General features: G+C 51.8%; 3 protein-coding genes and 1 non-coding gene across 6 annotated transcripts; 2 read left to right on the top strand and 2 right to left on the bottom strand.

Moving 5' to 3' along the window:
• Positions 1-20,568: 20,568 nt before the first annotated feature.
• Rps3 (ribosomal protein S3) lies at positions 20,569-26,091 on the top strand. The gene is made up of 7 exons (XM_055623369.1): positions 20,569-20,622; positions 21,472-21,602; positions 21,810-21,903; positions 22,359-22,453; positions 24,802-24,989; positions 25,468-25,664; positions 26,008-26,091. Exons 1-6 carry the CDS (start codon positions 20,593-20,595, stop codon positions 25,659-25,661), a joined length of 732 nt encoding a protein of 243 aa, XP_055479344.1. The 5' UTR covers positions 20,569-20,592; the 3' UTR covers positions 25,662-25,664; positions 26,008-26,091.
• LOC129688771 (small nucleolar RNA SNORD15) lies at positions 25,220-25,366 on the top strand. Its single transcript, XR_008721991.1, has one exon. It is a non-coding gene; the product is annotated as a small nucleolar RNA SNORD15 (small nucleolar RNA).
• A 4,744-nt stretch (positions 26,092-30,835) lies between the features above and the next one.
• Positions 30,836-38,993, bottom strand: Klhl35 (kelch like family member 35). The gene is made up of 7 exons (XM_055623569.1): positions 38,933-38,993; positions 36,008-36,865; positions 34,726-34,910; positions 33,950-34,068; positions 32,909-33,097; positions 31,910-32,098; positions 30,836-31,129 (listed from the first exon to the last, which is right to left on the bottom strand). The coding sequence occupies exons 2-7, from the start codon at positions 36,862-36,864 to the stop codon at positions 30,941-30,943; spliced, it is 1,728 nt and encodes a 575-aa protein (XP_055479544.1). The 5' UTR covers position 36,865; positions 38,933-38,993; the 3' UTR covers positions 30,836-30,940.
• Positions 38,994-43,782: 4,789 nt separating this feature from the next.
• Gdpd5 (glycerophosphodiester phosphodiesterase domain containing 5) lies at positions 43,783-119,882 on the bottom strand. 3 transcript variants are annotated; one of them, XM_055623627.1, is made up of 19 exons: positions 119,204-119,882; positions 114,241-114,312; positions 91,304-91,379; positions 78,849-79,025; positions 66,126-66,229; positions 63,409-63,502; positions 62,720-62,779; positions 56,473-56,571; positions 56,191-56,284; positions 55,697-55,842; positions 53,143-53,225; positions 51,730-51,880; positions 50,916-51,134; positions 50,262-50,419; positions 49,865-50,012; positions 48,554-48,636; positions 48,090-48,104; positions 46,184-46,296; positions 43,783-45,083 (listed from the first exon to the last, which is right to left on the bottom strand). In XM_055623627.1, the coding sequence occupies exons 4-19, from the start codon at positions 78,963-78,965 to the stop codon at positions 44,935-44,937; spliced, it is 1,833 nt and encodes a 610-aa protein (XP_055479602.1). In that variant the 5' UTR covers positions 78,966-79,025; positions 91,304-91,379; positions 114,241-114,312; positions 119,204-119,882; the 3' UTR covers positions 43,783-44,934. The 3 variants fall into 3 exon arrangements, with proteins under 3 accessions (XP_055479602.1, XP_055479604.1, XP_055479603.1); XM_055623629.1 differs by lacking the exon at positions 48,090-48,104; XM_055623628.1 differs by lacking the exon at positions 114,241-114,312.
• Between the last annotated feature and the right edge of the window lie 20,980 nt (positions 119,883-140,862).

Genomic DNA, 140,862 nt, shown 5'->3' with positions numbered 1-140,862 from the left:
TGTCTGTGTGAATAGAGGTCTCGGAAGCCAGTCTGCCACACTGTCGATGTCCCTTTCCTCTGAGATAAGCGCTGGCTTCTGCCTGAGCGCTCACTTGGGCACCCGCTCTGTGGGGTGGCTTTTTCCTATCTAGCTTCCTGAAAAAAGCTGCCTCACTCCTCATGTCCAGCACTACACCCCAGCCCTTGACTGACTGACCAACTGACTGACTGACTGATTGACTGACTGACTAACTGATTGACTGACTGATTGACTAATTGATTGACTGAGACAGTGTCACGGAGCCCAGGCTGATCTCCAGCTTACTATGTAGTTGAGGATGATCTTGAACTCCTGCCTCCCTCCTCTGAATACTGAGATTACAGACCTGTGCACATAACCACACACATGTACACAATTAAAAATACTGAACATCTTAAGAAAAGAGGAGAGTGTAGTCAGGGAAGGGAACAGGTGAAATATATTGGTTCTTAGTAGGCATTTTATTGACTGTCTTCCTGGGAAAGGCGAGGGTAGTGGAGGGAGAGGATGGTGAGGAGAGCTTTACAATGATGCTCCTGACTTTTGGCTTCAGAAGGCTGGGATGGAACATAGGCTGTTAGGACGTAGGCTCCCCACGAATCTGAGCCTCTTAGGAAGGAGACAAGCCCACGCGCTGTGAGGAGCCCTTCTCCAGAGTTCACGTGCTCCTCATCTATTTTTGAGCACCGTCTGTGCTCAAGGCTTATTTGAAGCTCGAGACACACAAAAGAACAGAAGTTTAAAAGTCTCCTGTCGGGCTGGAGAGATGGTTCTCTCAGAGGTCCTGAGTTCAATCCCAGCAACCACATCGTGGCTCACAACCATCTATAGTGAGATCTGGTGCCCTCTTCTGGCGTTCAGGTGTACATGCAAATAGAACATTGTATACATAATAAATAAAGCTTTAAAATAAAATAAAATAAAAGCCCCCGTCTTGTGGCTAGCAAGATGGCTCAGCACGTAAGAGCATTTGCTGCTCTTCCAGAGGACCCAGGTTCAGCTCCCAGCATCAGGCGGCTGTTACAACTATGGGTCACTCCAGCTCTAGTGGGTCTGGTTGGGTCTCAAACCTGGGACAAGTGGTTAACTGAGGTGCCTGTTAACACGTCAAAGCCAAGGCTGTCCACCAGCCTCTCTCAGCATTGCCAGGGCTTGTTACAATCATCCCAGCTGGCATGCCCGCCCCCTACCCTAGGCTCTCCGGCCAGGTGCTGGGCTGCTCCTTCCCTCGATGCACTCTTCTGTAGAACCTCAGCTATCTTGGCCACCGGTCCTTTTTGCATCTTGGTCTCCTGGCTCTTCCCTCTCCTGTTCCCCCTCTCCTCACATGGCCCCATTCAGTCTGCTGGTCATGTTCCGTCTGGACTCTTCTAGATGCCTCTGCCTCTGCCGGTGCTCTTTCTTATATCTATAATAAAAACTTCAGCCCCTTAGGAGCAGTCATGTCCTTTCATCTGGTGCCAAAACCCTGGAATGAAACCCTATGAATGTCCTCGCTGGACTCCAGGAACCCCTGAACACATTAAGCAACACACACAAATATTAATCTTTTGTTTTTCAAGACAGAGTTTCTCTGTGTAGCCTGGACTATCCTGGAACTCACGTTAATCTATTTTTAAATCCTTTTCTCTTTGGCTGGAGATGTAGTATGAGGCTGAGGCTGAGGCTGTGTTTTAAGTTTAAATCACTGTGCTTCAGAGATCTATGAAACAAAAATGCCACTAACCTATAACCCCACTTGCCCAAGGACAGGTAGCTTTCTGGAATGCTGGGCACTGTTGTTCATGTAAGATAACAAGTCACGTGTTTTCACTTCAGTGACTAAGGTTGGTTGCCCCAATTGCATAGGATGTGTTGGATCACCTAGATAGAGGTACATAGGCAGGAAGTACAGCAGAATGTATGCCTGCCCATGAGTGGACATTCGGGACGTGCATGCCCTTACAGCTTCTGCCTTGATAAGTTCCTAACCTAATTCAGCGCTTCAGTGACATACTCTAGGAATCTTGGGTATGGAGCTGGCCAGTGTCCCTCGTCCTGACTAAATTGGACAGTTGTAGATTTGGTGTTTCTCCTTGAAATTTTCAGGCTTAACGGTAGCTCAGTTTTAGGACATTTGCCTAGCATGCATGAAGCCCCAGACACAGTCCACAGCATCCACATAAACCAGGCACGACAGCTCATGCCTGTAACCACCCAGCATTTAGAAGACAGAGGCAGGGGGATTAGAAGTTCAAGGTCATCATCAGATTTTGATCAAGTTCTAGGCCATCTGGGTGGTTATATCATATTCATTTATTCGATGTATATGGATGTCCTGTCTTCATGTAAGTCTGTGCACCGTGAGTGTGCCTGTCATCTAAAGGTGTCAGACCCTAGAGACTGGAGTTACATATGGTTGTGAGCCGCCACGTGGGTGTTGAGATTTGAACCCTCTGAACCCTCTGGTTCAAATCTGGTCCTCTGGAAGAGTAGTGCTCATAACAGCTGAGCCATCTTTCCAATCCAGTGACCCTGCCTTAAAATAAACAAACAAACCCCTTTCTCTTTCATGGAGTTGGTCAGGAAACAGGTATAAAATTAGTAAGATAAAACTGAATGCATTTAGTCTTTGACCCAGCCGTGCTGTTTCTTAGACTTTAGCCCAGAGCTTCATCTGTACGGTAAGATAATTGTGAGCAAAGTGTCCCCAAGGCCAAGGCTGAGACACTTTGACACTTTGCCTTGGAGTGTAGGTAGAGCCTTAGAAACCGACCCCCCCTGCTCCAAATCCTTCTTTCCCTTCCCTCCCGGTCATTAGGGCGTGTCAGGAAGCTCCTGGGGCACCATTCAAGGTTCCATCAATGCCACATCACGACTTTTTTATTGCTCTGTTTTGTTTGAGGCAGGGTCTCACGTCACCCAGACTGTCCTCAATATGTAGCTGAGCATGACCTTGAACTCCAGACCCTCTGTCATTACCTTCCGGAACACCGGGATTATGAGACTTTGCCACTGCTCCTGGCATAAGTTAGGAAATTAATGCGAGAGAAGCCTAGGAAGATGTGTGTACTTTCTGAACAGCACCTTGTAAGTCCCTGAATAGAAACCGAGCCTGACACTGGACCTTCTAGGAGGCTGATTAACTGACTAGGTCTCCATTGACTGTGGAGAGGTTGAAATGTTGCTGGTCTGCAGAGTAATCACACTTTACCTTGCTCTATCGTGACCTCTTTTAACAGTCATTTCTCGCTCACCTCCATGTCTGACCTAACACCGTTGTGACAAGAAACCTTTTGGAACTCTTCACTCAGCAGGCCACCGGCTTCCTCCAACCAACCAGCTAGGAGTGCCATCAGAAGGCCGGGTTAGCTGACTCATGACTATAATCCCAGCACTTGGAAGGCAGAGACACGCAGATCTTTGGGGCCAGCCTTCTCTACCAAAAGGGTTCTAGGACAGCCGGGGTTGTTACACAGAGAAACCCTATCTCAAAAACAAACAAACCAACAAACAGACAAAAACAGAATGTCATCAGACAGCACCTGAGGCCTCCAGCAGAGGTCACCGGTTTGGCTGTAACCACGTACCTATTGGCTCCACCAATGCCTTTGAATCAGTGTCTCCATTTAGGATTTTCTTTGTTCTGTTGCTACAAAATTCCATGAAACAGTTTCTACGTTGGGACACCGAATGTGAGGGAACCCAAATCTGTGTTCCTAGGCCATGCCACTTATATTCAGCTTGGGGGTGGTGTACTTTAAACAGCACTACTGAGGCTGGTGAGGTGGGTCAGCAGGCGAAGGCACCCATTACTAAGTCTAATGACCTGAGTTCAATATCTGTGACCCACATTGTGCAATGAGACAATTCACTCCAGATTGTCCTTTGACCTCCACTGTGTGGACATGCATACATACGCAAACACACACACAGTATATAAATTAATGTAACAAAATTATATATATATAATTTATATATATATATATATAAATTCACACACTACTGCCAGGCATGGTAATGCATACCTTCAAAATTAGCACGCGGGAAGCAGAGATAGGCAGATAGTTATGAGTTTGAGGCCAGTGTGTTCTACATAATGTGTTCCGGGCCAACAGGGGTTATATGGCAAACCTGTCTTAAAATAATGTGTTTGTGGGCTGGAGGTTAAGAGCACCGGCTGCTCTTCCAGAGGTCCTGAGTTCAATTCCCAGCACCCACACGGTAGCTTATGACTATCTGTAATGGGATCTGGTGTCCAGGCAGAACATTTTATACCTAATAAATAAATCTTAAAAAAAAAAATAATGTGTTTGTGTTAAGCGAGTTCCTGGGTATGTTGTACAGTGTGTTGTGTTGTGTTGTGTTGTATATATGTACTATGTTGTGTGTGTGTGTTGTGGTATATATTTGTATGTTGTGGTGTTGGGTATGTGTGTTGGTGTGGTTTGTGTGTGTGTGTGTGTGTGTGTGAGAGTGTGTGTTACTGGAGATCTAGCTTAGTATCAGAGCATTTGCCTAACGTGTAAGGCCTAAGTGCCTGTTTTATCAGAATAAAAAAAAAATCTGTGCATTTAACCCAACACTTAGGAAGGAGGTAAAGGCAAGAAGATCAGGGATTTAAGGTCATCCACAGACACATAACAAGTTCAAGACCTTCCTGGGCTGCAGGAGCACGTGTTGCAAGCAAGCAAACAAATACACTGAAACAAACAAACAAACAAACCTGGTGGCCTGATGCAGAGGAGAAAGCGGGAGCCTGATCTTGAGGCCTGGACTGCACAGTGATGTCAAGGCAACCACCTTCCCTTCTCTCTTTTCCCTCCTTCTCCCGTGCTTTCTACAAACCTGTTTGTAAGTATGTCTGAATTTGCAAATCTTTAAGTATACAAGCAATAGATACATGTATTTATGTCCTGTAGTTAAGTGTATGTTTGAAAATTAAAAAGCCTGAGCCTGGAGAGATGCTCAGAGGTGAAGAACATTGGCTGTTCTTCCAGAGGCCCTGAGTTCAATTCCCAGCAACCACATAGTGGCTCATAACAATCTATAATGGGATCTGGTGCCCTCTTCTGGTGTGTAGGCACACATGCAGGCAGAATACTCTATAAAAATAAATAAATAAATCTTAAAAAAAACAAAACAAAACAAAAAACATTTTAAAGCCTGGAAATGAGAGACGGAAGCCAACATTCCAGCACCTGCAGCCTGGTGTCCCCTCTGTGCAGAGGCCACTGCTGATCAGCATGGGCGGTCCGTGGCTCTACCTTCAGCTTTGAGCTGGCCCAGGAAAATGGGATCATTCTGGTAGATAGCAAGTAGGTTTCCTTCAATATTTCAAGTGATCTTATAATCTGCTGGACCACTTTTCTCCATTCCCAGCATGTACAGCAAGGCCAGTAGGAGGGTTAGACACCAGACAGAGAGTGGCCTTGAACTCCTGAACCTCAGAGCTGGGATTATAAGCATGTACCTATATATATATATATAGGTATATATATATATGTATATATATATATATGTATATATATATGTATATATATATATATAGGTATATATATATATGTACCTTACTTATATATATAATTTCTTACATGTGGGGATATATTTGTAAGATAATCATCTAGAAGTAAAACTTCTGATTCAAAGAGCAAATGTGTTTTAATGTTTAATTATGATTAAAATGTTATAATTGTAATGAAACTATTTTTTGGTTTTTATTTTTAAAGATTTATTTATTCATGTATACGGGTGCTTTGCCGGCATGTACATTTGCACACCAGGAGAAGGCATAAACTCCTATAGGACTAAGTTATAGATAGTTGTGAGCCACCATGTGTGTGCTGGAAATTGAACTCAGGACCTTTGAAAGAGCAGCCACTGCTCTTAACCACTGAGCCATCTCTTCACCACCACCACCACCCCTCATCTTTTTGAGACAGGGTTTCTCTGTGTAGCCTTGGCTGTCCTTTGTAGACCAGGCTGGCCTTGAACTCACAGAGACCCGCCTGCCTTTGCTTCCTGGAGTGCTGGAATTGCAGGTGTGTACCACCCAGCCCGGCCTGAAACTATTTTTTACAACCTTAAAAAAACAAAACAAAACTGCAGGGTGGTGGTGGCCCACGCCTTTAATCCCAGCACTCGGGGAGACAGAGGCTGGCAGATCTCTGTGAGTGCAAGGCCAGCCTGGTGTACAGAGAGAGTTCCAGGACTGTCATGGCAACACAGAGAAACCCCGTCTCAATAAATAAATAAATCTTTAAAAACAAACCAGAAACTGGAGAGGGCATGACCTCACAGACAAGCACTAGGGAAACCCAGAATGTTAAGCACCAGGCTGTCTCTTCAGTGGAAGCGATGGACACCTGTTTTAGGTGTAGGATGGGTACCTATTCATTACATCCACCTCAGGGAAGGCTGCAGGAGGACCTAGTTAAAATTGTGGTAAACTGTGCTATCTGTAAGGCCACACCCAAATCCCCTGGACTATTACGTTTATCCTGAAATCTCATTCCCTATACCTTTAGCTTTAGCTTTGTTTCTCAGTCAATAGAACCTGTCCTTAGGGGAAATGCTACCTGTAGCCACTGACCTCTAGGCTCTCTGGGTCATAGACTGCACCAGATCCTAGACCCTTAAGCTACAGAAACCCTCTTCATGGTAGAGGTCACATGTACTGTATGAAAGATTCTTGATGCCGTCACACCTTCAGCTTTATTGTGCACAGGATGGAGATCACTGTTTCCAGGAAACGATTTTCCAGAATTGTATGTCTAAAATAAACTTCCTGTTGTCAGACTCTAGAAGTTTGAATCAGCATCAACTAACTAAGTTGTGCTGAACCGGATTTCATTCTTGCCTTGGATCATTTCCTAGTGGGGGAGGTGCTCTGAGCCCCACACTTCTTTGAGGGGCGCTTGGAAGTTGAAGGCCGCCAGGGCTAGGAAGAATCATTCTCCACCCCCTTATGCACATGTGGGCTGCACTAGCTGGACTCAGCCCTTTATCAGGCAGGCGTGGTGGCTCACATTTTTAATCCCAGCACTTGGGAAGCAGAGACAGGAGGACCTCTGTGAGTTAGAGGCCAGTCAGGTCTACAAAGCAAGCACCAGGATGCCATAGCTATGTGGAGAGAGTCCCTGTCTCAAAAAAAAACCAAAACAAACTAAAACAAGACAATAACAAATGGAGGTGGGAGAAGCTGGAGAGATGGCTCAGTGGTTACAAGCAATGGCTACCCTGCCAGAGAGTCCGGATTTGATTCCCAGCACCCGCCGAGCAGCTCAGACCATTCGTAGCTCCAGTCCCAGAGAATGTGCAGGCCTCTACAGGCGTCAGGCCCACATGAGGAGCACAAACATGCAGGCAGGCCAAACACCCATGCACATAAGATACATTAAATGTGTACTTTTAGCCGGGCGTGTTAGCACTCTGGGGAGGCTATCTCAAAATCAATAAAATATAATTAAAAAAAAAAAAAGACAGGAAGGGACTGGAGAGATGGCTCAGGGGTTAAGAGAACTGTCTGCTCTTTCCAGGGGTCCTGCGTTCAATTCCCAGCAACCATATGGTGGTTCACAGCCTTCTATACCTTCTACTGCCCTCTTCTGGCATGCAGGTGTACATGCAGAATCAGAACTGTTTATATATACACACACACATATATATATATATATATATATATATCTGTATACACATATATGTATATGTCAATACAACCACACTTAAGAAGGAAAGAAAGGAAGGAAGGAAGGAAGGAAGGAAGGAAGGAAGGAAGAAAGAAAGAAAGAAAGAAAGAAAGAAAGAAAGAAAGAAAGAAAAAGAAGAAGAAGCAGGCACAGTGGCACATGTCTGCAGTTCCAGCACTCAAGGAGGCAGAGGCAGGCGGATCTCTGTGAGTTCAAGGCCAGCCTGGTCTACAAAGTGAGTCCAGGACAACCAAGGCTACACAGAGAAAGCCTGTCTTGAAAAACAAAACCACGTGGTGGCTCACAACCATCTATAAAGATATCTAATGCCCTCTTTTGGTCTGCAGGTGTACTTGCAGATAAAACTTTGTACACATAAGAAATAAATTTTAAAATACGTAAATGTTTAAAAACAAAAAGAAGACGTGAAGTTGTAGGGGGTCACATTGCAGAAATACGGGGGAAGTAAGAGGAGGAAAATGGAAAGTAGATATGACCATATTCATTATTTACATGTATGAAGTTCTCCAGTATAAAGAAAAATTACAAGGAAAAAATAAACTGATTCTGTTTGTTTGTTTGTTTGTTTCATTTTTTTTTCCTCCTTTTTTCTTTTCTTTTTCTATTTTGTTTTTGAGACAGGCTCGCTCTATATAATCTTTGCTGGCCTGGAACTCACTATGTAGACCAGGTCTCAAACTCAAGAGTGATCCACCTTTTGCCTCCGAAGTGCTAGGATTATGGTGTTCTTCCACCATGCTGGGCTACACACTGCCTCCATTTTTAGCAGTAAGTTAGCGGCAGCAAAACTCAAGAAACAGAACAAAACACAAAAAAGGCTGTCCCGATCTCTGGCATGACGGGCTGGGATGGTAGTGAGGCACCTTAAGCAGGTTGCTCCCCGCCCCCATCCAGAAGAAAGATGGAGCAAAGCCACCGTGTTTGATGATAAAACAAAACAAACATAACGTTCAAACCACGCCTGGAACTTACACAGGGGACTGGGCCTAAGCTGAAGGTCCCCTTGACGCACTTGGCAGAGCGTGCCCCTGAGCCTGGGCCTCCTCCCTAACAGGAAGCTGAGAGCACAGCCGGGTATGAGGAACTGAATTCCAGTTAACTCACCTTGCAGCCACGTGACTGCTGCCCAGAAACAAACACAGGCAGGACAGGGGGAGTGTGGTTGGCGCCAGGAGAGCTGACGCTGGCGTGACAGTGACAGGCTTTCTGCTGGCGAGAACAGTAGTTGGGGAGGTTCAGAAAGAGGGGCCGCCAGCCACAGACAGGGCCTGGAACACGCTGAAGGAGGACAGACATGCACACAGCCCAGGCCTCCCTGAGACAGAGGCTGGAAAGGTAGCCATTAGCAGGGGCTGAAGTCCCACCCCCACCCCACGAAAACCCCACCCCACCCCACCCCACGCAAACCCCACCCGGGACCCCGACCCCAGGGCTGCTCCCAGAAGCTTGGCTCTGCAGTTAGAGACCCCTTGTTCGGGATACTGCACCTGGAGAAGCCAGAAGCCAGGTGGAACTCAGCCCTGAGGCCAGACTTCTGGTATCACCCCTGCCCCGTCCTAACTTTGTACCAGAGAGAATGTCATTCATAAAGCTGTGGTAATTAAATGCTTAAACCACAGTTTAAAAAGAGGAAAGAGCTGACATTTATCATGCTCTTGGTAAATGATGGCTGCTTATCAATCAAACAACTAATTTGTCTGTTTGTTTGTTTGGTTGGTTGGTTGGTTGGGTTGGTTTGGTTGAGACAAAAATCTCACCATGTAGCCTTGGCTAGCCTGAAATCACCATGTAGATCACACTGGCCTCAGACTCTCGAAGACATGCCTGCCTCTGCTTCCCCAATGCTGGGGTTAAGGGCTTGGGCCACCGCCATCCCCTCTTCCCCACTCCCAGCCACAGTCGAATTTCTTTTAGGAGGGTTTTTGTTTGCTTGTTTGTTTTGTTGTTGATTAGCTGGTTATTTTTTTGTCAAAGTCTTATTGTGTTGTCCTGGCTAGTCTGGAACATGCTATGTAGATGGCCTGACCTCAAACTCACACTGATCTACCTGACTCTGCCTTCCCAAGGGCTAGGGTTGAAGGCCTGTGCCACCACCTCCAAGCAGTAGATCGTTGGTGTTGCTAATTTTTTAATTGCATCTAGTTAGTTAGTTAGTTAGTTAGTTAGTTAGTTAGTTAGTTAGTTAGTTTTTCTGTGTAGCCTTGGCTGCCCTGGACTCGCTTTGTAGACCAGGCTGGCCTCGAACTCACAGAGATCCACCTGCCTCTGCCTCCTGAGTACTGTGATAACAGGCTTGTAGCACTATGCCCAGCTGGTATATTTGCCTCAGTATCTTCTAGGGATGCTCCTGGAATTCTCAGAAGACCTCTCCCCTCAGCAAACACACCTAATAGATTAGATGAAATTAACTACCCATAGATACAAGAAGTGCTATAAATGCAAAATACACACATAGTTCTTGCTCACCTCCCACCTCTGGGCGCTCTGCCTTCCTTCTGAATTCAAAGCTGTAGCTCCAGAAACACAGCCTCAGCCGGGTTTTAAACCTGATCTCGGCTGCTTCGGGACCGCGCCGAGGCTTCTCCCTGTGCTCTGCTGCCCCCTAGCGGCTTCTTTCCCACGCAGCCCTCCAGGCCGGCTATCCTCGATGCTGGGGTTGTACCCAACTCCTGAAACACTTCGTGCTCTCAAATCAACCATCCTAGCTATTTCCGATCCTTCTGACTTTACTTGATTCGAGCTGTAGAGACGGTAGTGCCCGCCTGCAACCCCAGCACTTTCGAGGTGGAAGGAGAAGATGAGGAGTTCAAGGTTATGAGTTTGAAGCCAAAGCAAGACAAACAGCAGTTTATAGAAGGAATGTAGATTATTTCTTGGTCTCAACTTACTCTCTTTTCTGCTCATTGCTGGCATGATTAAGGTGCATGCACCTTTTAAACCTCTCTATCTTGGCTTCTTGTTTGTGTAAAGTTACTGCTTCATCTGGGAAAAGGATGTTACTGACGCCCCTAATTCCCTGGATATTAAAAAGCACCTGAATTCATGGAGCTAGAACTTGGGTCCTGGAAGGCAGTTTCCCCGTTCATAGTTTCATAACAGGTTCAATCTATTATGAGGACAATGGAGGTTGTATACGAGAATTATATATTGTGCCAGTACTGGGGTTCGAACCTCCGGCCTCACAGGTCAGTGCTTTACTACTGAGTTACTTGCACAGACATCATCTGAGGGTGTTCTTTGTTGCATGAGGGGACCCTTTGTCAGAAGCTTCCTGTCAGTCAACAAAGGGAGTGGAAATGAACTACATTTCTGTCTGTCACTAGGTTGGAAAATACCCGGCTGGTCAGGATCATCCTGGTAATTTGCCAAACCTGGGTGAACTCAGCCAACCAGGGCAAGGGGAGCAGATGGGAGAGGTCACGGATCAACTCTACAGGGACCTAAGAGTTTCCCAGAACACATGAAGTTATCCCTAGGGCTGTATGGAAATTTAGACGAGCTGACATAAAATGGGCCGCTCTTCAAGGAGAACGGAACTATATTTTAAGTGGATTATGGCGAGTATCAAATTTCAACAACATTCCTAACGGCTCTATTTTAAAGTGCTGACACTGTGATAACGCTGGGAATTAGCCTCTACAAATGCATTTAGACTCGTGGTGGAAAGTTGTATGCGGCTTGGGTACAAAAGCTAAAAGTTCCCACTGGGCATGGTAGCACACACCTTTAGTCCCAGCACTCGAGAGGCAGAGGCAGGTGGATCTTTGTGAGTTCAAGGCTCACCTGATTTACATAGAGAGTTCCAGGCCAGTCAGGGCTACCTAGTGAGACCTTTTCTCCACATAAAGAAATAATAGTAATTTTGTGGCTGTTGAATTTTTGTGGGGAGAACAGAATTTTTTTTGAAGAGCAGAACTACATGCTGTCTCCCCAAGAGCAGAATGGCTGGGGTCCAGTATACCCACCATTCTTCCAAAATAACAAGCTTTCACGGCCAGTGACCTGGGCAGGCAGGCAAAGGCACCTCCTGCAAGCCTCGTGGCTTGCGTTCAGTCCCATGTGTGCGCACAATAATAATAGATGAGTAAATAATATTTTTTAACAGATCTTGCCTTGGGTTTATTTGTAAAACAGCATAGGACACTGGTCATCTGTTAAGAGTGTGTAAGTAGATGTGTCACACCGGTCCATCTGTCTTTACATTGGCAGAAGGCTTCCCTATGGGGCCTTCACAGGGGCTGGGCACCTTTGGGAGCCTGAGCTGGGGCTGAAGCCTGGGCCTTGGCTAGAGCTGAGGCCTCTGCCTTGGTTTGAACCTTGGGCTTTGGTTGGCAGAGCCTACAACCCTTAGTCACGTAGCTTCGAATCCGCTTCCTAAGTTTGGGGTGAGCGATGAAAGCCAAACGGCTAAGTTTGCATCTGGGCCCTTTGGAATTTCAGGCTTAAAGGCCGAAGCTTCACGAGGGCTTTGATGTCCTCTGCTCCCACACATTGCCTTTGCGTTGTTTGCCTGCATCTTCTTCAGGCCTTTCTTGTTGTGCTTCTTGGCAAAGCGCATGTTCCTCGGGAACTTGGGGTCAACCCCCTTAAGAGATTCCTATCTTTGTGACCGGGGTTTCTTGATGCCATTTCTGTGCCATTTGTAGGATTGGTTGTGTGTGGTGTGGTTCTTGGACCTGGCCATGTCTGCACAGCGACCCACAGCTCCTGAAGTGCCTGGGACCAGAAGAGAACGAGCACAAGTTATTTATTTATTTGGTTTTTCAAGACAGGGTTTCTCTGTGTAGCCTTGTCTGTCCTGGACTCACTTTGTAGACCAGGCTGGCCTCAAGCTCACAGAGATCTGCCTGCTTCTGCCTCCCCAAGTGCTAGGATTAAAGGTGTGCCCATGACGCCTGAGTAAATGATATTTTTAAAGCATGCCATCTGCCACACACCACACGCCAACACGGAATTCCACACAGAACGCCTCATGGTCTCTTTCTCAGCCTCATGGTCATCCTCTCACAGTCCTAGACCACGGGCCCTCTTCATGCCAAAGGTGGAAGGCCTTTACCAGCTGGCAAAAGCCACGAGCCTCACGAGACAATTAACAAGTGTGGACAAACTGTAGCCCAACTGAAATCTCACACGTGGGATTAAAACAAAACCACTTTTACACAACATACAGAGGAACCAAGACTTCCATTGCATGAGTGTGTGTGAATGTGAGTGTGAGTATGTGATGTGTGTGTATGTGTCAGGGGGGGTGGGCATGAGCGTGTGTATGTGTATGGTGTGTGTGAGTATGTTGTGAGTGTGTGTGTTTGTGTGAATGTGGGTGTTTGCACATGAGTACAGTACCCTCTGAGGCCAGAAGAGGGTGTTGGGTCTGTTTGAGCTGGCGTTGCAGGCAGCTGTGAGCCGCCTGAGACATTGCCGAGGAAATGCATTCAGGTCCTCTGGAAGGAAGTCTGACTTCCTACTGCCTGAGGCTGAGCTGTCCCTACAGCCCCTGTGGTTCCACTTTTAGATGGACCCTTAGTGTCTCAGTGTCTCCCCACATTTATTTACCTGTCTCCCCAGCTCCAGCTTCTGGAAGGCGGAGGTTGAGTCAGCTTCACCAGTGACCCTGGTATCCACCTCAGACAGAAAAAGATAATAGCAAGTCTGCCCTAAACTAATCGCTGCAACCTCTGTGCTAAGCACCTGGCTGTGTTAACTCGGGTGACCTCACAGCAATGCATGACATGACATCAGCACTGTCATCCGACTTTATGGCTGAGGAGACTGAGGCAGAGAAAGCTGATGCCGCAGTACTGGAGCCAGAAGTGCGTGCAGGCTGCCCACGCCAAGCTGTGACCCTGAGCACTGTGCCACACAAAATAGTTTGTTAGGGCTGGAGTAAGAGAAAGAAGGCACAAGTTCTCCAAAGGCCTGCTCAAGATATGTATTTTGTTACTATTTTGAGAATTTCGTATACTGTATTTTGATCATATGACCCTGTCCCCCAACACCCAACTTTGTTCTCCCTCTCTCTGTCTCTCTCTCACCCTTCCACCCCACCCCCATTCAATGTGTTGCTCTAATTCCCTTGCCTATAGGCCCTGCCTTGGTCCTTGGCTCACTTACTGTGGTCCTCGCTAAAGAAAATCGACTTGTCCCCGCATGCTGGCGCGGGTCTTGTATGCTTGGGCTTGTGTAGGTCTCCCGAATGTGCGACAATCCTGTCTACCAGTGCAGCTGCCTTGCTGTGCCTGCAAACATGGTTTCTGAATGAAGAAAAAAAAGGGGGGGAAGGACAACGGACAACATGACTGCTCCTAGGAGGAGGAGAAAGTTTATTAGAGAGAAAGGGAGTGTAGGCAGAGACAGGGACATCTGAGAGAGTCCGGAGTGGACATGACCCTGGGTGAGCTGGGCCATGTGAGGAGAGGGGGGAGGGCAACAGAGAGGGGAGAAGATCAGGTGTGGTAGCCATGGAGGCAAAGGTACCGAAAAAGAAGGGGAAACCAAAATGACTGGACTATATAGGGAAGGGCCTCTGGGGGAAGGGCAGTCCAGCCCCTGGGTTGGAGGAGTTTAGGGTAGCTGTTGGGGTAGGATAACCATACCTACCTACAGGCAGGGACTCAGGGATGCTGGGAAAACCTGGCTGCCAGGTCTGCTTTGATATCTTAAGTAGGCAGCTTAGCCTTTTGTCCCAGAGTTTGAGACTTCAGAGGTTCCTGGTAAGTCAGTCTACCCCTACCTCTTCTGCAGTATCTGTCTGTCTATCTGTCTGTCTGTCTGTCTGTCTAGCTAGCTATCTAACGACAACGTCTCACTTAACTGAGGCTGTTCTTAAACTCACTACACAGCCCAGAATGATCTTGAGCTCTTAATCCTTCTGTCTCCACCCCTGGAGTACTAGAATCAGAGACCCGTGTCTTTTTGAAAGGCATTCTAGGTGGCCCCAGGCAAGGTTTCCATCCATAACCTTTAAATCAAATCCATTCAAATCCAAGGATTTAAATTAACTGCGTGCCCTGGCTTCCTGCCAGTTTGGTTCTAGAAAACTGGAAAAGGCTAAGGACCTGACATCACGGATTTCACCTTCATTCATTCATTCATTCATTCATTCATTCATTCATTCATTCATTCATTCATTCACTGGGCCAAGCAAGCTTCAGTCCATAGAAGAGAAGAGGTGTGGAGGTGTGGGCATGGGGAGGAAGGGCTCTGGAGGCCTCCTCTCTCGGACGCCACAGCGAACAGTCCTGGATTCCCCTTAGGCAGCTCCCTTGGTTCTTCTGCAGCTGATTGTCTACACCAACATGAAATCCCAGGAATTGGGCTGAGGGAAAAACTCACTTTCCCATATGGCATAAAAAAGACTGATATTTTTAATTTCATTTTTGTTGCTGTTGGAGGTAGTGTGTGTGTGTGTGTGTGTGAGAGAGAGAGAGAGAGAGAGAGAGAGAGAGAGAGAGAGAGGAGGGATACTGTTTGCCTCAGCCATCAGGGGACAATTGTGTTGAGTCTACTCTTTTAACCTTTATGTAGGTTCCAGGGATTGGACCCAGGTTGTATGGGCTGAGCTGCAAGTGTCCTTACTAGCTGAGCCATCTTGCCAACCCCACAGAACTGGTTTTGGATGTTCCTTATAACCAGATGTGGGTGTGCTTGCCAATAATCCCAGCACTGAGAGATGAAGGCAAAAGGATCATGATAGGAATATATATATATATATATATATATATATTTATTTAGTTGGGCTAAAAGGCATCTAAGGGTTGCATTCCTGTGGAAACTCTCGAGCTGCCCTCCAAAAAGGCAGCCCCAATTTACAGCCTACCCCACCCTTCCAACGCTCTGGAGCTTATTTTTACTCTAAGTAAGAAACTCAGAAGTATTGGTCTTTTAGCAATGATACAAAACCAGTAAAGCAATATCTTTTACACTTTATTCTGTGGTGCTTTTTATTCACATGCAGAGACCCAACCTGTGGCTCTGAGTGAGTTCCTGATCAATTTTAATGGAATCAATGAGACTGTATGACATCGTGGTATCTGGTCGTGGGATTTGGTGCTCCCCGGGGAATGGATGATCCCTCCACGGTTCGGGTCTTCCTCCAGGTTAGGCAAGGATCCCTGGTTCTTTGGTCAAGCCTCAGAAAAAGTAGTTTGCTTATTTAGGAGTCTTGCAGAGAGCAGGGCAGGAGCAAAACACATTTGAACAATGTGCCGGCTAGTGTCACGTCAACTGGACACACAAACCAGGGTGATCTCAAAGGAGGGATCCTCAGTTGAGAAGATGCCTCCATAGCATCCAGCTGTAAGGTATTTTCTTGATTAGTGGTTGACGGGAGAGGGCCCAGACTATTGTGAGTGTTGCCATCTTCAGGCTGATTCTGGGTTCTATAAGAAAGCAGGCTGGGCGAGCCATATAAGGGGCAAGCCAGTAAGCAGCGCCCCTCCACGGCCTCTGCATCAGCTTCTGCCTCCAGGTTCCTGCCCTGTTTGAGTTCCTGTCCTGACTCCCTTTGATGGTGAACAGCCATATGGAAACGTAAGCTCAATAAACCTTTTCCTTCCCGAGTTGCTTTTTGCTCATGCTGTTTCAGAGCAGCCATAGAAACCCCAACTAAGACAAATACTTACCTCTGCTTCAGTCACCCGTGAAAGCTCCAGTGGGACAGCAAGGACCCCCAGAATGCTGCAGAAATGGCTAGGAGAGGTACAACCTAGAAGGAAGTGGCATGGGGATCGTGGGAAAATGAGGGAGATCACCAAAAGGATGGGAGAGATGGAGTAGAGCAAGAAACAACGAACATGAGCCAGAACACAGAGTTGGGGTGACTTTGGGCAGGAGGAGGGTTTGAGAGAAAGGGGTGGGCATGCATGGTTATAGGCTAGGAACAGCTCTTGCCTGGATCATCTATTTGGGAAGGGGACAAGGGACTAACTAGGGAGGAGGTTGGCTGCTAAAGAGTAAGGAATGAGTGGGGTTCGAGTTTTTGTTTCTCTCTCTTTCTCTCTTTTTTGTTTGCTTGTCTGTCCTTTTTTGTTGTTGTTGAGACAAGGTCTCACTACTTAGCTCTGGCTGTCCTGGAATTCACTATCCAGACCAGGATGACCTTAAACTCATGAGATCCTCCTGCTTCTGCTTCTTGAATGCTGGAATTAAAGGCATTTGCCGCTACGCGTGGCTCTCTCTCACTGCTCTCTTTTTCTTTCTTTCTTTTATTATTTGTTATTTATTAATTTATTTTTGAGGCAAGCTCTCATGCCTGGGCTTGAACTCAATCAAAGCCAAGGACGATCTGGACTCCAGGTCACTTCCCACTGGCCACTTCCCAAGTGTTGGATTGTTGTGGAAATCTCCCTGGAATGAGCACTCTGACCCCAATGAGAGTGGAAGAGAGAGGTCACCAGATGGGCGGAAGCCAGAATAGGTCCTAAAAGACTTTGATCCCAGGTCCAGTTTTATACCCTAAAACTCAAGATGGGGCAGGCAAGAAAAGCGAGATTTTACAGAAGCATACATGGCAATCAGCAGGTTGTCAGGTGAAATGACCCATCGGTTCAGCTACTTCTCTGGTCATTCTGTTCCAGGTAGCAAGTGGCGCCATGCTTTGCAAATAGTCAGTGCTAGCAGTGCTCTAGGTAAGTCACTAAAGAAAGAAAATTGGCTTTTTCTTCCTTGTTCTACTTCAGGATTACAGGCATGAGCCACCTTGCCCAGTTCAAAGGTTCACATTTTGACGATTATATTAGAGGGCTCCACTTTGCCTGTCAGTCAGGAGGCGGGGAAGCTCCTCCCACATTCTCCTGCCACCACAGTGTCCTGCTCAAAGACATGGAGCACTCAGGTAAAATGGGGGTATGGCCACACAAGCCTGTGACCTCAGCGATGGAGATGGAGACAGGCAGACTTTAGGAGACTGATGGCCAGCCGGCCTCACTGAAATAGAGAGCTTCAAGTTGTGGGAGAGACCCTATCTCAAGAACTGAGGCAGGGAGGAACCGAGTTTGGCAGTCCAGGCTTTTAATCACAGCACTCAGGAGGCTGACGCACTGGGGCACAGGAGGATTCAAGGCCGGCCTCCATCTACATAGTGAGACTGTGTCTCAAATAATAATTATGACAATAGCATGGAGAACAACAGAGGGAAACACTGGTTCCCTCCTCTGGCCTCTGCATGTGCACACCCTCTCCCATGGTAAATAAATCAATAATTTATGAAGCTTATACTCGGATTGTTTTGGGTTCCTGGGTATGGCGCAGGTGGGGGGAAAGGAAGAGTGTGTCAGAATGTGATACCCCGGAATTCACCTAGGACTGAGCCCAGCCACTGTGACCTCAGCACTCATGCTCAGGCGCCCTCCAGCAGGGTGTACATCCTAAGCATAAACAGAAGAGTCCCATCAGCAGTCAGCGGGGCCTCTTTTCATGCTTTATTTTTATTTCACGTGAACTGGTGTTTGCCCGAATGTATGTCTGTGTGAGGGTGTCAACTGGAGTTAGAGACAGTTGTGAGCTTCTCTCTGGGGCTGGGAATTGAACCTGGGTCCTCTGGTAGAGAAGCCAGTACTCTTAGCTGCTGATCCATCTCTCCAGCCCCAAGTCATGTTTTTTTTTTTTTTTTTTCCTTTGAGATGGGGTTTCTCTGTGTAGCCTTGGCTGTCCTGGACTCTCTTTGTAGACCAGACTGGCCTCAAACTCACAGAGATCCACCTGCCTCTGGCTCCCTGAGTGCTGGGATTAAAGGCCTGCGCCACCATGCCTGGCTTCCAAGTCATGGTTCTAGTGTGAGGCACCGTTGAATTTTCTGAGCTGGAAGAACAGGCAACTGAAGAACATAGGGAAATGGCAAACAGAGAAAGAATGAAACCTCAATTACCACCACTAAATGTCAGAAACTCCAGTAGGCTTCAGTTCCACAAAACCTCAATTTTGTTGTCGAAATTAAGCCCCTGGCTATCTATCTCTGATTCTTTGACCTTCTTTCTTTCTTTGAGACAGGGCTGTTCTTTCTTTCTTTGTGTAGCCTCAGCTGTTCTGGAGCTAGCTCTGTAGACCCAGCTGGCCTTGAACTCACAGAGATCACCTTCCTCTGCCTTGCACTGGGATTAAAGGTATGTGCCACTGCTTCTCATCCTCTTCTCTGGTCCCTCTGCTCAGCTATCACAGAACTTGCTTTCTTTTCCTTTTCTTTCCTTTTCTTTCCTTTCTTTCCCTTTTTTTTTTTTTTTTTTTAAAGATTTGTTTTGTTTTGGTTTCAGGTTTTTTTGTTTGTTTGTTTTTTGTTTTGTTAAAACAAGGCTACTCTGTGTAGCTTTGGCTATCCTACACTAGCTTTGTAGACCAGGCTGGCCTTGAACTTACAGTGATCTGCCTGCATCTGACTCCCTCAAGTGCTGGGTTGACTACAGGGGAGCGTCAACGCAAGATTTAAGATTTTCATCGTTGTTTTGATTTTTTTTTTTCTGGTGTCAGCACAGTGATGTGAGGAGCTCTGAGTTCAGCCCGAACCCTGCCATCAGAGGGTCTGGGAGGCTGGTGGTAGGAGATGGTCAGGAGAGGATAGCCAGGAAACAGCTTCATCCAATGACGGATCAGCTTAACTCTATTTTAAGATTAGAAGCCATCGCGTTACAAGGTCAAAATAAGTTTATTCCTGTCTAAAACTTCAGTTTGACCATGTTGACCCAGTTTTCTGGAATTTGACATGTTCCACACTCTATATATCAGCATGACCACCCTGATAAGATGTTCTGCCAAGTTTCCCCTGGAAATCCCCCAATCTTGAAAACTCCCTGAATCTTGAAATTTTTGTGTTGTATAAATCCCACATACTTCTATATGTGATGTTTTTTCAAACCCCGGTTTATGGAGATGGCCCTGTCTGACAGAAAATAAAGCCTGCTTAGTATGACTAAAAGAATTTGTGTAATGTTCTTTGCTTTTGTCCGGGGGGATTAACACGGTGAAAGAGAGAGCCTCGAGCTGATCGAGCCACAGACCCTGCGGTACAAGTTTCTGCAGCCGGTTCTGCTTCTGGGAAACCAGAGATTTGCTGGCGTGGACATCTGGGTCCACGTAAAGGGGACTTCTCTACATGACCAGATTTATGCTATTCAACAGTCGGCCCCCAAAACCCTGGTGGTTTATTACTTGACAGGTCCTCGCTGGTATCCCACCCTGCTGCAAATCCAAAAAGTTCACAATCCTAAAGATAAACCCATTTCAGGGAGCGTAGAATTTTAATGTTTTAAAAAAGATGTGTGTGTGTGTGTGTGTGTGTGTGTGTTGGGGGTGCTTGCATACATGTATAAGCACCCATGTTATTACTTTTTATTTTTATTTTTTTACAGTCATACTCTGTAACCTGAGCCATTTGCCTGGTCCCCTAAATAAACTGCAATGAAAATTTTCATAAGCGTGGACCTGAAGGTGTAACCAACAGGATTCCATGTCGGGTAAACTGTGGTAGTGTGTGCTTTATACCTGTGGTTTGCATCTGTAGCCTCACAGTTGCTCTATTCAAAGTTATTACTTATTTACGAATTTATTTTTGAGTCGGGGACTCAAACACCCCAAGCTGGCATGGAGTTAAGGATGACCTTAAATTTCTGATTTTCCAGACTTCACCCTCTGGAATCACAGGCATGCTACACCACGCTAGGCACATTGACCATTTTCAGACCAGAATTAGATGTGTACTCTCTGTTCTGCCTACACTACAGGTTGCTAGGTTACACGCCTTTTTCCCTTTACGCCTCTGTAGGAGGAAAACTTCATTTCCCATGAACACGTGCAAGCGTCGCCGCCACGTAGCGTCGCGTCGTCGCTCGCGCTCTTTATAACCACTTCCGCCCGCGCGCCACTTCCTTTCTTCTCGGCGGCTCGCCACGGCGAGATGGCGGTACAGATTTCCAAGAAGAGAAAGGTACGCGTCTGGGCCTGGCCCGGGTTCTGGAGGTGCCGGTGAGACTCGTGGCTCCGTGTCCGATCTTGGGGAGCGGCTACGGTCGCCTGGCGTCTCCGCGGGCCGCGGATGGCCGCGGATTGGGTGCTGGGAGGCCCGGTCGAGCGCAGTGTGGCTGGGGAAGGGAGGAACAAACTCCTCAGGTCTGGGCCGAGGAGAACAGCGGGCGCCTCCGGTCTGGCGCTAGACGCCTTTGAACGTTTCTTGGTCGCCATAGTTAGCAACCCTGTGGCGCAGCCTAAGGGCGTGCGCCATCAAATCGAACCCAGCGTCCTTGGTAAGTGAAGTGCCGTGTTCGCTTCTCCGTGTGATGCAGCAGTCGGCCTCAGTCGAAAGTCTCCTGGCTGTTGGTGTGCTCGCTCTGGGGACCTCGAATAACAGCGTTCCTGTGGTTAATTTTTTTGTCATTCAATGGGGAAGAAGCGTGTGAAAATAAATCATAGGGTTTAAAAATGGATGGCCTGTTTGTGCGTACGCACACAGATAGTAACGCTGTTGTCCACAGGCTGGTTTTAGGATTTGTCCTCTCATTTCCCAGGTACAAGTTTCTGTGTTGAATGAACGGCGGGTGTGCCACATGAGGACAAATTTTAGGTCCTCAGTGTGTAGAGCAGCTCATTTTAAAGCCCTTCAAGAAAAGTTGGGTCTGACTAGCAGATGTTTTAATTGTCCAGAGTGCTGCTTTCTGTGGCATGGCTGAAGGCATTATGGTCAAAGAAATGTCTTGATGACCATGACCTTCAAAAAATTGAGGAAGGGTTGCTGCATTCCTGCAGGGTTTTTTATTCTGAACTTGCTTCTTTGGTTTAGTTTGTGGCTGATGGCATCTTCAAAGCTGAACTGAATGAGTTTCTCACTCGGGAGTTGGCTGAAGATGGCTACTCTGGAGTCGAAGTCCGAGTTACACCAACCAGAACAGAAATCATTATTTTAGCCACCAGGTAAAAATGTAGTTGCCTATAATCACTGTGTGTGCTAAGATGCTGTGCAAGTTTGCCACAACCAGTGAACCTGGTCTTGGTGAGTGTAATTGTCTTGAGACTGCGTTTGAAAAGAATGTACCTAATTCTTTCCATTTAACTTGTATACTTTTGCCTTGTGGTAGATGGCTGGTGAGATTGAGTAGATTATACCTTTCTCTTCTGCAGAACACAGAATGTTCTTGGGGAGAAGGGTCGTCGGATCAGAGAGTTGACTGCAGTGGTCCAGAAGAGGTTCGGCTTCCCTGAGGGTAGCGTAGAGGTGAGGTCGCCTGGCGTACCTACTGGAGGTTTTAGTCTGAATTTAAATGTGGCAGTCGTAGAATGGTACTATTGAAACCTTGGACGTGAATATTACTGGTTTGATATTTTGTCAGTTTTCTTCTAAGCATCATGGGTGCAATGCATGGAAGGGCGTATCTGTTACTCTGGTATCCAGAAAGCAGGATGCTGGTCAGTGCAGAGGCAGTCAGGGAACAGTATGCTTAAACTTATGGAGGGATATTTTGGTGGTTTCATTTGTGTATCGAAATGATATAGGTGGCTTGGCTATCTCATTCCTCTGCCTAGTGGTTTTGGGGAACCAGATTAGAAGGGCAATTCAGCCAAAATCACTGCCACACGTGGGTAGTGGAAATGCTTCAGTATTTAAGGGCTATTACAATGACTTAATTGAACATTGTTGAGTAATAGGCATGTACTTTGCTTCCTTTAAAGCTTTATGCAGAGAAGGTGGCCACAAGAGGTCTGTGTGCCATTGCCCAGGCAGAGTCTCTACGCTACAAACTCCTAGGAGGGCTTGCTGTGCGAAGGTAAGTGTTGTGAGACATGATGGTCATGTCTTCATGGATCAGTGTGATTTTGTTAGGAGATAACCTCATTGACAGTCTGCTAGAGTAACAGTGTAGCCATGCTCTCTGAACTTTGGGCACACTAGACAGTGAAGGGCCTGTTGTGGGTGACATCTGCCTATATATAGCCCCCAACAATTGGGAGACTTGAGTTGGAAGTTTTATTTAGTCATGGGCCAGCCTCCGCTACACTATGAACCCTTAAAGAATAGTGCTGTAACAGAGTAATGTGTAGGGTACATTGGATAGAACAAGAATCCTATCTGGAAGGGAACATCTGTCTTTGCTTTGTGAGGTTTAGGGAGGGCCTTGATAGGTGGGCTGTAGAGCATCCTGCTGCTGTGCCTGTGTAGGGTATCTGCCTGGTGGGTAGAAATTTAGTGCTTCTGGGATACTACATGTTTCAAAGCAAGCTAGAAGTCATGCAGCTCTTGGCATTCACTTTTGTGGGGACTACAAAGAGAACGGTTCTAATGGGAAAGAGCTCAAAATGAAACCATTTAAAACACTAAATTAGCTGGGTATGATATATCGCCCACCCCCGAGGTGGGGAATCAACAATCAAAAGCAAGCCTTAGCTGCATAGTAGAGGTTAACCTGGAGGGAAGGCCTTGTTTTAAAAAAAAGCTATCCCTGTTAAGTTGTGTGGCACTGAGAAGTGATGTGAGGGTTGGGGCCTCTGCCTAAGGTGGTCTGACTTTGTTTTTAAAATTGTACTACCTTGCCTTAATTTTGAGGTTTAGGTGTTGAAAAGGCCAAGTTAAGCTAGTTGTGGTGGTGGTGCATACCTTTAATCCCAGCAGAGGCAGGCTTGGGTCGCTGAGTTCGAGGCCAGCCTGTTTTACGAGGCAAGCCCAGAACAGCTAAGGCTACACAGAGAAGCTGTCTCAGGAACAGCCAAAAAAAAAAAAAAAAAAAAAAGGAAGCCCGTCTAAAAGATGATTTTTGTTTTTGTTTTTTCATATACCCTCATGCTCAGGTTCTTCCCCAAGGCAGTCATTGAATTACTGGGCAGGCCAAACTCACACAGCTATTTTCCAAATCTCTTATTTAATCTATACTGTATAGATTTGTGAGTGCATGAAGACTAGAAGGCAACTGTGGAGTCATGTTCCCTTATTTTGGTTTTCTGTTTTTTTGTTTGTTTTTTTAAGACCGTCTTTGTAGCCTTGGCTGTCCTAGATTTGCTTTGTAAACCAAGCTGGCCTTGAACTCAGAAATCTGCCTGCCTCTGCCTTAGTAGACTGCTGGGATTATAGGTGTGTGTCACCAAGCCAGGCTATGTTCTCTTCCCTTACACTGGTGTTAAGCTCTGTCAGGTTTTTGTCGGGTTTGCCTTTGGTAGCAAGTACCTTTTTGTGCTGAACTGTCTCTGCTGTCAGGACAGGTATTTTTGGAGACAAGGCCTCACTACAAAGTCCTGGCTGGTCTGGAACTTGCAGAGACCTACCAGCCTTTGCCTTGGAGTGCTGTATTAAAGGTATACAGTACAGCACACACCCAGTGGAGTGGATATTTTTGAAAAGCACTTGCTTTGTGGCCTCTAGATAGCCCCTTCGTTGAGAAGTACACAAAATAAAAGCCCCTAAGCACTGCTGGCGAATTAGAAGAACCTTTAGGCTTATGAGAAAAATTAAAAGCTGGACTTGGTGGCCCATACATCTAATCCCAGCACTAGGGAGGCAGAGGCAGGAGAAATCTGAGACCAGCCTGGCATAAGGCCACACAGAGAACCGTCTCAACAAAAACTAAGCCAGGCGTCGTGGTGCGCACCTTTAATCTCAGCAGGCCATCTCTGATTTGAAGGTCAGCTAAGGCTACAGTGAGACCCTGACGCAACCTTTTTGTGTCAAGACTGTTGTGTGTCTCTGTAGCCTTGGCTGTCCAGGCTGGCCTCGAACTTGGGGACCCACCTGCCCCTGCCTACACAGGTGCTGGGATTACTTTAAGATTCATTTATTAACATACACTGTTCGGCCTGCATATACGTGCCAGAAGAGGGCCTCCTAGGTGGTTATCAGCTACCATGTGGTTTCTGGGACTTGAACTCAGAACCTCTGGAAAAGCAGTCAGTAGTAACCTGAGTCCTCTCTCCAGCCCAGCTAGAGGTGATTCTAACGTTCAGGCCAAGGTTGAAAAGCATTGATCACTGAGTTGCTGTTTTGATAGAGCTCTTCAGTTTGATAGGTTTCTTCAGTCGGCCATTGGGAAGATATTAATGGGAAAACCAAGTCTTTTTTTTTTTTTAAGCTTTGTGGAATGGGCAGACAGATTGTGCATTTGGTAATAACAGATACATCTTTCCAAAGGGCGTGCTATGGTGTGCTTCGATTCATTATGGAGAGTGGGGCCAAGGGCTGCGAGGTGGTGGTGTCTGGGAAGCTCCGGGGACAGAGGGCCAAGTCCATGAAGTTTGTGGATGGCCTGATGATTCACAGCGGAGACCCTGTGAACTACTACGTTGACACTGCCGTGCGCCATGTGCTCCTCAGACAAGGTGAGCAGCTGCACTGGGAAGGGAGCCGGGGGCCCATCTACTGTGCAGCTGAGCTAACTAAATAGTGCTGGTGGCTAGGAACACCTAGGGTGGAGTTGAGCATTTCTAGTCGTATGTTGCATGTTATGGTAAGTCTACCATGGAAGATTTTCGTTAGTTACAGGGGCTGTGACATGCATTGCTGAAATGGTCAAGCTAACTGTTGTCTTAGCCATAGCCATCTGTGTGCCCTTCAGTGATGATACGATGACGAGTCAGAAAGGTCACATCTTGCTCTTGGTGTCCTTGTCAGTGCCATGTTCTGTGGTGCTGTTCATGGTTCCTTTAGCAAAAGTGTCCTGCATACTGATTGATTTAGAGGCATTTGTCTGAGAAGGGACCAGATCTCAGTGCTTTTGAGCAGATACTGCTGTCTTCTGTATGTCCTCTTGTGTAGGGAGAGAATTCCCAGCTCAGTCCCAACCCTGGTGTCTTTTAGGTGTGCTGGGCATCAAAGTGAAGATCATGCTGCCCTGGGACCCTAGTGGTAAGATCGGCCCCAAGAAGCCTCTGCCTGATCATGTGAGCATTGTGGAACCAAAAGATGAAATCTTGCCCACCACTCCGATCTCAGAACAGAAGGGTGGGAAGCCAGAGCCACCTGCCATGCCCCAGCCAGTGCCTACAGCATAACAGGTATGCCTGCAGTGAGCTTCCTGGGCCAAACATGTGGTTGGCTTGTTCCTTCTACCTCTGGTGTTTCCTAGGAGGTGTGAATAGCATTTTCGCTTCATGTGGGAGGAAGGATACAAGTTGGTCTATGGTGCCCAATTGACCCACAAGTCTGTTGTGGGTCACAAGAATGAGTGTTTTCAAGAGTTTCCAGATGCTCTTGTTCTTAGCCCTTCAGCAGTGGCCTTGTCAAGGTGGTAGCAAGCTGGGTGGTGTTTGAGGCAGACACTGAGTGGGAGTGGGCACTGCATAGTGAATGAAAGCATGCTGCTGAGTTTCTTACCGTTGTTATTTTCTTTTATTCCAGGGTCTTGGCAGCTGTATCCGGAGGCTGGATCTTGTCCTATTTAACAAAGACGTTTAATAAAATCTTGCACAAAGAGATAAATAAGGCCTGACTGGATTGTGTCCAGTGTTCAGCTGATGAGTTATGTTGGCCTGTGGAGCATTGCTTATTAGTTGAAGCTGGAGGGCTTGAGCAGAGCTGACCAGAGAAGCCGTGAGTCAGTGATGGCTGGTGACTGCAGGGCAGCACTCGACCCTGGGTTGAAAGCCGTTCAGGGTTAGAAGAGTAGTTAGGCTTCAGTGCTCATGACAGAACCCAGCTCCTTGCATATAGCAAGCATATACCTTGTATGGTTCACTCCCCATCGGGAGTGCCTCTTCTCCCTCTGCGATGTAGGAGTGCTCTGTGGGCAAAGATGCTTTCTATGAAAGCCTGTGTGCTGTGGGATGCACGCACCCTATATGTAGAGTAAACTGGCCTGTTTTATCATGCTGTGCTATTACAGTGTCAGCAGCCCTAAATAAAAAGGGAATTTTGGGTGCCATTGAGCTTAAAGCTCAGAACATACAGCTGTCATTAGAATCCATATTTCTAAGTTCTGTACTTGATCCATTATGTTTGGAAAATTCAGAAATTATCTAGCTTATTTACCACAATGTCTTTGAAGCCTTTACTATTGATGTGTTTTGTGGGGAATTAAAATAAGCTTGGAAATCTGGTGCTGTGTTTGGTGAGAGGACTAAGAAGCTGTCTGAGGGGTGGGGTGCAGCCTGGCTGGTGTCCTTTCGTTTGCATCTATGTGTCTTTGCATGGGGTTAAGGGCTTAAGAGCACACTGACCATATCCACAATTTCTTAACCCTCTTAACATGTTGAGTACAGATATGCCTTTCTTGAAAAGATGCTCCTACTGTGTAGACTGTCTGGCATCTGCCTTGGTATTTGAATAAAGGTGCAGTCATCTGGTTGACTAAACCACTCGTGAATAGAGGGCAAATTACTGGACTGTGAGTTCTCTAGACGCTGGCACTGCTAGGTTGCTCGGCTCGGATGGGGTTGGTTTGTGAGACATTCAGACTGGATCCCTACCAGAGTGCTCACAACCACCCTGACTCCTGTCCCAGGGGGTCTGATGGTCTCTGCAGGTACCGCATGCATATGGTGCACATTCGTCGGAGGTTGCAAGTACTGCTGAGGTGCCAACTCGGGAACTGGCTTTGCTTAAACTACCAGAGCTGCCGGTACCCACCAGTTACTCCCCCACCAGTCAAATGGAGGGCCTTGAGCATGCTCCGTATGATCTGGCACCCTCGGTTGTATCTACTAGATCTTACGATTCCCGGGTTCTGCGCATAGAAGATTCGGTGAGATAGATTGCTTCTTTCCCAGTAGGTGGCACTATAACATTTCCTATTGAGCACAGAGAGGAAGGGCTTTGTCAAATTTTGCCCCTCTAGCCAACAGGGATGAAGATTGGGAAGGAAAAACCAGAGGCTGGATTTGTCTTTGCCACTCACTGGAAATAAGGTTGCTTCAATGCTGAAGTCTATTGGGCACTTTGTTGGAAGTGGTTCTGTGGAGCAGGAGTGTGACCGTCCAGTTTTTGGTTTTTAGATACGTTTCTGATTGGCTCAGAACCTTGATTTCATTACTCTTTCTCTTCCTCAGGACTTAGATTTTGATGCTAAAGACATTTTTTCATCGAAGCTGTAGCATGTATGATTATAGCCTCCTGGGGCCACTAACAACATTTAATATCTTTAATGGACAAATTCCATGACTAGCTGACAGCCTAACCTTCACTACCTTAATGTTTATTTCTCTGAGGTTTACCTCAGTCTTCACTCCGGTGAAGTTAACACCTCTGAGAGTTAACATTGAACTCAAAGTTGGAATAGTTCTCCAGCTCTCATAATTACAAATAAAACAGCAGCCCCCAGGAACTTTGACAAACTTTGACTCGGACGGGGCAGTCATCCACTGGGTGAGATGGGAAATGCTGCATTCTGCCTTATGTTGGCCCTTGTTTGTGGATAAGGCTCTGGAGTTAACCTGGAGCTCATCCTGCTTCTGGGTACAAGGTGTGTCTTTGCCTATTTTCCCCGCCAATCTGCCAGAAGAGCAGTCATACACCGGGTGCAGTGAACAACCCCATCCCCTCATTGTGCTTTTCTTCAGGTGTCTATTTTTTTCCCTTTGCAACAGAGCCCTGGCTGTCCTAGACTCAGTTTGTAGACCAGTGACTTGACCTCTTCTAGTGTGTTACCGAAACTTGCACGGTCTCCTGATAGTACATGGCTCAGGACCAAATCATTAAGAGCTGGAATAAGTATTCCTGAGACAGTAACTAACCATAAAGAATGTTAAGTCTTAAGGAGGCTGGGATTTTGAACTTGAGGTCGCCCTGCTTCTGCTTCCCGAGTGCTGGCGTTAAAGGCGTGTGCCACCATGCCCAGCCTTTAGGTGTCTTTGAAAAGACGGGGTCTTCATGGTTGAAGCTTGCCTGGGACACACTATATAGTCTAGAACCAGTAACACCTGTCCAAAGGAGCATTCCCTCCATGCAATGAAATGTTGATTAGCTGAAGCTGGAACAGATGGATTACGAGTCTGCAATAGACGAAACCTTTGGGTCATGACCCCTTATTAAGGCTCTTTCTCAGGAGTTGCATATCAGATCCCTCCATTAGGATTCAAGACAAAGATTACATTATGTGGCAACAAAATGTTACGGAAGGGCAACTACAATGAGCTGTATGAAGGTTTGCATTAAGGTTGAGAACTACGCTAGCCATTTGCACTGCTCATGTACTTTAGACACCACAGTTGTGGAGAACACTGATCGCTCCTAATTTTGTCAGAGACTTATGTTCCACTGTTCAAACATTGTAAGTTTGTGAGCATCAATTAAAATGGTAAGTATGCTTTAGAGGCTGCACCTCTGGTGGAGCACTTGCTTGGCATGCTTGAGGGTCCCGGCTTGAGTAGCAAAAATACTGTCAGCAGCTCATTTTCCCCCAGTCACCGTTTGCAGAGGACAGCTGGGAGCCAGCAGCTCCTAACTCCCATGGTGTGGGTGTCTGGGACTGAGCCCAGGTGCTTAGGAGCCGAAAGATACACCTTTATCCACCAAGCCGTTTTGCTGGCTTTTGTCGTAGGAAGCTTCGAATCTAGTGAGGACTTGGCCAGTGTGATCAGTGTCACTAGCATCCTTTGGAACAGGTGCTGCTGTGTGGCCCTGCATTCATCTGATCTGTGGCATGAGTAAGATTTCCTGTCAGCTTCCATGATCAGTAAAAAGAGAAATCGTGAATTCCACCTGATGTTTCCAGATTTCAGAAAGATGGCACAGTATTTGAGAAACAAGGAAATGGAAGGCTGCTGGAATGGTTGCTTATTTCACTTTTGCATGTTCCTTCTAGGCTGTCCCATTCTTGGCATGTTCTTAATTGTCTTTGTGGCCTGTGAGTCCAGGCAGATTGGATATACACAGAATAGTATCAGGAATGTGAGTGGGAAGCTTAGTGGCTGCTTGGCCTTCAGAAAGTGTCTATTCAGGGGAGACTCCCGTATCTTCTAGTTTTCCCCCGATGGGCTATTGTTCTGGGTAGCCATGTGATCGGTGCCTTTGCTTTGTCCTGAGTGTTGGCTTGGGCTGGGGACAGCAGGATCAGTGGTTTGGGCCTGCACTCCTCCCGCTGCTGTCATTATCAGTGTGTCCAGATGGTCACAGTTCCCTAATCTGGTATTGGAGATCAGATGGGACCATAGCCGTTGTGTCTGGCGGTGGTGGGCCAGCCCCAGCTGGGGAGACCCTGCAGACATGGCCCTGGGGCTCTGAGGATGGGAGAGACTGGGAAACAGGCTCCTCTTCAAAAGGCAATCTGGGTGCAAATGAGGGTCGGCAGATGGGGCCAGGCAGTACCCAGGGCTGCATCTTGGCATCCCTGGGGTGTTTGCCCTTTCTTGCCACCTAGCAGTTCTGTCGCTGTCCTGGAGCTCTGGGCCATACCAAGTGTACAGTAGCAACAGGGTTGTGCCTTGCACGGGTGTTGATCTGCCAGTCAGGTGAATCCTGGTCTGTAGCTGTGGTGCCTTCCGCCCTGAAACCAAAATGCTGAGCCTGGAGAGATGGCTCAGTGGATCAAGGATCTAGCTGCTAATGATGTTTAGTATCTACAGTAACAAAAGTAGACCGGGTAATGAATGTGGTAAAGGCTGAATGCAGGTGCTCCTCAAAAGCTGATCTGTTGGGACCTGATACCTAATGTCATAGCGTTAAGAAATGAGGACTGGTGACATGGCTCAGTTGGCAGTGTTTGCCGTACCATCCTGATGACCTGAGTTCTGATCCCAGAACTCATGTAAAGGTGGAAGGAGAAAGCAGACTCCACAAAGTTCTTCTCTGACTTCCACATGTACTTCATACATGGCACATGTATACACATACCACATTACAGGAAATGAATACAATTTTAAAAAGAAATGGGGGCCTTTGGGGATATGAATAAGTCACCTGGGATTAGTGTCATTTGAGAGGTTGAAAAAAATGTCCTGTTCTCTCCTGCCAGTTGAGAATAAAGAAAAAATGCAATTTATAAAGCAGAGCTCTCCTGACGGATTCTGATGGCACCTAGGCTCCTGGACTCTCCAATGTCCAAAACTGAGTAATTTACCCGTTCAATTATATTCACATACTGGTCTAAGGGGAGTGTGTCTGCTTGAGTGGCCTACTGGAGTACTGGCAGACTGCAAAAGCAGGGAGTGGGTGCTACGGATGCCTTCTCTGGGCAAAGCAGGCATGATCTGGAACACACCCAACTTTTGAAAAAAGGTTTATTTCTAAAAGAAGAGGGACAATAAGTTAGAGGGCTATTCACATGGAGGTCCCAGGAGGGGCGCCAGGTGCCATGTCCACATTTCCTCTGACTCCTGGCTGAGATCTCCAGGCTGAGTCATCTGCTCAGGCTCTGGACGATAGTGACGCAGCCGTGAGAACTGGTGCAGCGCTGCAGGGATGGCTGGGCCTCCACCTGCCCACTGCTAGGGTCAAAGGTGAAGACGCTACTGGTGCTTTCCCCATGCTCGTCCCGCCCACCAAGGATGTGGACCTTCCCGTCACACACCGTCACGCCACAGCTCTCCTAAGGGGACAGACAAGACAGTTAACTGGGCTGCAGCCAGGGGCTCTCTTGGTCCCTAGCCTGCCAAGCCACATAGCAGAGCCTTGCCCTACAGATGGGCCAGGCAGTCTGGATGGCAGGAGACAAAAAAGGGTACACTTGACCCCGTGAATGGCCTGGACAAGCTGCCCGCTCTGCGTCTCAGGTCTTATCTGCCCTCTTCAGTGTCACTGAATATGGTGTATCCTTCACTTGGTCATAGCCAAAAAGCTAAGGCTATGCCTGGAAGATCATATACATGGGAAAAGTAACATCATCCTACACTTATTCAGAAACGTTGGAAACCTCAGCCCGAATCATCCAGGGCCCAAACTGACAGGAACCACCAACTACATAGTTTCTTTGGAGTTTTGGGGCAGCAAGTGGGGGGATTCAAGGGGCTGTGGGTATCAGAACTTGTACCTCTGGTCACTGATGTCACTGGAGAGAGGACCTTACCAAGTCCCTTGCCCACTCTCGAATTGGTACCTCTGAGGTAGACCAAACCTCCACTCAAGTCCCAGCACTTGACTTGTAGGTACTGCCTTTACCCAACTGATGGTCCTGGGCTAACCGCTCCAAGGCTAGTCTCATCTGAAATGAGGTGAGTGACCACTGGGAGGAAAGCAATGGGACCGTATGAAGCCATTTTCCACGGAGTCATACCAAGATCTCTAACCGTGAGCTCCAGAGCCTTGGAAGCGAGTCTGCACTCCTGAGTGGGCCAAGTCAGGGGCCTGCCAGGGAGCCCCACTTACTCACCACAGGGCTGGGCAGGTCAGCTGCCTCTCCCCAGACATCTGTGCCAGGCTCATAGGTGAAAATTTTGCTCATGAGGCCTCCCACCACATAGATGGTGTCTCCCAGGGAGACGGCCTCAAGACACCGCTGCAAGAAGGGTGCTGGCGACCGCAGAGTCCACTGGTCCTCCTTGGGGTCAAAGCACTGCACCTGCAGGAGGGAAACGGTGGAGAAAGAGCCTTTCCCGGCAACGCCCCGCTACCCTGTCTCTAGGAATACTTGGCACATTACCCCAATTTTTATCCCGCTATGATTGGCTATGCAGTGCTGGGGGTCAAACCCCGAGCTTCCTGCCTTCTACAACCCCCGGTTTTTAATAGTTTTTTTTTTTTTTTTTTTTTTTTAATGGAGGAAAAACATTTTAACAACTCTACCTCTCTCATCTAATTTTTAACAATATATTTTTATTTATGTGTCTCTCTGTGTCTCTGTATGCCTGCAGAGGCCACAAGAGCTAGAGTGAGGGGCAGTTGTGAGTCATTTGACAGGGCTGCTGGAACCAAATTCTGGTCCTTTGCAAGGGCAGCCAGTGCTCCTAACCGTTGAGCCATCCCTCCTGCCCCAATCTTGCCATTTTTAAAAATCTATGAAACCCACATGAGCGGTGCCAGTGGAAGAGGTATTCTGCTGACTCCTGCTGACTGAGTGCCCTCTGAGGCCATCTCTCTCTCCCCTCCTCTCTTTTTTCTCTTGGTTTTTCAAGAGACGGTTTCTCTGTGTCTTGGCTGTCCTGGAACTCGCTCTGTAGACCAGCTGGCTTGAAACTGGCAGAGATCTGCCTGCCTCTGCCTCCTGAGTGCTGGGATTAAAGAAAGGTATGCTCCGGCTGAGGTCAAACTACCCCGAATGCTTACAGGATTCAGAAACTAGACGGGCTGACACCAGCGCCCAGATCTAGCCTGCACACAGTAGGCTATGCCGCAGCTTCTAATGTCCCCTAACCCCAAGGCCTGAGCCCACCTTGTCAGTGTTGACACCGTCCTGCCCGGCGCCCCCTATCACGTAGAGCTGGCCCGCGCAGGGCGCCACGGCTGCAGAGCTCACGGCCTCCGGCAGGGGCGCAGTGGCCGCCCAGGTGTTGGAGAATGGGTCGTAGCGCTCCACGCTGCGCAGGCGCCGCAGGCCATCGAAGCCCCCCACTGCAAAGAGCTGAGGAACAAAGGCCAGGGCCCTGGGACTCAGAGCTGTAACCGACTTCAATGCCCCACCACTTCAGTGGGAGCCCACCAGGGGCGTCCCAGCCCGGCCACTGCCTGGCCAAGTTCCTCCCTCCCTAGTTCAGGAACCTTCCCTGCTCAATGCAGTTCAGGAGGAAAGTGTCTGAATGAAGAGGATTCCAGGTAGCTCGAGTGGTTACTAAGGGTTTACCACCCACCCACCAAATCCCTGTTTTTGAATGCAGAATGACGTTTACAAAGATAACTGGCAGTATTTTGTCTCTAAGTGGCAGAGTTAAGACAGAATACCTGGGCTGGAGAGATGGCTCAGCGGTTAAGAGCACTGGCTGCTCCTGTAAAAGATCCGGATTCGATTCCCAGCCAGCACCCACACGGCAGCTCACAAACGTCCCTAACTCCAGTTCCAGGGCATCCATGGCCCCAGGCATGCACGAGGCGCACATACATGTGCGTGTAGGCAGAATACCCATACACATAAATAAATCTTACAAAACCAAAACCTGGTCTGTTTGGTCCCGAAGCCCCGAACTTTCGCGACTGAACTGTATTCTGACGGTGATGGCTATTTATCTGGCAGGGGTGGTAATGCTGAGCCAGGGTCTTGCTACTGTAGCCCTGGCTGGCCTCAAACTCACGACCCTCTTGTCTTGGCCTCCCAACTACTGAGATTACGGGTGTGAGCCACTAAGCCCAGCTGCAGTGATGCCTGTTAGCATTCTTATGTGATCTTGAGCAGGTCCTTCTCTTTTGGGGGTCTCAGGTCCCCTTCCCCCAGATCAGCTCTGCCGTGGATCCCAGGGCAGCAGCCACAGCATGTGCCTACCTGTCCCTGCAGGGCCGCCATCTTGTGCCTCCACCTGCCCTTGTGCATCGAGGCAACCTTGATCCAGGTGTGCAGATGGGAGCTGAACATCCAGACATCACGGCTGTTGATGTGACCTCCTACGGAGAAAGAAACAGCTGTCTTCTCCTAGGCCTCGAACTCCGTGTCCCTAAATCCAAAGGACGGGAGGAAGGATTTCTCACTGGGCTGGTGTAAGACTTGACCTATTAGCCACAGTGTGTTTTGAATGGAAGGAGAGGGTCTGCCCTGGGACTCCTGAGGGACAGGAGATCCAGGGACGGGAAGGCAATGTGCACCAGGTGCCTGTGGTGGGTGCCAGTTGTGCTCAGGGAAGCAAAGGAGGAGATGTATCCCTCAAGATGGCGGCCAAGGGAAGGCGGAGTCTGCACAGTGATGGAGTAGAAGGTGGCCGGGTCTTGTTTCTTGACTAACGCTTTATCTTCATTTCCAGTCTCATCTCTCTGAGGTGTTGAGATTATTACACCATTTCCACATAGGTCCGTGAGGTTTACGGACCCAGAATGACCTGCTGAAGACCGGTGGCCTTTTGTCAGAGCAAAGGGCAAAGCCGAGACGTAAGGCCTCTGGCTCCAAGCCCGGCATCAACACTCCCAGCTGGGCTTGGCTCTGCAGGACCACACGGTTTCAGCCACTGACTGCAGGGGATATGGGAAAGCCGGCCCACATCTCCTGACTGGAGGGAAAAACAAGGGGAGGGGGGTAAACAAGAGGCTCCCACTTCACTGTGCCCTCACCCGAAACGTAAATGTCATTCCGAAGTGCACAGGAGGCAAACTCGGAGCGCGTGTAACCAGGCAGGCTGGGCAGGGGCGTCCAGCGCTGGCTCTCCGGGTGGTAAGCATCTGCAAAAGGCAGCTTCAAGAGTCCCTTTCGGTCACACCCGCCAATGACCACAATCACTTCAGCGAGGTCCATGAACCTGGGGTGGATAAACCCAATACCTGTAGCTCCACACCCACGCTGGCTGGTGCCTTTTCATACTGCCCCAGACCCCCACATACGCTGCTGGGGATTACTGAACCAGAATGCTATTGACTCTGTCTCTAAGCCATATCTCTAGCCCGAGGGCTTGCTTTTTCTGTAACCTCTATTCTGTTTCCGCTTCCTGAGTACTGGACTTACAGGAGCAGCACCAAGCCCTCACAGCTCCGTTCTCGCTGTTTTGATCATGGCCAGACAGTGTCGTTGCCCTTCTGCCTACCCTGGCAGCTGCCAGTGGAACCCACTGCCTCCGACCTGATCTCTAGGTGCAAATAGAAAGGAGGCACCAACCAACCCTTACCCCAGTCTACTTGCCTCTAAGTTACAGGAAAAAAGACCTTCCCAAAGCCCTTCCTCTTCAGTTGTTTAGTCTTTCAGACCGTTAGGATTATTGTACATTTTACACAGGAGAAAAACTGAGGCTCATGGATTATGGGCTCTCGAAGCCACGCTCAGTTTTGAATGTTATGAATCCTCCATCCTCAACAGTTAACGTACTGTGTCTTTCCCCTAGCCATCTCCAAATGGGGGAATTGCTATGAGCAAGATGACACACACTTCCCACAAAGCTCTCCACCGCTGACCTTTTGGCTTTCTGGCCTCCCCAGGTTTCCCAAACTGGCTAGTGCTTTCCTAGCTCATCTTGTGTCTCTGGCCGCATACTCATCATTAGAGACAGCATAATCCCTGTCTTCTGTCCCTCAGGTATGAAGCGCCATTGCGGACTCTAGTCTTTGGGTTTGGCATTGCACAGGTACAGTGGGCGTTTCTCACGCCTTTGCATGTTTAGTTGTCTTACTAGCCCCATGCGTCCCCAGAGAGCAGATCCCGCCAGGACCCGTTTCTCAGAATGGCAGACGGGGCAGGAAATGGAATACATCGCTCCTTCACAAGACTAACTCTTCGAGGCAGGGCGCTGGGCACCAAGCTTATGAACCGCTGACATTTCAAGAGGGATAACGAAGGAGCCGGAGCTGGGTGGTGGTGGTGGGGAGACCTCGCTGGGGCGCAGGGCCAGCAAGCCGGAGGCCATACCTCCGCGGCCGGGCCCGCAGCGCGCCCGCCTCCCGGCCCAGGATGAAACAGGCGCGGGCCTCCAGCAGCAGCGGGCGGCAGTCGCCGCAGGCCTGCAGCAGCTCGTCCGCCTCCACCTTCTCCAGGAAGTAGGCGGGCGCCAGCAGCGGCAGGCGCACGTGCTCCAGCAGGCGCCGCAGCTGGCCGCGGCGGGCCGGCGCGTCGTGGCGCACCCAGCGCATGGCCGCCTCGAACACGGCCTCCTCGCGCGCCACGCGCAGCGCCGGGTCGGCCAGCAGCGCCGCCACCTCGTCGGGCGCCAGCTCCAGGAAGTCGGCGTGGCGCGTCACCTCCACGAAGGCCTGGCGCAGCACGCGGCCGCAGCGCTCGGCCAGGGGCGCGAGCGAGAAGGCGGCGGCCACGCGGCGCAGCGCCAGGCTGTTGGCGGCGCGCAGGCGGCCCTCGAGGAAGCGCGCGCACGCCTCGCGCAGCCCCGCCACGCCCAGCCGCTCGGCCAGCGCCAGCACGGCGGCCGCCTCGTCCTCGGCGCGCAGCCGCACGCCCGCGCCGTACACGTAGTCGAGCACCACGGCCAGGGCCGCCGCCGCCCCGGGCGCCTCGGGCCCTACCGGGAGCACGGCCGCTGCACGCTCGGGCCGGCCGGCCGCGAACAGGCCGCGGAAGTGGGCGCTGGCCGCGCTCAGCGCCGCGCGGTGGCACGGGAAGTCGCGGCCTCCGGCGCGCAGCACCACGTCGGTCAGGGTGCCGCTCCGGCGATACGCGTTGAGCGTCTGCAGGATGCGCTGCGCGTGGCAGGACGCGGCGCAGGGTGCCTCCGGGCCAGGCTCCGGCTCCTCGCTCTCCGGACTCTCCCGCATCCTGCCGGGGAGAGAACACAGACCTCATCAAAGATGGGCTGGCCGGTGGCCACCCCGTACATTTAAGCCTTCCCTCGCTAGTTCACTCACCACTCACATCCGGCCATGCATCTACTGTCCCCACCCCAACCCTGGCCCATCTAGACTCCTGACAGGGCTGGACCAGTCCTGCCTTCTGTGTCGAGACTCCCCTCCAGTACCTACTCCAGCCACCTTGCCCATTTCTCTAAGCTCGGCAAGTTTTCTGCCAGGCTCTGCCGGAAACAGATGGCAGACTCAAATAGGATCATTTGAGGAGGGTCAAAAAAGGGAGGGGGGAATGGAACAATTATACAAGTCTAGACTGTGCAGTGTTTAGGGATTTCAGCTGGGGTTGAGCCGTGTCACCAAGAGGAAGATTACCCAAGTTCTGAAGGGGAACCTTCAGGGCATTTGCTGGAACCTTGACAGAATGTCTGTATAGGGTTAGGTCCTGTTGCATGAGCTGTAGGATGTGGTAAAGAGATTCATGCTACCTTCAACAACAGTGTGTGTGTGTGTGTGTGTGTGTGTGTGTGTGTGTGTGTGTGCGCGCGCGCGCGCGAGCCCCAGGCATAATCCCTGGCTTTCTGGAGCGCAGAGCTTGGGCAGGGATCCTTTGAGAGAACTCAGGAGAATTGGGAGAGCTCAGAAAGGACAGTAAACATGGAGCTGAGTTAGGGAAAGGATTCCGGGGATGAGGAGAATTAGCTGAGTAAAAGCAAGAGAGAGAGAGAGAGAGAGATGTTTCTAGTTTCCAGCGGAAAGATCCAGGCTCTAGGGACCACACGAGGCTCTAATCCTCCTTTAGTCTAGAGTGATCTGACCTGGGCAAGGCGCTGGCCCCATCTCTGAGACAGGATCATGCATAGTGCCTAGCCAACCAAAGACCTGTAACTGCAGGCCAGGGTGTATGGAAGCCCTGGGTTTGTAGTCTGCCTGGATCACTGCTTACCTTTTGACTCACGCAGAGTCGGGGCGAGCATGGAGTGTGGGTGAGTTGACCCTCAGAGCTCTGAGAAAAGCCTTTTGTCACACACCTCCTTCAGGAAGTTTGTTGGGAGGAAACAGTCACATACAGAGAGCCTGCCCTTTAGAGGTTTGCTGTGAGAGTCAACGAAGAGGTGTGTATGAAAACACACCGCAGGTTGCAGGCCGCTCACTGGCTAGGGTTTGGCTAGGGTCTGAAGATAGGAAGCCTTTTCCTTTTTACGGGAACTTCCTCTGAGGCTCAGCTCTGCCTCTCTCTCTCCCTACATTTCCCCCCACCTCTGGAGGGAAGATCCGCCTGGCTTTCACAGCTTATGCAGGCCCATGCTGAGCAGTGGATCTCTTGCCTCATTGTCACAAGAAATAAGCTCCAGGTGGACAGGACTGTTGCCCGGGTAGAGGCGGCCAGCTCAAGCCCTTCATGCACCAGGCTGTTAAGTCTAGCCCCGCTGCAGGACCTGCCATGGTGGAGGCGGGGCCTCACGGAACAACCAGGGATCCACAGAGGTGGTGGGACAGGTCATCTGAGTGCAGGAGGGCTGTCCTTAGCTAGCCCAGGACGCGGCTACTTTCTAGGCTGAGACCCAAGAAGGCCGGTCTCAACATAAGGACAATCCCCCTCCTGTTGTGACAATCCTTAATTATGTTCACCTCCTAGGAGCTTTGCCAATATTTAGTCATTCTACTGCCACCTTCTGCCCTAGGCTCAGGGAACTGTGGCCACATGGTAATAAAAGACTCAGTTTCCACCGTGGAGTCCTACAGTCTGAGGGCTCAAGGACACACGGGAAGGTAGGGATCCCCATCTTGGGTTCCATCAGCATTCTCCCATCTCACAGTCCAAGCACCTCACAGCTCATGGGCTGACTGAGTCTCAGCCAGTGGAAACCGCTCAGCACACCACTGTCCTGCTATCCCTCTCGACACTCACACCTCCACCCCGCTCTCCCCAACACCCTGATACACAGCACAGGCTCACCCTTTGGATGGACACTTCCCACAGCAAGACAGACTTCTAGCCAGGCACCCCAAACCCTGCCTCTAGGTACTCGGCTCTTACCCGGCCACTCCCTCTTCCAGGGACTCAGAACTGCTGCTCTGGAGGAGACGCTCGATCGCTTGCTCCTTTTCCTGCCCGTGCCTGCTGCTTGCCGGCTCACCCGCTTTCCTAGCAGCCTGAGCTCCTGATTTTATTCTCACTTTGCCTAGCCTCCCACTTGGGCTCAGCTGCGGGAGGACAAAGGGACTGGACGCCAGGGGGGAGGGGAGGAGAGGGAGCCGGTAGGAATGGGCACTGGGCTTTTGTTCTGCTCTTGGACCAGGCTTGAGAGGGAGGGGTGAGGAGAAGCATGGGGATGTGGGGATGATTGTGTGTGAAACACTGAGGGAGCTAGGGTGTTTGAGGAGTGGGGTGACTGGTCCAGGGTTTGTTGGGGTGTATACAGGGTGTCCACCTCAGGTGGAAGGGGATGTTGTTGGCATGTAGGTGTCCTAGAACCTGTATGTGTGTGAGTGCATGGAACCCAGTGACTGTGTAGCGCTGGGGTGCTTGGGGTGCTTGGGCTGTGTGGACATGTGAGTGCATGGCTTTGGATGTAACCAGAACGTGGCTGAGACTGCTTCGGATCCAGGTCTCCCTCCTGCCCCTCTGTGACTGCCACAGGCACGTTCCTCCCTCAGAGCGCACCTGTCACTGTGCGTCTTTGCATCCTCCATTGTATTTGTGGGTTCATTTGCATGTCAGGGGCTTGTGTGCAGGAGAGATGAGTATAACGCGTCTGTGTGCACGCAGGCTCGTGCCTGTGTGACGAGGATCTCTCTGTGCTCCGGGCATGATGGGTGTGGCCCTGTAACTGCGGTGTCTGAGTGGAGGAGTGTGGGCCTCTTGGACAGGGCACAGTGGGCAAGGACGTGCTGGCACTGAGCAGACGGAGTTGGATGGAAAAGAATGGGGCAGCTCTGCATCTGCCTTGCCTTCTGGAGCCAGAGAAAGTGGATTTGGAGGTTAGCACGTGAGCACGTGCTGCCTCTGAAGGACTGCCGGGCCTGGAACCCATGGAGCAGACCTTGCTGGCAGAGGAGCACAGCCCTGTGGGGAAGAGATGGCCTCAATAAGAGCCTGTCTGTTCTGTCGGGACACGGCCACAGGCGCTGCACACCCCTGACCACAGCGATGCCGCCCCTGGGTTTGACTCTTCTCATCAGGGTAATGCTGGTTCCTGCTCTAAGCTTCGTGTGGGGTCGCCTCTGCATGTGTTAGAGCCCGGTCCTGCCGGGATCAGGCAGGAAGGGTGTGGAGGATGGGGGTGTTGCAGTTTGATAGGAGCATTCGAGTCTCCCAAAAGGCTTCCCGGGGGGCCGGTGAGATGACACAGCCGGTAAAGGCACCTGCTTCCGTGTCTGAGGATCTCTAGGATCCACGTGGTGGAAGAAGAGAACCCGTTCACATACATGCACACAGTGTCTATGCACATTCACACAGCTGCACATACAAAAACAAATAGAATTTTAAAACATTTAGGCCACTTTTCATGGTGCATGCCTTTAATCCCAGTACTCAGGAGGCAGGGGCAGGTGGATCTCTGTGAGTTCTGGGACAGCCTGGTCTACATAGTGAATTCTGGGCTAGCCAGGGCTACATAGTGAGACCTGTCTCAAAAAAAATGTTTTTATTTTTAAGCTTCGTTTCTAGCTGTGGTGTTATGAAGTCATTGAGTGCATTCCTAATGGATTCACCCGCTAATGGTTAATACTTTGGGGGTATTATTATGATGTGGTGGAGAACAGGAGTGGGGAGCCCCTGCATTTTCTCTCTCTGCCTCCTGCTCACCGTGGAGTTTGTCATTTTGTTCTGCTACATGCTCTCTGCCATCAGAACATTCTGCCACACCATGCACAGGGCTAGAAGAAATGGTAGGTGTTGAAACCTCTGAAACCATGAGCCAGTACATCTTTCTTCTTATCAGGTTCTTCTCTAGTATTTTGTTCCAGTGATAAAAGTCTAACTAATGCAGGAGGGTTTGGCAAAGCATGTGATCTAAAGGCTGGTTTATGTTTGTCTATGGCCCCTGCTTGTGTTGACTAGTTTTATGTCAACTTGACACAAGGAAGAGTCATTTGGGAAGAGGGACACTCAATTGAGAAAACGTCCCCACCTAACTGGCCCACAGACAAGCTTTGTGGGGCATTTTCTTGTTGGTGGTTGATGTGGGAGGGCCCATCCCATGGGAGGAGGCAAGGGGTCCTGAGCTGTACAAGAAATCAAGCTGAGCAAATCATGAGGGGCAAGCCAGTAAGCGTCATTCCCCCATGGTCTCTGCTGCAGCTCCTGCCTCCTGGTTCCTGTCTTGAGCCCCTGCCTTGACTTCCTCAGTGACCCGAGAGCTGTAAGATGGAGTAAACTCTTTCCTTTCCAAGTTGCTCTTGGTCATGGTGTTTTATCACAAAAATAGAAAAGTAACTAAGACTGCCATTATACCAGGGGAGGGGGAGAGCGTTGCCATATGGCCGTGAAAAGGTGTTAATGGGGCCAGGGAGATGGCCACATCTGAGAGCTTAAGCTCAGTCTCTGGGACCCTGTCCTAGGTAGTTTCAGTTGTCAACCTGACACAAGCCTGGAGTCACCTGGGAAGATGGAAGCTCAGCCGAAGAACTGCCTTGTGAGACTGGCTTGTGGTCATGCGTGTGAGGTATTTTCTTAACTGCTAATTGATGCAGAAGGATCCAGCCTATAATGGAAAGTGCCACACTCGTCAGGTGGTCCTGGGCTTCATAAGAAAGAGATCTGAGCAAGCCAGAGGGAAGCAAGCCAGTAAGGAGTGTCCCTCCCTGGTCTCTGCTTCAGCCCCTGCCTTGCGCTCCTGCCCTCGCTGTTCTTGAGGATGGACTGTATGTAGACTGTGAGCTGAAACCACCCTTTCCTGGCATCGCTTTCGATCACAGCAACAGAGAACACACTAGGGCACACCGACATGGTGGAAGGAAGAACATGCTCTCACAGGTTGCCTCCTGACTTCCACATCTGTACTGTGACATACAGACAGACAGACAGACACACACACACACACACACACACACACACACACACACTCACACACACTCGAAAATTTTAGAGATGTGGGTGGTTTGGGGACCTTTATACTTGGGAAGGAGCTGAGGGTTCACAGAGGGCTTGTAGGGAATAGGGGGTCATCTGAGCAGGGGAGACACTAGAGGAATGTCCAGAAGGTGAAATCGGGCAGTGAGGTACCCTCTGTAGTCAAGGGGAGCTGCTAGAGGGCTTTAGCAAGGGGGAGGGGGTGTTTCAGTGACCCCTAAGTGAGGGAAGAGAAGCCAGGCTACGGCATGCGCTGAAGACCCATTGGAGAATGGAGACAGGACTGCTATTCATGTTTTGGTGACCAAGAGGTGGCCTGACCGTCCTTGGGCAGGGGAGGGTTGCAGAGTCAGATTCTGATGATGTGGGATGCAGCTGGCAATTCTGAATGGGACCCCAGGTTCTTCACCTTTCTTTATCCCCCCTCCCTAAGACTGCAAGGTGTTTGAAGTGCACCAGCATGTCCAGGAGCCTTGGACACCCTGGCCAGTGGGCCCAGGGGAGAAGACTGGACCGGGAGGGGATTCCATGAAGATGGGTCATCTTTTTTGAATGGGTTTCCACAGGCTGAACAGTCATATGGGCAGGAGAGTATGCTCCTCCCAATCTGGCAGATCTGGTTTGCTTCTGCCTGTGTCCAGGGCCAGGCAGGAGATGATCTCTGACCCAGATTTCAGCAGTGAGGGAAATAGTGGGTAAATCCTCCAGACTTCCATGGGGGCTGGGTAGAGAGGCAATGGGGGCCTACTGAAGGGTCCGAATTTGGAAGGGGCTCATTTCCTTCCTTCCAAGGTGACACAGAATCTTTCGTATACCAAGAATTCTGTGTCCCACATTTTGAGAGGACACAGTGCCTGGTCTCCTGGGTGGCATGGCATTTACCCAGTGCAAGCTGGAGCAGGGCTTTCGCCTTCCTCTTCCCTTCAGGATGCACTCAAGGCCATGCAGATTCGAGGAGGGGGGCCTCAAGAAGTAAAGGCCTCCCCTGTTTTCCACTGCTGACTTTTCCCACACAGGGCAGAAGGCAGAACCCCGGAGACACAGACACCTGTGTTCCCCGTGTTGTATTTGGCCTCCAACTCAGGGACCAAGGTGAAGAGGCATCCCCGCATTCAGGGTTTGTCCTCCAATGTCCAGGGGCATGGATGCCTCCATGGCACAACAAAGGCCCTGCTGGCCCCCGCTCTGCAGCCTCCTCAGATCCAGAGCCTCCACCTGCTGTGCCATTCCTAGCTGATACAAAAGGCCAGTTGTGAGATCCCTCCCTCTCTCCCCCTTGTTCTTAGTACAGCTGGAGCTTTTTTTGTTTTTGTTTTGCTTTTTTTAAAGAGCCAGGTATTGTGGAGCACAGCATTAACCCCAACACTGGGGAAGCAGAGGCAGGCAGAGCTCAATTCAAGGCCGTTCTGGTCTACACAGTGAATTCCAGGACTGCAAGAGCTAACAAAGAGAGACCCTGCCTCAAAAAATAAATTATATCATGTACATGGGTGTTTTACCTGTACGTGTGTCTGTGCCATGTGTCAGTAGAGGCCAGTTACAGACAGCTGTAAGTGTTGTGGTGTTAGATATTGAACCGTCTGGGGAAACAGCCAGTGCTCTTAACTGATGAGCCATCTCTCCAGCCCACTGGGTCAGTGGCTAACAACACTGGCTGCTCTTCAAGAGGACCCAAGTTTGGTTCCTGGCTTACTACTGCTTGTAACGCCAGCTCCAGGAGACCAGCACACTGTTCTGGCCTCTGAGAGCACATACACACAAACAGAAATAAGTTGTTTCTTAAAATTTAAAAAGATATATATTTTAAAAGCATGCACCACTAAACCACCTCAAAAGATATTTTTAGGCATGAGAGTTAAGAGTGTGGATGTGGGTTCCTCAGAGGGTAGCCCTGGCTTTGCCTGTGTGACTCTGGATGGTCACTTTGGCATCGTACCCCACATAACGCAAGGGCATTCATTAGTTTTGCAATCTGGGGCTGCTGAAGCCCTGGCGTCATGGCTGACCAAGGGAGGAACCCAGGTATCCAGTCATTTTCACTTTCATCTGTGAAGTGTCTCCTCCTCAAATCCAGGAGCCAGTTCCCAACCCCAAATCCAGCAGGCTGTGTCCCCAAATGCCATTGACAATTCAGAGACAACACACATCAAGATGGCAGCTTTAATTGTCCTTGCCATTAGGTTCCTTCTACTGTAGGCATCTGTGGCCAGAGGCCCAAGCTTGACTGAGCCCTCGGCACTTTGCCCACGTGGCCCATTGCCCTGTGGCTGCTGCGGCAGGAACCTGAGGTCACATCAGTCTGTTGATCACCTGGTCCTCAAGGCTTTTTCTGCCTCAGAGGCCTGTTGGACAACTGGCTGTGAGGCAGAACAGGTAGCTCTGAGCTTGGGATTCTGGCTATCTCTAGCTGCTTCTCAGGACACAGAGGCCAGTGGTAGAGGGAAGCTGGTTGGGAGGAACCTGTCTCCTCCTGAGATGAATTTCCTTGTGCTTTGAGATGGGTGCAGAGAGGAGAGCTGCCAGGCAGGGGTGAGGCCCAGCCATCATCCTCAAGGTAGGTTGGGAACACAGTCAGTCATCCCACAGCACAGAGAGATAAATAAACAGGTGAGGGCACAGGGAGGCATCCACGTTCTCTGTTCTCATGGGGCACACGGCATGGCCCGGTGACTCACCAAACCTTCCAGGCTGGGACACCAAGGATGGCTGTGAGAGTGGACCAGGAGACCAGGCCCTCACTTCCTGGATGAAAAGCCCCAGGCCTGCAGGGGCAACGAGAGGCTGGAGTCCTGGTCCAGCTGAGCCTCAGAGAAGAGCGGCACCCTCGAGAGAGGCCAGAACTGACAGGAGCTTGGGACACACAAGTAGGCTGCGGAGCCAGCTCCCAGGCACTCCAGGTAGTTTCTTTCCGCTCCTCTCTCTTCTAGATTCTACCTCAGGCACGAGCTGGGCAGACAGATCTTCAGCTAATGCCCACCCCGCTCCGTGAGGGTCTTGGCACGGCTGCCACCACTTCGAGGGCCTGTGGGGGTGGCTGTGTTGTTGGCATAGGTGTCATAACTGCTGTCTGAACACATGGAGAGCTCATCGGAGACTTCCACACCATCACTGATCTCTGTTGGACCAGAGGAAGACAGTTGTGGGTGAGGAAGAGGAGCTCTGGGGACAGGCAGACAGGTGAAGGGGAGGGAAGGCACTCAGAGACAGATGTAACCACTGGCTCCAGTTAGCATGGAAACAGTGGGCACTGAGCCTGGCATTCAGGGGCCCCTTGGTCTCTCCTAGGCGTTAGTCCTCTGCCTTCTAGAACTTCCTGCTGCAGAAAACCATGGCACCCTTGGGTGCTTGTCACCCAGTGTTCACCTTCCCCCAGGCGTTTGCACACATCAGCGTCTCTCCTTTGAGTGACTTCCCTTTCCAGCAACACCTCATTTTCCTAAAATCTGGCTCAGGTCTCCCCATCTCTGGTATGTCAGCCAACTAGACACCTCCCTGATTCCTCAGGCTGGGCTGGGGCCTCCTACTTCAAGCCAGCTTGGCTCATCCAGCCACTTTCGAAGTCTACAAGGGTTCCGGGGCCTGAGCAGAGCCCTTTAAGGCCCCCTGAGTCCCAGTGTTGGCAGATGGTTGGGCAGAGCCCTGGTTCTGAACGGTGGCTCTGTGGAATGCTGCTTGGTTCCCTGTGCCTGGACAAGCAGTGCAGCCTTGGGGCGTACCTGTTTCCACAGGAGTGCCCTTCCTTGCATCTGATCATCCTATTACCCCGGGCACCTCCAGCCCATCTTTCACACCACAGCCATGTCACCACCCAGAGCTTCCTTGCTGCCCCAGGGGGCTCTGCTTTCTGACTCAGCTTTTCTCAGAAGAACTTCAGGGACACCCAGTTTTGCACATGTCTTTACAGCTGCCTTTATCAGCCTGGGAATGTCAGCGGAGACTGAATAGAGCACAGTTGCCGCTGGCAGAGGTCATGTGTGAGCGAGGAAAGGTGTGGGGCCTTCAAACAGACACGTGACCCCACACTCAAGCTTATCCCCTGTGTTCACCAACCACGGGCCAACCCCGAGCCCCAGGATCTGCGGTTATCTGACACGGAGACACACGTGTTTCTGTCCCTCAGTATGTGCATGGCTGGGAACCCAGACAGAGGTCATGTCCACCTGTTCTCTGTGTTACCTGTGCCCCACTTAATCCAGGGCCCACCCAGGCTGTCACCTGAGAAGATGAGCTTCTCCTTCATGATGCTGACATCCCGGCTGGTCCGGCGTACCGCGGCACTCAGCATGATCTGCTCTGGGTTGTAACTGCGTATGCCACCAAGGCGCCACCTGCAGAGATGGCCCCATGGGCATCAGGTCCTCCCCCAGCCTCCCTGGAGCGGAGACCCTGCCCATTTCCAGAGCCTCTCCTGATGTGGCCTGAGAGACTCATGGTACAAATGGGAAGCTGAGGCCCAGACAGTCTACTGATTCCCAGCCTCTTCCTCCCCTCCTTCATCAGCAACCTTGGCCCAGAAAGGCAGTTTTACTGGTTATACCCTGGCTCTCTTTGGATGGGACAGTCTGGGAGGAAGGAACTTAGCAGCTATGACTCTGATGACCTCCTATAAACCCACCAACACAACAGGCTGAGCAAAGCCAGAGGACAGTGACAGTGAGGTTTTGCTTAGGACTGGCCCTCATAGGTCCCCAGACAGGATGTCAGAGGAAGCTGGTATGGAGTTACCTGATTAGAAATGAGCACCCCCACTGGTCATGGTGGCACATGCCTTTAATCCCAGCACTGGGGAGGTAGAGGCAGGCAGATCTCTGTGAGTTTGAGGCCAGTCTGGTCTACAAAACGAGTCCAGGACAGCCAAGGCTACACAGAGAATCCCTGTCTGGAAAAACCTGGCGGGTGGTTGGAGGCAGCTAAGACTCCATATGAAACTCACTGTGGGTTGCGGAATAGGACTAGCACAGCAGAAATGGACAGACAGGGTGGCAGGACAGGGCAGACATGGGGGAGCGGGAGGCAGGAGGGGAAGGCACTGTGCCTGGGCTGGGCTGGCTGCTTGGCCAATTCTTGAGGGCAGTGCTTGTTCCCCTGGCTCCTTGGCAGGCCCCCCAGTGCCAGCCTCAATGCTTGCATGTTGTAATGTTAGGCAAGTGTTTGTGGAATCAGTGAATGAAAGGATGAGGCCCACAGAGAAAGTATATCCCCCTTGCTTCATCTCCCACATCCCTTCTCTCTCTGGCTGTTGCTGACCCCGAGGAGACAATGACTCTGCCCAGAGCTGTGTACCCCGCAGGCAGCACACATGGACTCTGCAAGTGGAAAGAGGATGTATGAACTAAACTTCCTTTCAGGGGCTCAGTCCCATAGCCAGGGTCCAGGCTCTCTTACACCCTGGCCTAGATGCTGGTCAGCAAAGCTGTCTGACTCAGCAGGTCTTAAGACACCTGAGCATCCCTAGTACCTAGGTCTCATCTTAGAAATGAATGTTGGAACCCACTGCGGAAAGTATCAGGCCAGGGTCTCGACTGCCAGGCACATCGGGGACAGGAAGGCCACTGGGGAGGTGGGGAGAATTTGTCTCCCCAGGGGAAAAGGAGAAAGGAGTGAGGGTGTGGATCATGGATGGTGAAAAAGAAAAGGTGATGGGAGAGATACAGAGAAACAGCATGGACCACTGGAAAGGAAGTCCCAAGAGGCAGAAGCCAGTGGAGCAGGAGAGAAACAGAAACTTGGGCTTTGTACTGGGCAGATGGCAAAGAGCCCCTGAGTGCTGGGCTTGGGGACATGAGGACCCTCTCCCCAGGGGAGACGCTCTGGTGCTGAGGGAAGCTGGGTCGGCACCTACCAAGGAAACGCTGGTCCAGCCTGCAAGCACTGCAATAAGGACCAAACAGTACAGCACACAGAAAGCCAGACAGGAAGAATAAATCCCAGCACTCAGGAGGCTGAGGCAGGACCAAAAGTTGGAGGACAGCCTGGGCTACATAGCGAGACTTCGTCTCAAAGGAAAAAAAGAACGGAAAAAGAAAGAGCAGAAAGGAAGGTGGAGGGGGTGCGAGGATGAGGAAGGTGCTTCAGGCAGAGACGGGCAGGGGCCACCAGGCTTGGTGCACACCAGAATTACCTGATCAAGTGATAGCTGTGAGATGCCAGAGTGCAGCAGGGAGGGGGAGGGGAGAGAGGAGGGACATGCGCCATCAGAGCAGGATGGGACAGAGAGAGAATGTCAGTCAGGAGCCAACCCCAGCCCCTTGGTTCCTGGTTGCCTAGGGCCCCATGCTGTCCCAGCATCTTCCCATCCCTGGACCACCCATTCCACCCATGGCAACCACATGCCAGCTGTCTTAAGGGGTGAGGGGATTTCAGCTGGCACTCGGTCCTACTAGGAGTAAACCCAGGCCCTGGCTCACTGGGAGCAGACTGGCCGCAGAGGGGGCAACGTCCACCAGATACCACAAAGCAGACCAGGATGAGGTTTGGCTCTGAACCCCGAGCTAGGTGCTCATTCTGGAGGCCATCCAGCTTCTGCTAAGGGCGGGGCTGGGCCTGCTGGGGTAGGCAGGTTATGGAGGTCTTGGGCCCACTCACTTCTGGAGCACGAAGATGCCGATGATGAGGCTGAAGGAGATCAGGTCGGCGGTGACCCACATGAGGCAGTACTCATCTGGGGGCTGTGGAGAGATAACAGAAGACCAGTGTCCAGTCAGGGCTCATCTAGACCGGAGGGCCACAGACTGGGAGACCCCTTATGGAAGGGCAGGGGAGGAGCTTGAGGCCTCTCACTATTTTATTTTGCAAGAGTGGAGACGGTGGGCTGGGTCTCTCTTTCTCTCTGTGTATGTGTGTGTGTATTCAGGGTAGAGGAAGTGTATAGAGTCTCGAGTGTGTGTAAGCTTACAGGAGCTCAAAGCAAGAGCCAAATGATGAAATATGAGTCCTTTATGTATGTGTAAGATATCATGTGCCTGGCAGATGGACATATGGCCCTACAAATAGGTATGGGGCACCTGTGAGGGGCAGTAGGACATTAATCACCAGGCCTGGGGAGGACGAAGCACCGCGTATGTAGCTTCAGCAGCCTCAATCTCGGACAAAGGGGGGCGCTTTCTGCCATCCACCAACTCCCTGGGGTCTGAAAACTCCAATAGGCACACCTCTGCTGCCTGCCTATTAGTTATTCCAAGTCATCTTAGAGGAGGCTTGGAGGTATGTAAGGACCATGGGCAGATGGGAGCTTATAAAACCGGGTCTGCCAAGCCAGGGCCTGGCAGGGGTCATGATGAATTGCACAAATCCATAAATCTCAAGGCCCAGGCCTCCACAGCCTCCTCTCTATGACCGAGGCCCTCTGATGGCCTCGCCCAGCCCTCTCTTCCATGGAACTACCAGTAACTTAGCTCTGACTTGCCAACACAGCCACTCACTTAGCTCTGGAGCCCTCTACCATGTTTGTGTCCTCAGGACATGGCAGGGGGCCTCTGCCTCATGCCTGGAGAACCTCAGGGACAGGAATAGGAGCTCAGCTGGTCTCGGGTGCTCCATCACTGACCCCATTCACTCCTCACAGTCCTCCGAGTAGACCTGCCCTGTCCCCAGCCTCCTTCTGGAAGAACTTTTCTTTAAAACCAAATCTAAGGAGTAGCCCACAACCCAAGTAAGTGCTAGCTTCTTGGGTGTCACCAGGCAATGTGATCTTTCCCGGGGGTCAGGCCCAGGGTCCCCATCACTTGAGTACAGATCTCAGAAGCTGTGACATTTCCACTCTGCCTTAGGCCATACTGCCCCCAACACACCGTGGACGCTACCACGCCAGGTCCTCCCCAGGGAGCCCCTGCAGGTCACTAATGGCCCCCCTAACCATCCCCTAGGTGTCCTCAGGCCCCACAGTCTTCAACTCACCATGATCCAGAGTGGAGAAGGCACCCGAGAAAGAGTATGGGAGTTGTCAGAAGTGACGGATGGGACCCCGGCACACCACAGCAAGGAGAAGAGCCAGGGCGCATTGACAGTGTAGAGGTTGACACTCAGGTTCCAGGATGCATAGTCCCTGGGCAGGGGACAGAGTTTGATCAGCTGCCTCCAGCCGCTTTGCTGTGCAAGGCTGGCGGAGCAGCCGGATAGCCTGTCACCCCCACAGCCACCCCAGGGACCTGTGTGCACAGGCAAACCCAGCTCTGCCCAGTGAGCTCACTCCCAAACCTCGTGTGCCCAGGCTCCCTGTGTGTTAGGTGGAAGGTTGGACTCGAGGATATGCAGCCCCTCCCTCCTCGGGGACACCTTGGCACGGGGTAGGCACCTGAGCTCCTGGTCGGACACCTGAGTGTAGCGAAGGTTCAGCCTCTGGATGTGGCCTCTGCGTAGGCTGGCGATGGCTTCTTTAGACCCAGATGTTTGCTGGAAGCCTGGAGCCATCTTCCGTACTAAAGGCCTCTGCCTGTTAGGCAGCCACATGACCTGCCGGCAGGAGACAGCATGGACAGGCTGTCAGACCTCTCATCTCCAGACTCGGGGAGAGGGTCCCAGACCTCTTTAAGGACCCTTCAAGGGTCAAAGGGGGCCCTGGCAGTGAGGCCCATAGTGGATGACTCAGGCCGCTTCCCTGGTCAAAACAAAATGGGCAACTCCAACCTCCCCTCTTCCGACCACAGTCAACAACATCTAGAGAACTGTGCATCACAGAGTGGCAGCAGGTTCATCAAAAGGTGACACCACAGTGATTTGGGCCCTAAATAGTGATTTGTTCCACTAAAATAGCCAGAGGACATGGGCCCCTGTTCTCTGAGGAATTGAAAGAATTTGTTGGAGTCTTTCCTGTCGCCAGAATGGACCAGTCAGGGAAATAAGGAGCACACAGCGCCATTTACCAATAGGGAAGCTGAAGTCTGCAGAGGGGACGGGTGAGTTTATTGGGGTGCAGAGGTCTAAGCTAGGGTCACCCACTGGGTCTCACCTGGCGCTGCGGGAAGCCTGAGCGCAGCACGGCCTCCAGCGTGATGTTGAGGAAGCTGCCTCGGTACGGGTGATCACGGGGCGGATCTCGGAGGTTGAGCAGCAGTGTGGCGTTGCCCTTGGCCAGCTCCAGGAGCTCGGCCAGGCTGCAGATGGACTGGTTCTGGACCTCCCTGTAGTCGGAGGTTGATAGGGAGCTGGCGGTCCAGAAGGGGTCAGTCTGGAAGAGACAGGACATACACAGCTGTCACCAGCCCTTTGGAGCTTTCAAATGTCTTTCTGGAAATGGAGCATGGAGACCCAAGGCTGCCCAAGACTGCTAGTATGTTGGGCAATTGATGACTGTGGCCCAGTAGGGGTCTTAGGAATGCCTAACCTTCACCTCTATGGCCCCAGCTGCTTCCCAAGAGTACTCTGTGCATGGAGCCTGTCCAGTGTGGCCTTGAGTCCATTATACAGCCTGATGAATTATATGATCCATTATTAAACCTGACCCTCTTTGCCTCCATCTCTGGTGCTGCGATTATGCTACCCCACCAGGTTTAGGAAATAACCCCATGCTAGATGAGCCCTCCACCAACCGAGCAACATCCCCAGCCCTACAGCTACCACTAACGAGCCCACTGAGGACCAGCATCCTTGAGAGGGAAAGACAATGGAGCAGAGATGTCAAACAAGCAGTGACAGCTACGGGTTCTGGATCCAAGATCCCAGGAGAGGCTAGCCCGGCGGGGTCATCCGAGCTGAAGGCCACCTGCCTCCTTTAGGAGCCTTCATGTCTCCCCTGCCAAGGGCAGGCCCAGGTACAGGCAAACCTTGAGGAACCACTGGCCGGCATTGAGCCTCTGCAGGGAAGTCCAGTTGAGCATGGCAGCAGGCCTGCGGGCCAGCTCCGGGAAGACCTGCTCCACATTGGTGGTCCTCCGCAGGGTAGTGTCATGCATGAGGAAGGGCACGCCATCCAGGCTGCAGGAGAGGGCCTCTGTTATCTCCCATGCAGGGCCGTCCCACGCCCCCAATGCCCTCCCTTCTTCCCACCCTCAAAGGGCACAGCTGTCCCATCCCCATCTCAGCCACAGACCCCCCCACCTCCACAGGACACTGGGCTGGTGGGAACCTCAGAGTGTTCAAGGGACAAGTCTCTATAGTGTCAAGTCTCTATAGGTCAAGTGGGGGAAGGCAGCTGAGGAGGGGAGGGCTGGGGAAAATGGGTCTGGGCAGCGTTAGAAGGTAAGCGCTGCGTCATTTGATGACAGAGGAAACTGAGGCTAAGAAGGAAGCTCTCAGCTCGAGGTCCACGGCCACGAAGTGGTGGAACCCGGCCTCAAACCCAGTCCTTGAAAAGTCACCCTGATAACAGTGCCAACACAGGTCCCTCTGACAAAGTCCACATATTTCCCTCATCCTTATCAGCCCACCAGGACTGGCAGCAGTTCACAGAGTTCCTTAGTGTAAAACAATACAGGGCACCCAGGCTTCCTGCTCCGCAAGGCATTTGATCAGCTCCTGCTGCACAGCTATGGTGGCGATAATCTTCGCTGCCTACGCTAGGAGCGGTCACCTCACATGCGCGCTGCGCTGTATGCCCTGTGGAATAGTATCTGGCGGCCCTGCCTTCACTCCTCCTCTGGGGTCAACTCCTATTGGTTGGTACAGGTTTCGGCGTCATTTATACTAACACATTTGCTGTATCTAGAGAAGGAAATGTGCACATCACTTCTGTATGGCCTTTTTGTTTCTTTTGTTTTGAGATGGGGTTTCTCTGTGGAGCCTTGGCTGCCCTGGAACTCAGTTTGTAGACAAGGCTGGCCTCGTGGAGATCTGCCTGCCTCTGCCTCCCGAGTGTGCCACCATCGCCCAGCTTCTGTATGGTTTTATATCCAGCGGTCACTGTGTTGCTCTGTACCTTGTTTGCTCCTCTTAGTCAAGTGTTTGCATTCTACCCAGCAGAGACAGATAGACAGACGTAATTTTTCCCGGTGTGTCTGTGGCAGCGAGCGCTCCAGGTCCCCTACACCTAAACCCTGCCTGAACAAAGGTCTGTTCTTTCTCTTCTGGAGTCTGGCACAAACCCCATGTGCACTAAAAAGCACAAGCCAAGTCTCCACCCCTCCTCCCACCGCCAAGGCGGGGCAGGAGGTTTTATGAAGAGATGCAGACGCAGAGGTAGAAACGTAGGGGGTTGGGCAGGGAGGCAAGTGGCCACCACCCTTCTCTGCCATGCCAACCTGATGGTGACGTCAGCTTGTAGCCCATATAGCTTCTGCTCCAGGGCCTTCCGGAAGGACATCAGCGTGTGCTCTGGAGCCAGCTGGAGAGGAAAGGGTGGTGAGGAAGAACCAGGGTCCAGCTGATGCCCCCTCCCCAGCCAATGAAAGTCTTCCCTGCTGGGAGGTCTGCCTTTCATTCTGGTTCCTTTGTGGAGTTGCTGTGGGAACCTGGATACCCACACAGCTGCTTTGAGGCTCATTTTTTTTTCCCATTTGTTATGACTTGTGTGCCTCACAGGGCTTTGGGGAAAAGGGGCAGGCAGTCAGTGTGCTGAGTAGGGACCCATATGAATGCCTGACACAGCTAGGACTTAGCAAATAGTAACTCTGGCCATACTGTCCTCGCTGTATTTCAAGCCCTGAGCAAGACTCTGGAAGCAAATGGCCCTTTCCACAGCCTGTGTCCCTGTGGCAGCCGGGACTGAGTGCCTGCTTTTTTGTTTTTGTTTTTTCCTGGATCAAAAGCCAGGCTCTGGTGGAGATTCTGGAGGGGGAAGAAGAGAGAGGTGGGGATTTCTGTGATGTGTTGAGTTTCTTCATCTATACAGGCCCAATAATATTCTCTCCATAGCTATACTGGTACATAAACTAAAATCCATGCTTGACACTCAATAAATTGCAACCCTACAGCTCCACCCATCTCACTGAATAACCCTGTCTTGCCATCCATGGTGAATTCTCCCTCCTAAGGACCCCCCACCCCCCACTTCTCTCCTGCCCACTGGGGATGTGCGCTCACTGTTCTCTGAGGGTATTTAGCCGGGCAGCAAACTTCTGAGTCTCCTTTGGTGCCCTGCAGTCAGAGTAAATTGCCATACCTCCTCCTACCACTAGAGGTCAGTACCAAACCAGAGATTTGATTTAGCCTAGGCACTTCAAAAGGCTGGTCATCCTTTGAGAAGCCCTCACGAACACGCACTTGGTGACCCTGGACACAGTCATTCACAGTGACAGGGAGGAGGCACTAGCTGCCCCTCAAAAACCAGCACTAAAAATCCTCGAGATGGCTTAGTAGGTAAAAGTTTCCTGCTGCCAAACCTGACAACCCGAGTTTAACTCGCAGGACCAACCGCACGGTGTGAGGGAACCGACTCCTGCAATTGTCCTCTGAATCTCCACATACATTTTGTGGCATAAGCTGTGAACGCCACACTTTTTTTTGTTTCAGTTGATCTCACAGAAGTAAAGAGCAGAACAGTGATTGACAGAGGCTAGGAGCAGGCAGGGGAGGCCGGTTACGAGGTAGAAATGCTGGACAGGGGATCAGGTTCTGGCATTCTACAGCAATGGGGTAGCTGTGGTAAATCATAACTTCCTGTGTGTTTTGAAACAGGAAAGGAGGGGATTCTGAATGTTCTGAACACAAGGAAACAACGTTATTCCACTTTGATGTGGAATAATGCATCGCAGACGCATGCGATAACAGCCTGACCTGCAAGTATGCACCACTATCCTGCATCAGGTAAAAAAAGAATGAGCAGCACAGCCAGGCATGGTGCGCACGCCTGTAACCTTAACACTCAGGAGGGTAAGACAGCCCGCCGGTTGGTGAGTTCCGGGCCGTTCTGGGCTGCACCCTGAGACCCTGCCTCAAAAATGAAACAAGCCACCACAAGGAAGCAAGCAGCCAAGTGCGCAGCTGGAGAGGCTGCCTGGAGTCAGCTTCGTCGACGGATAAACAGCGCGAAGGAGAAGAGCGACGCTGCCACAGATTAAAAGACACTCGGGAGACGTGTGTCAAGCAGATGGGCCACATGATGTCATTTTTTAAGGCATGACCGTGATTTAAAAGAATGCACTACAAAAAGACGTTTTTGGAGACAAAGGAAAACTGAAGTATGATATTAGGTCATATTAAATGATTGTTAAGTTGGGGGCTGGAGAGATGGCTCTGAAGTTAATACCCGGCTGCTCTTCCAGAAGGCCTGGGTTTGAATTCCCAGCATGCTCACAACTGTCTTTAATTCCATCCAGTCCCGGGGAATCTGAGGCCCTTTTCTGGCCTCCACGGTGCCAGGCAAAACAACCATACACATAAAAGTGAAAAGAAATACTTTAAAAAATTGTTAATTTGGTGTTATCAATTACTATCATCATGTACGTGTCAGTGTATGCGTGTGCACGCACACTCGTGATTCAGCGTACATGTAGAACTCCTAGGACAGTCCTCTCCTTTAGCTTCAGAGGGGTTCTGTGGGTTGAACTCAGTATTCCAGGCTTTCCTGATGAGTGCTTTTCCCTGCAGAGCCATCTCTCTAGCTGCTGTTTGTTTTTAAGTCCTTATGTTCTGGGCACGGTGGCCCGCGCCTGTAATCCCAGCAACTCAGGAGGCAGAGGCAGGGAGGTGGTGGTGGTTTAAATGAAGCTTGTCTCAAACAAGCAGATCAAATCAAAACAAGTCCTTCTGTGCTGGATATACGTTTCCTAGCCACAGATATCACATGCATTTCCCACGGGCTCCCCCTCCCCTGCATTGGCTGTTACTCTGTTCCACCCTCGGGGGGGCACTCACCATGGGGGCCCCTCGGTGGCCGATAAGGGCAGGTTTGGGGCCCAGGTCCTTTTTCTCCATGATGCAGGGAGAGGAGATGGTGAGAGGTATCAGGTAGAGGGTGAAGACCACAGCGAAGAAGGTACAAAGAACGGGGACCTGAGAGGCTGCGGGCACAGGCAGTAGGAACATCCGGTCAGTCACCTGTGCAGCCCTCACCAGGCCCAACCAGGCCTAGCTGGCCAGGCTGGAACCAGAACTTGGTGTCCTAAGGAGGGGCCTTAGCTCCGGCAGGAGGTGAACCTCCCAACAGCTGACACACACACGGACACACAGACAGAGGGACTGGGAGAGCAGGAACCCAGAACCTTTCATAGCCTTTCTATGAACCACCTGCAGCCAGCCCCAGGGCCTCACGCCCAGGCCCCTCAGATAGAGTCCCAGTGGGAGCAGTCTAAGCTGGCCTTGGCGTTGGCGGAGGTCAGGCGGGTGGGCCCTCTCTAGGGGATACTCACAGGACCGTTCTGCACGGGCGAATTGTCCTGCTACGATCCAGGAGAGGGCGGTGACGGCCACCAGGGCCCCTATGTGCAGGAATGGTGCTGTGCCCTGTGTGTGAGGAGAGGCAGACAGGCAGTCCTGTCTCCATTTGCCGGCTGAGGACACTGGGAATCCTGCTATGAGGCCCTCCCTGCTCCTCTCTGCATCTTGGTATGGAGGAACAGGAGTGAAAAAGGTATTGCCTGTTGTAAGGTCCTGGGGGAGCACTGTCCCTGTCCCTAGCCCACCTCACTCACCTGCAGGGAGATCAGCAGCACCTCCCATTCATCTTCCCAGAGCTGGGCCACTGCTGACATGGCCACCACCGTGGAAGCCAGGATCACCACCAGCCCCATCTGGAGAGGGAAGCACCAGAGTCAGGCCAGGGGTGAGGACAACCTGTATTTGAGAAAGGAGGAGGAGAAAGAAAGCAGAAGTGCACACAGGCTGGGTGGTGATGGCGCACGCCTTTAGTCCCAGCAATTGGGAGGCAGAGGCAGGTGGATCTCTGTGAGTTCGAAGCTAGCCTGGTCTACAGAGAGAACTTCAGGACAGCTAGGGCTACACAAAGCCCTAGCCCTGTCTTGAAAAAAACAAAATTAACAAACGGAGGAGGAGGAGGAGGAGGAGGAGGAGGAGGAGGAGGAGGAGGAGACAGAGCAGGGAAGAGGAGGGAAGGAGAGAGCCTGGGATGGACAGAAGGCAGCGGGAAAAGTGAGAGGACAGCCAGCGATAGAGGCAGGCAGATCCCAGGGGGAGGAGACTTGGTGAAAGAGAAAGGAAGACTGAGAAAAGAGGAGAAGAGACTGGAAAACAAGGGGCCTCTCTGGCACCAGGCCTCTACTAGGGCAAGGGCCTGTGAGCTGTGCAGTGGGAGGGGACTGGGCTTACTTGAGGGGGGGCTCTAGCAAGAGCAGCCCCTGAGGCAGGGTTCTCCTCATGGTGCTGTCTGTTAAACTGGCTAGCTGGGTCTCCTGCATCTGGCTGTTCATTTTTTGTTTTTTGTTTTTTTTTCTTGAGACAGGTCTTATGTAGCCTTGAACTCCTGACCCTCCTGATTCACCTACTTGGTCCTAAGATTACAGGCCTGCACCATGGTGCCCAATTTATGCCATGCTGGGGACTGAACTCAGGGGCTGTGCATGCTAGGTAGACACTACCAACCGGGCCACATCCCCAGCCAGGCTTCTGAAATGTTCCACAGGAAGTGTGCGGCACAGCTGCAGTGAGCATCAGGGCAGCTAACAGGAAAGAGATCTGTGGTGACAGGCACCTGAAACCCCAAAGTAAGGAAGAGTAAGCTGGGCTCCCTGCCTCAGTCCTCTCCGGAGCCCTAGAATTCTTCACAGTCCTGGCTCCTTCCTCACTTGCAAAGGCTTGCCTGCGGTGGTGTGAGACTGTGGTGGGTAGGGAGGAGCCTCTGAAGAGCCATTCCTGAAGACATTTTATTACACTAGGAGGCCGCCAGCGGAAGTCCTTGCAATAAAACCGATTCCCCATAATCCTAATACAATTAAAATTTCATCACAGTTTTACAGTTGCTGCTGGGTACCCATCATGCTCAGTGGCATCCTTGAAAGGCTAGGGAGGGACTCTTCCCCAGGGTGTCCTTCAGCCACAGGCTTGCTACACTCTGACCCCTCCCAAACCTAACTGGGAAGTATCTAGCTGGAGGCCTGGGGTAGACCTGAGCTCAGCGTCTATATCCCTGTCCTTCCAGGCTGTGACTCGTGATGGCAATGGAGGAATCCGCTCACTCATTCATTCACTCATCAGAGTCTTGCTGTGTGCTGAGACCCAGGAAATGCTGGAATCCAGCCTTGTAGATTGGTTGGCCTTTTGGCAGATGGTCCTTGGGCCTGGGGTTCCCGCACCTAAGTCACACTCCTGGTTCAAATCCTGGCTCTGTTGCATTGGAAGAGGGTCATACTTTCAGGGACCTTCTCTGAGCTGGGGTATAAGGGTGATGATAACTTGCTTCCCAAGGAGGGGTTTGAGACATAAATGAGAACAAGCAAGCAAGGTGCTTTGCATGGTGGCTGCCACTAAAGGAAAAGAGTGTTAGACGTGAGTGCCGCCATTTTGAATAATTGTACCTGAAAGGGGTAACAGAGAAGAGCAAATGAAACACTGGGAAAGTGCCCATCACATACAGTCAGCATCCAGTCAATGCTGCTAATGACAAACAGCATTTGTGTCTGGCATACAGGAAGTTCTCAAATGTGCCTGCCTTCCTTCCTTCCTTCCTTCCTTCCTTCCTTCCTTCCTTCCTTCCTTCCTTCTCTGCCTCCCAAGCGCTGGGATTAAAGGCATGCACAACCACTTCCCTGGCAAACGTGCCTTTCTAGAGTGCAGCTGGAAGGACAGAAGCTGCACCAGCTGCTGGATAAGGGCCTGAATTCAGTCAGCACCACTCAGGCACCCATGGCGGTCAGCAGGCCCCAGCCCAGCTCAGCCACACCTCCTGTGGCCAGGCAGAGTCTGGGGTCTCTCTGGGCTTCAGCCAGTGTGGCTGATAAAGCCCTCCTGGGCACAAGCCTTGGACCACAGCTGCGGCCCCCGGAATAAGGGAATTAGACCCAGAGATCCAGAGATCGGGGGCAGGCCAGCATGCTCAGGGTGCACTGCCTAGGGATAAGGGGTGGAAGCTATGACCATGTCCCTCAGAAGAGGCATCTGAGATGGCTCTGGGTGGTGGCTGGGCACAAAGGTCATCTCACAGAGGGGCCTCCTGTTTTCCATAAAGCAGCTTCCCGAAATGCTTCAGTTTCTCTTGCTTCCCAGGCCCCTAGACTTCTCCCGGGGACCCCACACAGAGCCCTGGGCCACAGTACGCACCTCCCTGCCCATTCTGAAGCCTTTCTGCCCTCCCCTCCTCAGGACTCAGGGGAACCAGGGACTCTAAACACAGACCTGGATTAAAATGTCCCATAAAACTGTCATCTTCAAAGCAATATGACCCTGGCATAAGACCAGAGGAATAAATGAAAGCCAAGTGCACAAAGAGATCTGAATGCATTAAAGGAGTATAACAGCATCTCTGACACGGGGTGGGGGTGGGGAGCCGTTCTGAGGAGCCAGCTGGGGACACTAGGAAGCATCTCCAGCAAGCTTGGGAAGATCACATCAGGCCCCAAAATAACTTCCAAAAGATTACTGAACGTTTAAATGTCAAAAAAGCAATGCTCTATGATTACCAAGTGACATAATAGAAAAACTTCATATTATCTTGGAGTGGGAAGGACCCTTCTAAGTCTGGTCCAAAATCCAAGGGCCATAAAAAGAGATGATAGATTCAAGAGTTGTTTGTTTCTTGTGTTTTATTTTTCTTCAAGACAGGGTTTCTCTGTGTATCCTTGGCTGTCCTGGAACTCATTTTGTAAACCAAGCTAGCCTCAGAGGTCCTGCCTCTGCCTCCTGAGTGCTGGGATTAAAGGAGCGTGCCACCATGCCCAGCCAGATTCAAGTATTTTTTAAGGATTAAAAAAAAAAAAACCAAAAAACAAAAAATATCCTGTGGTACAAATACAATAAACAAAGTCAAAAAGTGAAGGACAAACAACTTATCTGCAGTTCATCAGCCAAAGGGCCAACTTCCCAAACCTACAAAGAGCTCCCAAGATTAATAAGCACACCCCGAAGCGAAAGGACAGAAGGCAGGACGATAAAGCCCGAGTGACTGGGGTCTCTCGGGGCAGAGGGGAGTCACGGGTTGGGAGTACTGGCAGGAGCCTCTGTCCTCTCAGACAGGCCTTTGCCAAGGAATCAGCTCGCACCCAAGGGTGAGATGGATCCTGTTGGCATGGCCACGCGCTGCCTAGGGAGCACGGGTTGGTGCCATGTGGCAAAGAGGGCATTTTCAAAGGTCAAGATTGTGAAAGTATACCTTCTTGTTGGACATGGTGGCCCTTATCTGTAACATATGCACTCAGGAGGCTGACACAGGAGAATGACCACTTTGAGATGAGCCTGGGCTCCATAATAACTGCTGATAGTGGTGGTGCACACCTTTGATCCCAACAGAGGCAGGTGGATCTCTGTGAGTTCGAGGCCAGCCTGGCCTGTAGAGTGAGGTCTGAGAGGCCACACAGTGAGACCCTGCCTCCTAACATCAGCGAAAGAGGCGGGAAGATACACGATGTTCTTCTCTGGATCACAGCTACCCCACCCCAGAAGAGGACTGGAAACTACTGGATGTGAACAGGAGCTGGGTGGATAACCAGGGAAGGAGGGGTGACAAGAGCCAGCGTCAATGGCATGGCCTTTCTGGGAGGAGGGCAAAGGTGAGGTGGACTGTGTGTGTAGAAAGAAAGGGAGGGTGCTGAGGAGGTGCTAAGCAGCCAAGAGCCTGCCACCCTTGCAGAAGACGGGGTCGGTAAGAAACACCCACATTCCAGCTCAGAACTGTTCATCACGCCCGTTCCAGAGAATCTTATGCCCTCTCCTGGCCTCTGGAGGCATTGCATATATGTGATATGCTTACTATAAAGGCAGGCAGAACACCTGTGCTCATAACATAAAAATAAACTTAAAGGGAGACCAGTGAGGTGGCTTTAGCAGGGAAAGGTGCTTGTTGCCGAACCTGATGATCTGAGTTTGAGTCTCCAGGACCCACGTGGTAAAAAACTGACTCCTAAAAGGGGTCTCTTGACCTTCCTATATGTGCCGGGGTATTCTCTCTCTCTCTCTCTCTCTCTCACACACACACACACACACACGGGTAATTAAAATAAAAAGGAGTGTATGTAGAGAAATTGTCATTGAGTATGGTTTTTCATGTCCAAAATTTTGGTCACATTAAAAAAAAAAAAAAAAGAATTAAGATAAAGCAAGCAGACAGAAATAACCAGGATTCCTTAAATACATATGTAGACTTTCTGGGCGCTGCTCAAATACCCAGGGCCTGGGAAGCCAGTGCAGCTTGGAAACAGATCCAGCTTGGCTCATCGCTGTCTGCCAGGCCCTTCTGCCTCTGAGATCTCCCAGGACGGAGTGGGTGAAGAGAAAGGGCCTGTAGCAGGGAGGTCAGCTGAGGGACCCCCTGCACGGACGCTTCCCATCTGGCTGGCACTGTCGGCCTGCAGGCTTCTCCCTTAGGATGGAGCACGTGTGAGCTGACCTGCTGAGAGCCAGGCACATCCCCGGGAGGGGACCACAGTATGACCACCCCATGCCCGGGTGCCAGCTGATAGCCTCTTTCAAGTGTCAGCTATGTAGCTAAGAGAAGAAAGCGCTACCCAGAAGGGCTGAGGAAGTCCCTGAGCAGATCCCAGCACAGTCAGCAGCGGGGACTGTTCCGCTGTTTTCTTCATCCCTGCAAGAACCTGGTCACCTAGGCCTGGCTCCCAGGGTGCCCCCCACTGCTCACCATGCCTAACTCAAGTTCATCTGTGCCCTCTCTCCTTGTTCTGTGCCCTGCTATCTGGGCCTACCTCATGGGTCCTGTTTGTTTCCAGGTATTTTTGCCCCTTCTTAAACGGTGTGCCCCCTCCTAGCCATGCTCCGGGAAAAGAGATGACCCCCACACTCCCTCCACACCCCACTCCACACACCCGGGAGGGGATGGCTCTATCTGGGCCAGGACTGGCCCAGTCCTAGCGCCCTGATCAAGCACAGTAGGCACCAACAACCTAGACTCAGCATAGGTTTGTGTGTGTGTGTGTGTGTGAGAGAGAGAGAGAGAGAGAGAGAGAGAGAGAGAGAGAGAGAGAGAGGAGAGTCGGATGAGGTTTTGGACCAGTCTAGAATGAACACTGGGGACAGCAGGGAAGCAATCAGTGCCAGTTTAGTCTTCAAGGAGCACCAAATCCGAGTGGGTTGTGATCAGGAGCTGACAGAGATTGATAACACAGACATTCTAAAATACATCCGGGAGAAAGGGAAGGAGAAAAGGAAGGCTGCTGGGGCAGGGGAGAAGCCCCTCCTGTGGGACAGACTACATGGGGAGGATTCAAATAACAGGAAAGGAGCTCAAAGAGAAAGCGAGCGAGTGAGGGCCAGAGTGAGGAGCTTTTAGCTGAGGAAAGGTGGGCATGCTAGGGGTGGGAATGCCCTCTCCCACGGCAGAAGCTGAGGTGACTATCCAGTGGCAGCGGCAGAAAGTCATCAGGAACAGGACAGTCCGGGTCATCCCAGGCACCATCACCAGAAGTCACTGAAGAAAGCAGGGAAGGTGGGAGCCGAGGCCCAGCTGGTGCTGCTGAGTGCAAGGCTGCAAGGCTGAACCTTGAGGCCTCCCACTCACCCTGTGAGACCTCAGGCACACTGACTAACCCCTGTTAACTGTTTTTTGCTCCAGCAAAGTGGGAGGGCTGCTGTGCCTACACTGTGGGGATGTAAGGGTTAAGGGAATGTGTGTAAACCAGGCAGGATGGTGCCTGGCACCATAAGAGTTCAGGGGAAGAGCAGAGCCGTTACAGAGGTGACCCAGGGGAGGGACCACCCAGGCTACTGTCTGCTTCCAGGCCTCCTTTCCCCTCCCCCAGCGGAGACGCCTTCTATTACCTTGTGTATCCAGTGCAGGTTCATTTGCTGCCCCACAGCGATGTGACATAGTGCCAGGACCTGAAGAGGGGCCCAGGGGGCCGGTTAAGCCACGTGTGACTGGAAAGCTTGCCAGCTCTCCAGACACCCTGCGCTACACTCATGCCCTTGGCCTGACCCTACGCAGGCAGCACACCCTCCCTACAGGCACCAGGAATGCCCGGCCCAGCCCTGTCCAGGCCTGGCCTCCTTCCAGATTACTCCAGGCCTCTGGCCTCCTGCTCTGGGAATTCCCCCATGAAAGGTCCCTGGGTTCAGCCGCAAGCAAACTGCTCAACTTAATGCATCCATTCTTTGGGAGATCCAGGCCCTAGGATTCTGAAACAGACCTGAGCCCTGTCCCCAAGGTGCCCCCAGTGGAGAATGGCTCAACCTGAGTGTCTCAGTGTGGAGGGCACTGGGGGTAGACAGCCCAGGAAGTTTCTGGATGGTGTCTGCAGCAGGTGCTGAAAGCCAGAATGGCTCTTGCTGGTCTGGGGGAGGGGTGGAAATACATCGGAAGGAGACTGCTAAATGAGACTTCCTCTTCCCAAGCAATATTCAAGGGTCTGGGCAGAACAATGTCCCTGTCCCCCAGAGGCGCAGCAGAGGCCAAGCCTCCCCCTCCTAGGAGCAGACCTACAGGAGCCCAAGGGAGCCCCTCCCCATACCAGGAGGCCTGCAATGTAGGTGAAGGCAGCAGCTGTGGTCACCAGGATGGGCACGGACCAGTCACTCCAGTAGCCCATGCGGTTGTAGAGGTACCTAGTGGGAAGAGAGGTCAGAGAGGTCAGACCAGGGTACTGTTAGCTCTCACACAGCTGCAGCTGGGGAACCACAGCAGGCCCTCCCACCCCATACTGGTAATCAGTGCTTCTTTTACCATCAGTCATGCCTACTTCCAGCGGGCACTCAGAAAGCAGGAAGCAGAAGAGTTCAGAATCACCGTTCTGAAGGCCATTAGACTTCCTTCCCAGTGGCCTGCACCTTTATACATGTGTGGACAGGGGATCACATGGGCATGATCAGCACAGCTCTGAGGGACAAACACACTGGGATCTAATCCCCACTCTGCCTCTTGTTGGCTTGTAGGAGCTTGTGGAGGTGATGGGCATTACGGGATTCCAAGACACCCTTGACTGTGCCATTCATCTCAAGTTCAATGGCAAAATGAGAAAATACAGAGCCTTAGAACTGATAAGACGGGGCCCGCCAGTCCACTCACCTGTAGGGTGGGGATAAAAAAATGCCCTTCATACCCAGGGCTTCAGGGAATGAAGGGAGGGACAAGGACATAACAAACTCTTCCTAACAGAGCATTCACTGAAACCAGTACAAAAAATGCTGAGAAGTGTGATGTTCCTTTTAAGCAGCATGAGGTCTTCTTGCATTCACGAGCCGTATTTAGCCAGCTTCCCATTAATGGAAGCCTCATAGCTTGCAGTGCTTTATAAACTAACACAAAAATGAGAAAATGGGCACAACTTTGTACGTTTCTGTTTCCTTGGGTTGGGTAGCTATAGACAGAGTAACAGGGCCGAGAAAGCACACTTCTTATGGATCTAGGGGGGTACAGCTTAGCTATTCCACAGAAAGATGACCCACTCAGAGCCTCCTTGTGTTTGTGGGGAAAGAGGGGCTCAAAGGGGGAAGTAACTCACTCAGGGTACTAGAGAGGCTGAGCCAGTGCCAGGACACTCAGTGGCACCCTGCCTGCAGCCGGGAGCAGACATCATTGAGACTCCATGGGGCATCTGCCTCCCCTGTCCCTTCCCAGCGCCTTGCTCTGAGCCTGTGAGAAGGCCTGCTACTCAAAGAAATCACAGGGAATGTTCCTCTTGTACAATTTGGAAAACTGAGGCCCAAAGAAAGCTGGGAATTGGCTCTGGAGCTATTCCTGAAAGCTCTTCTGGTCCCACTGGCCTTCAAGTGTGGCCACATAGGGTAGGGACACTTCCAGGACAAACACACAATAACCTACCAGGTGTGTCCAACCTGCAGCCTGTGGGCCACATCGGCTTGTCGCCGTGAGTTTTGCTGCTTTGCCTGTTTTTGTTTGATTGTTTGCAATCCCACTGTGTTCTCTAGTGTGAACTCTGTAGATGACAGTGTTGTCTCAGTGTCAAAAGGCTGGACACTCTGGACCCTGTAAGAGTCTCCTTGCCTAGCCCCATCCAGTGCTGAGCCCTGGGTCTTGCTTACATCCTTTGCAGCTCTGGAGCTGAAGAAGCAGGTGGCAGGCCACTGTGGCTGCCTCCCACTCGGGACAGACACTCAGCATCTGCTGAGTCTCAAGAGCTCCCAGGAGCTATTGAGGGTTGAATCTCCATCACTGATGCACCGTCGACTTCCTGTGAGACCTCTCAAGGCTCTTTCACCCTTATTTCCTCAGACTGCCCTTGGCATGTGTTCTTGGCACTGACTGGCTGTATGATCACGGGTGAGCATCCCTCCCTGAACCTCACTTTGCTCATAGAGTTCAGTAGCTGTGTAGGAGTTAACGCTGAAGGGCAGCAGGCAACATTCTCATGCATCCATAATACCGCCCATGCTTTAGACACTTACAGTGACACATGATTGACCTGTGATATTTAACAGAGACCGGGGCCCAGCTCCAGAGCGTGGGTGGACCCGGCTCATCTTGCTGGGCTACAGGGCAGGTGGAGGCATGAGTGTGTCCTTTGCTGTGTTCATTAGTGACAGCGGTCCAGTCCGGTGCTGCACAGAGTGTGACAGGTTGTCTCGATTGTCACCTTGACAGAACATAGCAGCACCCTTCCTTGAACTGCAGCCCACTCAAAGCTGAGTCTGAGGAGCTCCCCGGCTGTGAGGCAGAGCTCCCTCCACTGGAACCTTGGCCTTCCCCCACCCCGACCCAGAGGGAGAAAGAAACCCAGAGCACCTGGAGGCTTGCCCCCTGACCTCACTCCCCACACTGAATGTGTGATCTTGGGCCTCGGTTTCCAAAAATCTGTCAGTGGAAGAGTTCTCAGAAGCTCACAGGGTCTTCCTCCCTGCCCATGTCTTTTACTTGTCAATAAAAAGCTGACAATGGTGGGGTGAGGGCGGGTCCTGACCAGAAATGCCCCTAAAGGAGGCAGAGCTGAATTACAGTGGCATGTGCCCGCTGTGCCAGTCCAGCCAGGGAGCCTGAGGCTAGGGACTGCCTCTTCTGCCCAGGCCTTGGTCTCTCTGAGCCTGGAGCTCTTGTTTACAAAGGAGAGGTGGTGGTAGAACTCCCAGGGCCAAGCTGGGGGAGAGGCTGGGCCCCAGGGTCTCCGAGCTGGGGGAGAGGCTGGATCCTGGGGTCTCCGGACTGGGGGAGAGGCTGAGCCCTGGGGTCTCCGAGCTGGGGGAAAGGCTGGGCCCCGGGGTCTCCCCCACTCACCAGTTGAATTCATCGTAGTCATTGTGGACTTCCCACCAGAAGTAGAGCCAGGTGAGCGTGAGGCTGAAGGTGCAGACAAGCAGCAGGAACCACAGGCGTTCCCACTGCAAGAACAGAGCAGAGGGCTGTGTCACATCGGGCTGCTCTCCTGGGACAGGGGACCTCCCTGTCTCCCTTCCTGCAGCCTCAACTGCCAGGAGCTGGTGAGAAGCTGAGGCTCCAAGAGGACTCAACCTGTCCAATGTCACAGAGCCCCGTTACAAAGGAGTGCACAGCCAGGAGCAGGGATAGGGGTCCACCAGGGAGCCACGGCCTAAGGCCTTTCTGCCGCCTCCGGGGGCCTGCCCAGGGTGCTCGCTTCTGAGCCCAGGCTCCTGGAAGCTGCACGGTTGGGTCTGTCCAGCAGGAATCAAAAAGGTGTGATCTGCCTGGTGTGCTCCCCCAAAACAAAGAAAGCCTCTCACAGTCTCCTGCAGCCCAGGCCAGCCTTGAACTCTTTATGTAGCTGGAAATGGCCTTGAACTTCTGTCCTCCTGCCCTCCAACTCCCATGTGCTGGGATTACAGGCATGTACCCCCAGGTTCCATTGTTTTTTAAGGTTTATTTTATGACTTATTTACTTGTGTGTGTGTGTGTGTGTGTGTTCGTGTGTATGTTCCTGTGTGTGGCTGTAGCCAGGAATCAGACTCAGGTCCTCTGCAAGAGGAGTGTGTGCTCTTTCCCACTGAGCTGACTCAGGCCAGCCAGGAGGTTTTTAAGGTGATGCTGGGTATCGAACTCGGGGCTTTGGGCACTGTAGGCGAGCACAATCAGCAGAGCCTCTAGCCCCTTGCTCCCCTCAGTCCATCCTCATGTGTTCACACGCTGCTTACCACCTCTACCCCATGCCACTGACAGAAACACTGGAGCCCAGACAGACCAGCCAGTTTGCCAGTCACACAGCTGGTTAGTGGCACGGCTAGTTAGCAGCACAGCTAGTTAGCAGAAGGTTAGGACCAGTGAGCTCCTCAGTAAAAGTGCAGCAACTGCTTCTTTCTCCCTGAGGTGCTGGGGCTTTGGGGGCTGAGCTGGGAAAGTTTACACCCTTTTCACTCCTGCTGGACACAGTGCCAGCCGTGCAGCTTCCGGGAGGCCTGGGCTCAGAAGCCTGCAGACGCATCCGCTGGCCCAGCCCTAGGTTTCTCAGCTTCCACCCCTCTGTTGAGCTCAGCAGCTCGAACTGGGGCAGATCATCTTGCTACGCCCTGCGAAGCTGCTGAGGTCAACGTAGAGAACTCAAGTAAGTCACCCCTGGAGTGTTGAGTCCCCAGTAACCCCATTTCTGTTCCACCCCTCCAGCACAGGGTGGCCAGCCTCGCAAAAAGATGAGGAGTTCCAACAGGTAAGCTTCCTCTTGGCCCCCTACCACTTGGCCAAGCAAGGGCACCCTTCCTTCTGTGTGTGGCCCCTAACCCCTAGCTTCATCCCCTCAACTGGGAAGGACCACAGGCCACTCCAACTTCCCATTTCCCACGGAGGACCCATGGAGTTGGGTCACATGCCACCTCCTCTGGGAAGCCCTCCTGGACTCAGCTGCATGCACAGTATCACTGCTCCTCTCTAAACTCACACTCGAGACCCTTAGATGACATGGGACTTGTTAGCACTGATGACTAGAAAAGACAGTGTCGGGGGAGTTAAAAACATTCCTAGCTTCCCAGAATCCCTCTATCCACATCAGTAATTAAATGCTGTGTTTGGAGCCAGACTGCCTGGGAATCTCAAATCCCCACCTACAAGCTGTGCACCTGACAAGCTGTGCATCCCTGGACAGGTTGCTCAACCTCTCTGTGCTTGTTTCTTCTCTACGAATGACAAACAGCAATAGCATTCACAGAACAGGGCTGATATGAACGGTCCCTTGCCACCACGCAGGAGAGGCTCCCAACCCGGATAAGCCACGACTCGGTATGTACTGACGCCCTCATGCCAGGGTGAGTCACTCAAGTTGGTGACCCATGTTGGGGTGAGTGGTGGCCACCACTCAGAGTCATGTGCAGGGCCGGGCTGCTTGGCCTAACCATGCTCTGCCTTTAAACAAGGATGTGAGGGTGACAGTTCTCACAAGCCTGGTCTGCTGTAGGTTCAGAGGAAAGTCTGCCCCTGTCTGCCCCGTGGGCCAACACAGCTCCAGACTAGAAGACTAGGAACAAGGCAGGACGTTTCTCTTCCTACGGGGACTGGACCCCCCGGGGGGAGGGAAACCACTGTCCAGGTGGCTGGGATAGTGGAGGAACAGAGTGAGCGGTGCTCAGTCCTTCTCCCCACACCCTGGCCACCCCCCCAGGCTCGGGTCCAGTCCTGACAGTCTCCCCCTGCTGCCTCAAGCTCCTGCTGGTTCATGGAAGACTTGTTTCCTGGACTCTAGCTGGCAGCTCCCAGGTCAGCCTTCACATCAGGCTCCCACTGGTCTCAGCTCCGCAGCCTCCAGGGCACACCCACAGCTGGCCCATGGGGTGGGGGGCTCAGGGGAGGGGGAGCCTGAGCCTACTGGGGCCTGTCCTAGGCAAATAGCCTGGGTGTGGAGAGGGCAGGGGCCCTGCAGGTGTGACACAAGCACCAGGACAGCACTGATAAGCAGTCAGGAGGCCAAGGCTGCGGGGGACAGGCTGGGGAAGGGGGAAAGGCAGGAAGGGCCCTGGGCTCGCTTGGACACATTCTTACAGTGTGGTGAGGCAGGGCACATGTGAGGGGCCACAGGCTCTCAGCAGCTGGGAACTAACAAGGTTAGAGACAACAGGCAAGGGCACCCAGGCACGGCAGGAGGGTGTAGGACCTCGGAAACCAGGAACTAGGAACCTCATTTTCAGAAGCCAGGGCTGGGGAACCTAGTGATTAAAGCCCCTTAGAAGCTGGAAGACATTAGGCCCCAGGCAGCTGACAGATGGGGATGAAGAGGCCCCAGCACAAGAGGCAGAGAGGCGTGTGGTTGTACCGAGAACAATCAGAGGAAAAAAACTGAATGGCAGGGGCAGGAAGAGAGAGGATGGGGAAGGAAGGCGAGGAGAGGGAAAGGAAGTGGCCTCCTAGCTGCTCCGCTGATAAAGAGGTTCCCAGCGGCACTGATGGGCCTTGTCAGGGAGAATTACCAAAGAGAAAGGCTGGGGCATGCCCTGCCCATTAGCGAATGAGGCTGGCGGGGCCCTGGGATGTGCAGAGGGCTTGCTGCCTCACCAGCCTCTGGGCCACACCAGTGGACGAAAGTCCTGGCCCTCTGTCTCTCTGTATTGATAGGAATGTGTTGTCGTAGTGGGTGATGGCCCCGAAAGGGAAGGACCATCCCATCACCTACGGGTGAGCAACTGAGGCAGTGGTCACACATGGACGGCCTTGTTGTGACAGTCATCTGGGAGATGGAAGTCAAGGATTCTCCTTACCCCAGGCCGAGTGTATGTTCACCCTTCTCTTTCTGCAGCCCTTCCCCCAATCTTAACCCGTGGCTCCTCCTGGATGCCTTTGTGTCCCTGTAGCACACCACAGGCCCCCACCTCCGAGCATCCTGTGATGACCCTAGCACCCAGCAACCTGCCCTCCAACTGCAGGTAGCAGGAGGCCTGTGCTGGGGCCTGCCACATGGGGAGAGAAGGCATCTGGGTGGGGAGAGAGGCCCGGCCTGGCCAGGCAGCGACCTGTATCCCTGCTCCAGGGGATGGAGGCTGTAGGCTGATAACTGCCAGGTGAATCCCCAAGCCCCCGCCCCCAGCCCCCACAGCCCTGTCTCATCTCCTCACAACCCTGCCCTGGCCCTCCAGAGCTGAGAACCCTTGTGACAGGCAGGGCCACTGAAGGTCACGGTCCCTACCTTCTGTTGATGAGCACTGGTACCCTCCTTGACTGTGTCCTTTAACTCCCACCCTCCACTCCTCCCCAGAGCCCTCTGCACTCCAAGCCCACGCTCACAGAAAGAACACATTAGCAGCCAAGCTCTGACAGTCCCCAAGCCCAAGTGGACACAGGAAGCATGGGCACCACAGGGTGGGTTGACTCTGCCACTGCTGGTTTCCTCTCGTTGCCAGCTCCTGGGTAGCCTCTGACTGCCACCAGGATGCATACAGCTGCCCATCATTGCTGAGCAGAGACCGGCTTCTGCCGCTGGCCCCACCCTGGCAACATCCAGACTGAGACTCAGACTCAGAGACGCTAGAGCCTGAGATGTCCCATTCAGCTCCTGCCTGCTGTTTACTACCCCCAGACCAGGACAGAGTGGGAGTTGAGCCTACTGCAGCTCAGACAGCCTCAGGGGGAGCCCCTAAAGCACTTTTGTCTTAGACCCTCAGCCTGACCAGAAGCTGGGCTCCGACACTCATACCCTCGGCCATGCTGAGTCCTGTTTGACTCCATAGCTGGTAGCCTTGGAGATGTCAGCATCTTTGAGCCCCAGCTTCCTGCTCTTAGAACGAGGACAGGAATAGTGTGCCATACAGGGCACTGAGAGCTCTCCTGCAGCATGGCACTGGCTAGGCAGGGAAGCTGTTTGCTTGGTCCCTTTCCTCGTTACCTTCCTAGCTCCCTGCAGTGGAGCTAAAACCTCCCCTGAGATGGAAACCACAGAGACCAATCCAGCCAAAGGGGTCAAACAGTACTGGGGTCAAGTGGCCAATGAGAGAGAGAGAGAGAGAGAGAGAGAGAGCCCTGCACCAGCACTTCAGCTCCTGACACACAGAGAGGGCTGAGCTCTAATTCTAGCCCTTTTACCACTGGCTGTGTGGCTGTAGGTTAGGCACTCAGCACCTCAACCCTCAGCTTCCTCCCCTGTTCATAGAGATGACATCACCACCAGCTCACAGGAAAGGGCCAGGCCCCTGCGATTACACATGTAAGCTGTAAGTAGCCAGATCCACCATGGTTCCTATAATTACCATTGGCGTCTGACAGCCCTTTAATTATGTGAAGACAGTGGTGAAGTCTTTACCCTCCCCCTGCTCTACACTGAGCCGTCCTCTGGCTGCTGAGGACAGCAAGCCCATCACCTGCACCCGGCCCAGGGTGGGCACCCGGAGGCACCCAGACAAAGAGGTGAGGCCTGGCTCTGCAGGCTTTGGGCTATGGGCCCCAGGAGCAGGCACTAGGCCTGGAGGCTGACCCTGGCATGCCTCTGCTCAACTCCTGCCTCAAACACAGGCTTGCAGCCCTACCTTTGGGAGACAGAGGCCTGGAGGAACTCTAAATGACATTAAGGACAGGGTTTTCTATCTCTTCCTCCCACAGTTCTACAAATCATGTGGGATGGTCTCAGGAAACTGAGGCCCAGACAGGGAGAGCAAGTGGCCTAAGGTCACAAAGAACAAACAAACACCACTGGTCAGCAAGCACTCGCAACCAGGCCTGGGTACCTCTGTGGTCCTCTAACCATCTCAAAGAAACAAGGGCCAGGGCATGTAATTAGCCTAGTCTAGCCACAGAGGAAGCAGGGTCAGAGGGTCAAAGCTTTGCCCGAGGAACCAGTGCGAGCCCCAGGTGGAAAGAACTCCAGGTTTCATCATCTTACCCCATTCACTAAAGAAGGGGAGAAACAAAGAATCAGGTAGAAGAATGGCCTAGGAGCAGGGCCACGGGGCTAGGAAACCAGTAAAGGAGCGCAGAGTGATGGGCAAGGCAGCACGTGGGATTGGGACACACAGGCATCCACTCTGAAAAGCTACCTCACACCCCACACCCCACACCAAGCCACATCCTCACCACGGCTCCCTTACAGCCACTCCTCAGGCCTGCTGAGTCCTTCCCCGTGGAGACCCAACAGTCTGCAGCAGCGACCAGGCGCAGACAGGCCACGATGGTCCTGGTCACGGATGAGAGCAAGGATTGCCTAAGATTGCAGAGGACAGTGGGTTTTATCATCTGCTACGGGAGGAGTGGTGCACAGAGGACTTCCTGGAGGAGACGGACAGGGCTGGGAGCAGCCCTCTGGGAAGGAAGGAGCAGAGGATGCAGACCCGAAGCAGTCAGGTCTTGTTCAGGGACATGGCTTCTCTTCTTACGGCCATTTTTTTTTTTTTTTAATTAAAAAAAATTATTGCTGAGTGGCGGTGGCACACACCTTTAATCCCAGTGCTTGGGAGGCAGAGGCAGGTGGATTTCTGAGTTCCAAGACAGCCAAGGCTACACAGAGAAACTCTTGAAACAAAACAAAACCAAAAACACATGTGTGCTTGCCCATATGAGTGTGTGGACGCCATGGTGCATATGTGGAAGTCAGAGGACAATTTTGCCAAGTCCAATCTCTCCTTCCACTTGTTGCAAGCTTGCACTTAAGGTCACCAGGCTTGGATGACAAGTGCCTGTGCCTGCTGGGTCATCTTGCCCACCCCCTCTTATTTCTTTTTAAGCTAAGGATGACTCTGGACTCCTGATGCTCCTGACTCTACCTCCCAAGTGCTGGGATTCCATAGTGCTAGTTAGCAAGCGTGAACATCAAAGCTAGCACATGCTGGGCAAGCAGTCTGCCAACCGAGCTAAGCTACGCTCCAGACCCCCAATTTAAGTTTTCATGTAGTCAGGTCTAGCCCCTTCCACTTTCCTCAGTTCCGCCTCCGTGCGTGAGGGAAGCGGCTGGGTGCAGACCCTACACTTAAGCTATAGTTACAGCACCGATTGCTCCGCCATACCCTCAGCCCTGAGCTCCACCCACACTTTTGGATGGCGGTACCCCAAGAGGCTCTCAGGAGCACAAAGCCTCAAGCATCTCTCCTTCTGACATCTTCCCAGACTCTCTGACTGTCTCGACAATTCCCCCCATGCTTCCTAAATAGAAGGGAAATTTAAAAATCGGGAAAACTGCATTTCAGTCCCTCTGGAATTTATTCTGGTGATGGGGTAACGAGTGAGTCTCCCACTGCTGCTGCTGCACAGAAGTCCCCACGCTCCAGGACACTTGCAACAACGTCCACCTCGGTCTGACACGGGGCAAGTTCTCTGGTGTCTGCGCATTTGTTTCTAGATTTGCAGCCTGTCTGGGCAGACGCGAGTGTGGCCCCACCTCGAGCAGACCTTCATTCAGCCTAGCTGCCTGGGGTCCAGTTCTGACTGGGAGTCCTGGAGCCATGCAAATCTCAGCACTCAGCGACACTCCTATCCCCTGCTCAGCTCACCAAGTTCCAAAGGAGAAGTGCGGGGCTAGGAAGGGGTCAGGAGTTCCTGGGAGGTGGAGAGGGGCGTGCCCTGGCAGGATTAAGCTGCCTCTGGCCCAGAGGATTTGGGGGAGGACAGCAGGCAGTGCTGAGATGGATGGCAGCATTAGGGCCAAGTTGGGAGGAGATTATTAGAATCCCACCACCAGCCAGTCCCTGGCAGCCGAAGCAGCTAGATTTATTTCTCCAGGCTACAGAAGGCTCGGCAATTAGGCCTCTATCTGCCCTCTCTTCTGCCAGGATGCCCTCAGAGCAGCTCAGGATGGGATCAGGCCCAGCTGGCAGCTCCTCTTTTCTCCTGCCCACCCCTCAGTCACGGGAGAGCTGGAGGACGCCGCCAAGGATGGCCCACTAAGCACCCCTCAGGCCCACCCAGTTTACAGGTCCAGGCTGGGATAGTTCACACACCCTCCCTAAGGCATGGTCCGGGCTTCCATCTGCTCAAACCTAGGGGCTGACTGTGCCCTTCCCAGAGGACATGAAAGAGGCCAGGAGAGCCTCTTCCTTACATTGCCCCACTGTAGAAGTAGAGGGTGAGGCCCAGAGAATCACCGCTAATCCCTCAGGGTCTTTCCGGGTAGCCACTGGCAGGAGAACGCTGTCAGGAGGTGTCTGTAGGAAGGGCACACTTTTCTCAGGGTTAGAACAGAGACATGGGACAGGAGATGCCTGCGCGCCCACCTAATACCCCATTTAACTGGCAAGCAGGCTGAGGTTGAGAGGCCTAGGGCGTGCTTGAGGGCCCAGACAGCATCAGAAGGAAGAGCAGAGTTAGAGACGCAGCTGACTGGCCAGTGGTGTCCATTTGTGTCTGGCCGAATCCACCCATAGTCTGGAATCTGCTTTAAGGGGCTTCATCACTAAGCCAACCTTGCAGTCTCTCTTCTCCTGCAACTCAAACCACAAGGCTGCCAAGACAGGAAGCTGGGAAGTTCCCCTTCCTCCTGTCCACCTGTAGAAGAAGCCAATATCAGTTTCAAGGGTGGCCTGGAGGACTCAAGGGCTGAAGTCAGCACCCTCCCCTGCCAACCACAGCCAGAACCCCGAGAGGCGCGACTGGAATACAGGCCCCTTATCACAAATGTGTGTCTTCCTGCTCTGGACCCCCAACACTCAAGAACTCGGGGGTTCCATGCCTGCACTCATACCCAGGTGTCAAATGACAGGCACATCCCCTAGGCAGCTTCCTCAGTCACTGTTCACTATCTAAGCTACTGTCCTTCCTGCATCCCTCTTAGCACACCTCGCCAAGCCTGAGCCAGGCCTTGAGTCTATTGGGGGGTCTAGAAAATCCTAGTCCTTGTGTCCTGTGAAAGCCCAATGAAGAGGAAGGAAGGCGATGGCTTGGTGTGGTGGAAAGATCTGAGTGAAGAGAAGGGGAGAAGAGGTGTTGGGACAGCGGGAGCAATGCCTCTGTGGTGAAAGGACAAGGTGCCCAGGAATACCAAGAAGCCTGGCTGGCATGGCCAGTATAGCTGGTGAGGAAGGGCAAGGGAGGGACTAAAATGGCAGGCATTCATGGCAAGAGAAGCAGTCATGCACCGCAGGAGGGAGGCCACTGGGGCTGGCGACACTGACTTGTCTGCTTACCCCTGCGGTCTATTCCCAAAGACTCATGTGCCTCACAGCACACTCTGCCTCCAGCCTCCCAGACTAAGAATCATGGGATGAGAGGGACTCTTCCTAACGCTCTGCCCAGGTCAGCCTGTGGCTGGACCTTTTAGGTGTCTGTGGCATCCCTCCCCTTGCCCACATCCTTGCACATGCAAATTTGTGCACAAGCAAGGGAGCGCGCGTGCGCGCGCACACACACACACACACACACACACACACACACACAATCGAATGCACACATGCATGAGTTTGTCCACAGATGTAGGCACATCACCTTCCCAAGCTCTACTGGCTCCCTCGTTCTCCTCTCAAGGGCTCTCCGAGTATTCTGTACCCCTGGGGCCTTGGCAAAGCTGGGCCCAAGGCTGAAGCCTGGGTTGCTCAATACTGCTGCAGGCTCAGGCCTCCCAAGTAGCCCGTTCCTCTTCCCCAGATGGGGCTCAGTGATTTTCAGCCCCCAAACACAAGTCAGTGGCAACAGACACCCTGCCCCATACACTTAACACCCAGTCCCAGCAGTCCCTAGACGCGGCTTTGATTTTCCTGGGTATCTATTCCTATCCACCTCTTGACCCTCACTAGCCTCGGCTCCCTTTCAAGAGAGGAGAGAACCAGGTCAGATATAACTGTGATTTGTGAACATGTGCCAGAATAGGGTTGTTGATTGAATACATAAGAACAGTCCAGCCTAGCACACTGGAGGTGGAAGAGGGGAGAAGATACTAGCCAGGGGTGTGGGCAGGGGTACGCACAGTGCCATGACTCCTCAGTGTGAATAAATCACTTTTCTTGGAGCCCTGTCTACAAGCTCAGAGAGATCAATTAAGCTTTTAAAAGGTAAGTGTAGCACAGACGACATTACCATACTCTGCTTGTTGGTGTCTAGCTGGGAAGTACCTCCAGGCCTCTGACCTAAATCCCTCTCAGGATGGAAGCTGGTTTTGATACCAATGCCTTCAGAGGACCCAGGGACTTGGGGGGTGGGGAAGGTTGCCAGAGGGTGGAGGGCCAGGGCCAGCCTGGGAACAGAACTGTCTCACTGAGTCCTTAATTGGCAGTATTAAAGTAATGAGTCACAAACAACAGCCAATTAATTATCCCCGGTTATAAAAAGCTCTACTTCTCTTCCTTGCTGTCGCTGAAGCACCCTCCACCAAGCTCCTCCACACCCTCAGACAGGGGCAGGAGAGGCCATTCCATCTCCATGCTTTCCACTCCCAGGCTCCATATGGTCTGTCCTGTGAACAGAGGCCTTGGGAGCGGGCTGCGGCAGATGTGAGTGGGCAGGAGAGTGGCCTTCATGCAGGGGTTCTTTGTCAAGCTCTGTGATCTTGCTCATCCCCAGGGTCTGCTTGAAAGCCAGTGTGGCTTGACCAGGCTGCCACTGGGGACCCCAGCCTGGCATCGGAGAAAAACCCTGCCTTGCCTCAGACCCTGTTCCTCAGGCAAGCCGCTTCCTGAGTCTGCTCCAAACCCCATCCGCCTTGAGCTCTCATAATCCATGCATCAAGCAAGCTGTCTTCCCGAAGCCTCCAGCAACTGCGGCTGCAGACCTGACATGGCCTCCTACACAGCAGCTCTGTGTCTGAACTTCCCCATCTGTGAAATGGGTGCACAATTAAATGTGGCCAGTAGGGGCATTGGAACAATTAGCCAGGCACTATCGATAAATCGTTCACTCCTTGCATGTGGTGTTAGCTCTCACCATGACTATTTGCCTTCTTTCCTAGCCCCAGAAAAAGAGGAGCATGACTCACTGCCTCCCATCGCACAGGTGACATCCTGGGGTGGCGGAACCCTTGCAGAGGCCTCTCTTCCCTGCTCCCGAGCTAACAGTGGCCTCTACTTGTCCAGCAGACTGGAGGTAGCCCCTGTTCTACCCCAGTTGCTTTTGTTTTGTTTTGAGGTGGGGCCTCAAGTAACTCAGGCTGGTTTGGAACTCTCTAAGTAGCAGAGAATGACCTTGACCTTTTGATCCTCCTGAGTGCTGGGATGCCAAACACGAGCCATTTAACCCTGTGCCTAGTTTATCTGTTGCTGGGAAGTAAACCCAGGACAAGCACCCTACTTACTGAACTCCATGCCTAGCCAGCACCAGCTATCTGAGACCACACATCTCTGTTCCCTTTACTATGCCGGCAAGAACACCCAGCCTAGCTCTGTAATCCCCCTCTGTGGCAGGAGGGGAGAAGAGCAAGGCGAGAAAGAATGTTCATGCAGGCTATGAGCTTCAGAGGCACGATATCAGCTGACTTTGGGGTCCCCTGAGGTGAGCCCAGCCATCTGCAGAGATAGAATGGACTGAGGTGTCTGTCACTCCTTCAGCCTCGGTTCCATACCCAACACCGCAGAACGTGGTGTCCTCACAGCCCAGACCACCCAGACTCCTAGTCACTGCTTCAGCGACTTTCTCCACCCCTCTGATGGTCCCAGTCATGCCCCTTCACTTCCTGACTCATGGCCTCGGAAGGCTGCCTGACCAGCGGCCTTTTTATTAGGAGCTTGGTCGCCCTCCCTTGCCTCAGCTTGCCTTCCACCCCCAGCTCTGCTCCTCACCACTGGATGAGCTTGGTCTAACCCTTTGCTGCTTCTTCTCCATGACCCATGGGTCACTAGGAGCAACAGAAATGGAGCCTGAGCACTGACTCACAGAGCATATAGGGTACCAGCCAAGAGGGAGGCCAGGTCAAAGAGTCTTGCCGCCTCTCCCAGGCCTGCATGGGAGCACTGCTATGGAACAAAGTGGATGGCCCATAATGCTGAAGTCGCTGATCTGGCCCCTTCCCACCTCCGAGACATAGCAGCCAAGGCTTGGTGTCTGGAATGACTTGTCCTAATGTCTTCTCTCAGGTGGCACCATGCTGATCACTAAGCATCCCAGGCTCACATGTTGGCCTATGATAGGGCACATTGCCGCCTCTCCCTCCCAGGTGCGCAGTTCACGGCCACTGGAAGAAGAGGCAGCCCTGACCCTTAATCTGTCACCTCTGGTCTGTGTCTCTCCCTGGCAGACAGATCCTGTCTATCTGAGAGAGAATAGCCACACCACCTAGTGCCCAGAACGCCAGCCCACTTGAAGGCCACAGTGGGAGGCGGGTTCCACCCCGGCCCTTCCAGGGCTACTCTGTGGCCTTGGCCATGTCCCTTCCTTTTCCTGGCCCTTGCTCTGTTTCCATGCTCTTGTCATGTTTCCTCCTCCATGCCGGAAGTAACCGGGTCTGGGTCTGCTCTGGTAGTTCATGCTTCTCACGGGGGTCATAGCCTAGGCTCCTGGCCCAGTCTTACACTCTGTCCCTCTCCATCACAAACAGGAGGGCAGGAAGGCAGGCAAGCACCCTGCCCTCCCCATCCCAACAGGCTGGCTGAGCCTCAGACCTCAGCTGCTGCACCCTTGACCTGCTAGCCGGCTTGGGGCTGGTGAATTCAGAGCCTAGTTTCTTTGTTCCGACAAGCAGAAGGAGGAGAAAGGCTGTTCTCCAGGCAGCAAAGCCTTTAGGTAAACATCACACAGGAATTGGGTTCCTTCAGAGAAGAAACCAGATCCCCCATCTGATAGTGCCCCGGGGACAGGAGTGCGCTTGGTCTGGCCAGGGAAGCAGCACTGAGGCCTCTTTATCCAGCTTAGCACCTGCTGCCAGCACTGGCAAGCCGGCAGCTCAGGTGACTGGGTCCTGGGGCCAGGCTGCAGCCCCATCGGCTCCCAGGCTCCAGGATGGCCAGACCCACCTCCTCATCCTCCTGACAGCCCTATCTGGCCTTTCAGACCTGTGGGAACTAAGAACTTCTATTCCTCTTGGGGTGACCCCTCTTAGGTCACACGCCCACTGGATGGGCTTTGGGCCTGTCCAGAACCACCCACAGACAACTGAGCCCTGAGTTCCCTCAGCTCCAGGGCCCATTCCTAGGCTTTCAGAGGCCTTGGACTCCACCCGGGGAAGCTCACCGGTGTTGTGTCATCGTGAGAGCGTTGGTAGCGCTTCCAGCGGCAGCCATAGATGCCCGTGAGGCATGAGAGGCACAGTTGGGGCTCGTAGTACTGCAGGGGCTGGTGTCTCACCATGCTCGTGCCCGAGGCCCTGGTGCCCGGCCCTCAAGCGCCCATGGAGGCCCCTGGCTGGTGCTGCAGGAGAGAACACAGGCTGTGAGTCAGGGGAAGGGTGAGCAGTGAGTACTGCAGAAGTCACCATAGCCCAGGTCAGGGAGTTTATCCTGTCCTGGAAGCCCTCCTGGGTCCTGGGTCTCCGGGACCTGTCCCTGCCTCTTCATCCTCCCAACTTCTTCCCCTCCGGTCAACTGCTCTCCTCAGTGTTTGTTACACTTACCTCGAAGGGTGCTGTTTTCACTTCCCTTGGAAACCTGCATGCCTCGCTCTCCCCTTCTCTCTCTCAGCTCATCATATAACCTAGGCTAGCCCTGAACTTTTGATCCTCCTGCCCCAGCCTCCTGAGGGCTGGGGTTGCAGGCATGCGCCATCTTGCCCAGTTAGTAAGACTCTTCCAGATGGCCTTCTGCAGACCTGGGTCTCCCACCGCCACCCCTAAGCTCCCTCCCATATCCCCAGATTTATTTTCTCAGCCGTGTTCTTAAGTATAATCTACCTGCTTGTTTTTGTTTGTCTGCCCACCCCACCGTAAGTTCTACGAAGGCGAGGAGTTTTGTCTTTTTAATTCTCTGCTGCCTCCCCCGTCCCTGGAACCGAGCCTGGCAATCGCAGACTTTCAAAATAAACATTCTGCAAAATATGTTATCATAACCACTGACAGGCACGGAGAGCTCGAAATACGGCAGGCGCTGGGAAGTGCCACACATTCATGCGCCCCTTCCATCATGGCAGCCACCTAAGGTGGGCCTCCCACCCCAAAGCCACCTGACAGCTGAGCAAACCCAGGCTCTGAGAGAATGGCCGGTGCCTGGCCTGTAGCCATACTACATGAAGACCACAGAGGAGGGCCCACTCCGGACCATCAAGCAACCCAGGCCCAGGAGACAGTCAGCATGGTGGCACCTGTTGAGAGCCCTAGGACAATGGGCGGCGCCCCGAGGGCTGAGCTGCTTGTCAGTCTGGACCCTGCTCCACTCCCAAAGGATTGGCTGGGGCTGGTGTGACCAGGGGAATAGGATCATTCTATCTTCAGCCCCGCTTTTCGGATGTCACCAGTACAGTGATTCCGTGTGCGTGCGGGTGCGTGTGCGTGTGTGTTTGGATGAGGAGCCTGCTCCACTGTTGCCTCTAATACTCAAAGCTAAGCCCCCACCACATCCTGAGACAATGTCTCATCACTTCCCCCACCCGACCCCATGCCTGCCTTGCACTACTGCTATAGCGTCTGTGGGAAAGAGGTGGTGTCCTTTTTTATTTTTATTTTTTTTAATTGAAACACATTTGGCATGTGTAAAAGTCACCCTGGCACAGCATGCGATATGGTGCTCAGTGCCCTATTTTTAGTGTGTTCAAGAAGTTGAACCTGGTCCCTAACCACCTCCGCCTAATACGGGAGCATTTCTGCTATGCCAGCAACCACCCCAACGCCCACCATCACTGGCACCCTCACTCACCCTCACCCACCCCTCAGGCGTGGCCGCTACCATGCCACTTTGTGTGGCTACAGATTTACTAATTCTAGAGACTACCTATCTTGGAATCCATGTCATCGCATGAATCATACGTCATCTCCTTTTCTAAGACACAGCCTCATGCAGCCCAGGTTGCCCTTGAACTTAATAAGTATCTTGGGCTAGCCTCGTACTCCTGAGCACCCCTCAAGTGCTGGAGTCACAGGCGTGCAGTGCCACTCCTAGCTTCCATGTTTTAAACCTAGGTGAACAGTTCTCACGGCTCTTTTCCATCCTTTCCGCTGCTCATCAGTTGAGGGCTGCTCTGGGTTGCTACCAGTTTTTGCTTGGTTTTGTGTGGACATGGGTTTTCATTTCTCTTGGATAGAAGCTTTGGGGACAGATTTGCTGGGTCATTTGATAACTCTTGTATTTGGCACTTGCAACTTATTTGAAATAAGCACCGAACTTATTTTCCAAAATGACATACCCCTTCACATTCCCAAAATGTTGTCTTAGTCATCCTCATTTTATAGAATAGAAATCTGAAGCTTGGAAAGACTCAGCCCCTCACAAAGGTCACACAGCAAAGCTAAAATTCATACCCAGGCAGCCTGGCTCCAGAGGACGTTATTGTAACCCACAACATGGCAAACCATAGCCACTGCCTTGCCAAATCAGACCTGTTCCCTACTTTTTTTTTTTTTTTACAACTTGAAATCTAAAAATATATATATATATATATATATATATATATATATATATATATATTCGGGAATGAACTTAAAACAAGAATATCTTGTGACACATAAAAACTATGAAAGTCAAGCGCCTAGCACCCATAAATAAAGCTATTTTGGACACAGCCACACTTGGCCCCGCCGCATAAATAGTCTGTGTCTACTTAAACTAGAACTGGGGGCAGGTGGGCAGCTACAGGGGCCATATGTGCTGCAGAGCCCAAAACACTTCTCTCTAGCTCTTCAGAGGGAGGGGACGTGTCCAGACTCTGCCACCTGGCTGCCTCTACTGCCCGTAAGCTGCGGGGTGTAAGAGAGGCCACGATGGAGGGAGAAGGGGTTGGCAGTGTGTCCAACTAGGGACAGGAGGACTCGGGACTGCTTCCTGGAGACAGTGTGAAACTGATTCCTCAGATGCCAGCTTCTTTTTTTTTCATATTTTATTTCTAAATTTATTATAATTTGTTCACTTTGTATCCCAGCTGTAGCTTCCCCCCTCGCCGCCTCCCAGTCCCACCCTCAGAGGCCAGCTTCTAAGTGCAGGTGTCTAAGTTAGGATCTCTGCCGCTCTGGTAAGATGCCATGGCCAAAAGCAGCTTGGAGAGGAAAAGGTTGATTCCAGCTTACGGCTCTTGGGTCGGGGCAGGAATAATTACTGCAAGAGGGAATCATCAGGCCACAGTCACAATCAAATAAAAGCAACACCAAACTTAACAGTGTAAATGATTCAGTGCTCAGTCTCTGGGCATCACCCCCTCTCCTCTGGACGCCAAAGTGCCTTGGCAGTGGCACTTCTAGAGGTCTGCCATCCACGGGACACACAGCTTGTCTCCCTGGCTCAGTGGAGCTCCTCTCCACAGCTGCTGTTGGGCTTGGTGGTAAGCCATGACCCTGGCTTCCCCAGAATCCTGGGGAACGCCAGTGTAACTGGGATGCATCTTCACCAGTGGCCTCTCCTGGCCTCTTTTCATGGACTCTAACCCCGCCGAACGGTGCCAAGCCTCGACTTTTCTCCATGGCCCTTTCAGTCCTGGGGCTTTGACTGCAGCTGAGGCTGTACCTTCACTAATGGCCTTTCTCCAGGAGCTCAGTGCCAAGCGTCAGATGCTCTGTGACTCCCTCACACCTTCAAAACCTGGGAGACTCTTATCCAAGTTCACCTACTGCTACAAGGTGCAGTCTTGGCTCCCACATTCTTGGGCTTCCAGAGAAGGTGGAAACAGAAGCCCCAGCCAGGAAGCCAGAGCTCATCCACACAACCCCCAACATTAAGGTTTCCACTGTGATGTCGGCTACTACATTTGGCCCTGTCTCCCAGCAGGGAGGAGGCAATTACAGTGTAGAAAGAAGCCCAGATTCATCCTGCCCTGGCTATTGACTTGCTCTGTGGAAGGGCCACTCCAGGCTCTTCCCTGAGCCTCAGTCTCTGGATGTGTAAAAAGGGGGTGACAGGCTTTGCTTTGGAGACTGTGGGACAGGCTCCATGTACTGCTAGGCTGGGGTGGAAGAGGGGCACGTCCCTGCAAAGACCAAGGCTTAGTATGTGGAGCCAGGAGCATGACCAGGTCTCCCTGACCCTTGGCTTCTGGCCTCCCAATGACCTCACTGCAATCCACACAGGAATGGAAAAGAGAGCTCCTTCTGAAAGCAGAGAAGTGAAGGTGGTACCACCTGGACCCGGGACTCAGTGATGCTACGTCTGAGTTCTCCCTGGCTTCCAGGGACAGGATATGGTTTATCCTGTCCATAGCTGGAAGATTCCTTCTATTTTCTCTGTGTGTCCCCAACAGAGAACATCTCATCCCCTCCCAGTTTCAGTAACCAGTTGACCTAAGCCAGTGTGGATACCTCAATGTCTGCCTCTGATGATGACAGCCAGTGGTTCCTGCCTTTCTTCAGTGGGGCATTTCCCAGGCCCTGCAAACCCACACTGCCTATCTATCACACTGTCTGCTTCTAAGACCCTCTTAGCCACGCCTCTCACTCCTTTGACAGATCTCATCTCCCTACCCTCCGTGCTGTCAGCTGGCCTCTACTCAAAACCCCATGAAAGCCAGGGTGCACTTTTACCAGCCCCTGACCCGGACCTGCCCTGCCAATCCGCCTGCCCTGTGTCCCATCTGGTTTACTCCTCCTAACCCTGGTAGTCTCCAGAGAGCCTGCTCTGGACCCTGGCTCGGTTAGTGGTCTCTTGGGCCTGATATAGCCTATAGGTCCTGCCACACTCTCCTGGATCATTCCGTTATGTGTGTCCTGCTGACACGTGTGACAACTGACTATCCCCATATCCCTAGGGACCAGCACAGAGAAGTGAGATGAGAACGTTCCAGAAGCTTGCTGGACAGAGGAGAATGCAGTTCTGCTCAGAGTTGTGGCTCAGAAACTGGGCAGCTGACACTTGGGTCAACTCTCACAGATAAGGCTCTTTCCACCCATCCCTCAGCCGGTTATCATCCTCCCCTCCCAGCACAGCTAACGGCACCACTCAGCAGTGATGATTTCTTCAAGCCACCACTGTTTATACCAGCCAAGTGCCTGAGAAATGCCCTGCCAGGAGCCTCTGCCAGTTCTGGAACGAGAGCGGCCTCTCCCCTGTCCTAAGTCAGGTCTTCTGTCTAAACATGTGGGCTCAACTTCTATAGCCTCCTGGTCTCACAGGGAATGTCCATGCCACCGTGGAGAAAGCACTTGCAATGGGGTCCTGGCAGGATGATTGGGGATGCATGCCCACCTCCAAAGTCCTCTGCCACCCAGACCTCCTGGAATGTGCTTGACATACGCCCCCATTCCTCCTCTCGTCTAGGATTGCCAGCTGCCAAGCCAGCCAGATCTCAGACTGTGATGCCCAATCTCTTTTCCAACATATGAGGGCCTGGGTCTTAGCATGTCTCCGGCAGTAGACTTGCTGTGTGACTTTGCCCAGACTCATCCTGTCTCTGACTTTACATGTCATAGAACTGGGGCTAGCTAAAATGACACAGGAAAGTGCTCTTGTCTACAGTAGAAGGCAAGGGGTTGACAGCTCATCACAATACATTGTAAAGTGTTTGCCCTGTAAGTATGAGGAGCTGAGTTTGAGCCTCAGAACCCACATTAAAAAGCTGGGTATATGAGCCGTATGAGCCACTGAGTTGGCTCAGTGGGTAAAAGTGTTTGCCACTGAGCCCAATAGTCTGAACCCATGTCAGAGAAGACAACTGACCCCACCAGTTTTCCTCTGACCTCCACAGATGCACCGAGATACATGGGCATCATACACACACACACACACACACACACACACACACACACACACACACGCAGCTCTTGGGAGGTGGAGACATGTAGAATGCTGTGGCTCAATGGCCAGTCGGTGTAGCCTAATTGGTAAGTTGCTGGACAAGTGAGAGACCTTGTCTCAAAATTAGGGGGTCGGTACCTACAAAGGACACACCCACACACCTACAAGGGAGTAAAACATGGGTGCTGGATACACAAATGAATCATGAAAATACTATCCTAAATACAGGAAGCCAGTGAAACGAGACTACTTATCATGTGACTCCATTTATAAGGTCCACTGAGGCAAACACATAGTAGATTAATGAACACCAGGGATAGGAGGGTTAGAGAGGGACGGAGCATCTGACCATGGGTCTCAGGCTGCTTATGTAAATAGTGGAAATGTCCTAGAATTAGTGATAATGTTTGTGTGACTATGAATATACAAAATCACTGAATCACTCTCTTTAAACAGGCAAGTTGTAGCCAGGTATAGTGGTGCATTCCTTTAATTGCAAAGGCAGAGGCAGTCACAGGAGGATTTCTATGAGCTTGAGGCCAGCCTGGTCTACATAGTAAGTTCCAGAATAGCCAGAGCTACATAGTGGGACCTTGTCTCAAAAAAACAAGCAAGCAAACAAACAAAAGACGAGTGTGCCAGGCGGAGCAGCACATGCCTGTAATTACATCATTTAGGAGACTGAGGCAGGAGGATCGAGTGAGTTCAAGGCCATCCTGAGCTACAAATTTCCAGGCAAAAGATTAAAGCAAGGCCATTCTTAGAGAATATTTTTTAACCCCAGCATTTGGGAGCCCAAGGCAGGTAGATCTCTGTGAGTTCCTGCCTACCCTAGTCTACATAGCAAATTCTAGGCCAGCTAGAGAGTCGTGGTGAGATTCTCTCTCCAACAATAAAGCAAACAACCCAATAACGACAACGAAACAGATAAACTGACTGAATCGTTTCTATGGCTTGCAACCCAAACCCTTCACTAGGGCACCCTTGTTCACTTGTTCACTGAACTAACGTGCTGCAGGAATGGCAGGACAACACGGGTACAATTTAACTGCTGCTAGTCTCAACAACCACTGCCTATCATGCTGTCACATGCCTGGTGTATGGTATGGCAGGCTCCATATGGATAAGGATTAGTGGTTGTGTTCTGGGCGACATGGGCACGAGGGACCTGATGGGTCTTATGGTGAGCACCACAAAGATGGTCCCTGTTATGGTATGATGGATACTACAGGGTGTCAGCTTGCTGGCGCCATGCTTAGTGCTGCCTATAGAACCTCCAGATGACAAGGCTACCAACTGGAGACCACGTCTTCAAACTGAGCCTGAGAGAAGTGGGCAAACTGGCGCATCACACGATGGAATATTATTTAACGTTAAGGAGAAAGGAGCCACCTGGGCATGATGGCAGAGGCCTGTAATCCCAGCACTGGAGAGCCACACAGTGAGACTTTGTCTCCAAGAGAGGACTAGCCAGCCACAGAAAGACAAGAGGAAACTTGGAAGCATAGTCGTGGATGACAGAAGGCTTCTCTTTGAGACATTCTAGAACAGGCAAAAAATAGAGACAACAAAAAGATCAGTGCTTGCCCAGGGCTAAGGGGGAGGGTGAGCCAGGTGGAAGGCAGGGATGTTGGAGCAGCCACCTTATTCTGTATGCCCCAGTAACTTCCCACTTGTCAAACCCCAGAGGCCTGGCCATGCAAACCCTCACTCAGCAACACCCATTCATCAACTGTCCCAAATGTACACAGTAACGGGGATGTGAAAAATAGGGAAAATGTGAGGAGAGGGGGCAGAGGAAGGGTGTGCTGGGAACTAAGCCTTACAACTTCTCTAAGGGCTAGAATGGATATTTAAAGTCTATTAAACACACACACACACACACACACACACACACACACACACACACACACACCAGTGATTCGATGAAGCTCACACAGATAATCTTGGAGGAGGTGTGCTAAATAAATCAGGGTGCTAAAAAAAAAAAAAAACCCAGGCTACCTCAGCAGGAGCTCCCAGGGTGGACCTAGCACCGTCTATATCCCCATCACCACAGGAGCCAGCAGCCTGGCCTCCCAGGGCCAAGCACTGTGTTTTGGTTGGCTTCAGGGACGTCCGGACCAGGAACTGGAAATACCCAAGGGTGCCAGGGCTGGGGGCAGGGCCTGGCCTTCCCCACGGTCTGCTAGGCCCCAGGGAAGGAAAGACACACTGGGAAACATCTCCTCCTTGGCTTGGCTGCATCTACTGAGCTCAACCCCAGCCAGGTCCAGCACTAGTGGTCTCAGCTTAAGCTTGGTCACCTCCATTTTCTGAGTGATCACATCTCCATCCTTGCTTTCTTACTAAGATCATGGAGGGCCTAGACTCTCTCAGACAGTCTCCAGGGATTTCCTCAGCATTCCTCACATCCTTTACTAACCAGCTTTCTCTTCATCCCCAGGGCAAAGTAGAACTGTGGAGGCTCAGGGAGGATAGACCATCCCACAATCCTTTCTGTTGATGGCAGAAGAGCCCCTCTGTTGCCCCTGGCTAGGCCTGAAGGTGAAGAATCACGTGACTCTGGAACTTCTCACTCCTGAGGGCTTGTGAAAAGCCCAACTGGAGAAATGTGAAGCTAACCAATTCCTACCCATCCTGCCTGAGGTAGAGCCACCTCTGAGGACCTGTGTTCCCATGGCCTGGCTTCATCAGACAGAGTGTATGGACAGCAGTGGGCTGTCACCATCTTACTGTGCGATCTTGGGTGAGGTGCTCTGCTTCTCTGATCTCAGAGAAAGCCCTGCCTTCTGGTGAATCAGTATCGAAGTAGCTAGACCTAGGGCAGGAAGGAAATCCACCTGTCCCTAGGCAGTGGCATGGGAAAGGAAGCATGTGGGAGGTCTCCCAAGTTAAAAAAAAAAAAATACCAGGTAGGCTCCACCCCATCACACCTGCTCCTTGTGTGGGGAAAAGTAACTCAGTGGGGGAGGGCTGCCAGAGAATTAATCATGCCATAATTAGGGTCATGATGAATTTCTGCATGGTAATACCGGGACCTCTTGTTTACCCAACTCTTCCATCACAGGGGACTGCTGGCTCTTCTCCTGGGAAAGAACTGGGGGCCACAGTGTGCTCCTCCAGGCCAAGGAAAGAAAGGTCTTTCCATAGGTGTGAACCCTGAGGTGATCCAGTTTTCCCAGATCCCAAGGTGCTCTCTCCTGCTCTTTTTGTTGATAAGGGCAGCTTTCTCCTGAGGTTTCAGCCTGTCCTGCCCTCAGGTTCTGAGCTCTGTCACTGGTATTTCAGAGGTTTCCACTGGGGTCAGGTGTGCCTTCTGGATAGCTAGAGATTCCTCAGTGTGGCCCTTCCTTCCCTCAAGGAGATGACCTCAACGTAGCAAAAGCAGCTTCAATTACAAATGCAGGCAGAGTGCTTTACAGTTTACAAAGAGCTTCTACCTGTGTCATCCTGGGGAGGTGTCACACAAACTTTCCAGGCCTTACTGAAATCTTTACTTCACAGACATCATCAATGAGAGGAATAAAAAGCTGCCCAGCGCCTCAGTTGCTGGGAATCACAGACTCTGAGTCTCAGCAGTGGGCTGAGGATCCTGTATCTGCAGATTTTTCCTTCCCTCAGGCAGGAGCTTGAGAGACAAAGCTGCCTTGGATTCTCTTGGGACCCAAAGACTATAGGGACCCCACCTTCCAAGTCCGCAGTTCTCAACCTGTGGGTTGCAACTCTTTGGCCAACCCTCTGTCTCCAAAACATTTACATTACGATTAATAACAGCAGCAGAATTAGTTATGGAGTAGCAATGAACATAATTTTATGGTTGGGGTCACCTCAATATGAGGAACTATGTTAAAAGGTCTCAGCATTAGGGAGATTGAGAACCACTGTTCTAGATAGAAGCTACAAGCACAGGACTGAAGAGTCACCACGAATGGCCAGCCCTGCCAGGCACGGTGGCACATGCCTTTACATCCGTGGTCTACAGAGTAAGTTCCAGGACAGCCAGATACTAGTGACATGCTGTCTCAATAAAAAAATGACTACCCCTACCCAGAGAGCTTTTCTTTACAAAACCATGGACTTCAGGCCTCATGTGCCCCAAACCAATTTCAACATCACCTAACCCAGCTGAGCACACCCCTAGCATTGAGTAGGCCGGAACAGGAATAACATGAGTTTAAGGCCAGCCTTAACTACAGAACATGACCTTGTCTTAAATGAATGATGCCCACAACCATAGAATTCTAGAGCAAGCTGACTAGGATTGCAGGACCAGGAAGTCCTGGTGTTGAGCTCTCTGGCCTCTTCTCCGCGTAGATGTTCCTGCACAGCAACTAGTGCCTACACCTGCTCCTTAGATGAGTTCCTATGACGGCCCTACCTCTCTGGAAGCTTCGGAGGCCCTGCCAAGCCATCAAGACCACAGGAAGGTTGTCCTGGGAGGAGTTCCTGCTCGCCTCTCTCATAAGCACTGCCAGGTTCTCCCTGAACAATCAGAGCTTGTAAGCATCCTGAAGACCTTTGGCCGAGTCCTGAGGGCCAGTTGGGGGGTGGGGGGAGAGGACAGGCACCGGGCTGACTCACTGCCCTCTCATCTATACCCTAAGGTGCATGTCCTGGGCTTTGCCCAACAACCTAGTAATTTGGTCACAGGGCTCATGTGGCTTTCTTTCACGCCTCCCTCTAGGACCCTGACAAAGAGGGCCACTGGCATGAGGTGGGGAAGGGGAGGAAAAGAAAGCTGGTTCCGGCAGAGATTTATACCCTGCAAACTGTCTCTGCCCAGTTTTTGTCCCTTAATGAAATGGGGAGAAATGATTTATTTATTTATGTAAGCTAGCAGAGTTTTTATACAAATGGCTTCTTCTATCCAAATATAGCAATAATTACTTGGGGGGGGGGAGTTGATATGTCCCCTTTGTTCCTAAGTATCCATTGGGTTTTCTACAACACTTTAGACTGTTTAGTTCCTAAATAAAAGACACAGAGACCTTTTAGATTTATAATAAGCCTTAAAGCACTAGAGCTGGGAAGATGTCAACTCTCTAAGCTATTCTGCTATTTCCCAGCCTTGAACCCCAATATTACTTTCCCAGGATGGAGAGAGAAGCAAGCCTCCCAGCTAAGGCTGCCTTTCCTGTTTCCTTCCCTCAGTTCTACCTAGCCTCTACCTCTAGCCTCCATCCCTTCCTTCTCCTTCACCAGACTCCAAAAACAAGGCATTCGGACAACCTTATCATCACTGTGCCCTGCCCCTCCCCCTCAACTCCCATCTACATTAACATATGGACCTGTGCAATCCCTGCTGAGCCACACTGCCCAAGCCACTGCCTCAGCCCTTTGAGTTCACATGGACTGACTGAGCCCTTAAGAGCCATTACTGGCCTCAGTACTTTGTCATCAGCTACTTCTGTCCAGATTCTTGTCCCATGTGGCCAGCCCTGTCTGAAGCCCCAAGAATCTGCCAGCCTGTACCCAGTGAGAAGGACAAAGACACCATAGACCCCTTCCTGCCAAGGAGTTGCTGTTTCAGGGGACCTGGGTATCACACACTGAGTTAAGCATCTAGTAGATGTTCATGTATTTGTTGGTGAGAAAAATTGGTTAAATGCACAAAGCAAGGAGAGAAAGAGCTAATCGGAGCTTTTGAAACTACCCAACTAGCATGTACAGTGGCACACATCCATAATCTATGCACTCAGGATCTGAGGCAGGAGGATAGTGTTTAAGGCCAGCCTGGGCTACACAACAAGATTCTATCTCTAAATAAATAAACTACATGGCTACAGAGCTATTCCTGAGTGTAGGCTGAATTCTGCCCTGAATAATAATAATTGGTTGTTTCCCAATTTATAGGAAAAGAATTAAGTTGCTTTAAAAATTTTTTTTTAAATCCTCAATTAGGCACTTTTCTTTGACAATTTTTTCTTAAGCCTCTGATGCAGGTTTGCATGCTTCTGTACCAGGTCTGATGAGGGCAACCTCAGGGCAGAACCCCTTCCCTATGCCCCACGACTCTTATCATCTGCTGTCCCATCATCTCCCCCATCATTACTGTCTCTCTTTTCCTCACAGCATTTTGCAAAGAGAAGCAGTCTCTCTCTGCCTAGGCATGTCTTGGAGCATGAGGCCTAAACCCGTCTTTACCCCATTCAAAGGTCTAATGATCTTTCTGGTGATTAGAGCCTTGATTGACTGTCGAGGAAGAAAATCCCAGGAGTTAGCCGCCTACCTCAGGGCTCAGGGCAGTTCCATGGCTCAGGCCTCCAGCCCCACCGTTTGCCATTCATTCCCTTGGCTGAAGCAGGGTTTTCTCTAGGCTCTCTGTCCAGATGAATCCTCTCTGAAGCTATGAGCCCATTTAGAGCCCCGAAGTGGGGTGCAAAGAAACAGCTACTATGAGCTATAGACAGGCTATGCACAGGGCTAAAGACAAGTCTATAGTACTTAAGTTCAAAGCCCAAATTTCCTACTTGGTTAACTGGACAAGTGACCTAATGCCACTCTGCTTCAGTCTCCTGATTTATAACATGGAGGTGATGAGGTCAATCTCAATGGCTCTTACAAGGATTAAGTCAGCTACTACAGCAGACGAGACCTGGAATGCAGACACTACACTAGGCAAGAGGCCCCTTTTCTTGGTGCTGCATTTTCATTATCCATAAATGGGACAACTGTCCCTGTTTCTCCTGATTTTCTTCCTAAACTGTCCCTTCTTCCCCAAGGGAGAGGCAAACATTGTTTTAGAAGCCAGGGAACTGTTCTCTACAACCTGTTTCTACTTCCTTTTTCCCACTCCACTTCCTTCCTTTCTTCTCTCTTTACCTGGAAGAAGGTCCGGTGGGCTGCACTCTAGGGGTGTCCTGTCCACAGAGCTGATGATGTCACTTCAGTCGAAAAGCTGAGGAGACAAGGCAACAAACTCACTGAGAAAGAGAGCCTCCATCTCCCACCCAGCGTCTTTCCTCCACACGTAGCTTTCACAAGCCATGCCCTGGTACTGCCAGCCCTAATGCTGCTTGCTCACCCTGTGCTGGAGGTGGGCCCACTGATGGGCAGCCCCCAGTCCCGGGGAAATGAGGGAAGCTATAAAGCTGGTAGCTAATCAAATCCTGGGCCCTAAGACCCGGGACAAATAGTCTCACTTCCATCCCTGGAGGCTGAACCTAGAGAACCTACTCCTTGAACACCCGTGCCCCTCACCAGGGCTCATGAGAGCAGGCACCAGGTGCAGCCATGCTGGGGCAAAGCTCTTCCTGCTGCCATGGAACCTGCTTCCTCACGAGCTTGGTGAGCAGCTGTTCTTCCAAGGAGGCTGCAGGGGAGGGCCGGTGGGCCGGAGGTGGATCTGGGGCACCACAGTTATGTGCCTGCGTTCTGACTCATGCTTTGCCTCCCCACCAGCTCTCACAGCCAGCAGGACAGCCCCCTTCACCCAGTCCAGGAGCCATGAGCTGACACAGGAGACCGGCTATACAAGAGGAGGGTAGAAGAAGGGGCCTCAGGTCAGTGCTTCGGGCTTTAGAGGACACTGCCACCTTGCCTATTCAGGGATACCAAGCATGGCAGGGCCAGGGCCTTCTGAGTCACATAGAGCAGCAATGGCTCAGGTCCAGGACCCTGTCAGTTTCACAGCTCTCCCAAACCCACTCAGATCTTGGAACCAGCACGAAGCACACAGTCAACCAGCTTCAGAGCGGGCGGACTGAGTTGGGCCCAGAGACAGACAGCCTCTGCAGACACGGAAGCAAACATCCTCCCTACCACAATCTTTGGGCTGTGATGCACTTTATAGTTTATAAAGCACACTTATTGACATAGGCATGCTAACACAGGCCTGTAAACCCAGCTAGTCAGGAGACCAAGGCCTAAGGATCAAAACGTTGAAGGCCTTGTGGGTTTACAGAGTGGCTCAAGGCCAGTCAGGACAATTTACAGAAATATCTCAAATATTTTAAAGTGAACGGAAAGCTAGGGATACAGCATGCACCAAGGCCCCGGGTCCAAGATCCCCCTCCTCACCCCCAGTGGAACAAATAAAGGGAAACGCTCCTTTCCTTTATCTCCCACTGGGATCCTCAGGCTTGAGGCAGAGGGATAGAAACAGAGCAGGGTAGCTCAGACTTGGGAGCGCCGGTGACTGCCCTGGGATCCTGCTATGGGCTGCAGTTGGCCTCAGTATGTCTGGTTTGGGCCTGGGGTTCTGCACGTCTGTGCCACAGAGCCACGGCCCACAGCCTGCGTAACCAGCTTCTCAAGGAGAACAGTGCTGGGCTGGCTACCCCACGTGGAGTCTCAGCTTGTGGAGGGTGATCACACTTAGTCTCTTAAAGCAATAAAGTCTGCTCACTAGTCTGTGCCTGGCAGGAACTAGCTGCCATGTGTGTAAAACACCCACGTGAGACACATTAGATTTAAAACAAAGGTTCTAGGGGCCCGGAAAGATGGCTCGGTGGGTAAAGAGGCCTACTGCCCGAGCCTGCTGACCTGAGTTTTACCCTAGGAACACTCAGAGTAGGAGAGAACTGACTTTACAAGTTGTACTCTACCTTCATAACACACACACACACACACACACACACACACACACACACACACACACTGAAATGCAACAAAATTTTCTAAACAATAAAGCAGAGGCCCTAGGAAGTGGGCACACCCAGCCAGGTGGCAGAATTCAAATTAAACCCCAAATAGTTCTCTGACCCTCTCTTTCACTCTGCTGAGACAGAGTCTTACCCTATAGCCCAGACTGTTCTCAAACTTAGAGCGATCCTTCTGCCTCAGCCTCTTGAGGGCTAGGAGTATAGCAGTGAGCCACCCGGATATCTTTTATTGTTGTTGTTTGCCTTTAATATTTTTTCCATTGTGTAGTTTTCCACTGTGCTGTGTGTAGTTTTAACTTTTTCTCATGTATATACGTGTGCATGTAACGTGTGTGTGTGTGTGTGTGTGTGTGTGTGTGTGTACGGTTGCTCATGTAAGTGCTTAAGCACACGCTTGTGCAGATGCGCGCGGTGTGTGTCTGCAGGCATGTGGAGGCCTAAGGTTGACCTTAGGCATCTTCTTCCACTGCTCCCCCACCTCACTCACTGAGCCACAGTCTCTTTCCTGAGCCTCCATCTTGCCGATATGGCCAGTCTGGCTAGCTAGCTTGCTCCAGGGGTTCCCCACCTCTGCCTTCTGAGGCCTGGAATTCCAGGCAGGCCTCCGTGCCCACCAGGCCCACCACTCTCCTGGGAATGCAAACTCCAGGTCTCATGATTGTTATCTCCTGGGCCACCTCCCCAGCCCTCAAAACTGTTTCTATTCCATTCTGTTTTATTTCACTGTTCAGAGACTCAGTCTCCCAGAACCCAGCTGACTGAAAGCCCCCTCGGTAGCTCAAGATGACCTTGCACTTCTGATCCTCCTGCCTCCACCTCCCAGGTGCTCGGGTTTCAGCTGTGTGCCACCACACACAGCTTGTGTGGCGCTGGGAGTCAAACCCAGGACTTTGTGCATGCCAGGCAAGCACTCTACGAGCTGAGCCTAAGCCCCACAACCCATGATCTCTTGGAACGAACCCCAAGATACCAAGTTGTACAAGACGTCACTGTCATCAGGAGACGCTGGACACCCTGGGGTACTGAGGCACAGAGAGGGGGCAGGGAACCCACGTGGTCACCAGGAAGTTGTTATTAGAGATTTAAGCATGGATGGGAAAGTGCAATAGACCCATGCTGAGCTGTCTCAGCTCTCCTATCAATCCCACCTGGGCTAGTGGCTACCAGCAAAAGCACCTGACGGATGAGAGGCTGCCCCTCACGTCTACTCTGGGCTGAATGGAGCCTGTGCCCAAAGGCAGAACAGTCTCACACCTGAAGAAAACCAAGACAGTCCATGTCCCATGTCTGACTGAGCCACTAGCTCAGTTCCTGGTCACCAGAGGGGTCCAGGCTAAAGGTGACATGAACAGGCCTGGTTCCACCCCACCTTGACTTCCCAGCACAGGGACAGTGAGAGCCAGTGAGTCACTTGAAGGAAGTTCTGGGCCCCAAACAGGAAGTGGCTCTTTGGTGTGAACCCCCCTGCAGGACCAAAGCAGTGGGAGAGGCTGATGGCAGAAGAGAAACTGCTAGGTCACGGCCACAGCTGCTAAGACTTCATCCAAACTTCTACTCCGATAACCAACACCACTCAGGCCCCTGACAAACCTGTCTCCTTTTCCTGAACTGAAGAATGAAAGGTGTGTCTGTCCAGACGACTGTCTGTCATCCACTGAGAGGGGCACATGCTGCTGCTGCTGCTTCATGTGTGTGTGTGTTTTCTTCCTGTTGCATTTTACAAGTGTGCTGGAAATGCACGTGCTACCCAAGGAGCATCTTACAATACTTAACGATTTTCATTGTGCTCATGCAGTAGGAACTGAGATCCTCACTCTTTTGAAAACTGTATGTATTGACGTATTTATTGATTTCTCTGTGTGCAACAGTAAGAGGACAACTGTGGGTGTCAGTTCTGGTCTTCCCTCGTGTGGGCCCCAGGGGTTATAGGTGTGTATGACCTGCTTGGTTTGTCCACTTACAGGGGTGCTACACAATAAGCCTAGGGGCTCTGTGCTTGCTAGCCAAGCACTATCTCACTGAGCTACATCCCCACCCTGCATCTTGCTTCATTTAAGTCTTGAGGCAGGGGCTTGCCGAGTTGCCCACGCATTTATTGACCGTGTGATTTCAGGGCTTCAGCCTCTTGTGTAGCTGGGCCTGCAGGGCCTGGCCAGGCTAGGTAATCTTATTTTAAAACTTTCTACTAATTAGAATGCATGCTGTTTAACTTTAGTAAGTTTATGACTTCTTCTGTAACTATAAAATAAATTCTCCTGTATTTATGTTCCCTCTGGTTTACATCTGACAGAATATACTCAAAGTTCACACACTGTGTATGTGAACTTGACCCTGGAGGTGGAGACCAAAGCCTTGTGCATGACAGGCAGGTGCCCTACCACTGAGCCACACCTCCAGGGCTCAAACTCTGCGCCCTTTGCAAAATAATTGCATCTTGTTTTTAATCCTTTAGATCACTGCTGCCGATGGAACACAAATATGAAAATCTTGCTAAAGGGAAGACTAAGATGTTTCGTGAAGCAAATAAAAATGAAATGTAAACATCACTCCTTACCCCAACCTCAGCAGGCCATTAACAAAACACCCAACACACAGAGGCATCACACGAGCTCATTGATGGAGAAGCAGCTCAGCGGGTAAATAGCCATGCAATTGTGAAGACCTGAATTCGGTCCCCAGGACCTACGTAAAGCCAGGCATGGCGGCACACATCTGTAATCGCAGCACGCCAGCAGTGAGATTAGGGTTGCTCAGGAGCCTGAGGCACTGAGGTTCAGGGAAGGAGGGGACTTGGCCAAGGTCACACAGCAGGTGATAGAGTCTGGCTAGACTGGAACCCAAGCCCGTGCTCTTCAGGGCCATACTCCCAGTGGCCTGAGTCAGGAGGCAAAATCGTGGTGACATCGCCTGTGATGAGTGAGGGTGGAGACCATCGAGACCAACCCAGGTTGACCTCATTTAGATTCCAGGGTTTAGTCAGAACAGGATGAAAGGGCAACTTTCTGCTAGTTCCTTCCCGGGAAACGCTGATCAGTGTGAGTTCAGCAAGGAGAAAAAGCCAAGTGCAAATGAGGAGAGAGCAGCCAAGGTCCTCCATGGCCCTGACCTAGGCCAGTGTCCTTTTTGTCACTGGTGCCCTCTGGGCTGGAAGGAGGGGTGCCACTGCCAGGCTAGCAAGCTCCGGAGCTGCTGGGTTTCAGACATGCTGCTGCCGGGAGCAAGGGGTGGCGGTGGGGCCGCCTGGAAGCCCAGTTCAAGGACAGCCAGGCTGGAGTGGCAGGTATGGAAATGGCCCTACTGACTGTGTGGTCCTGGGGCTCCCTTCAGCACCCTGCCTACAAGCTGTCACTCACCAGGCTGGGTTCTGGGCAGTCAGCACCCCACAGCCCTTATCTCCTAATCCTGTCTAAGCCCAGAAGCCATGCGCCAGGCTCCCCCACTCTCCCGGACCCTCCACTCTTATAGGACACACTGGATCGTGTTGACCGCCTGATGGCAAACACCTGGCTTTAGGGACCCAAGTTTCCCTGGACTGCTGGAATCCCTCTCAGGACACCGCTGTCCTCCAAGGCAGCCCTTTACCGACAACGTCCATCATTGCTCCTGGAGGGTCACCACTGGGGTACGGCTGCCACTGTTTCCCAGTCACCTGCTGACTGAGCTAGAAGCCCTGCATGGGGTTGGCTGAGCTCACCTCTCCTCCTCCCCTCCCCTTAGCAGTTTCTGTCTTACTACATTTCCTGACAACCATTCTCACATTGATCCACGTGACCTCAGACACCCAGGGTTCTGTGCCATTGCAGAGATGAGGAAACTGAGGCACAGAGACCTCCATCAGCCAGGCAATAGAACATGAACCTCAATCTGAGGTCTTCCTAAATGAAAGCCCAGGCCTTGGTGCCTCTGTTCCTCTCTGCCCACGGCTTGCATCATCTGGACATGTTCTCATCCTCATGTGCTGCTGCTGTCCCTCCTGGTTCCCTGGGCCCACTTTCCTACATTTCTCTCCTCACTAGGGAAAAAAAAAGAAAAAACAAACAGAAAAATCTGTGAAAGGTCCAAGGAGAATGACTCAATCCTCAGACTCCTAGCTGGCTCTGACCCTGTTTTTTGGTCAGTCCTTGTGAATCAGGGCGGATCTGACATTCTGGGAATGCAGGGAGACTTCAAACCAACTCCGTGAAAACAAGTTGTAAAAACACTGGCCGCCACTCAAAGCGCATGGTCGGATGAGAGGTTTGGCTCCATGGCCAGGGTTGAACAAGTTCATCAGGAGGGAACACAGTGCAGGAAAGACACAGGCTAGACTCAAAGGAAGAACTTCCTAGTAATGGAGACCTGGGACCAGGGATGGGTCTGGGCGTGGTCTCTTTGCAAACAGGCAAATCAGCATTCTGACCCTTCCAGGACCTTCTCGTGTGAAACATCCCTAAAGCAGCCTCCAGCACTGAAGAGGACAGACACATTCCTAGGCTCCACTCCTGACCTGGGCCTGGTTCAGGACGATCCTGGGCTTCTTCCAGCCTACTGGATGCTGCTCTACAGACCTGAAGGTGGATGGGGGCCTGGAGGTGGGCAGGATGAAGGCTGCCCTCACAATCCTTCTTGGGCTTCCACACCCCACATTGTCCCTATGGAAAGGGAATTCCCTCTGGGCACCCTCCAACCCTGCTGCTGAAGACTGCAAGAGGTCCTTAGGGTACCTGGGGCCCCTGAAGATAGGTTCCTTCTAGCTGGGAACACTCAGGCCTGAGTCTGTCCCAGACCATCATATACACCAGCCTGCTTATCTTTCCTTCTTTGTCCAGAAACTTCTGGAAGAGTCATCCATGCTCACTTTGCCACTTCCTCCCTCGGTCCCATCAAGTTCATCAGCAGCTTCCTCACAGGAGACCTCTTGGTCCTCAGCTAACACTGGCCTGACCCTCCTGGGAAGGTTTCCTTCCTTGGCTTCCTGGAAAGGTCTCCTCCTATCCTAGCTCTCCAGCCCCTTGCTGCTCTTCTCTCCCTTGTCCAGCATGGCTGCCCAGCTCATGCTCATTTTTTCTCTTGCTTCTTGGATGCTCAACCCCTGGGCCTTTGCATACCAGGACTAAACTTAGGCTCTCAGTAGCCTGCTCTCCCCGTCATCTGCTCAGCACCCCCAGGAGCCCTGCACCACAGTGGCCAAGTAGGAACTCATCACTCCCCCTTAGGCCTGCTCACCTCAACCTTCATCTCAAGGGCCTTCATCTCCTGACTCCCAGAAAGACGAGAATCACCCTCCCTCTGTCTCAACCCCCTTAACCCATGGTTCATCAGGCTCTGCTCCTGTTCCCTGCCCCTTCTCAGCTGTGTTTTCTAGAGTCATGGCTCTACTCCTCCTGTAGAAGTTCTGACTACCCCCACCAACTGCAGTATGCCTTTAGCTGTTTGCATACCGCTCCCGCCTCCCCAAGTCCAGAAACACCCAACTAAGCAGCATGTCAGAGACTCAGGCTAGCTCCTGAAGGCAGCCAGCTGTGTCTGCTCTGACCCTCAGCCCCTAGGGCAAGGACGGGTGCCTCTGCTCCTCCAGGAGCCCTTTACGAGTCACGTTGTTTTATTGCTACTTCCTAGAGCTTTCCAGAAGTGCCCAGGGAGCACAGATGCATCCCTTACACATGCGCAGCCACACAGACGCAAATGCACAAGGCATGCGTGCATGGGAATGCACACACCAAGGAGACAAACTGGCGCCAGCACACAGGCTTATGGAGCACAGAGACAGGCTACGGGACATGAAAAGACCCGGATCATAGTTGCTCTGAAACCACCAGCTCAGGGGGAAAATAGGGCTGGCCAGAACACCAGCCACCCCTGGAGGGCCACCTGGTCTGTCTGGACCCTGACACTGCAGAAGGGTGAAGGAGAACATATGAAGAGGAGGGGCCAGGGGATACAGGTCGAGTTGGAACAAAGGAGGCTAGTAGGTGACTTCGGGTCCCACCAGCCCTTCGCCAAAGTGGGTCTCATCTCCTGCAATGGAGCCAAACTGAACAGAAAAGGTAATGAATGGGGTCTGATCTATTGGAAGGGGGGGAGAGAGCCAGTACACACCTCACACTCAAAGCTGACATAAATGACAGGAACAAACATGGCATGAGCCCCATCGGCCTGCCCCCTGCAACCCTGGCACCTCCCGAATCCTCCTGAGTTCACTTCACACGTGGCCTCCCCTCTACGGCACTGCAGGACCTTACACCTTTTTCTGGTATCAGGAATGAACACCCAAATGAACGCCGCATGCAAAGCTCTACTTAGCCTGGCCTCAATCCACCTGTCTGGTCCCGCCCTCTGCACCTCAGGGAGCCTCGCCACCTGGAGCTGTGTCCTTCTCCAGGGACTCTCCACTTAGCTGTGGATTTCCTTCGTGTGGAACAGGTGTCTACAGTCTCCATGTGACAGACTCTTACAGATCCCTCTACACCCGCACAGGAAGCGCCTCTGTTCCTAGGACTGACTTCAGCAGTGACAGCCAGGTCCCTCAGTCAGCACAGCATGAGTAAATTGCATACAGTCAAAATCATGCCCGGCTATATATAGCTCCGGCTTATATGCGATGCCTAGGCATTGTTCTAGGCATTTCCTGTTTTGGCTCCTGTAGCCCTTACAGCAGGGGCAGATTGGATTTCCAGAGACATCTGCTGCAGCCGTGCCCATCCCCCACAGTCCCCTTAGCGTCACTGTGACATCTTCCCTTGGAGAACCGAGGTCCATGCTCAAGGGCGGGAGGGCCTGGAAGTGATGGCTGAGGGGACACTGGCACCCTCTCGAGGCCGTGTCTTCTAAGGGAACGCAGCCATCACCTCACTCCGGAGCAGGAACCCTGAACCACTTTGCAGGAGCTTTGTCTGCATAGGAATCGTCATGCTATGGGAGGGCTCAGCCAGGTGTTTTTGTTTGTAGACAGAGTCTAATTGTATAGCCCTGGCTGGCCCAGAACTCATTAGGTAGACCAGGCTGGTCTTGGACTCCCAGAGATCCACCTGCCTCTGCCTCCTGAGTGCTGGAATTAAAGGCGTACATCACCATGCCCAGCTTTCAACCCGGTTTTTGGACAAAGGAGGCCCTCAATGGACATGAAAGCAAAGAGAAGCCCCAGTTCCAGTGACTCTGCTGCTGGCTGTTCCAGCCACATGCCGCTTGCCTGAGCCCATCTTAAATCTCTGATTTATGAAAGGAAAGGTAGTTTGTGTTTTGCTTTGCTTTTTTTTTTTTTTTTTTTTTTTTTTGGGCAGGGTCTCATGTAGCCCAAGTGGACTTGGAATTTGCTATGGACAGATAACTCTGAACTTCTGATTCTCTTGCTTCCACCTCCTGGGTGCTAGAAATACAAATCTGTACCACCGTGGTTGGTTTCAGGTGGTGGAAGGTTCTAACACAGGGCTCCAGGTGTGCTAGACAAACACTCTCTGGTTAAGTTACAAGGTTTGAGGGTGACCTGTTGTGTAAAGGACAAAGTCTCTCTGCTATAGAGAAGAAAGACACAGGACACAGAGAGCTTAAGCAACTTGCTGGAGGTCGTAAGGGCAGTAAGCTGCAGAGGCAGGATCTCAACCCAGACAGCTTCGCCCAGAATCCTCGCTCTTTCTACCAGGATGATAAAAAGTGCCTCCAGGTTTGATTGTTCCTCCCACCCCCACCTCAGAGCTCAGGGGAGTGGCTACCAAGTGAAGAAATGATGGAAGGAAGAGAAAAGCAAATGACAGGGCAAGAGGGAACAAAAACAGGATGTAAGCTCCCAGATTCAAGAGGACTTAGACCAGCCTGTGTGGTACAAGTGAGTCCCCCCAAGCTCTTGTTCCTGGGGCAACTTCACTATCCACAACCCTGAGCAGTCATGGAGTCAGAGATGCCACAGCCTCTGCCCACCATGGGGATTCTTCTCACAAGCTCATCCTGCTTCCTCCCTCCTTCTGCAGCTCTGACACTTGCAGAATTATGCGTGGGCCACAGGTTGCTGATACTGTAAGGCAGAAGTTCTCAACCTGTGGGTCACCCCTTCATGGGGATAGGGGGTTCAAACAATCCTTTTACAGGGTTGCCAAGATCATTAGAAACACAGATATTTATAGGACAAGTCACAACAGTAGCAAAATTATAGTTATGAAGTAGCAACAAATTTAAATTCATGGTTGGGGGTCACCACAACATGAAGAACTGTATTAAAGGTTAATAGCATTAGGAAGATTGAGAACCACTGCTCTAAGGCCTGTGGACTCTCGGCATTGCCAGAGACCTAGATTGAATCACAGCGCGGCCATTGACTGGCTGTGTGAATCTGGACAAACCCCTGACTTTCTGAGATCAACTGACAGACACACAGCCCCTACTCTGGCTTCACGGGGTGTGAGTGACATATGGGTGTGTGGTTCCTGTAACCCACAGACAGAGGGACGGGCCTCTAAAAGGAAACCAGGTAATAGAAATGACTTCTACCTCCCACTCGGTGCGAGCCTGATGAATGTCAAGCCTTTCTACATGCAAGTTTCTGCTCTACCACTGAACAGCTGAACAGCCAGCGGAGAAGGATCAGACGCCTAGCAAAGGTGACACTGAACATGGGATACAACCCAGGCCTGTCCGTCCAAAAGTCCCATTCCTGTCATAACAGTCAATATCCAGAAGCAACCCAACTGTCCACGAATGGGAGAATGGGCAAAAATGTGGTATATCCACACAATGGAATATTACTTGGCCTTTAAAAAGAAAGCCTGATTCTTGCTGTATAACAGGACTGAGCCAAGAGGGCATTACCCTAGGTGAAATAAGCCACTCGAAAAGCGACAGATACCAGGGGATTCCATTTAATGATGCCCCTAAAGGAGTCAGATTCACAGAAACAGAAAGTACAGTGTTGGTTACTAGGGACTATGTTGAGGGGAGGGCAGGGGAGGGGGAGGACAGGGAGGGGGAGGAATGGGAGGCGGGAGGAGGGCTAACTAATGGGGTTATACAGCATCAGTTTTACCTGATGAAAAAGATGACTTCTGCAGATGAAGCTCAAGGACAAAGCACTTTCCTCAGTGTATTAAGGCTCTGGGTTCCGAACACACCACTCCTGGGACTCGCTATGCAGCAAGGTAAATGTAGTTACCACCATGCATTTGTGAGTCCAAATAACACAGACGGTGTGTTACGAGCCCAGACTAGCCTCAACTATCTATGTAGTCAGGGATGAGCTTGCTTTGATCCTCCTGCCTCCACATCTCCGTCGCTGGAATGACAGGCCTACGTCCACCACACCTGGTTTGGTAATGTGGTGCCAGGGATTAAACCCATGGAGTCATCCGTGCAAGGCCAGCATTCTACTAAATGAACTATATCCCCTGCCTGTGTTTTGAGTTCTTGATATAAAATAAAATTTAATAAAATGCTCCCAGTTTGGGGGAGACGGGAAGTAAGGAAGGGTACTGAGGAGGAACACTCAGGAAGGCCTCCAATTTGGCACAGGAATACTTCTGTGGGGCAGGATTTGGGCAAACACATATAAGCCTGGGGCCCTCCAGGCTCTGGTTGGACCTTCAGCTGACTCCAAGCCCTGACTGCCCAAGTCTCCCAGCTCTGTCCCCGAAGTGAAGAAAGCAGGCCCTGGTACTCAAAAAAGAAGGGATTTCTTGAGTACCTACTATGTACTGCGAGGCCCACTTACCCTATGACCTGGGCCCCCTTCTGTCCTAGGGCCTCTGTCTTCCTGAGAGGGACTCATGATGCCGAGGTGTCCCTACAGTTCTCACACTGGCAATCGGTGACAGGGGACAGCAGGGATCTGGTGCTTTGGTCTCATGGTCCTCCCCCAAGCAGCCTCTGGCCACGTTGTGAAAGGGACTGTGAGACCCAAGAGGGTTGGACTTAATTCAGACTCAACAGACCTATGCCTGGACCTGCTCTGTATGTGACAAGGATGCAATCCCCAGCCTCAGCCAGTAGTTTCTCCAGTTCCACATAGGATGCCAAAAGAAGAATAGACTCAAATATATAGCAAACCATGGTTTCCTATAATCAGAAGGATAGAATTTTCCCACCCTGGAGCTCCCTCAAACAGCTCTGACTCTGGTCCCTTCCCCTGACTCTCAGCAACTCCCTCCCCCAAAAGCACAGGGTAGGTAAGGCCTTGGTTCCCAGCCCTAACTCCACGAGGTCACATCAGGACATGATACCAAGCTTCCTCTCTATAGCCACTGGGTAGGTTAGATGAAGCCAGGGCACCAGATGCTGAGGACAGGTCTGGCATGCAGTAGGTGCTCAATAATAGCCGTTCTCCTTGGCTCTCTCCTTTCAGGCAAAAAAAAAAAAAAAAAGCCATTTTTATTGATTGGTTTGTTCCACTCAAAGCTGGTATGTTTGTTTGAATCATCTCAGAAGACATTCCCCCAGGACACTAGGAGACTGGGGGCCCAGGGGAGAGGGAGGCAGGAGGAGGAGCTGTACTTTACAAAAAAGAAAAAAATGTCATCCATCTCCTGGGACCAGGCTGTGAAACTCTTCTCAGCGTCCCTCCACCCAGGAGAGTCCAGGGTGGCCCCAGATCCTGCTTAATAAGCTCCCCAGTGCCTGGTGGGGGCTGCTGCATTGGCTATGCTTAGATCCCATGCAGCCTTCTATTCTTAGCCAAACAGAAGATGGTGCCTGTCCTGCACTGCCCAGGAGAACCTGCCAGTCTCAGATGGCCACTCACAGCAATGAGACATAAGTGGGAGCACTGAATTGAGGAGCCGGGCCACAGGAGGGCCTCAAGGGGGCCCAGAACCCCATGGAGGGGCCTGCCTGGGCTGGGTGCAGGTTTGGATTCTATGACTCCTAAGACCACTTCCAAGTCACAATTTCATAGGGCCCAAGGCTCTAAGGTCCCATGAGCTGGTATTCTCAATATCTGGGGATAGAAAATCTACAGTTCTAGAAGAGCAAGGGTCTCTCTCAAGGACTCTAAAGACAAGCCCTCTTGCCATATCTGCCCTTCCCCAACCAGCCATGGAGGCAGAGGCTGTCATCATTCTTCTGGTCCTGGGCGCTCAGGCACCACAGTAAAGCTGGTGGATTCAATCACCCAGCCTACCAATGAACTGCTCCACAACCCTTCATCGCTGGACATTGCTGGGCAGGGTAGCTGTCACGGTGTCCTGTGCCTGTACGGCCAGCACACCCCAGTCATGAACAGCAGTGATGGGTCACAGCCCCAAGTGGAGAAATGGGATGAGAGGCTCACTGTCTTTAGAGATCAGAGTTGAGCCCACACCGCTTCACTTTTGGTAACAGCTTCCTGGGACCAACTCTTCAAACACCCTGTTTCAGATGGCAAATCTGGGGCACAGAGAGGAAGATGGGATGCTCAAGGTCACATAGGGGGCTGAAGACAGAGCCAGCAGAATCCTCCCTGGGTTAGGGGTGGCTAATGGGCACACCTCTGGGGTAGTGCCAACCTCTGATCCTTCTCTGGGCCCTTTCTTCCCATCCATCCCAAACTGGGGATCCTGGGGCATGGCTGTCTTCTGTTCCCTGAGTCCCCAACACAGTGACCATAACATAAGGTCATCTGTGGGACAAGCCAAGAAGCAGGAGATGGGACAGCAAGCAGGTTATGGACTCATGCCCAAGGCTGGCTGCTGAGCACACATGTGGTCTGCTGAGGACTGACCCTGACGTGTGTAGGGGACACTTGTCAAGCAGCTAATTAAGCAGCTGCTCCATCAAAGGGAGCAAATGAGGCATACGCAGCCCATCCACACAGCCTGGCTGTCACCAGGACCAGGAAGCCAGTCTTAGTTGCTGGAGCCCCTGAGCTGTCCCCCAGGGCTTCATACCGAGTAGCTTTTGCCTTTCCTTTAATATAACAGATGGAGAGTGCAGTGTGCTAGTCCCTGTGACATGGAACAAGAAGAAAGGGGCTCCTTACATCACCTGGTTAGCCTTCAGGGCTGCCTGGCTCCCCCAAAAGTGACAGACACTGGGGTGATTTGAAGTGACAGTCGCTGGCGTACCTTTGCTGTTGCTCCTTCCCAGGCCCCGTGGAAATGGCCTCTTTCTCCCTGAAGGAGACCAGCCCCAGTCCTTCGTCCCTGCCAGCACTCTTGTTTCTTTGCTGCAACCTGGAATTGGTTCTTCCCTCCTAGTCCGTGGCGGACCATGCACCCTGTTTGCTTTGACCTCAGCCCAGCCTGAGAGACCAAGCCACTTCAGCAGCCCTTTTCAGCCAAAGTCAGAAAGGCAAGCTGCAAATCCAAAGTGTGGAAACCGGGACAGAACCACTGTTTGACTTTTCTAAGCCAGAAAGACAGGAGGTGGATTAGAGCTGTGACTCAGTGAGAGTGCTGACCCAGTATGCTCAAAGCCTTGAATGCATAAGACCTGATTCCACACACAGGATTGAGGGGCAGGTGTCTGCAACCAGCTTAAGTTACATTGCTGTGCTATTACGTCCTTTTAGCTAACGCCACCCCTAGGCCTCTCCCACCCACCAACCCAAGCGTAGAGAACATCTGGGCTGTCTCTGGGGCCAGCCTTACCAGCTGTCTGCTCTCCACTCTGCTCTGAAGGGGCCAGGACACCATCTGGGGGCTGTAGGCACAAAGGCTTTAGGAGGGACCCCCAGGATTCAAGAGGAGGGGCTGCTGGCTAGACCTATCCTGTTCCTTGAGACCCCATCCTGGCCAGGGTTGCCAGGCTGGATTGCCAGGCTGCCTGTGCTTGGAGTGAGTGCCCTGGGTTATAGTGAAGTAAAGCAGCAGTCATCCCAGAGAGCCTGTTGCCCCTCACACCTCCTTGAAACCAGTGGGAAAGGGAGGGATGTGAGAGTGACTGTCTTGTTCTGTCCTTCAGTTCCTATGACTGCCAGCCCCGATCCTTCATCACCGCCAGCCACCCAGGGCCATGCCCCACCACACCCCCATACGCAGGCAAATCCTGTTGGATCCAGCCTTACAGCAGTGCTGGCAAGCTGAGGAGATTTCCTAACACGTGCCTCCCACCTGTCCCAGAGGCCAAAACCCTGTACTCCGGGGATGTAGCTGGGGAGGTGGCGTCTGAATCCAAGAGACAAGAGGGACAGCAAGGTGTCTGTTCCTGCTCTGTGCAGGGAGAAGGAGTACTGGCTTGTGTGAGCAACTTGTATGTAATTCAGAGTCCTATTGTTGTGGCCTGAATAAAGCCTATACTACAGGGGAAGCCTGGTAGGAAACAGTAAGCCACTGCTAGAGAACACTTCCAGAAAAGGTGACAAGTGAGTCTGAAGTTGGGGGGGGGGGCGGGATATAGAAATTGGACAATACAGACTGTTGATCACAGCTAGTTATGGGAGGGTCAATCTATCTACTATCTATCATCTATCTGTCTATCTATCATCTATCTATCATCTGTCTGTCTGTCTATCTATCTATCTATCCTATATTTTTTTGAGACAGGGACTCATCTTGTCCCTGTCTTGTCCCTCATCTTGAACTTGAACTTGACTTGAAGGATGACCTAGATTTCTGATCTTCCTGTCTTTATCTCTTGAATGTTTTGATTAATTGCTGGAGTGTGCCACTATGCTTGGTTTATACACTGCTGGGGATAGAGCCCAGGGTTTCTAGGCAAGCACTCTACCAACTGAGCTACATCCCAAGTCCCTAAGTTAGTTTATAATATGTATCCATGTTATCTCCCTAGATCAGCACAAAGCCTCATGTGGGAGTCATTAGTACTAGCCTCACTCAACAGAGGCAGACTCTGGAGATACCAGACTGGGGAACCTTCCAGAGTTCCAACCCCAAGCTGCATGCACTAATCCTCTTTCCAGCCTGGCTCAACTCCCCTCTCCAGCTCCTCCCTGCTTTGTCATGGGATCTGGGGCCTTAGGAGAATGATTAGAAAGGTGACCAGGCCTACCACCTGTGGAGGCAAGGCAAAAGGAAAAGTGCAGTTCACTGGTAAAAGGCGGCTAACACAACCCAGGGGCTTCTGAGCCCTCCAGTTGGGGCAACCTGGAGAACCTCAAGACTAGAGGAAGAGTGAGCATACCCAGAACTCCTGAGAGTCTTGGGAGGATTTGCTAGTGGCCTTGCCTAACCACAATAAGAGGCCCTGAAGCCTACAGAGAAGGACCCGGTTAAAGATCCATTCAGTTCACACATGTCAACCAGACACTAGCCAAGTGCTGGGAACACTGGGATGAGTGTGACTTGGTCCTGGTCCTCAGGGCCCTCCTGATCAGCTAGGCACCCGCTCAGTGGGTACTTAGACACTCCTTACCTACCCAGTAGCCTTTGCAATAGTGTTCCTGTGCTCCCATTGTCCAGGGCCCCCTCGAGCACCCCCATAGAGTGCGACCTCTACACTTCCGCTCCCAGCTGTTACTTTGCTGAGAACGCTGGACAAACCCCATCCTCACCACACTTCATCTCCCCTCTGTGGCACAGGCACTCACTACACACCCTCAATGCCGAGTCCAGGGCAATGGGCCTCAGGAGGCACCATCTGTGCCAACCCTCCTCTTCTGGGCCTCCCTCACTCCATTTGATTCCTCAGACTTCCTGCAGCAGATGTGAACTCTGAACTCGGCCTGGGGTAACTGGTCCTCAATAGCTCCTGGGAGATCTGGGAGATCTGATACTAACCAGGGCCTAGGTACGGATCCACGGTACAGAATAAATGTGTCATCCGCCCACCCACCCACCACGACCTGGAATAATTAAAAACTTGCTTCTTCCTTTTAAGGCTTGTATTTGTCTTTCTTTAAAAACCCTTAGTGGGCTGGGAAATGAAATGGAAGATTCTTAGTCAGACGTGTCTTGGCATTTCCCGGGGCTGGCTGTGTGCCTGGCCCACAGTCGGTGCCTGAGACAGGTCTGTTGGTGGATGAAGAATCCAAACATCTCTACCTTCACGTGTCCTGCAGACTGAAGCTCTACCATTACAGCCAAGACTGTCTTGCACCAGTGTCCCCAAGATAGTCTCCAGAACACAAACAGTCCTAAGCCAAGAAACAGCTTCTCCCTGTGGCTTCCTGTGTGAGACATCCTGATGACAATATGCCAAGCAGCTTGTCCCGGGTTCCAGGCCTCCAACAAGCTTGGGAGCCTGGCATGATAGTGCACACCTGAAATCACAGCACTCAGAAGGTGGACACAGGATGACCTGGAGTTCAAAGCCAGCCCTGATTATGTGAGCATTTGTCTCATATAATGCTCTGAGGCTGGTATCTAGGAAAGACTTAAACTGACCATTTAAATAGAGGCAAATAGTCTAACCTCATCCCCTACCACCAGTTCTTGCAGAGAGAAAAGAAGGTGACATCGTACAGTCTGCAAACAGAGTACAGAGGAAGGAGATGGTCAAGGATGGCAGAGATGTGAGCTAGCTGTGAGGCAAGGATTCTGCCTGCTGGTCCAGGCATCTACTGTTGGCAAAGTGGAGCCTAGATCCCTCCCTAGAGTATTATGGAGATTCAGGGTGGTGAGGCAAGCAGAGGCAGAAGTCTGGTGCCAGCATTCTGTCTGTGCATCATGATTTCCCTGTCTTTTGCCAGAGGGTGTGGCCATGTCTTGACCAAACACAACCACTGCAGAAGTCCCCCACCAAGATGGATGGAGTTCTCAGCGAATTCCAGGGCACCAGCAGCTGGCAGGATAGAAATGAATGAATGAAGGCTCCTAAGATCCACCACTTAGAAATGACACGCAGACAAGCACAAGGGGAGAAGAAAGAGGTGCTGAGATGGAGGAGGCAGGTTTATGGACAGCAAGATGAAGGGATGGGGAGACTGGAGCCAGAACATATTGCTGAGCAGGTATGGCCACAGGAGCAGGCACTTGGCAAAGAAGGCAAGTTCTATAAGGCCCATCCTTGCAGGAAAAGAATCATCTCCTCACCTCAGGCTCCATGCTCTTTCTTGAAGGCTCCATCCCAAACTATGCAAATTGTTTTATAGGTATGATGAGCAGGGGAAGCCCTTGAGCATGGCATAGGCCTTCATTGCCTGAAAGACTGTTCCAGGCACCTACACCATTTGGCATACTCATACACGAGACATTTTGAAAGGATCTACTATGTTCTAGGCAAGTCCTGTTTGGCACTGTGGACAAGAGGTCACGGCAGGCAACATCATCGCACACAGAAGGTTCTAAGCAAATGATGCAGCAGTTTACTTAAAGGTAAAAGCAAGTTTTTGTAGGAAAAATAAACAAAAATTGCCCAGAGCCTGGAGTACCAAAACACATCGCTGAGTGGCCTCAGGCAGTCACCTTTCTTTGACTTTCCATCCTTTCATCTGGAAAGTGAGGCTGATGGTAAAATTAGTAATAATTCTTAAAAACTGCACCAGACACAGGACAAGCACTCTCTCACTCGACTCACACAGCCAGCGTGAGGTCTCTGTCTCTGTGTGAGAAGATCATCCTTTTCCCACTTAAGGAATCTGAGGTCAATCGGGAGATGGGAGTCACAGTGGAGTCCTGGGCAGGTCTTCCAGAACCTACCCTCGTAGCCTCTCTAACAAATATTCCTCACAGACTGGGGAATTCAGAGACATTGCAATACTAATGCTTTTCAAGGCTACACCGGTGAGTGTCCAAGGCAACAGGAAGGAATCTTGAGTCCCCTTTGATACTGACATGCTTAAGTTTCCAAGGCTTGCAGAACTGTCCAGGTCCAGAATGCCTGCATTTCTGGCCAGTTGCCTCCCAGGAGAGTAAGCCATTCTCCCGGGGTCCCTGCAGACCCTCTACCATTGCCCACAGAGCAGGGTTCTTCCTGATGCCCAGCTCCCCCACGATGAGGCCACTTGGCCTACAACCACCTGCCTATCTCGTACTCCACCCCTGTCAATCACCTAGAGAGTCCTGCTTGGTCTAGGAGGCAGGGGAGGTTCTCCAGGGTCCCTCCCCAACCTTCCTGACAGATTGCAGGGTCTCTCGCAATCCGTACACTAGCTTCGCTGAGCCTCTTCCAGGTTTCCCGCTTGCAGAGATTAAAAAGACAGGGTGGTTCTACTGAAGGGAAAGTACACAAGCAAGCCAGAGACTGTGCAGAGTTAGCTGGGTGAGCAGGCCCAAGGGCACCATGCCGCCATTGCCTAGTCTGTGAAGGGAGACAGCACCTCATCTGGAATCAGGAATCCCCAACTGACCTTAAACTCAGGGCCACCCCTTGGGAGCCTCGGCCTGAATAACGAATTTTTCAGATCCTACCACCATCAGCCCCTGGAGAGCCCTTGCCTACTCTGCTTTCAGGTTGTCTGGGGCCCAACAATAAGAAAATGGCCATGAAGCTAAATTGCATGTCTTCACTAGGGAGACCTGGGCCCCAGAATGCAGAGACTCTCTAGGCCCCGTGCTGGTGAAAGAGGTTGCTAAGTAGCCTCATGCCACATTGGCGAGACAGGTAGCCATCAGCATGCAGGCTTGCAGCTCAGCCCAGGGCTCTCTCCTCTACCCCGGAACCACACCTTTTGGAGGGTGAACAGTTAAGACAGTTCACACATACCCTCCACCCTGGCTCTGCTATTGACTGCTGGGACCCCAAGCTCTAGGGTGGAAATGGACAGTCCCTGTTGCTCTATTCCCTGCCTCGTTGCAGTTACTGTTGGGCACATGAGGATAGAGGATGGACTCAGCCTGCCTCCGCACAGTCCCCAGACAACATGAAAAGGATTCCAGCTGCAGAACAATGGACTTCAGTCAGACACAAGAAAGAACTTCCTGGAGAGGCTTTAAGGATGACACAGAGAAGCAGAGCTGGGTAAGGATGGCTGTACAACTTCCTGTGAAATATAAGATGCTGTCTTATCTCCTGTGTCATTTTACCTTGAACAGCATGGACAGCGACCATTGCTACCCAGTCTCATGGGATGCAGCTAAGTAATGCTCAGCCAGGCTTCGTGGTTAGCTCAGTGCCTTTTGGTTCTACGCAAAGAGGCAGAGGTGGGTCTGAAAGTGAGGACAGACTCTGCGGCCCACACCCCTTCCTCCACAGGACCCTCCTTTGAGCACTGAGACACCACTCCTGTCCCTGATGCCCAGGCGAGAGCTGTGAGGCAGGGGCAGGGACAAGATGCAGGTGCTCCTGGTGACTGGCTCTGTGTCCTAGGCCTGTCAGACTCTGCAGCCATCATCACCGTCCTGGGGGGCCTCCCAGTATTTCCATGCCAGGTGCCCAGTCAATCTCCTGTACAGTCCCTTAGCCAGGCTTCCTCCCAAGTCCAGACTCGGCCCTTCACACTATGCCGCCGGCTCTCCACACCCTCCATTACCAGCGATGACTCTCTACCATAGTCTGTAGGTTCCATACCCCCTTACTGGCCTTCAGGAGACTGGGGGCTCCTGAGCTCAGGGTAGCAAGGCCTGAATGAGGGTCAGAGACTAGTGGTGGCAGCTGTCAGCTCTAGGGAACATTGAACATGGCCACCTCAGGGCTAGCTTTGAGCCGCCACCAATATCTTCATGAACTTTGCCCACCAAGAGGCAAGGCAAGGCTTCACTGGAAGCCACACTCACCCTGACTTGCTTGGGGGGTGCAGCGATGAAGAGGAGATCACCCCAGAACCCTGTCTTTGGGAGGGCTATAGTGGTCAAGGTGCTTTGGTATGGGGTTCCCTCCTTACTACGTTAGCAGTCTGAGCTTGACTCCCCAACAGTGTCATTCATACAGGTCATTTGCTCAGAGACAAAATGACCCGCCCGTTGTCACCTTGCAGTCACTAACAAAGTGCAAGTTTTGGTGTCTCTAAACCAGCCTCCACGGCAGTCGTTGGATTGATTTGGCTGCCAAAAAAGGGAGCTGATTTCAGTGGGGTCAACTGCTGGTGAGGACATGCACAGAGGCCTCCAATGTTCTCTAGACACCCTCCCCTCACTGGAAAACAAAACACCCCTCTGACACTCTCCAGCTCTCCCAGGTGGGACCAGGAGAGGGTGGGCAGGGCAATCGGGTGTCGGGGCTGGAAAACAAGCAGACTCAGACAAGGCTCCATTGTTACAGGGAGCCTGACACTTTGACCATTAAAGCAAAAACCAAGCAAGTGGAGTGCTATCACTTACAGTGAAGGGAACAGAGCGGACCGAAGAGATGGCTCGGTGGTTAAGAACACGCCTGCTCTTCCAGAGGACTGGGTTCAATTCCCAGCACCTACATGGTAGCTCACAACTGTCTGTCCCTCCAGGACCAGGGGACTCTGAGGAGACCAGGCATACACGTGACACATAGATGTACAAGCAGACAAGACACCCATACACATAAAAGAAGAAGATAAATAAATACAACTTTTTAAAGAAGGACATTAATGGGAAGAACCGCAAGTCCTTGAACTCACCCTTTCCCACCCGGCTCTGACCCTAGAAACCTGGTACAAGCAGGTGGCTGGGACAGGGACTCCAGGGACTGAGTCGAGGCAGGCTCTGCTGCTGCTGCGACCTTTCATTGCACCTGGGTGACATAGCGTGTCAGGCACGCACCTTCCATGTGTGGCCTCATCTTAGACAAAGATTATTTCTACCCCCGCCCCCCATTCTTCAGTTGAGGAAACCAAGGCTGGAAAAAAAGACTCCAGGAGAACAAAGTCTGTCAGACTAAAGGGCTTCTCACCTGTCACTTCTCTGCTCAGGGAAGTCCCAAGTCAGGGAGCGTGGCCAGGAGCTGCTCCTCAAATGGGCAGCCTTGTGGGATGCTTCCGGCAGCATGTGGAAACCACAGGCAGGTCTCAGATGCCCTACACCGAAGTGTCCTGAAGTGCTGATAACCGAGCCCGTCCTTGCCTCAGAATGATGAGCCAGGCTCTCCCAAGCTGCGGACAGTTTCTCAGAAGGCCCAAAGCTACTGCAGCCACACCCACCTTGGGAACAACCTCTTTAGGAGGAAGGGATTCAGTTCTCTAATCCCATGTTCCAAGGGGCAGAGTGTCCTCAACACTCACAGCCAATCCAGTGAAGACAAAGACAGAGTGCCCTGACCTCACGTACCTCTGGTGAACTTCTTTAGAATTCTTGAGGGCAGGGGAGGTCCTGACACTCTCCTTACCACCCCCCTCACCCCCCACCCTCCACCCCCGGTTCAGGTAGGAAAGAACTTTCTTTTTGAGGGTCTTGCCTGGGAAGGTGAGATGTTTTGAGGAAGGGAGCTTTTTCTTCTTTTGTTGATGTTGTTGGGGTTTTTTGGTTTTTTTTTTTGGTTTTGGTTTTGGTTTTGGTTTTTGACACCGGGTTTCTCTACACAGCCTTGGCTGTGTGGAACTCATTCTGTAGACCAGACTGGTCTGAAGCTCACAGGGATCTGCCTGCCTCTGCCTCCTGAGGGCTGGGGTTACAATTGTGCTCTTCCAGGCCCAGTTAGGGTGCTTTTCCTTAGAGTCCATTCATTCACAAGCTTAACAGCTACAGGGCAGAAGCCAGGGATCCCCCACTTCGATGGGCTACTTCGTGAGCCAGAAGATAAAAGAGCTCCAAACAGGCCTGTCAACTTGGCCCTCAGCCTCGGAAAGGCTAGGCCTCTTGGGTAAGTGGTCTATACTTCCGCCAAACTCCCTGTTGGCTCTCCTGTTGTGGATGGAGAGGCGGCAAAAAGTGAAGGAAGGACAACCTGCAGAGGTTATAGGTCCTGGCTACCTTAGGAAAGAAGACATCAGCCCAGCTCAGAAACACTGCCTCCAGGAAGCCTTCCCTGATCCTTCTCTGGGCAGCCCAACCCTGGCCTACCTAGTCAACATTCTGCATTGTCATTGCTTCTGTGTCCTCCTCTTCCTAGAAGGCTGTTCATTCATACTGTAGAGCAACTGCCCTTTGCCTGGGACCCATTCCAACACCCTCCTTGAGCACCTGTTCCCTCTCAGCAACCTGCTTGGTGCTGAAGGCACGGACAACAACCATTTACCATTTACTGAGTGCTTATGTGCTGGGTTTTGTGCATGCCTGCAGGGTGCCAGCAGCTGAACCCAGGGCCTTGACTAGTTAGAAGGTGCTCCACCTCCAAGCCAAACCCTAGGCTGTGCTGGGCCTTTGAGTACCTTATATGTAGGATCTATGTCGTCCTCACAATAATAGCCCTTTGAAGGAGGAGATATACTGAGCCCAGTATATAGATCAGGGTGACTTGCCCCAGCCATGTGTGTGAGACCAGCCCAACCTCAGGAAATCGCTTTTTAGCTTGGAACTTTGGTACCCAAACTTTTACCTGTGGTCGGTATGCTTCCTCCACGGCCCACGGTCTCCGTGGTGTAATGTAATGTGGTGTAATGCTACCTCCCTGAAAAAAAAAAAATAATCATGCTTGTTCTGCATCTATTGGCTGGATCCGAAAAGCTTGTCCCAATTGGGTCACTGCTGTTGCATGCACAGGGTTTGAGAGAGACACAAGGGTTTGAGAGGTCCTCAGGCATCTCAGTCCTACTTCCTGCCCCAGTCCTAGCTCACGGTCCCTCCCAGGCCAACAACTCTCTGCTCATGCTCACACATGGCTTCTCCCTGAGAAGGGGCTGGGAGCAGCATCCCCCATCTAAATTCACTAAAGAGCCTCCTCCAGAAAGTCCTCCCTGCCATGCCCTGGCTCCAGTCACTGCGCTCTTCAGCTAGCTTCTTACAGAGTCATTTGTTCATGAAGCCAAAAGAGGGAAAGGCAAAGGGGTTTACTGAGAGTGGCTGCCTGTGTGCTGGCCTCAGCAGCCTCCCACTCTCTGCAACTCACTAAGCCTCATACATTGCTATTATCTGCTCATCTTTCAGGTAAGAAAATAGGCACCAGAGTTGAAAGGCTTGTGCCAGGGGCTGCTTTCCTCCTCTGTCCTAGGATAGCTACCTTGTGCCAAGCACAGTGGTGGGCATTTGATGGAGAGGTTCTGGCCAGAGGACAGACAGATCTACCCTCTCCTCAGGCTAGTCAGTGAATGGGGGCCATGGGCCAGCAACAGAGGAGGGCTGGGCTCTACCTGCTTGCAAGGGGTCCCAAGGGCTTCTGGGAAGAAACATCTCTGGTTTCTACCTTCTAGGCCTCTACCAAAATTCCCCTAACCACAACAAAACAGCAGGTAAACCATGGCCAATAAAGCCCTGGCACCCTACGGGCAGCTAAGGAAGGAGAAGCCAGCTGCCCTGCCAGTGACCCCACAGTGGCCAGGCCAGCTGGCCTCTAGTCCTGCCATCCTGGCCTAGCCCCGCCAGCTCTCAATCATAGCTAATGACTATGCTGCCTCCAGTCCAGGCCACCACCCTCCTTCAAAGTGACCACAGTGCTCCTGGCCCATACATTGATTGGCCAAAATCACAGCTCCTGTCCCACCACATCCTTTAGCCCTGTGCTGTGACCTCTTCCTCCTGCCAGGGTCATGAAGGACACCGAGAAGACCTGAGACACGGGGTGCGGGGACACTAAACAGGGCACGGAGGGGCTGACTCATTGCAAGCAATATACCCAGCAAGCCAGCACAGACCCCCAGGCCAGGGTTTCTTCCTGGGCTCTACACTCAGTCTAACACTGCCATACCCTGGCCCAGGGGAGGAGTCTCGAGTCTAGGCTCCTCACACTCAAAGAATGCTTTCGAGGAGTTGAGGGCACAGAGCACCTCCTAAGAGCTGGCTTAGTGTCCACACAGTGGCAGAGAGGAGCACAGATTTCCAGTTCAAATGGATGCAGGCCTGACTCTCTGTTCCCTGATGTTCAGCTCTAGGAATTTGGGCAAGACAGAGCACCTCCCCGAGCTCCTGTAAGTATCTCAGCAAAAACAGCCGTTCTGCAGAGTTACCATGATGGACAGTGTCAGCACATTGTGCAACCCTTCCTAAGCAGCGAAGGGCATCAAGCTATGACTAACATTGCCATGAGAGTAGAATCAAATGCGCATGCGTTTCCTAAACTGTAAAATATTATTACTTCTATCAGTATATGTTTACTGTGAAGTGTTAAGCATCCACAGATGGCATCCCAGAGGGGTGGACAACCCGAGAACATTTGGGGGTGGGATCTGTGTCGCAAAGTGGGCCAAAGCAGAGAAAGTGAGCAGAGAAGGGGCAGGGATGTGACCCAGACTATCCCACAAGCAAAAGGGTGGCTGGGTGGCCACATGGTATGTGTTAGGTAGACAGTGATGAACAAGGAGCCTGAGGCCCCAATAGTGGCTAGGGCTGCAAAGGCCACACCCAAAGCCTCGGCTGGTTTCCCCGTCACAGAGGGCCTCTAAACAGGGCCTCCACTCCTCTCCCTCCCGATTGCTCAGCCCTCTCTGATCCTGAATCATTACCCCAGTGTTACTGCTCCAGAATTCTCCTCAGCCATCCCACCTACCATACCATCTCATTCCCATGAAGCAATCCTTTACTGCCATTCCCGCCCAGGGTTTTACTTATGCGACCCTATGGTCACCCATAATGAACTTGAGAAGTGAGCCTTGCTATGCTAATTTTACAGAGGGGAGAAATTGTGGCCATGTATGGTCAGGAGTCTTGGCCTCTGGTCTCACTGTGAGCAGGTGGGACAAGCAGGATTCCCTGAGGACCTCCCTGGCCACCACCCTCCTTCCCGAGCATCTCTGGAATCAGAGATCTGCAGCTTGATCCTAGCTCAGCTCCTTGGTTCCCATTATTGCCTATAGGCACCCTGCCCCCAACATCAGTAGAGAGCTGGGAGGATAATAGGTCCCTCTCCCCTTGTCCTGCTCCATCCTCCCTCCTACACACACACACACACACACACACACACACACACACACACACACACTCTCTCTCTCTCTCACACACAGCATAACCCAGACTGAAGCACAAACAGGAGCCACTAGCCTCCTCTAGTGGGGCGGAAGCACAGAGGAGTGCAGCTATTTCCCTAGCCTGCCTCCCAGTGAGGGGAATGATAAATTATTCATTGCACCCTGTGCTTAGGGAGGCCAGACAATGGGCCAAAGGGAATGGACACTAGCTGCTGCCCCACAGGAAGCCACAGTGGGTGTGAGGACTGTTAGAATCCAGAACCCCTTACCAGTGTCCCCAAGTAGATTCTAGAAGGCTCTGTAACTAGGCGAGGTGGCCCAAGGGAATCTGACCTGCCCAGGCACCCCAGCTGAGCAAGCTGAAGTTTCTCAGGCTGCAACAGCCACTTGCATCCTAACCTCAAGCAAGTCTGAGGATTTTCCAGACTTCCTGGCCAAAACTCTAGTTTCCTTTCTCTGTAGGGAAGGAAACGGATGGTGGCAAGGCACTGTGTGTATCTGTAGCTCAGTCAATCTTGGTGGAAGAGCCATTTCACTCTCACAGAGAAGCAGAGGGCTCAGAGGGTAACATGGCTGCCCATCATCAGGAGGCAGGACAAGTTCGTGAACCACAGCAATGACTGCTGGTCACTTAGGCTCCAGTCTGACACTTAGCCCATCTGTGTAATTTCTACAACACTCGGCAGACAGTTGACACTCAAATAGTTCCTGAAGCAAACTCAGCAGGCCTGAGTCACATGAGGTAGCCTCAGATAATAAGCCCACATCAGGCAAGGTCCACAAACTCCTTAGCACTCGGCAGTTTGCCTATGGGACCCTCTCAATTATCCGAGCTTCGAAGGTTGAGACATCAGAAGGAGGCTTCCTCCAACTCCCCTACCCCCAACCCCGCTCTGCCCAGCCAAGGTTCCCAGCTTTCTCTCTCCAGCACACGGTGAAATGAGATCACAGGTGTGAAATTAGTTCATCAGAAGGGAGCTCTGTTTAGATGCAGGGATTATGAAGAGGATTTGAATCCTCAGGCAGAGGTGGGGGCAGGGGAATCCCAAGCCCCTTAGTCACCTTCTAGGCTCACTGAACCCCTCCAACCCCGGGAACAGGCTTCTAGTCTTTAAGACCCTGCTCCTTCTCCTAGGGGCTTTCCGAGGTAATTTCCCCAGACTCCAGGCAGCCTAGCACAACAAAGGTTAACTAGTCCCAGCCAAGGCCACAGTGTCCGGACCAAAGCCATATGCCTCCCCCTCCCCACCCAGAACAAGAGCCCACAGAGTCTGTGCCAAATGCTCTTTCACAATATCTCTCTCCTCCATAGACCCAGAGGCAGCAGGAGGAACTTCTGCCTGGGAATCAAGTCACCTGGACTGTGTCCCCAGACCTGGCATCCCTAACCCTTAAGACCTTTGAAGTTCTCTCCTGGGCCGGAAGGGTCTTGCAGATTCCTGTGCATAGAGAGACTGAGGTCAAGCTTTGAGCCCCAGCTCCAAGCACACATGCTCGCTGCAGCTTCATACATGGTCACCCCAGCCTACTGGGGGTGGAGAACTCCCAGCCACAAACCCAGGAGGTGTGAACTGGGAAGGGGAGAGGACCCCTTGATGGATGTTTGGAAATCTTTTCTTCAGGTCTGCTTATGGCTCAGCCACCTACTAGCTTTAGAACCTGGAACGACCGTGCTCTCCCCAAGTCTTCAGTGTCCCCATTAGTAATGTCAGGGGAAGGTGGGGAGTTGTGAGGACCCACAACTCCAGCTTCCACATAGCTGTGGCTTGGGGACCCATACTGTAGTCTCCTAACAGATCAGAGTACTTCAGTAACTCGGGGACACTGACTTCGGATGCAAGTTGTCCCTCTAGCCTGGACCCCAGGAAGAGATCTTTTGGAACTGGCAACTTTCCCATCTCTGCCCTCAACGCTGGGTCATCTTTCCTGAGAGATGGCATACCCATGGTCCAAGAGAGAGGCTGGTAAGATGTACCTCTTCAGCGTCAAGATCGGTGCTTAGATCTGGATGCCCCAGAGGCCCCCACCTTGCCAATCTCTTGCTTGCAGGCTACCTACTTCCTTTCTTCCCCCCTCCCTCTAGGCTCTTTCCCTCTTTATCTCCTCCCTTCTCCCCGGTCTAATCCTCACCAGAGGGCAGAGGTCCTCAGCGCTGTCACTCCTCAGTTTCCCCACCGGTCCGCGCCCATAGCAATACACAACAGCTTTTATCTCAGGGGTAGTTCGGAGCTTTGGATAAGAACCGATTTGTGCAAGGGCGGGGCTCGGACCTGAACACAATGGGCACTCAATAAGTGCGGGCTTCTCTCTACTATCTTTCCCGCGCCCTCCCCTAAAATACTTGACTCTCTGCTGGTGGCCCCTCCACGCCCTCCGCTGACCGGGGCCCTCCCTGCCTCTAGGCTCCCGGGACCGCTCCCGCCGCGCATCCGGGGCTCTCACCTGCAACCTCGGCTAGCTGGAGAATGGGGCAGGAGAAGCCCCGGTGCTCTCCTTGGGGGCAAGCGCGCCCAAGTCCTTAGCCTAGGGCGGAGAAAGGTGGCAGCTTCGGCTCACAGCACCAGCCCAGAGGTTCAGACTGACTGTCCTGCCAGCCTGGGACCCCTCACGGTGCGCTGGACCCTGGCGGCGCCAGTACAGTTTCAAGTCCAGAACAGTCCGGTCCAAGGCAGCTGAAGATTTGGTTCTCTGGAAGCCGGAGGCCGGTGGGCGTCCCGGCTCCTCTACACTCAGGTCCAAAAGCTCGAGCCACCTTGCGCCGAGCCGGGGGCGGAGGACACTTGGGCGGAGATGGGTCGGTATAATGGGGCCGGACGCGTCCCGCCTCGGAGCTCCGAATCAAGGCCGGGGCTCGAATGTCCCAGCAGCTCGGGACCACGGGGCTGGAAAAGTCCAGGCGCGGAATGCGGGGCTCGGACCAGCAGGGCAGGGCAGGGCAGGCGGGGCGCCAGCGGCCAGAGCACGGCGAAGAGTCTGCCCAGGTCCGGACGCGGCTCACTCTGCAAATCTGGGCGGACTTGCCCCGGCAGCGGACTCCGGAGCTCTGGGCCGCCGCTTCACTTCCTCCTCCTACCGGCTCTGCGCTCGCCGCTTGCTCAGCCCCGCACCGCAGCCTCTGCCACCGCCGCTGTCACCCTAGCCGCCCACCCCCACCCGAGCTGCAAACCGAGCCGAGCCGAGCCGAGCCGTACCGAGCCCCGCCGAGGCAGCGCCCGAGCGCCAGCGAGCCTGGCCCCGCCTCTCGGGGGTGGGGCCAACAGAACCCCGCCCCTGGCCCCGCCTCGGGCAAAGGCGGGGCGTGCGGGATTCTGCCAGGCGGGTCCCCGCGCGGTTGGGCAGCGAGAGCCAATGGGAGAGCGGAGAGGAGGTGGCACTCTGCTGAGCGTGGACTGGTGCGGCTGGAGGAGGACAATGAGAGCAGCGTGCCGCCGGGGAGCCGGCCGCCTGGGGGTCAGGATGGAGGGAGAGGGTTTGGCTGCGACGGAGCACGAGGACCGCGGTGGGCTAGGGCGAGGCAGGGAGGAGTTGGGATGGGCTGGGATGTCCGTGAGTGGCGGAGCCCGGGGCCTGGCGTGATCCTGCCAGCCTCTTGCTCCTCCCCGCTCCTAGGGCTTCTTGCACAGAGCTGCAGTTGAGAGCTGTGAAAGGTTCAGATTTTAGGAAGCGGTACAAAGGAAGTTTTTAAAAACAAAAAGCAGATCTGTTTCCCACACTTCTCCTTTCTCAGCGTTCAGCGGCTCCGGGAGCAACGTCGTTATCAGTTTCAAAATCAAGAGCGGAGGTGTGTGAAGACAAGGCACCTCAAATCGTGACGCCTGTCGGGTGCGCACCTCCTTCCCCGCCCCGCCCTGTCTTTGAGGCCCCAGCGTCCTGTGCGGGACACTGAGCAGGCGTGAAGGGTTTTGATATATGAATGAATGTTGCCAGTGCGCGCGCGCGGGGCATATGTCACTAATTGGCTTGGGGAGCCCTAGGATAAGGTAGCACAGAGCAGCTTCCTCTGTAAGCCTCAATCTTGGGTGTGGAACCCCATGTCACTGCTGAGAGCCAAGACTGAAGAGGCCACGTGGCGTTCCTCAGATTCCTGTTGCTGGTACAGGATTCTACCCATCTCAGACATTCTTGCGCCAGACTGGAGTTGAAAGGTGGCTTTGGCCTCCTGTGGTGCTGCTCAGTCAGCTTAAGGTCATCCTTGGCTACATAGTGAATTCAAAATCAGTGTGGGCTGCTTGAGACCCGGTCTCACAGAGCACAGTAAGAACAAAAAAGTCAAGATGTTGCAGCTTGACAGGCAAATGGGTAGGGAACCACGCATCTGCGGGCTTAGAAGATGGAGGGAAAGGCATTCCTGACAGAAGGGACAGCACGCACAAAGGCTACCTCCGGATATCCCTACCTTGGATCGGTTAGCAGAGGCTTTGCCAAGCAGGTGACAGGCAAACTGAGGCCAAAAAATGTTAGCAGGGTTGATAGAATGGGCAGTGCTCTTGGGGGGAAATCCTGGCAGCAGGAGAGAGCTGTGCTCAGAGGAAGACCCAATGTGGGAGAGCCCAGAGAGGCACACCAGATATCTCTCAGGATCCTCCTGAGCCCAGAGTCCAGCCAGATGGTGCTGAAGGTCAGGCGCGGAGGAGCCTGGAGTTCGGATTGCCGGAGGAAGGCCATGGCCGTGAGAAGTTTGATGGGGTTCTGTAGGGAAACAAATGTCCCCCAAACACACGTCCTGGGAGATGTATGGCACAGGGCTTGCTTGCCTAAAGACTGGAGACGCCTGTCTTGAATTTGGTGATGATACTAAGGCCCCTACACCTTCCCTTTGCCAAGAACCTTCAGCTTTGGGTTGGCAGCACCGTGGAGCCCTGAACCTCTAGCTGCCGTTGTAGCCCTGCTGTTTGCCCTGTGCCAACCAGCTGTCTCCACCTCTTCTCTCTGCCTCTCTATCACACCTCTCTCAGATTCACAAGCAAGTGAGGTGTGTTATCTCTACACAGTTTCTCCAAGTGGCTGCCCTTATGCTCCTCCTGGCATGTCACGTATCCCACCTGGAGTTTATTCCTGCTTCCCTGTGGTAATGAGTTTGAGACCACGTGCTCCCTGGTTCTTTTTACTGCTGTCTCAGAGCTTTGCCTGGCTTACAATAATTGAGGAACAAATGTCACCTTCTCTGAGATGCCTCCCAGGCAGCCTTTGGTCTGGTTCACTTGCATGGATACTTTAGGCATGTGCAGGCCTCATTCTCCCCACCCCTCATGGCTGGAAGCTACTCAGTGAATGTGTGCACCGCCGCCCCTCCCCCCATGGCCCTTGAGAGACCTCGGCGTTAGGAGATGAATGAATGAGGTTCTCAGAGAAGAGCTCTCTGGCTGTTGAACAGCTTCCTCAGGGGGTCAGATGAGCAGAATGGCAAAAAGAAAAAAGTTTTTTAGAACACAGCCTCCTCAGTGACTCCTGAGGCCCTCTCAAGGTCAGCAAGTGACGGGCGCTCAGGTCGCAAACACCCACACTCGCCCTCTGGCTGCCCCTCTGGAGGAGAAGGAGTCTTCTGATCTGGGGCAGTCTGGCCTTTTGTGGTGAGGGAGGCCACAGTGTGACAGCGGTATGATTGGTAGTGGCTTGTCTGGGAGGATGTCAGTGCATGGACTGGCTCGGAACCCGTGCCCGGAGGCTGACAGGAAACAGTAGCATTCTGTGTTCCCCACTGCTCCTGAGCCTTGTGCATCTAGCCAGAGAGATCTGCAGCTCCGCAGTGTCCATGCATCAGGCACCTCGTGTTCTCATCCCAGATGGACACTCGCTTGCAGGCTGACAGTTATCAGTCACTCTGCATTCCTTTCCTAAATAGGCCACCTCGTTACATAAAACCTCTCCACTAGATAACGCCACGCTCTGTGTGTGGTGAGGAGGCCCAGTGCTCGGTGGTGGCAGGGGCACCGAGACTCGGCAGACAGCGGTGACCCTGTCCTCAGGCAGCTCACTGTCTGGTGGGGATACTTTCCACCCTTGCCCCTGGCTCCCTCGGCCCGTAGTCCCTGCACGTGTCCCTTCCCGCCAGGGGCATGTCCCTTCCCTTAACGCTCAGTAGCCTCCCCAGTTGTCTCAGTGGGCGTCACCATGTCTTGCTGTGGGTCCTACTGCCCTGAAGGCTCTTGCTCTTCTCTTGTACTTTATGCCCATGGATTGGAACTGGTGATGAATGAGTTTCCCACCCAATGATGAACCTCTGAGAACAAGGGATGGAACATGATATTCCTCCTGCCCCGAGATAGTGTGCTTCATTCTCTCACCCTCTACCCCCCTCCCCCGGGTGTTCTGACCTAGACCAAGTCCTATGCCACATATTAAACACCCAGGCCCACAGTGACACCCTCTAGGCCAGGCCCTTGGTCCAGGACCATCTTCATGGACTTGCATGCCAAGTTCTCTGTGAACACAAAGGCTTCCCATTTAGCTGGCTGGAACAGCAGCATTGTTACACAGAGAGCTTAGGAGTTGGTTCCTGTAATGGTTAATGCTGTCAACTTGACTAGATCTAGAATCACCCAGGAAACGAGCCTCTGGGCATGCCTGCCAGGGACTTTCTAGACCAGATTAATAACACTGAGAAGCCCCACTCTAAAAGTGGGCAGGGCCATCCTCCAAGCTGGGGTGCCAGTGTGAGCATAGTGGAGGAAGCAAGCCCAGCACCATCAGTTGGCACTGTTCATCCTGACTGTCACTGCAATGTGACCAGCTGCCCGGTGGTCCCGCTTCCATGACGTCTCTGTCATGATCGACTGAGCCCTCACACTGTGGAGCAGAACAAGTCCTTTCTTCCTTAAGTTGTTTCTGCCAGGAGTTTCATTACAGCGGCTAAAAAAGCAGTATGCACTACCCAAGGAGAGTGCAAAATCACTCAAAAATCTGCTCACAGACATAAACGTGGGAACTGCCGAGTGGTGGGTGAGAAAGCCAATCCGTTTTTAGAACAGGACTGAGGCAAAATGGAGAAACTGAGGCTGCATCATAGAGCAGTTAGAGCACAGATTCTGGAGCCACGTGGCCCAGTCTAGACCCCTGACTCTGCCTGTGTTAGCTCTGCGATCTCTCTGTACTGCAGTTTCCTCCTCTGTAAGGTGGGGACTTAACTCAGGATATTTCAAGGGATTCTAGTGAGTCAGGTTTTTAAATTATTATTATTATTATGTGTATAGGTGGTGAGCCCCACATAGGTGCCTGACGGATAAAGTGAAGATGGAGTATCTGGTGGGCTTCGCTTGGATAATCAGTCCCCTTTTTTTCACCTACACACAGCACAGCTCTGAGGGCTCCAGTCTGCTGGCCTTTCAACTCCCTAACCTTCTATGTCCCTTGTGGCCCTGCAGCTAGAATCTGTAGAAAACAGGACTGTAGAAGCTGGGCTCATATACCCAGAAAACTCTCTAGCTCCATTTATTGAAGATGGGGGTGGGCTGTGGAGGGTCTGAGACACCAGGTCATTGTAAGGATCTGAGCCCCCTGTTCTTAGCCTCAACTTCCCTAAGGCCAAAGTAGAGGTAAATAAGGATGGCCTCCTGAAAGGTTGGTGTGGGTGTTTGAATGAGAATGGGCCCCCTAGGCCTATATAATTTGAATGCTTGGGCTGTAGTTGGTGAAAGTGTTTGGGAAGGATTCAGAGGCATGGCCTTGTTGGAGGAGGCATGTCACTGGGGGTGGGCTTTGAGGTTTCAAAAACCTCAAACCAGGTCCAGTCTAGGACACTCTCTGCCTGCAACTTGCAGATCAGATGTGAGCTCTGAGCTCTGACTCCAGTGCCATGCCTGCCTGTCATCATGCCTCCTCAACATGACGTCATGGACCTACCCTCTGAAACTGAAAGCAAACTCCCAATTAGATGCTTCCATCTATAAGTTTCCTTGGTCATGGTGTCTCTTCACAGCAAAAGAAAAGTAAAACTGGAAGGCCCAGGACGAAACATTCTGTGGATAGCTGGGACCATGGATGATGGAAGAGAATGGGCGTGAGTAAAGATGGAGGAGCAAGCAGAGGTATCCTTGGTGACAGGTCAGCTATTTCTAGGGCAGATGACAAAGGACCACATGTTAGGGTGGAGCCAGAGGAGGAAGACTGAAAGCCTGAGAGTGCAACAGAGGACAGGATCAGGAGGCTAATCAGGCCTAATCTGGGCTGGAGAGGAGATCACTCAAGAATGGAGGACCACAGAGGGCACAAGGACAGGTTGCCCTGTGACTTGGGACAGGGTCAGGTAAGTCTGTGTCCCATTAATGAGGGGTGATATCTTGCTCTCTCTTCTCCTGGATTCCTGGATTCTTCTCCTAGCCTACCTGGTAAGGCCAGGGAGCTTCAGTTCCTCTCTGACTGTAGTCCTGCCTGTCTTAAGACTTCGGGGAACCTGATTCCAAACTGACTGACCTTTCACCAGCACTCTTGGCTGCTCATCAGAACTGGTATGATTTTGTCCCCACTACTCTCAACTACAGGGTTGTTAGCCCTGGACCATGGACTCCTTGCCAGATTTGCGCCAGTGTTCTTCGCATAGGGCATAGGTCACCCCAGCAGGTGTGTATACAGTTTCCGTAGAGCAGGTGCTTACATTTGGCTGCCTCTGCCGCCCCCTGCTGCTTGATCCTGGTTACTGCACTATAAGCTAAGGCTTGCACTAGTTCTCAAGTTTTGGTTTCAGGACCTCTTTCACACCTAGAGCTTTTGAGAACCCTAATGAACCATGGTTTTGGATTTATACATACCGAATTTTAAATTACTATAAATTAAAATGGATAAATTTTAATTTTCTGTGATATCAGATCAGACGTGGTTGTCAGCAAAACAACATGCTGTAGGAAAGAAAGTGGCCTTGCAGAGTGTATGAACCCTGCATAGCACAGAATACACACAGACAGTGCAGGGACATCTGCAAGAAAGCCCAACCTCTTTTCAAAATGGCTTCCTCTTATTTTCATTTGTGTTTTTGTTCACAAGCATGCACAGGCCGTGGCAGTTGTGTGGACGTCAGAGGAAGCAATTCTCTGCCTCCATCATGTAGGCTCCAGGTGTCAAACTCAAGTCGTCTGTCTCGATGGCCGGCACATTTACCCACTGAGCTATATAACCTGCCCTCAAATTTTCATCATACCATGAAAGCAGGGGAGAGATGGTGGTGCAGGCCTGTAATTACCACATTCAGGAGGAAGGCTAAAACAGGAGAATTGTAAGTTTGAGGGTAGCTTGGGCTACGAAAGAAAGAAAGAAAGAAAGAAAGAAAGAAAGAAAGAAAGAAAGAAAGAAAGAAAGAAAGAAAGAGAGAGATAAAGAGAGAGAGAGAGAAAGAGAGAGAGAGAAAGAAAGAAAGAAAGAAAGAAAGAAAGAAAGAAAGAAAGAAAGAAAGAAAATACCATCTGCTTATGTTACTCTGTTACTGGGCTCTCTCTGTGCAAATCACCATGTGATTCACAGCCCTCTCCTCCCATTTTCTTTCCATTTCATTGTTCTTTCAATACCTGTCTTTAATACATATCTGTCACTGTGTGTTGTGGCACACAACTCTAATCTCAGAACTCAGAGAGGCAGAAGCAGGTGGGTCTCTGTGAGTTTGTGGCCAGCCTGGTCTACAGAGTGAGTCCAGGACAACCAAGGCTACACAGAGAAACCCTGTGTGGAAAGACCATCATCATCACCATCATAATAAATATCTGTCTGTCTGTCTGTGTACCTATCTATCTACACACACACACACACCTGTATGTTGCCACAAAGGAACCTGGAGCCTTGTACATACTAAACCCTTGCTCTACCACTGAGCTACCCACAGGCCCAGGGATCTTTTGTGCATTCAGCGTGACAGCATGGGAGGTGTTACCAAGCACTTTTGCCACAGAGGACATGCTATGACAGCTGCGTTCGGGAAAAGTGCCCCTGCAATTGTCTAAAGTGTGATCTGACCTGGGCACCCTTTCCACAGAACGTCGTCACCACGTAAAAGCAACACTGACAGCTGGATTACGGCTCTGAGGACTCGGGCGCCTGGCAGACGTTTACTTGAAAATGAATAAAGTGCATCTGCTGTGTTTCCTCGCAAACTGAAACCGAGAGCACTTCTTTCTCATGACAAAATTCAAACTTTCAAGGGAAAAAAATCAGGATCCGGAGAAGCTGGTGTTACTGCTGTGAGCCTGACGGCCTCCGATGGGGTCCACGGTGATCTATAGTAAAGGTGTTTTTTGTTTGTTTGTTTGTTTGTTTTTAAACACTGCATATTCTTCAACATGTGGGACAATACTTGATGTGATAACATCATACTCGGATAAAAGACACACTCAGGGGCTGGAGGGATGATGGCTCAGGGCTTCAGAGCACCTGCTGACCACCCAGGTTCTCCTTCACTCCTGCCCTTTCTGGGCAGCCCACCCGAGGTGGGAAGAGTTGCCGGTTCGCTCGTTCACTGCTTTCTTCCTTTCTCCATTCTTGAGAGGTTATCCTGAGTGACTCCTTGGTGCTCAGTGTTACTGTAATGCTGGCACGGTGGGTACCACCGTGACTTTGCAGTAGAGGAAGGGAGATGATGAGCACCTGCACTCGGGGAAGGAGGAGCTAACATTCAAGTACACACTGAAACAACAGGAGCAAGAGCCTGAGGTGGGGGTGCCCGGTGTCCACGAGGCTGGAGGGGAGTGACCAGTGGGAACAGAAGAGTTAAACGAGACCAGGTCATAGGGCTGTGGCGGGAGCCTGGCCCTTTCTCAGGTTCCTGTGAGAAGACAGTGGAGATAATGAACTGAGGAGTAAGAGCGAGGCAGTGAGGTGCATTAACCGCAGAGGAGGCGCAGTGGGGCAAAGCATAGCCACAGCGGGGCTGGGGGTTAGCCCCTTGGAGTCTTTCAGAAGTGGAGGGCAGAGAACCTCAGGCTTTGCTCCTCAGAAACTACCCACCTGGTCTTTTCAGACAGGGACTTTTCACTGACCTAGGTTCACCAAATAGGCCAGGCACCATGGCTGGCCCGTGAGCCCCAGGGATGCAGCTGTCTTCACCCCACTGGCTCTGCAACTTTAATACAAGAAATGCTAAAGTTGAACTCAGGTCTGCGTGTTTGCAAGACAAACATTTTATTGTCTGAGCTATCTCCCTGGTCCCAGGATTTTCTGGCGAATTATAAAATCCTTTAGAAGGCTGTGAGAAAAAGGAGAATCAAAAAGCAACAGAATTAGCTGGTACCAGATGAAGTTGAGGGAGCCAGCCAGAATTCACATTTGGACACATTCAATTCCAGAGGACCTTTAGATGGCTTTGTAAAAAGAGGATGGGCCCACCATTGGACAAAGAAGTGTAGGGTCAGGGAGAGCTCTTGAAACCTGGGCGTTTCAGATATATAGGAATTCAGTCAGATGGGATTGGCACGGGAATATTGGCTGCCAGAGAAGAGAGGGACCAGCTACAGGCTCTGGGACCCAGGGTCAGGACAAAGGAGAGCCAGCAGCAGAGACCCGGGAACCACGAAGAGGTTAAAGATCAAGCGAGAGGGGACCATTGAAGGGTGAGAAGGGTAGCTTGACAGGAGTGGCCAGTGGTCAGTCATGGGACAAGCACGGAGGATTCCCCTGCAAACCCCGGATCTGGGGCCTTGGGACGAGAGTTCAGTGGAGTGGCAGTGATGCTCCCTGGCTGCTGCCAGGCTAAGGGGAAAGAGACAGACAGGCGTATGAGCTTGTAGTCAGAGGGTTGATAGTACAGGTTCTCAACCTGTGGGTCACGACCCCTTTGGTAAACCTCTATCTCCAGAAATATTCACATTGTGATTCAAAGCAGCAGCAAAATTACAGTTACAGAGTAGCAACAAAGATAATTCTATGATTGGGGTCTCCACAATATGAGGAACTGTATTAAAGGGTCACACTAGGAAGGTTGAGAACCATTGCTATAGAAGAAAGAGGACAAGGTTTTCCTAAGCTGCTGTGTCTTAATGGGAGGGGTGACACGAAGGGAGCAGCAATGACCTTGAGGAGGTGAAAGGCAGGGGCTAGCACTCAGGCAGAGTGACATGTGCCCCTCCTGGAGTTGGAGAGAAGGACACCTGTCCATTCATGCAAACAGGCCAGGGCACTGGGGCCTGTGGGAGTTCTTTCCTGGTAGCTTTGGGAGTGAGACTCCCAGCTGTTTGTAGCAAAGGAACAAGAGGAGAAGGCAGGAGAAGGTCGCCCTGGAGGCACACAGAGCAAATGTCTTGGGGACTTAGAGCTAATGGTGCAAGACCCTGATAGTGGCAGATGTGACCGAGCCACAACCACCTCAGCAGGGTGTGGGGCATTTCCCCCCAGCCTGGGACCCAGGCAGGTATATGGTCAGCGGCTCTCTGGCGAGGAGAGGGTCCAGGCCTGGACCTGCGTCCTTAGGCAAAGCCGACCCTCTCTGTTCCATTGTAGCATGTGTTCAGTGAACACCTAACAGCACTGCTAGGCCTCTTCTTCTTTTTCTCTTCAAGGCAATCCTCCAGGAAGTGAGGCTCTGTCCAGAGGACACACTGCCTATCCATTTTGAAGCCCACTGTGTGTAGCTGGGCAACTGGTGGGTGCTCCCCCTAACCAGAGCCTCCTTTCCTTGGCCAGCTCCCGTGGGGTCCTTACATCTGGAACTTCATAGCTGAATGTTCAACTGAGAGTCCAGAATGGCCCTTCTGTTTGGGGACAGCCCATGGCTGAATCTTGTGGTATTGTGAGCAGCCAGACCCATCCAGGACTATCCCTGCCTCTTCCTTCCTAGTTCCAACTCTGTTATCCCATTCTGACGCTCCTTTTAGGACACTCAGGATGAGAGGTGATAGCCTCAGGCACAAAGCCACTGTCTTCCTTAGGTTGGGGAAAGGTCAGAAAACGTTTGAAAGGAAAAGGAGCATGCATTTTCTGCATTTTCTGCATGCTTCTGGTGTGGTTAAGTTTTGTACTAGGAATTCGAATACCCATGCCTTGCTCCTGCCACAGTGACAACATTCCTGATTTTCCTCCTGGATTGATGATCCTTCAAAGCAAAGGGGGCCTTCCACAGACTCTCTTGTAGCTATCTATGTTCCTAAGACTAAAGTCATAACAAATGGAACATAAGCAGAATTGCTGTGTATGACTTCTGACAAGTGCCCTTAGAGAGACTACCATGAAGGTATTTGGTCCTTTTTCTATCGGAAGTCTAGAAAGTGGATGTGATGAGTTGGGCTCTGGCTGCCATCTTGGTTTTTGGAGACAAATATTACCCCCTTGGGAGAAGGGGTAGATGAAATAAAGCCCTGCATCACTTCTAGGCTATCTATTTCTAGGCTTTTATTCAAGAAGAAACACTTATTTGAGTCACTGTTATTCTGTAGTTGTGTTAAAAATTGAACCCTCCTCATGTTTCCTGAGTTATCTTACAATTTTTCTGCCAACTGGAAATGTGTGACCTTATTTTAGGAGAGGGGTTAGGAGGCTCGGAGATGATAAGCAAGTGATCTGAGGCTGCTCAGCCACTGTGACACTAAAGAGGGATGGAGCCCTGGTCACTGTCATTCCTAGGCCCTGCTGTTTCCATGAAGCCTGGGGCCACCACCATGAGGCTGACCTGCACGTGTGTACCTGTGGGTCCGGACCATGACATCTCTGCTCTTCCCAGATGTCCTTTACCCACAGTCCAGACAGCGCTGATGAATGGAAGGAATGTTGCTGAATTACAGCTGTTCTAAGACAAGCCACTGCTCTAGTTTTCCCAAGACTAGCCTCATTTCAGCCCTAAAAGTCCCATGTCCCTCCTTCCTGGGCAAATCAGTTTTGTTGGATTTGATCTCTGGCCCAGTAGGGTCCTGCCACCATTCCCACAGATAGCCACTGTCTGCTGGCTTTTAAACCCTTGCTTCCTGACACCGCCAGGAGCCTCTGGACTCTGGTTGAGGTTGAACCATTAGAAAGATGCCATCGCCAACAGGAAGCACCAGCCAAGATGACACTGGATTTGCCCTGCACTCACCTTGGATGTCAGTCCCCCCATCTTAACTTTCCATGTCCTCTGAGTCTCTGTCCAGTGCCCCTGCCTGGAGGGGTCTAAACTGAGCAGGCCTCCATCCAGACTCCGGTCAGCCCAAAAGAGCCATCTTCTTGATACAGGCCAAGGGCATCTGTGCCAGAAAGACTCCCATCAAAGCCAGCCTCTTCTGTCTTCCTTCTGAGAAGTCCTGGTCAGAGGCGTTTGCCTTTGAGCTTGTTTCCTGGCCTCACAGGGTTGACATCTCCCACTCGGAGATGTCGGGTGGCAGTATCGAGGGCTCAGACAGCATGGCAGGTGCCAAGGCTGAGTACAGGTTCTCCTGTCCGATCCCACCAGGCAGCCCTTGCGAACACCAGAACCCACCCAGGACACTTCAGAGAATGCACAGAGCTGGGACACAACGACAATTTTCAGAACATCAGTTGCTGTGGTGGGGTTGGAGAGTGGTGGGATGCTGAAGAGTGTGTTGTGGAAGACTCAGTCTCAACTTGCAGGGAGTCAACCCCAAGGAGGCAGAGGTGGACGGACCCTGCGGACTAGACTTCAGTGAGGAGGGCCAGGGCCAGATCTTGCAGCTTCTCCAAGCTCAGGATTACATCCTCTCCAGCAGTGACTTTGGGGCTCTTCCTGTCCCTGGGGTCTCAGTGGGGGCTCTAGAAGTTGGCAACCAGAGCACCCTATACTCTCTGCTGAACACCACAGGGTGCCCCCAAACCTGGCCCACCAGCCCCTGCCTGATAACCACCCAGCTTAACAGGTTGTGGGCTTTTGGGAGTTTTTGTTTTGTTTTGTTTTGTTTTTGAAAGGAAACTGTCTTTCTGCTCTGGGTCCTCTCCCACCTTCGAGCCAAATGAGAAAGCATCAAGAGAGCTATCAGAGGGTCAGCTGTGTGATCCTCCACCAAAGGAGGTGGTCACATAGCCCGGTGGCCAGGTTACGGGTTAAATGTCCTCTCTCTTTACAAAGTCATGTGCAGGAAGCACCTGCAATTCCTCTTCATGTAAGTAAGGCATTCCAGCACCTTGGTCCCGACCAATGATGTACACTCATCCCAAAAGCCTCTATCCACTCCCCAAAGGTTTAAATAGCCTGTTTCCCCCAATTAAGTGAGCTCTCTGCCTCCTGAGAGTCTGTTCTCCACAGGCTCACAGATGCCTGAGGTCTCACCGCCCCCGGCCATCCCTGCCTCACTTCTCCTCTCAGGTCTGATCAAAGGTAACCCTGTTGTTAAGGGAGGGGGAGTGGACTGAGAACGATAGAAATAATCCTGGGACCCATCTGTCACTTAGTCAACTTTGAACATCCACCATGTCCCAGAGAGCCACCCCAAGCCAGGTCCCCACTGTGTCAGGCAAGGAGGGTATTTTCTTTCTTTCTCTTTTTTGTTGTTTTGGGTTTGTTTGTGGGGTTTTTTAAATATGTTGTTGTTGGTTGGTTTTGGTTTTGGTTTTTCCAGACAGGAGTTTTCTGCATAGCCCTGGCTATCCTAGAACTCTCTCTGTAGACCAAACTGGTGGCCACAAACTCAGAGATCCACCTGCCTCTGCCTCATGAGTGCAGGGATTAAAGGTGTGCACTGGCCCCCTGCCACCACTAACCCCCACCCAGCCGGGGGGGGGGGCAGTGTTTTCCGCCCTGTTTACTACACCTAGCCCAGGCCACAAGAAGCAGCGAAGATGATTACAGGGGGAGAAAAAGAAGGATCGGTGGTCTCATCATCAGATGCTGTGCCTACTCAGTCATCGCCTCAGCCCCTTGAGCGAAACCTCTGAAAGAACGCAGTGACTTCTGCTCACCTCTGAAAAACCTCTGAAAGAACGCAGTGACTTCTGCTCACCTCTGAAAAACCTCTGAAAGAACGCAGTGACTTCTGCTCACCTCTGAAAAACCGAACAGTGTGTGTGCTCTGTGTGACTAGGACACTTGGTGCTCTGTAAAGGTGCCGTTGACTGTCATAAGAAGGTGATGGCAGAGACTAGTGAACAAAGCTTAGCAGATGGTGATGTAGAAGATCCCTGTCACATGTGAAGGGTGGACATAGAAGGACAGGGATGGAGGACTGAGGTAGCAGGGGGAAGCACTGTAGAAAGGGCAGAGGTAGGCATGTGGGAAGAGTGAATTGAGCACAGGAAAGGAGGCACAGCCCAGCTCCTGGAGGGCCAGCCTCCACTCCCCACCTCTCACCCCTTGCCTTTGAACTTTGGATCCCTAGGATGGTCTGGAACTCTCAATGCTAAGCACACAAATGCCTAATGAGACTGTTAGAGTTTGCCTCTGTGCTTGGCTTAATGGCAAGGTCAGGCGTGGTGGCATATGCCTTTAGTCCTAGCGCTTAGAAGGCAAAGGCAGATGTATCTCTGTGAGTTTGAGGCCGGCCTGAAGCCAGCCTGGTTTACACAGCCAGTTCCAGGACAACCAGAGCTACACAGTGAGACCCTGTCTAAAACAGCAGCAACAACAACAAAAACCCACAAACTACTAAGAACTTCAAGTGTGGGCTGGTGAGTCGGCTTAGCCGGCAAAAATGCCTGCTGTGCAAGCTTGACCGAGTTCCAGCCTCAAAACCACGGTGGAAGGAGAAACAAAGTCCTGAAAACTGTCCCCTAACCTCTACACACACTCCATGGCATGTTCACACCTGCCGTGAGCACACGCATGCACGTGGGAGTTGGTGACAGAATTATGCCTGTGTTGTATGTAAGGCTGCAAGCTTTAGGAAGAAAACAGTCCTAGGTGGACAGGGAGTTTCAGAGAAACATTTTTTTTTTGGGGGGGGGGGTGTCTAAAGCAACATTTGCAATAAAATGTTTCATTGTCAATTTGAAATTCACTTTAGCTGCTTCCAGGCACCTTCTGGGCCTCCCAGGAGTGGTTTTTGCCCAGGTGCCAGGAGACTCGTTGGCAAACTTTAGCCTGTATCCACACCACATGGAGGTCTCATTAAGGCAGAGCTCAACAGGCCACGCCCTTTAAAGTTTCTGATTCATAGGTCTAAGGTGGGATTTGGTACCTACCCCTTCTAACAGATCCGACCTTAACTGGTCCTAAAGCTGCAGTGGCTCAAAATGGACAGCAGAGGGCAGAAGTGTCCACTGGTCAGGTCTGGTCCCACCCACTATCTCGGGGCTGGTGTGGCACATCTGCTTGGCATTTGCTGTACCGCGACCACGCCTAGGGTTCTGGGGATAACAAAGGCATGGATCAGACTCAGTTCCCGCCACTTGGGTGTCAGGTGATGGAAAGAGAGGCAGGTATGCTAACCGGGCGTTACAGCTGGTGCTGAGGTGAGAGAAACCCAGGGCAGTGGATGGACGCAGGAGGTCGCGGGCAGAGCGGCCATGAGAAGAGCAAGGATGAAGGGCATTCTGGGAGCACCAGGGTGCTTGAGGTGGGGGAGAGAAGCGGGGAGGAGCTGCTGAAGCTGGCAGGGCTGTAGAGGAGGCTTTGGTGCCAGACTGGGAGCGGCTGCTTCTTGAGAGATGCAGGGAATCCCAGAAAGCCTCTTGCTAGATGGCGCGTTGGCAACAGTGTGCGGAGGGTGGAAGCTAGTCAGCAGATATTAGTGGCAAAGGTCAAGAAAGAGGTGACCAGGTAAAGCAAAAATGACGTTGCCATCAACCTCGGCATCCACGTATCCGTCCCTACGTCCACGTATCCCTCTATCCATGATCCACCACAGACGTACATGGAACACCTTCTCGGAACCCAGCTTTGGTTAGTGCCAGAGGCTGGGTGGTACCGGTGCTGAGGGAGGCAGGCAGTTCCTGGCTTATCTAGAGAACTGACCTCCCAACAAGGAAGACCACGGTTCAATAGCCAGCAGCATAGAGGGCTGGCTTGCTACTGCCACAGTCGCTGAGAGATGCCCAGGAAACCAACCCAGGCGCTGGGTTGAACTGGGGGCAGGTTAGGAAGTGGGAGGCATCTACCAAGAGAGGGCCTGGCCTGGGCACCCCAACTCAACAGGCACAGATGACTCATTCAACAGACCCTGGCGCCTCTCCTGCCACAGCCCAGAGCCAACAATACGGCTATTGAAGGTTCCTACCACTGCCCCAGACCAGTTTTCCTGGCCCATCCTCCCTCAGCCACACAATCCTGGCCTTTACTAGGAAGACAGACCAAGATTATACCTGGGTACCAGGGGCTGTGCGTGTTCCTTATCAGTCAGTCTGGGCAGAGGAGTACCCACAGACTCCTTCAAGCACCCAGCGCTCTTACGAGCTCCACACAAGTGTGATAGCCGGGAGCAGGGGAAGGAGATGACTTTGAATCTGCTTGGTGCCCTGATGCTCTGGATTCCTGGAGCACACTATGGTTGTACATAGAAGTTGTACACAGAGGGACTGGCCTCGTGAATGGGCTGAGGAAATCAAGCTGAGCAGAGCTTTGACTTCTAGACAGCTAGCCTTCTTGCTGCCCCTAGACCATGCCTCAGTTGCTCTGGCCTTGGCTCCTCCGCATTTGACCTTCCTGTGAGGGGATACTGGCTCCTTGAACAAGAGCTGCTGGTGGGGGTGGGAGGAGCTGTGGGAGGTGTCCTCAGCCATGGTAACAATAGTGGCTTCCTAAAGAATACCCGTGTCCTAATCCCTGAAACCCAGAAGTGTATCCCATCCCATAGTAAGGAGACTTTGAGTGTGTAACTAAGTTATGGTTTTGAGAAGAGAGACCAACACAATCACTCTTTACAGGAGGAAGTCTGACCTGGGAAAGGAATAAACAGAGGGTTGAAAACATCCTAGGCAGGGACCTGGTGCTGCCATGTTGCTGGTTTGTGTGTGTGTGTTTCAAGACAGGGTCTCTCTGTGTAGACCTGGCTGTTCTGGAACTTGCTCTGTAGAACAGGCTGGCCTCGAACTCAGAGATCCACCTGCCTCCTGAAAATTAAAAGTATCACCATCCGGCTGTGATGCTGGTTTTGAAGGCTGAGGCAGAAGCAGAGAGAATCAGGAAACCATGGGGCTGGGAAGACAGCGTGGTGGTGGCTGATTTTCTTTGTCAGTTTGGCTAGTTTTAGAATCACCTAGAAGATACATCTCTGAGTGTGTCTGAAAGTGTCTCTCCTGATTGTGGGCAGAATAATCCCACGGGCAAGGAGCCTGAACTCACTAAAATAAAAAGAGAGAAGGAGAAAGTGAGGTGAGCAGTAACCTCTCTCTTTCAGTGTGTCTCTGTCTGCCTCTCTGTCTCTGTCTCTGTCTGTCTGTCTCTTTCTCTGCTCCTCTCTTTCCTGACTGCACACAATGGATCCAGCTGTCCCACCTGCTGGGATGACAGTCCTAGATTGTATCCCCTCAAATCACAACCAAAAAATAAATTGCCATTCCTGGGTTATTTTTTCACAGCACTAAGAAAAATAATGAATAAAGCTGGGTTCACCCCTGGGGTGCCATATTCAATAATTCTGACCTCTAGAAACATAAGAATAAACTGTGTCGCTCCAAGCCGCTTGGTTTGTGACAAACAGCCACAGAAAAGAAAGAGGGCGCCTGGCTCCTGGAGTCTCCATGGCTGCTGGAACTCGAGGTCTTTCCCCTGTCTTCCTGCCTTTGCTTCTTCCCAGGTTATCACATCATGTTTGTTTCTCAGTTCACGGCCAGCACAGAGGCCCCGGAAACTAAGATCAGGTCTGCTCAACTCTTCTCTGCAGTTCCTAGAACAGCGCCTGGTCCGTCATGCATCCTCAGAGCATACTTGCTACACTCAAGAGAGAAGGAAGAAATGAACAGAGAACTTCCTGGGACCCTCTGGCTCAGTGGAAGGATTCCCCATCCCAGACTCTGGGAGGGCAGAAGAGAGTCTGAGGAGCTAGAGAGAAGGGAGAGAAGCAAGGGAAGGAAGAAAGGTGTGTCCTCCTCCACAGAGGTGCAGCTGTTCAGCCGTTCAGCTTTCGGGCCATCCCAGACCATCAGCTTTGTCCCTCAGAGCAACTGGGAGACAGACTTTTAAGAACTGTGGGGTTGGGCTGGGCGTGATGGTGCATGCCTTTACCCCCAGCACTCAGGAGGCAGAGGCAGGTGGATCTCCATGAACTCAGGCTAGCCTGGTCTACATAATAAGTCCCAGGAAAGTCAGGACCATATAGAGAAACCCTGTTTCAAAAAGAAAAACAAAAAACAACCGAAACCAAAAACCCAAAAAACTTGTTGGATTGAGGAGGTAGATTAGTGGGCAGAGGTGCTTGCTGCCCAACCTGACAATCTGGGTTCCATCCCTGGGACCTACGTGGCAGAAGGAAAGAACTGCCTCTTGAAAGTTGTCCTCTGACCTCTACATGTGTGTCCTGGCATGTACACACGAGTAAGTACACACATACACAAGTGTGTGTGTGTGTGTGTTTGTGTGAGTGCGTGTTTTTGTATGTTTGTGTGTGTTTGTGTAAGAACCATTATTCTTCTCAGTTCATGCTGACCCTGAGGCTTGGGACAGTGATTTGAGAAGTAGGACTGGGGCGGAGGGCAGGCATCTGGGAAGTAAAGGTCTGACAGCTCCTCAAAACTTTCTCAGAACTCCACATGCTTGGCCCAGGCCTGGGCAGAATTAACAAAGTGATCAACTTATAGACAAGCCACCGAGAAGCCTTAGTGACACCACGCTGACATGAGCCTGCTGGTGCCCTCTGCTGTAGCCCAGGGACCCAAGCCGAGGCCTGATTTCAAAAGTCACATATGTCATTCCCAGGCTTGCTACACAGCAGGGAACATACAAGGTCTGGGCCACAGGAAGGTGAGTGTCATGTGTCACCCCTTTAATGGATAGCATGGTAACACCTTGGGGGGGGCAGTAATCAAGAGTTCAAGGGTCATTCTCACTATATAGCGGTTTGCGACCAGCCTGGAATACATGAAACCCTGTCTCGACAAAACAAAACAAGACAAATAGAAAAAAAAGAAGAGGAAAAATGCACAAAAGGAGGAAGAGGAGGTCCCTCCCTTCCTCTTGTTCTTGTTTCAGGGCTCACACCTACCCACTGTCTCCTTTGGGGCATCTCCTTCCCTTTCCATCCCCTGCTTGTGAGTTCTCATTCATGACTCTTCCAGCAAAGGGCTTGCCCGAAGTCCCCCACACAAGAGGTGGGCAGATGGCCCTAGCTCTGCTCCTTACCCTTCCTCCCCATCTGGTCCAGAGAGCTCTGAGCTGTGAGGAACAGCTGTATCCCAGCATCAGCTGGGTCTCCTTCCCCTTGGTGAACACACACACACTCACATACACACACACAAACACCGGCAATCTGAGCGCTTCCTTGAAAGGCATGTTTCCCTCCTGAGTCAGAGCAGGCTGAAAACAGATGGACTCTGGGCCTGGCTGGGCTGCAGTCCCAGGCGCCAGCCTTCCCTGAAAGCCATTCCCCACCTCCCTTCTGGAACCGCTGGGCAGCGGCCAGCACAGCAGCATCCCCCTCCACAGGGCCTGCAATGATAGGCCCACGTTGCCTCAGCTCGGCCTGTCTCTGTGCAGCTCCAGGCCTGACAGCCAATGAGACCCGGCCGAGTGTACAGACCCTAGTGCCGTCCCCACCCCACCCACCAAGGATCACTCTGGCAGCCTGGTCCACCCGCGCATTCTCAACTAGGGAGGAGGAACAGGGGAAGCAACTGCTCTATAGCATCCTGCATGGCCTCTCCCCTCCTCCTCTTCCTCTTCATCCTTCTCCTCCTCTTCCTCCTCCCCGTCGTCTTCCTCTTCCTCCTCCAAAGGGGCCTTCTGGCATCATCGGTCCCTTCCTGGGGACTATGGAAGCCCACTGCCTTTCTCAGGGCCCCCTACCGGCCTCCATCTCAGGGAAAGGCCACTTGCTGCAACCTCCTCACAGACCACATACTAGGGAGGCCTTCCTCCTTCCTCCTCTGTGACTTCCGGGGCAAATCCACCACCACACACTCCCTGGCTCTGCATGCTTGCCAGGGTCAAAGCTCCAGCCCCCATCAGTGAAGTAGTCCTTTTCAAAGGATCTCCAAAGTCCAGAGGCTTCCCCAGCACTACCCGCCCCACCCGGGACCCTGCGACCTCTTTAGGCTAAAGCATGGACTCCAGTCAGCTGGGTTTTTTTTTTTTTTTTTTTTTTTTACTTTATTGATGTTTTTTAATTTATTTTATTTTATTAATTACAGTTTATTCACTTTGTATCCTAGCTGTAGCCCCCTTCCTCATCCCCTCCCAATCTCACCCTCCCTCCCTCCCTCTTCTTCTCCTATGCCCCTCCCCCAATCCAATGATAGGGGATGTCTTCCTCCCCTTCCAGCTGACCATAATCTATCAGGTCTCATCAGGACTGGCTTCTTTGTCTTCCTCTGAAGACTGGTAAGGCTGCCCCCCCTTCAGGTGGAAGTGATCAAAGAGCCAGGCTATGAATTCATGTCAGAGATGGCCCCTGGTCCTATTATTGGGGAACCCTCTTGGATACTGAGCTGCCTTGGGCTACTTCTGTGCAGGGGTTCTAGGTTATCTCCATGCATGGTCCTTGGTTGGAGTATCAGTCTCAGAAAAGACCCCTGTGTACAGATTTTTTGGTTCTGTTGTTCTCCTTGTGGAGCTCCTGTCCCCTCCAGGTCTTTCTATCTCCCCCTTCTTTCCTAAGATTCCCTGCACTGTGCCCAAAGCTTGGCTATGCATCTCAGCATCTGCCTTGATACCCTGCTGGGTGGAGTCTTTTTATTAGTGTTTTGAGATGATTAAAAAGTGCATGCTATTGAAAAAACTCCGGAGCAGAGAAAGGAAAAGGAGGCGATATACATTTGTGTCCAAAGACAGTACTAAGCCATTTAAGGATACTGCTTCATTGCTGGGTGTGGTGGCTCATGCCTGTAATCCCAGCACTCAGGGAGGCAGAGGCAAGCCGATCTTGGTGAGTTCGAGGCTAACCTAGTCTACAAAGTAAGTTCAGGACAGCCAAGGCTTCACAGAGAAACCCTGTCTCATTAAAAACAGAAACAAAAACAAAACAAAAAAAAACTGTTTCACAGCCTTTTTCTGAATACTATAAACATCCATGTGTGTATGTGTGTATGTATACATGTATTAGATCCTGACACAGATCTCCTGACTCTTTCACTAGGCTATCATTCTTTGCCTCTGCCTCTGCCTCCACGGGAAGTCTTCATTTTAGCCACAACCCTTGGCTGTGTGTGTGTGTGTGTGTGTGTGCATACAAAGCATGGGTGTGAAACTTTGGGAATATACAGAAGACAGATCAGGACCGCTCAATAGCAGTTCTTCAGGGGAGATCAGGGTGAGCCTCAGGGTGTGAACTGGAGAACTGGATCTGGGATTCTCTGAGGTAACAGTGCAGCTGAGGGAGACAAGCTCATGGGCACCCAGTGGCACACAGCAGCAGGGCCAGGGTGAGGCTCCAGGGCCCTTGTATTTGGTAGCACTAGGGTTAGCACATTAGAGCTGGGGAGTAGGGTGAACACAGGCCGTAGCTCTTTTCTGAGTGTCAGAGATGCTGTGACAGGAGGACAGTTCTATGGCCAACCTAGTCATCGCTATTACTCCAGGAGAAAGGAGGAGACGGGCAGAGAAACGACAGGGCCATGTTAGTCACTATGTCCAATCTTAGGAGTCCTAAAGGCCTGGTCTTTCCCTCAGTGAGGCTGGAGGGAAAAGCCAGGAAGAGGCAGAGAGCTAGCCTGTGTGCCTGCTAACACCATGCATACATGTATATTTCATGTGGTACCTTTGGGTTGTCAGGCAGTCACACGGAAATAAATGTATGCACATAGACATCTTAAAGGGTCTGCCTTTGAGTCTGTGTATGCTGCATGGCCTTGTGGACACACATATGTCTCCATGGCACTCAGCAGCCTTGGGGTGTGCTTACTGTGCCAGGGGTGTGGGTGAGGGCAAGAGAGTTCCTGAGTAGTTGCAGATGGCTGGGGGCGGGGCCTGCTCTGGGAGGAGGGGAAGGGAACAGCACAGGCCCCTTAGATGGAAGGCCCCAGGATTCTTGGGAGAGTTCAAGATTGCCGAATTCCTGACTCACGATTGGGCTGAGAGCTCACTTGGCCTCTGGACAACCATCACAGAGTGGCTGTCTGTGGGCCCTGCCTCCAAGGAGAGGGCGGCTTGGACTGGCTGTCAAGTCTTTTTCCAAGACAAAGAA

This window comes from Psammomys obesus, unplaced genomic scaffold, assembly GCF_907164565.1.
Source record: "Psammomys obesus unplaced genomic scaffold, mPsaObe1.curated_primary_1811, whole genome shotgun sequence".
Taxonomy (NCBI): Eukaryota; Metazoa; Chordata; class Mammalia; order Rodentia; family Muridae; genus Psammomys; species Psammomys obesus.
The sequence above is the reverse complement of the archived record's forward strand: the minus strand, read 5'-3'. Positions and strand labels throughout refer to the sequence as shown.

Excerpts from the sequence above, each read along its gene's own strand:
- Rps3 (XM_055623369.1), top strand. The coding sequence starts at position 20,593 with ATGGCGGTACAGATTTCCAAGAAGAGAAAG. Across the intron at positions 20,623-21,471 it reads AGATTTCCAAGAAGAGAAAG|TTTGTGGCTGATGGCATCTT; the intron begins GTACGCGTCTGG and ends TCTTTGGTTTAG. Across the intron at positions 21,904-22,358 it reads TCCCTGAGGGTAGCGTAGAG|CTTTATGCAGAGAAGGTGGC; the intron begins GTGAGGTCGCCT and ends CTTCCTTTAAAG.
- Klhl35 (XM_055623569.1), bottom strand. The coding sequence starts at position 36,864 with ATGCGGGAGAGTCCGGAGAGCGAGGAGCCGGAGCCTGGCCCGGAGGCA. Across the intron at positions 34,069-34,725 it reads GAATGACATTTACGTTTCGG|GAGGTCACATCAACAGCCGT; the intron begins GTGAGGGCACAG and ends CTTTCTCCGTAG. Across the intron at positions 33,098-33,949 it reads TGGCGGCCCTGCAGGGACAG|CTCTTTGCAGTGGGGGGCTT; the intron begins GTAGGCACATGC and ends TTTGTTCCTCAG.
- Gdpd5 (XM_055623627.1), bottom strand. The coding sequence starts at position 78,965 with ATGGTGAGACACCAGCCCCTGCAGTACTACGAGCCCCAACTGTGCCTC. Across the intron at positions 66,230-78,848 it reads CTCACGATGACACAACACCG|TGGGAACGCCTGTGGTTCCT; the intron begins GTGAGCTTCCCC and ends CTGTTCTTGCAG. Across the intron at positions 56,572-62,719 it reads ACCTGCACTGGATACACAAG|ATGGGGCTGGTGGTGATCCT; the intron begins GTAATAGAAGGC and ends TTCCCTCTCCAG.